Raw genomic sequence first — 133,080 nt, 5'->3', positions numbered from 1 at the left:
TTGTCTTTACTAAATGGAAACTTACAAATATAAACTAGATTACTACATCAGATAGTATCTAATTTGAATAGTGAGAGATATGTGTTATTACAAAGAAAAAGAAGTTGTATCAAGCCCAAAGGGCACAGTGATTAACTAATTCAAGTGGTCCAACAGGCTTAGGATGCAACTGTTACCTCCAGTGAAAGAATTTTGCATGCTCTTACCAACATTATGGTATGTCAAATGTCTTTAAAAATCAGCAAGCCTTTAATAGCAATAAATTAGCTTGGAAGCAATTAAAGCAGCTGGTAGTTCTCCTATGTAGCTAATTTGGACCCAGTAATGGGCAAACTAAAGAATCTCCAGACTTCCCACCATCATCTCTAGCTTATATTCTCAGCAGGGACCAGAGAAATTGAGAAATGGTAACAGGACACATTTAATGAAAACTTACTTGTGCTCGGTGCTATTTGAAACCCTTTATACAAACATACATATATGTGTTTTATAGCATTCCTACAACTATTCAGTGAGAAGGGTTTTACAATTGCTCCCATTTTAAGATAATACAGCTAATTAACTTGACCAAAGTCACTGAATTAGTAAGTTATAAAATTAAGGATGAACTTGAACCCTGAAGCTTCTAGAAGATAAAATGCTTGTAAGATGTAGGTATAGGCAAAGAGTTTATGAACAAAACGCCAATCACACAGGAATCAAAAACTGGATCTCATCTTATTAAAAAGCTTTTGCACAGCAAAAGAAATCACCAAAAGAGTGAAAAGACAGCCCACAGAGTGGGAAAAAATTTATGCTAGCTGCTCCTTAAAGGACTAACATCTAGAACATATAAAGAACTAAAAAACATCATGCCCCTCAAATTCAAAGACCAAATATGGGTCTTTGAAAACCAAAATGGGTATCTGACATGAATACACACTCTCAGATGAAATACACATGGCAAATAAATATGTGAAAAAATGTTCAATGTCACTGGTCATTCAAGAAATGCAAATTAAAACAATACTGAGATGCCATCTCACTCCAGAAAGAATGAATGTTAACAAGAAAACAACAAATGCTGGCAGGGCTGTGAGGAAAAATGAACCCTTCTCCACAGTTGGTGGGAATGTAGGCTGGTGTGGAAATCAGTGTGGTGATTCCTCAGAAAAACTAGGATTAGTGGTCTCATCTGACTCAACAATTTCTCTTCTATGTATCTTCACAGAATTATTAAAAACATCATACCACAGTGATATATATGCACCCATGTTTATGGTGGTGCATGCCCATCATCCCAGCACTTGGGAGGCTGAGGCAAGAGGATGTTGCAAGGTGGAGACCAGCTTGAGCTACAAAGTGAGCTCAAGGCCAGCCTGAACTGCATAGTGAGACCCTGTCTCAAAAAGACAAACAACAAATAAATACATAAAAATAAAATTAGACAATTATAGCTAAATGGGTGGACCTCGAGACCATAATTATAATGAAATAAATTGGACACATAGGTATAAATATCAAATTATCTCTCTGGTATGAGAAACGGAAAATGTCAATAAGAACATGACTATCCAATAGATATTGTGAAATAGGAAGAAACTGTTCAAAGGGAAAAGGAAAATAGGGACAGAGAAGGGAGAAAAGAATGAAGAGAAAGAAAAAAATAGAAAAGAATAATAAAATGAAAATGGAGCTGTATGATTGGGGAGGGGAAAAGGATTTGAAGAGAAGGGATGGAAATGGGAGGAGAGTAATCAAGGTATATCATGTATACAAATCCCCTGTAATGACTGTGGTTATTATCATACTTGAGTTGTGCTGAAAAATTTAAATAAAAAAGCTAAATTAAAGGTGAATTTGAACAGCCTGTTGCCAAAATTAGCACTTTCAACAGCTGTCTTGAATTGAACTTATGAAAATTTTTGCAATCACAAAAATTTAGGGATTAAAAGATATTATAATCTCAATATTCTTATGGGCCCTAGTTTCTCAGCTTAGTATGTTGTTCTGAGAAGCCTATTGGGTGGTACTAGCAAGACATAAAGTATTTGGTAAGTAGAAGCCCTTAGAAGATGACTCTAGAACCAGATCCTATATTTCATCCTTATTGATATGCATCAAAGTGAAGAATTTCATACTATTATTTTCTCTCAATAGCTGCAGAGAATAAGGCTGCTGAGCTTGCAAAGAGGAAAAAATGTGACTTTGGGCTTTAAAAATTAGTCTTTCCCTGATATTTGTAAGGCTTGCTTCCTCACTTCTGTTGTTTGTGTGTCATTTCATTAAGAGAATCTTTCCTGTCCACACTTTTAGACAGTGCCTATAATTTATCTTCTTACTTTATTTTTTCTTCATAATACTAATGATTATCAGTTCTTATTTATTCATTCTTTCACTGGTTCATTCATTATTTTGCCTCTCCAACTAGTATGTAAACTCTAGGAATTGTCTGTTCCCATCTGCTGATCTTCACAGACTAGAGCATAGTAGGTACTCAATAAATATTTGATGACTCAATCAAAATATTAATTACTAAGTTGTAAGTGACATATTCTCCCCTTTCATTAGGACCAATTCAGTGTAACAACTCTGAATAGGTGGGACCCCAGATCATAGCGCTAATTCTACTACTAATTTGAAGTCAATTAATCTCCCTGAGCTTCAGCAGCTGGTCTTTCGATGAAGAATGACTTTCTGTGATAGACCTAGCATACATAAGATTCTGAACTCAATCCCTAGTACCAAAATTCAGTCAAATAATCAATACCACAAAGTACCTAAAGTAACAGGCGATTGTAGCTATGTTATGATATTCAAAGTATACATTTATATTTGTAATTCAGTTAACATATTTATTTGTATAAACTTATAACAAAAAGAAATAAACTGAAGTGATAAGATGATACTTTAATAAAAGTCCTACCTCAGTCTTTCACTAGCAAGTGGCTTTTATCCTCCTATATAAAGTGAATGGATCCCATTAGATAGTATCTAGTTACTATCCACCACTATGCTATCATTTCTAGACAAAACATCTAAGATATCTAAAATATCAAGATATGGTTTAGCTAAGTGTGGTGGTAAATACTGTAATCCCAGCATTCAGGAGGCTGAGGCAAGAGGATCACTGTGAGTTCAAGGCCAGGTTGAGCTACATACACAGTGAAATCAAGGTCAGACTGGGTTACAAAGTAAGTTCAGTGCCAGCCTGCACTACAAAACTCAAAACACCAAAAATTTTATATATGCAAAATATATATATATATATATATATACACATATATATAGTTTAAAAGATAAAACATTTTATTATCATCATTTACAGAACAACATGATATTCTACATAGAAGATCCCAAAAGCTCCATCAAATCTTTTAGATTTAATAACCAAATTCAGTAGAGTAGATGGATGCACAGTCAGCACTCAAAAATCTATGGCCTTCCCGTACACAAACAACAAACTCAGTGAGAGAGAAATTAGACAAACCATGCCCTTCACAGTAACATCCAAAAAGATGAAATACTTAGGAATCAATCTAACAAAGAAAGTAAAAAGATCAAGTTACGGTACTATGAAAAAAGAATTCGAGGAGGATCTCAGAAAATGGAAAAATACACCTTGCTCATAGTGCAAGTTACAGTGCAAGTTACAGTACTATGAAAAACGAATTTGAGGAGGATTTCAGGAAATGGAAAGATACACCTTGCTCATGGATAAGAAGAACCAACACTGTGAAAATGGCCATAATTTGCTGGGCATGGTGGCTCACGCCTATAATCCCAGCACACTGGAGGCTGAGGTGGGAGGATCATTGCCAGTTTGAGACTAGCCTGGGCTACAAAGTGAGCTCAAGGCCAGCCTGTACTGCATAGCGAGACTACTCTCAAAAAAAAAAAAAGAAAGAAAGAAAGAAAGAAAATGGCCATATTCTCAAAACTGTTATATAGATTTAGTGCAATTTCAATCAAAATAGCATTAGCATACCTCACAAATCTACAGAAAACATTCCTAAAATTCATTTAGAACTAGAGGAGACCTAGAGTAGCAAAGGAAATCCTGGGCAACAAAGGCAAGGCAGGAGGCATCACAATCCCCAACTAGAAATTACACTACAAAGCTACTATGATAAAATCAGCATGGTACTGCCCCCCCAAAAAAAAACCAGACCTGAGGATCAATGGAACAGAATAAAAGATGTAGACACAACTATAAACACACTCAGCCACATTATCCTTGATAAAGGGGCCAAGCATGTTCACTAGAAGAAAGATAGTCTCTTTAATAAATGGTGCTGGAAAACCTGGCTTTCCATATGCCATAGACTATGTCTATCACTATACACTAATCTAGAGTCAAAATGAATCAAAGATCTAAATATTAAAACAGAAACAGTAAATCTACTGGAAGAGAAAGTAGGTAGAAATCTTGAAGACTTAGGGATAGGCAGAGAGTTCATGAACAAAAAATCAAACTACATGGGAAATACTTCCCAGAATCAATAACTGGGATCTCATATTGTTGAAAAAATTTTGCACCTCAAAATAAATCACCAACAGAATTAAAAGAAAACCCACAGATTGGGAAAAGTTTAAGTCAACTGTCCTCAGAGAAAGGACTTCTATTTAGAACATATAAAGAATTTTTAAAAATCAAGCCACCTAAATTCCAAGACCCAATCAAAAAATGGACATCTGAGACAAATACACATTTCTTAGTTGAAGAAATACAAATGGCAAATAAATATATGAAAAAATGTTCAGCATCATTGGTCATTCAAGAAATGCAAATTACATTATTGAGATTCCATCCAGAAAGAATGGCTATCATCAAAAAATCATCCAATAAGAAATGCTGCTGGAGCTATGGGAACAAAGGAACACTTCTCCACTGTTGGTGGGAGTGTAGACTTGTGCAACCACTGTAGAGATCAGTGTGAAAACTGCTCAAAAAACTAGGATTAGAGATCCTATTCAGCCCAGCTATTTCTCTTCTGGATGTTTTTCCAGAATAATTGAAAATATCATACCACAGTGATATATGTGCACCTATCCTTGTAACAGCTAAATCTTGGAAACAACCCAAATGCTCGTTAACTGAAGAATGGACAAAAAATGTGGTATTTTTATGGAGTACCACTCAGCTATAAAAAAGGATAAACTCGAGTCATTTATAGGTAAATGGATGCAACTAGAGACCATAATTATAAGTGAAATAAATCATTCTTGCATGTGTAAATTTTGTATTGTATCCTTAGTGTAAGAAACTTAAAGAGTAAATAAGATCCAAAAGGTACAATAGATATTGTGAAAGGAGAAGAAACTCTTCAAAAGGAAAGAACAACTGGGATGAGAAAAAGGAGAAAAGAAGTGAATATATGAATATAGTTAAGATAATTGTTCTACTCATTCTATTAGTTCATCAAAAGGAACAGTTAGTGCTTATATTGTTTGATCAATTTTGCATACCAGATATATGGTAATCTGAGCAACTATTTTGAAGGCAACAATATGCAGGACAATAACTTTGTTAATTTCCTATCATCTTGTTTTGAAGTTCTATAGTGTTTTTATTCTCTTTAACATAAAAAGAACATTTCAGTAACCTAAAAGTTATAAAGACTCACTTCATAAATGTAGAAGCAATTGCAACGGTAGATTTTGAAATGATAGCACTATAATTAATCTCCAGGGAACTCTGGCTTAACTGTATATAATCCACGAAAAAAAAAAACACAAAGAAACTAAGCACAAAATGCACACCTATAATCCCAGCTATTCAGGAGTTTAAAGCATGTGGATTACAACTTCTAGCCTACCTTGGCTAGAAGATCTTACCTCATAAAAGAGTGAGATCTTACCTCCCTCTTCCCCTCACAAAATAAAGCTGGAGATACAGCTCAACATAGAGCATGGGTTTGAGTCCTCGTATCATAAATAAATAAATAACAGTAAATGCCAAAAAAGCTTATTTTCTGAGTTTATACTATTTATGAACAGAAATTTGAATAATCGCTTAGCAAATTTGCCTAAACGGCAGTCCCTTTAGCCACCCATCAAATCAAAATCCTTCTATGACTCTTCCTCAGAAATGAGACGCCATTTGGTGTATTCAGGAGAAAGTTATTTTCAAATTAACACGATCTGTTGATTTTCACTCATCTCAACTAAAATTCATTGTAAAATGATGATTTGCTTTACTTACATTTGTTCCTGGCCCCAACTTCTCTCCAGGAAGATTAGAAAACAAAGTATTCTAAACAGACCGATGGCTGGAGTTGGATTTTATAAAACCATGAATACAACCTTCTTGATGCTACTTTTCTTTTAAGTAAGCTAAGCGTCCAGAATTTGGATAAATTAGTTCTCTGGTTAATTATTAATATCAGAGAAAGAGATCTCTAAGAAAATGAAAATCAGGTTAACACACCCTTTCATATTCAGGGATAAAGATAGAGAGTATTTTACAGGAATTTACACCCAGGGGTCTTACTTGTATGAATATAAATAAAAAGATTCTAATGGGACTCTAAGATAATGAAGAAACCATGAAGTCCTGTTCCCTTTGGCCCTCATCAGACCAAAGCAGTTGCTCTGACTTTGTATCTGGTAGGTCTCAATTGTTTCTGATATAGAGGAAGACCTACCTGGGGTCAGTTTCAAATTGAGATGATTTTAGAGGGGCCTGAATTAGACAAGGCTCACGAGATGGTCTTCTCTAGGTAAGATTTAGGTATTAATATCCTGGTACTGGAAATGGTCTAAGGATAATCTAGTTCTGCAAAGGGGGTCCAGGAATTGGCTCTTTGGTCTCCCCAGTCTAGAAAGGAATCTGAAAATAGGTGGAGAACATATTGTGATTGACAGTGAGAAGGCCATGCTGAGGATACCAGACTCGTAAGTAACCAAAAATTTCAGTAAGGAATGTATCTACTTCAATTTCTATTAATTCATATATCCCTCATTCAAAATTTCCATTTATTCTGACACGAAATTTTACATAAATGTCTTAGTTACTTTTTACTCATCACTGAGACAAAATACCTGAAGCCCAAAGTTGGAAAAGGAAAGGTTTATTTTTTATAGTTTTTGGAGGTTTTAGTCCATACTCAGTTGACTCTAAGGCAGGGTGGCATGGCTGGGCCGCAGTTCATGGTGACTGCAAACAACAAGGAGAAAACAGGCAAAAGAGAGTGAGATACACCTTTTTTCTGCCATTACATTACATCCTGGCTCCATCCCTAGGCCAATGTGGCACTCACACCCCCAATCCAAGCGCTGGACAATGAACCAATCACAAAGGCATAATGCAAATGCATGAGGCCTGGGGGCCACTGACATAAACCATGACAATAAAATATTGTACTTTTCAGGAAGATTTTAATAATTTTGACATAAGAGCTCAAAAAAGTTCTTACAGCAATTGAATCTTGCAACTCATTTACAAATAAATAAAATTTTATTGCTAAGGTATTGAATTTATCTTTATGATTTATGCATTCATTAAAATTTTTATTTACATGTTTTACTCTTTTCTACCTTATGTAATATGAAATACATTTGAAATAAAACAGATATCTTTCAACATATTTGTATAAATTAGATATTTATGATCACATTGGCATTTCTTGTTTTGAATTAGGAAAGTTCTATTACCAACATTTTAATATTTAATTTATTAAAAAACAGTAGAAAGGAAAATTTTATATACAAACTTCAAGAAACATGTCTCTTAGATTTGTCATTGAGATGTCAAAAGTCTGTCACTATTGTCTGACCAGCTCAGCCATTTATTTCTTTTTTTTAACATGTGTAGAATTTTTTTATTTTAATTAAAAAATAAAAAATAAAATAAAAAAGGAGATTGAGATAAAAGAGGACATAACAATATAACACAGGTCAGAACAGAACAATTTAAGCAACAAAGTGTTTCGTCACTAGATAACCCAACATAACAGTAGTTACCATACTGTCTCTTTCCTTGAAATATTTGAGTATAACTTCGTATACTATAGCATCAAACATATCAAGACTGTAAAACCATTCAAGAGAATGAAAGTATTACAGGGTATTTAGAACCAACTAACAGAAAATGAACAAGGTTTCAATATTATCTCCTTGTCTATAAAAAGTTTTGTTTATACTATGACATCTAATAAAATCCAATAAGAAACAACATGATAAAACTAATGGAGACAGAAGAACAAAAGCTTGATGGGACTTCAAAACAAGATGATATTAAATCAGCACTAGCTATTATGATGTCTTGTTTTCTTCAAAATAGCTGTTCATATCATCACAGACAATAAAATCAAACACCCCAGAATAAAACCATTCCAATTAATGAATGAAAACATTATAAGGCTTCAAAGCAATGTAATGGGGAAGTATGACTACCACATACTTTTATGTATTCTTATCATTTCTTACACTAGGGAAACTATTTGGTTATTTATACATATGAGTTTGATTTATTTCACTTATGAGTATGGTCTCAAGCTGCACCCACTTATTTATAAATATCTCAATGTGATCATTCTTTATAGCTGAGTAGTACTCCATTGTATAAAAATACCACAACTTTTTTATCCATTCCTCAGTTGATGAACACTTAGGTTGTTTCCAAAATCTGGCTATTACAAATTGTGCTGTTATAAACATGGGTGTACATATATCACTGTGGTATGATGCTTTCAGTTCTTCTGGGAATATGCCTAGAAGTGAAATAGCTGGAACAAATGGGACTTCCAATCCCAGCTTTTTGAGAAATCTCCAAACTGACCTCCACAATGGTTGTACTAGTCTACACTCCCACCAACAGTGCAGGAGAGTTCCTTTTTCCCCACAGCCTCTCCAGCATTTGTTGTTGTTGGTTTTCTTGATTCTGGCCATTCTTTCAGGAGTGAGATGGAATCTCAGTGTGGTTTTAATTTACATTTCTTTAATGAGTAATGATGATGAAAATTTTTTCATGTATTTATTTGCCATTTGTATTTCTTCATCTGAGAATTGTATATTCATCTCAGATGCCCATTTTTGGATTGGATCTTTGAATTTTGGGGGTCTGATTTTTTTTAATTCTTTATATGTTTTAGGCAGAAGTCCTTTGTCTGAGGAACAGTTCACTAAGATTTTTTTCCAGTTTGTGGGTTTTCTTTTCACTATGCTGGAGATTTCTTAAACTTTTTAATAAGAGGTGATCCCAGTTATTGACTCTGGGAAGTATTTCCCGTGCGTTTTGATTCCTGTTCATGAATTCTCTACCTACCCCTATGTCTTCAAGGTTTTTACTCAATTTGTCTTCCAATAGATTTAGAGTTTCTATTTTAATATTCAGATCTTTGATCTATTTAGATTTTAATTTAGTACATGGTGATAGGCATGGGTCTAGTTTTAGTTTTCAGCATATGGAGAACCAGTTTTTCCAGCACTACTTATTAAAGAGACTGTCCTTCCAGTGAATATGTTTGGCCCCTTTATCAAAGATAAGATGGTTGAGTGTGTTCATAGTTGTGGTTATATCTTCTAATCTATTCCATTGATCTTTAGCTCTGTTTTTATTCCAGTACCATGTTGATTTTACTACAGTTGCTTTGTAGTATAACTTAAAGTCAGGGATTGTGATGTCTCCTGCCTTGCCTTTGCTGCTTAGAACTGTCTTTGCTTTTCTAGGTCTCTTCTCACTCCAGATGAATTTTAGGAGTGATTTCTGTAGATCTCTGAGGTATGTTGATTGTATTTTTATTGGGATTGTATTGGATCTGTATAACAGTTTTAGGAGAATGTGAGCCATTTATTTCAAAGGGAATTCTGTAAAATGATTAAACTGGATTACAAAAGATGGGTCAAGTTAAAACAAATAGTTCTTTTGCCCTCATTTTTGGGGAAAAATTTTTTATTAAAGACCAAGAAAATCCAACCAACATAGGTAGTATTTTTATTTAAGGTGCAAAGAATGTGGTTTTCTTTTGTTTTTTCTTTGCTTGTGCTGTAAATACTAACAAATAATATTTTCAAACTATAGAAAACCTTTTAAGACTAATAGGTCTCAAAGATTATCAATAGAAGGAACATTCAACAACTGGTAGATTTTCAACTGTGCTTAATTAAAAATTGTCAAATTGTCTCTAAATATGACTCAAGACAGATTTTTCTTTATATGTTTAAATGTGACATTTGAGTGGGCCTTTGTTTTTGTCTTTGTGTAAATACTGCATTTCTTAAAAAGAAGCAGCTCAGATCAGACAGGAACTTTCACTGACACTTAGCTATTGTTAGTTTGAACCTTAATTATCCCCCAAAGATCTTGTGTTGACCCCCAATTTAGCAAGGTGCAGAGGTCAGGTCTTTGGGGGCTGATGGGATCACGAGGGTTTTGTCTCCATGAATACATTAATCCACTTCTGAATTCATAGCTTTTGGGCTGTGATGTAAAACTGAGGATGTGGGGTCTAGCTGAAGGATGTATGTCACTGGGTTGTGCCCTTGAAGGGTAGGTTTCCTTTCCCTCTCTCTTCGTCCTTCCCTCTTTCTTTGCTTCCTGGCTGTCACGAGGCAAAAGGCTTTCTTCACCTATGCATTTCCTCCAAGATATTTTTCCTCTCCACAGTCCTTAAAGCAAGCAAACCAAGCAATCAGACCCTGAAACTTCTGAAACTGAGTAAAAAATAAACTTCTCTTCCTGAGTTATTTTTCTCAGTTAAATAATTTTTGTCATAGCAACAGAAAATCTAACACAGCCTCCTACTAATGCTTTGTGGATTCTGTCCTCAAAATGAAGCCCAAGTGACTTAATCTTTTTCTCAAGGCCCCTCCTGATCTGAATCCTGTTTGTTGATTCCACATCCATTTTCCCATTCTTCAGTCCAGCCAGCTGGATTGCTTATGGTTATTCCCTGACATGAAGGTGCTCCTGGAAGGATAATAATTTTGCATCTGTCAAATGAATATTTTAAAATAGTTATTTTATACTAGCCAAAAAAAGCCTACAAACCAATTTTCTATGAATACAGACTACAAACTATTTTCACGCATAAAGTATATTGAGCATAATTTTAAAGGACGAGAAGTGTCCTTTGTAGGGAAGTGTGAGGAACAACCTTTACACTGTTGATAATGAGCAATGAACAGATCAGGAAGAGGACTGGAAGCAGGTCCTCCAATGACTAGAGAGCCCTTTGATTTTTGTTTTGGTTTGTTTTTAGTTGTCTCAGCTTCAGCCTTCATGTACAGGGCCAGTTTTACCTCTGTTCAATGCTTGCATTGGCTTTCCTCTGGCATTTGTCTCTGCAAGCACTTAGTCTCTTCTTGTGCTTGTGGCTTTTGGGTTTTTATCTTTTCCACCCATGTACATAGGGCTTCAGTTCATTCTTAGCCCTATGACGCTGCAACTCAATTATCTCCAACCATAAGCCTACCATGTGGATCTCCTCTTTGATATGCAGCCTTTGTGTTTGATCGTCTCTACCTGTTGGGTCTTGGCTTAGACCTCTGTCTCTAGCAGATGCTGAAGCTCTTTCTAGATTCTGTGTTTTTGCATGTCTACTGTTGTGTTTTCTGCCATAGCACCTTCTTTTGTATGTGTCGTTGCAGTTTTTGTGTTTCCGGCTCCACTTGTACTTTGGCCTGGGCATGTGTCTCTGTCAACTGTTTTAGTTGCTTTGTCTCTATCCCTGCCAGCAAGACTGTATTGTCTTATGCTTGGCATGTTCTTAAGCCTTCGCAGTCACTTGCTGAGGTGTCTCCATCTCACCACATAGCCACTCCAGCTTGCTCACATGTTTTTTCTCCATCTGTAGTCACTTCTGGCCAGGCTACTGGGCCAACTGTAGCTGTTGAGCTGACTGTTGTAAATTTGTTTGCTCTCCCAGGCTCTGGACCTCTTTCACTTTAGCCTTGAGTTGTTTGGCTTCCTCTAGCATAGCCTGGCACTGCCTTGCAGTCTCCTCCTCAGTTGTCAGGCTCTTTTGTATATGTTCTTCAGCCGCATGGCACCACTGTTTATTTCTCTGCTGTCAACTGCTGTTTATTTCTCACTGTCAAGCAGCCTCTAGTTTCACTGCACAATGTGTTCTTAGCATTTGTAGATGTGTCCCAACTCGAGATCTAGCTCTATCTTGGCAGCGATTGCTTTCTCAAAGCTCACATTCAGGGAAAGGATCTTTTTTTTATTTGTTGCTGTTACCACAGCATGTTCTCCATTAGCTCCCATTGTTGTTAAATCTCATTCTTTGATATCTTGCAGAGCTGAGAAAGGTGCTCCTCAGTGTCAGCCTTGTGCTGTGTTGTCTTAGGTCCCTTTTTAGCAGGAGAACCAAACAGTTTGGAAGATACAGAAACTTATTTTAGACCTCTTTTTTTTTCTTAAAATATACCTCTCATACCAGAAAAATGGTCTCTTTTGGGGCCCCCATGGCTCTAACAATAGTCACATGATTTTTTGATAATGACCCTATAGGCTGTGTTATTAACAAGTGTTCATTTTTATCATCTACCAAAAAGGCCATCAATTGGCCCTGTATTCTCATTATGACCATGGGCTTGTGAGTACCTATAGAGACAAAACCCAATCCAGCCTAGTCTTGGAAACTTTTAGTGTCTATCAGTTCAGTGAATCCAGCATCTGGCTTTTCTTTCCTGGAGGCAATACTTTTTGCAGGCAGCCTCCTAGTTCTGGAATTTTTATCATCTTTGTTAATTATCTGTGCAGTGTCCAAGTTTTTTTACATTATGCACATTGATCTCAGTCTCTTAGCTATGGCCAACCAGAAGATCCCAGCTCAGTTCTGCTCTTGTTTTGACAGTGTCCACTTGGGTCTGCAGGCAAAAGAGACAGCAAGTCTATCCTGTCCTTTTCCTTTATATCAGAATGCTGTGGGACTTAAGAGACAGGCAAGAACAAATGGAAAATAGGAGGATCGTATTTTTAGATATACATTGGCTCAGTAAATAAATTCAAAATGACTGATCAAAGGACAAAAGGCAAGTTCCACCTTTTATACATTTGGTCAATGGAGGTGGTCTTTGGCATGGAATTTGTGGGCGTTTGTCAAGCTGTGACAGTTTTGTAGCTTGGTGACCCTGGTCAAACAAGGATGTTATGGGAACAGAAGGTTATAAAATTCCGGTAGCATGGCAGAGATGAATCAATGCATGCCAGTTGTAACCATTAATGTAGAAGGCCTCAATTCACCAATAAAAAGAAATACAGGTAAGAGTGGGTCAATAAACAAGATTCATGGATAACTACGTAAAAGAAATACATTTAACTCAAAAGGAAATTCATAGTCTGAAAATCAAAGAAGAGAAAATAATTATTCCATATGACAAGAGATGAGAAAAAAGCAAAGGTAACTTACTCATCAACCACAGAATGGATAAGACAGATACAGTATTTTCAAACGATGGAAAACTACCCATTTATTAAGAAGGATAGTCTCAAAGCTCTTATAGGTAAATGGATACAACTGGAGATCATGATCATGGGTTTAGACTCATATAAGTGAACACTGAGTTATCCTCCTCACATAAAAAACTAAAGGAGTTAATGGGATCCAAAAAGCACAGTATATGTAATGAAAGTGACAGGGAGAAAATGCCTAAAAAAGGGAAAGTGGTAGCCACTGCTAATTTCTTATTATCTTGTTTTGAATTCTTGTATTGTTTTCATAATTTTGTTAGGTTTGGTTTTATTTTGTTGTGTTACATGTTACTGTGTCTGATAGTATGGGCAGCTATTTTGAGGATAATGGGATGTATTATGGTAACCATTGTTGATTTCCTATGATCTTGCTATAAAGTCTTATAATGCTTTCATTCTTTTGTTTTGATTGGTTTTATCCTGTTTTGTTTGATTTTATTATGTGTGATAGTATGGACAGCTATTTTGAAGAAAACAAGAAACATTATAGTAGCCATTGTTCATTTTATATTATCTTGTTTTGAAGTCCTGTAATGTTCTCATTCTTTTTTTTTTTTTTTTGGTACCAGGGATCAAACTCATGACCTTGCGCTTGCCAGGCAAGCACTTACACCACTAAGCTAAATCTCCAACCCCTCATTCTTTTGTTCGGATTGATTTTATTCTATTTTGTTTTGTTTGATTTTATTATTTATGAAGATATGGACAACAATTTGAAGAAAAAGAGACATTATGGTAGCCATTGTTGATTTCCTGTTATCCTGTTTTGAAGTCCTGTAACACTTCCATTCTTTTTTTTTTATTGGTTTTGTTCTGTTTTGTTTTGTTTTTTGGTTTGATTTTATTGTGTGTGATTGTATGAACAGCTATTTTGAAGAAAATGAGAGACACTATGGTACCCATTGCTGATTTTCTGTTGTCTTGTTTTGAAGTCCTGTATCATTGCATTGTACTGTTCTGATTTGCTTTATTCTGTTTCATTTCATTTTATTCTCTTTAAAATAATAATAGAATAGGAAAGGATTTCAGAGTGAGGAGTAGAGAAAAGGTAGAAAACATTGAAAATGTTGATAGAATACATGCTTTACAAAAAGTCAGTATAAGAGGAGAAATTTCCTTCTCTCCTTTTTTCTCTGATGGTTTTATAGCATCGTTTAAACTATTCTCTCTGTGACCCTATAATGAACAAACTCAGTCCATTAACCTACTCTTAGCCTCCCTGGACACTCCTTTTTCAGACTATCTTACTTCTTGTTCAAAATGAAGTTCACTCATCTAACAGTTGTTATTGATCCAGGAAGTGACAAGTGGTTGCTTGCTTTCTGTGGGTTGGCATTCTGTAGACTACAATTCTTCTCTGGATGGGGAAAAGCAAATTGTTGGGAAGGAAAATACATATAGTCAACATACAGAAGTTTTGTCCATATTTTTGTAAAAGTTGATATCATGCTTGTGCAATTAAAAAAAATAAATACAAGATAAGACTATTTAAGTCACGTGGGTGAAGAAAGTATTATAGAAGAGCTGGAAAGATAGAATGAACGTGGGCCTGAAAGTAAAACTAAGTGGATCTAATAAACTACTCACATATTTTATTTGCTAGAAATAATTTTTAAAACTTTTAAATCTGATTTTTTATTAATTAGAATTAACTTCCACTGTAGATAACTGAGGCCGGGATACAAAAGGAAGTTGGGGGATCAGGGATTTAGCTCAGCAGCATAAGCACCTGCCTTGCAAGCAGGCAGTAGAGAGTTCGATCGCTGGTACTGATTTTTAAAAAAGGAAGTTGGGCAGATAGGGCACAGATCCTCAATAGTTAACTTGAATAAACTAAAAATCAGGGCTTAAGTGACTGGAAATACAAAAGGCCACATAACTAAATTCAGTAAACTGACTGTCAGGGTCTAACGGAATACAAAGGATGAAGAACAGGTCCCTAAACAAATGGGAAGAAGCCTGGAGGAACTGAAATGCTAACAAGTCAATGGGGACATTCTAGACATCAAACACCTGCCAATAACTAGTAACATCCCTGCAGTCTGTCCTGTTCGTCTGTACCAAAAACTGTAAAATCCCGTGACTTAACCATCCGCAGTGTCTGCCTTTCGGAATTCTTTCCTGACAGTGGGGGGCTTTTCTTTTCATTCTGCCTCATAAACATACATCCAATCATTCTCTATTGTTTGTTGTTTTGCCATCTTCAGTCTTAGTCACCCCAGAATAAGGACCTGGAGCAGGAGGGAGCTGTTTAATTATATAAACTTTTTTTCTCTCATGTAAATGAAATTCAGGAGTGGATGATCAAGAACTCCAAATATCACCGGGCTTCAAATACATCCAGGAAAGAAATATCATCTCTTTTTCCACTATCCTCATACTTTCTAGTTCAAGATGGCTATTGGAGCACCAATGATTGTTTCTGAGTTGAGAGCTAAAAACAAAACAAAACAAGAAAGTTACCTGTCTGTTGAATTAACTGTCACTGAGTAGCATTACTGTAAGGTGTGTAATTTAGATTTCCTAGTGGGAATTCGGTCTTAACTATACTTAAATTCAAGGGAAAGTGGGCAATGTGCGGTTTTGACACTAAGAAGGAAAGAAAAAAATGAATGCTAAATTAGCAGTCCATGGCACAAGTTTTTCACTTGATAGTCATAAATATTGAGAATCGAATGGTTTGAAACATCATATTGAACTCTAAGAGAACTACTGGATTGTTTTTCTGGGGGAACAAAATATTCTGTTTTACTAGAAGACTTCTAAAATTCAAAAAAATATGGAAATACTTTATTACTTCTAAATTTTATTTCATCGTATTTTTTAAAAATCTGTTTGTCTAGTATAGATTCAATCAAACCCTTCCTTTGATCATCAGTGGCCAGACATAAGCAGGCCACGAGCAGATAGGCAATTGAAAGGCAAGTACGGCTGAGATGAGATTCTCTTTAAATTAGGATTTTAATTTCTAATTCTGGCTAAGCCATTTCTCCAACTCTACAGGTAACTATTTCATGGAAATAAAAACCATCATTCTCCCCCTTAGACCAGGCTCAAAGAGGATGTCATCAGTAAAACTAGAATTTCGACACATCTCTCTCTCGTTTTGACTAGAGCCCACAGCCTGGCTAAATATATACATACTTATTTCCTGGTTTTTGTTCAGTTCCTCCTATAAGGCATTTCTGTGTGTTCCAAAAGGCAGGTTTGAAATTTGGCCAAATTTCATATAAACTCATTTTTGTCTTTTTGTTATTTTTTTCTCTTCCTCTGCAGGATGGGCTATGAGTGAATGAAGTCAGTCAGCACCTAGATTCAGGTCTCTGGCTGGAGGCCACAGAGACCAACAAAGGTCAGGGGGCCAGGCCACGTTTGGTCAAGCAGAATTTGCTAGTACAAATGGTCTTTTGCAGCAAAAGTTAAGTTTATATATTGATAACAATGTTTAGGGGTTGTGTCTATACTTGGGAATTATTCTGAGGCTCTTTTTTATTCAGTTGTTTCTTACCCCATTAAACAATTACTCTCCAACATCTTTTCTCCCACTAATCTAGCAACCATCAACCTGCTTTTTGTTTCTCCCACTGTTATAAGCAACTAAGTTAGATAAAATATTATAGGTAGTCAGATAGGACTGGCATGGTAATGAGCCAGTGCAGAATATAAGATATTTTGCGACTGTGGGGGAGACAGGCTTCTAGGCTGTGGGCCAGACCTTAAGACAAAAGACGAAAAAATGCACCTACATACTTCCTAAGGATAAATATCAGGGATTGATATTCTTTTTTTGGCTTTTTGAGACAGGGTCTTGCTATGCATTCGACTGGCCTTGACCTTACTTTGTAACCCAGGCTGGTCTAGAAGTTGCAAGGATTATCCTGCTTCAGTCTTCCAAATGCTGGGATTACAAGGCATGCACTTCCACACCTGGCAGGGATTGATATTCTAAATAGGTATGGTTCACCTTGAGGAAGCCAGAAAAAACCACTAACCCAACCCTTACAGGAAAAGCCCCTGTTCTGCTTTATGCCCTCTTGCTATGTGGCTTGCTTCTTCATTTAATCCCAATTTAATCAATTTTACCTAAGCAATTATACTTGTAATCTTATTAGTTGATCATAGTATTGTCCCACCTCACATTTACCCTGTGATTTCCCATTTTTTCCCACCTTGGACCCCCCCCCCCCCTTCATGGATTTGCTCTATAAAAATCCTTTAAAAAGGCAGGGTCCTCGGCAACCCACTCAGTATACCTTCTATCTCTCTCCTGGACAGAAGCTTTCTTTCCCCTAATAAATATATTTATTTATTAGCCTCTTGTTCCTAAAATTCATTCTTTGATTTTAGAGAACCAGAGCTTGTATCAGACATCTAGAAAGTTGGGAGTTTCTTTCCCCTGTATCACCACCTTGTGGGTGAAATATTAGTGCAAATAAAGTTATCTTAATTGTTTCTCAACCACAGCACTATTGACATTTTGGGTGAAGTGATTCTTTGTTCTGCACAGTTACTTTGTGTATTGTGTGTTTTTCGAACTTATTATTAAGGCTGATAACTGACAATAATTGGACAACAGGCTTAATCTGCATACCACTGCAGACTTTAAGGAGCACAGTAATGAGGGTACACAAGAAATCCAAGTTTCTGTTGGAAAAGAAAAAAGGAAGTGATGAGTGCCAGGGCAAATTAATAGAATGGAATCTCAGCAGTGTACACATTCTATACTAATATGTGTCATCCAAACTTCAATTAAAAATGAATACAATCTTTTTTTAATGTTAAGTGGTGTTTTTCAGGGAATCTGACTATTTATAATAAGATCCCTTTTCCAGTTTTAGCTTCTCCTTTCCAGATTTCTGAGCCAGCCATGGTGAACTCTTTAATATTTAGATACAACTACTTTATTTCATTCACAACTAATTAACATTCAGGTCATTGTTGAATTTTTTTTTTTCTATCCCCTTGCTGTGGTTTGTACTAGTTGTTTTCTTTGCCAACCAAATTCTTCCACATTTCCCTATTTTTTTATTATGTTATTTAAGGTCTTTTAAAAGTCTATAACATTTCACTTCTTGGAAACCTTGCCTAATAATAACGAAAACACATAGAAAACTTACCATGGGCTAGGCACTGTTCTTTCAAGTGTATTAACTCAGCCCTGTGAATTGGTGCCATGCACACGCACTGGAGGCAAAGTAAAATGCCAGCCTTTTCCTGTGAGTCAGTGCCACTTGCGGACTGCAGGGTAAGAGAAGCCACTGAGAAGGAAGCCCTCCTTGTGAATCAACGCCATGTGTGGGCCACTGGGGAATAGCCAGATGCCAACCCCTTCCAGCACATGGACAGAGAAACAAAAAGAGCCAACCCTCACTGTGACCACTGTAACCACTGTAACCAACCAGTTGATCTGGTAAACAGAGGCTGTGATGATGGCTGTTGAGGTAAAATACAGTTTAATACTTATAGTGTTTAGTGTTTCACTGACTTTGCAGGTCCAAACCCGGTAGTCTGATCATCTATTCAGAGGATAACAATATGCAATGAAGCATCTATGAGGATCTCTTTCTGAAGGTGCTAGTCATTGGTAACTCCCTATTATCTTGTTTTGAAATATCATTTTCATTGTTTTGATGGGTTGGCTTTTGTTTTATTTTATTGTATTTGATGGCATTGACAGCTATGTCAAAGGTAACAGAACATATTATGGTAGCCATCTTGGACTTAATATTATTTTGTTTTGAAATCCTTTATTGCATTCATTGTTCTGTCTTCATTGGTTCTACTCTGTTCTGTTTTGATTTTTACTATGTCTGAAGGTATCTGCAGCTATTTTGATGACAACAAGAGGTATTTTGGTAATCATTGTTGGTTTCTAATAGTTTCGAAGTCCTGTGTCTCTTACACTGGTTTTCTACTGTTTTTATTCTCTTTTAAAAAAATGCATTAACTCATAAATATCAGGAAAACTGCAGAAAGTAGATGACTACCCCATATCACAAAAAATAGAAACTGAGGCAAGACAGAGGAATTTCTAAAATGATGCCATAAAAAAGTGGACCATGAACTATGAATTTCCTGTAGCCAACAATAGGAATGTAATGGCAGTCAATGACTTCGAGGTAATGTTAAGAAAAAGGCAACGGACGGCACTAGGGAAAGCAAGAAATGCGCTGGGATGTGGCTTTTTGTATTAAACATCCAGCTAAGATGAGAGAATTGTAGTAAAGATAAGGTAGTGATTACAATGGAGGTTTCTGGAGTTAGTGCAGCCTCTCTGCCTCTGCTGGCACCATGGTCCTAGGTGCACTACGGACACAGGAGAGAAGCTAGAGTGAAAGTTGCGGGGGCTGGGGATTTAGCTCAGCGGCATAAGCGCCTGCCTTGCAAGCAGGCAGTCGTGAGTTCGATCCCTGGTACCGATAAAAAGGAAAAAGACAAAAAAAAAAAAAAAAAAAAAAAAAAAAAAGAAAGTTGCTCTTATTTCCCTGAAATCCTGCAAAGTATCTGCTGGATTCTCCTCAAAGAGCTGTTACACATACGCACTTGAACGCAGCACTTCTAAAAGACATAGCTGAAGCCTCGGTAGACACTTTCGTTTTCTGACACAGGATTTCACTATACAGTTTAGGCTAACCTTGCACTCACTACGTAGCCTAGGCTGCCTCGATCTCGCGGCCATCTGGGCCGGTTTTGTTGGTCTTGAGGACAATTCGCCTCGGAAGCAGCCCCACGAGTAGCGTCCGCCGGACACAATCCTGAGTAGATGACAGCGCGGCCGAGGTCCCTCAGGTCATCTTAGCGAATACTGCAGGAAACCAAGCCTCCCGCAGGCTCCCCAATCCAAGGCCGTCGGCATCGCGAGCCGAGGCCCAAGGGATCCAAGCATCTGCCGGGCTTCCCCAGCAGAAGTCTCCACAGTCCATGATCCCCACGCACTAAAGCGCCAGCCCACCGCGGCAAAATCGGCGGGAAGCTCTTGCAGGAGGCCACGCCCACCGGGCCCAGTGGGCGTGGATGCTACAGGCCCCGCCCCAAAGCTCCGCGGCCCCAGGGCAACCGGCACAACACAACAAAATGGCTGCCGTGACGCCGGGCGCCTGAGGGAAGGACTCGCGCGCTTCCGCCTCGCCTCGCCCCGCGGGGCTGCTCGGCTGGGGTCTTAGGCGGTGAGAGCCCGGCCTGTGCGAGGCTGTCCTAAGGCATTCATACCAGGGAGTGGGGGGTGGCGGCAAAGGCGGGAAGGCCTGGCGTGGGGTGGGCCGGCTCGGGATGGATTGCGGTGGGGGCGTGTGCCGGGAATGGGATTGGACGGTACGGGTGGGAGGGCCCGGGCCGGGCTGGGGCGACGCAGAGGTGGGCTGGGCGGAGGACCCGGCCGGCCGGCCGGCGAGTGAGGTGGTGTGGAAGCGGGGAGCGGGGTCCCGCGCAGGGGGCGACGGGAGGAGGGGCCGGCAGTGCTGTGTCGCCTCGCTCGGGCACTGCACGGAGGCGAGACGGCAGGCAGCGTGTCTTTACGCATCTATGAAAGTAATAGCCTGTCACCTCTGAGCATCCAGGTCTCACGTGCAGGTGTATGTATTTTGTGTGTTAACTTATTTAGGACTTTAAAAAAACGTGTGGGAGGTTACCGTCCCTATTTAAAAAGTGATGGCGTTGAGTACTCATTTGGTCATTTGCCACACCGTTTAAGTGAAAAGTCAGGATCTGAATTCAGTCAGTCCCGTTTCAGAATCCAAGCTCTTGATTGCAACAGTACATTAACACTTGTTTTGTAACTGAGGGCAGTAATTCTAATCTTATGCAGCATCTGTGAGCATTTGGTTGATAGTGTCTTTAAGAATGTTTAGCATGATCCCTCAGTCAACAAATACTTGTCTGTTGAAAAACCAAAGTCCCTGCTGTCTTGTGGGTTACAATCTGCTTTGCAACATATATTCTAAAAATATCTGGGAAGAGAGGCCAAAAATTACGTAGTTTCACAAGTAATTAATTCCTGTTGCGGGTTTATAAAAGGGACTGCTTGTGTATGGACCGAGTCCAATAAGGAGATGTAACCCTTTTGTGCATCTTGAGTGTAGCAAAGCCACCTCCTTGATTGTTTTTAGAGTCAAACATAGTTCTTGGCAAGTAAAATTTGCTTCATGACATTGGATAAGTAAATAATAATGGAAAGTGATTGGATTTCGGTTTTCAGATATCTGAGTAGGATGAGAGAAATGAGAGAAAATTAGGGTGTTAACAGGATAGAGAAGGACACGGATAAGGATGTTACAACAGAAAGTCAAGTAGGCAGTTGGGATGTTGAGAAATGGGTGGAAGTTTTAGTGTATTTGAGTAGAGGAATGACTGTAGGTTACAGAGTAATGGAATGAATTAGGAGGTCAGATTATTTGTTGGGATAAAGAAGGATGAGGACTTTAAGACAGGATGGTTATAGAAGGGTTGAGAGATGGTGTTCTAGAACTATAGAGAAATGGGAAAACACAGTGTTAGGGGGATGGGATAGAATTTGTGGGAAACTGGGGTGAAAATGGGATGGGATAAGATGAGAAGGGAAGAGAAGCAAAAGTGAGCAGCCCAGATGGGGAGTTGACTTTAGAAGAGTTGCGTGGGTTAGAGACATTGAAGGGGAATGGAATTCTTCTAATTTGGAATTCTTCTAATGGAATTCTTCTAATCAAATTTGACAAGACTTGAAAACGTTAAGGAATAAGTAGGCAGTCGTGAGTTCGATCCCTGGTACCGATAAAAAGGAAAAAGACAAAAAAAAAAAAAAAGGAATAAGAGTATTTCAGTAGGATATGGGATGAATTAGAATTGGAGGGAAACTACTGAAGTAGTTCGAAGGAAATAGTGAAAGTGAGTGGATATTTATGTAAGATGGTGTTGTGTAGGCAGAGACGGAAGGTTTGGGGAAGAGATCTGCTCATTTGAAGATAGTAAAGAAGACAGAAAGCTACGAAAGGCTGGATAAAGGGGAGTTGGCTAAGTACTGTGCTGTAGGTACATAGATTGTTAGATCAGTGCAAGTACCTGGGTTTATGAGTGGCAGAATAAACAGAGTTGTGTAGCCTGGGCATATCATTCTGATTATCACAATATTGCAAAGCCTTGCTCTTGTGTAAACCATCCTTTAGGCCTTTAAAATGTGCCTCCAGCTCTAGACATCTGTTGCTTGTTTTCTCTATTTTGCTCCTTCAGTCATTCTAGCCCTACCTCAGCTTTCTTCTCTTTTTTTATTGCTTGGTCTTTGTCAGTGTTGGAAACCGCATGTTAGGGTCAGGCTACATCTCCATTTGCCCTTTAAAATTGTTATTCGGGATTTAATATCTACAGTTTGTAGTCCTCGACCTAATGCTAGCCATTCTCAAACACTGAAAATCCTTAGTCTAGTTCACTAGTTCACTGGGTAAACTGTTCTATGTAATATGTTTATTGTTCAAGATTTACAGGAGCTATGGCAACCCAAGAAGAGAATATGGGAATGCATAGTAACTTTGAAATCATCACTTATTTTCTAAATTTCAAGTCATAAGCAAGGAATTTCTCTGAATTTCCAAAGTCCATTGTAACATATTTTATTTAACTCTAAATGATTAGCCTTGGAGATAAAACAGAGAACCTCAGATAGTGGAGGAAGAAACTCTGGATAGTTCATTATTTTTATAGTTTAGAGAGAAGACTAAGATGCAGGACATACAATAATTATATTGCATAAAAAACATACGATGTTTTTTAAAAAACCAAGTTAATCTTTAAAAACTATATTTCTGTAGCATATAGCGTACTATTATTCTATTTTTATATAATCTGTGATGATATGGGATAGATAAGGATATTTAAAAGTAAGACTGGGCCCTGTCCTTTCCCTCTTTTGTTTATTGTTTTCTTATTGGGGATTTTTTTTTTGCCTTTAGGAATATACTGTTTTTCATCTATTACTTCATTTTGCTTATCATTAATTAAAATTTTACTTAAATACATGCCTCTTAGCTCATCTGAAATTTGAATTGTTGTTGTTTAGAAGAATGTTAGATCAGGTTGGCATAGAATTAATAATATTATCGACTTTTTCCAAAGCAGAATAATATAATATTAGACATGAAAGTTTTTATACAGTTTTGAGATGAGGACCAAAACTCTTGTGACCATGACATAAAAAACAGTCATATGAATGATGAGGGGAGGGGATTGATCGTGGTGGTACTGCTGACTCATATGAAAATTACACATGGAAAAAATGAAAGAAAAAGTACAGATATAGATAAATTAGCAATTGTAAAGCAGTGAAGGGAGATATGGTGTGAGGCATTTGGCCATATTGTGATTTTTATCTGTGAAATAATAGTTGACTTTAAAAAGTTGTTTTTTTTTTTTTTCCAAACTACTCATCTGTGTTTGAGTTCAGTGATACTGTCTTTCTTATAGAATTTTCTGGTTTTCATTCATGAATTGTTTTAATAGGGAGGCAGCCTCAAGCCAAATTTGTATTTACATGTGTATTCACATCCATGGGTTGAAAAGTACTTTAACCACTCACCTGTCCAATTTAAGTACAGGATGATCAAAAATTGCATATTTTTTCATTAATTTTTATAAGGTAATATAACAGGAAATATAAAAGTGACAGTTTTATCAAGTTTATTCAAGTACAAGAACTGGCTGGTTGAACTGACACTTGTGTGAATGAAGCTTGGACTAGTATATATCTAAACAAATGTGCTGCTCAAGTAATGCTTAGGGTAAACTGTTAAGTGATTAATTTTATATTTTGCTAACCCTGTTACCAACAATTTATACTTTGTTTTTACTTTTTAAGCAGCAAGAATAGGGTGGATTACAGATACCGAGCAAATATAGGGTCATTATTAATGCTGTCTTACTCAAGAATTGTGTATCTTTCTGGGCCTGGGATGCATCTCTAAATGGTATTTCTGCTTTTATAGAGCTTGTATTCCACTGGATTAACACATTCATGACAAGGCAACACATGCATGACAGTCCCATTGGGAGGTTTGTACCACTGGTATTACATGCATGACTGTCCTGTTGAGCATCCAGGGACTGTCCCAGTGGGATAATCATGTATATACCATTGGTGGTTTAAACTGGTGAGAATGTGTTAATAATGTGATTTGACATAATAATTTGTCTGAGAGAAGAACTTATTTTCCATCTTTCATATTGTTAGCATGTTGACTTATCCAGTCATTTACCATTCTGACCCTTAATTTTCTCTTATTGTCACCAGGCTGGATCTGAGAGTTTCCCAAACTTGACCTATCCTGTTGTAGCAGGCTCTCTGACTCCAGCCACAAGAAAGAATTTTCAGGACATGCCGGAAAGAGACATGAGCAGGGTTTATTAGGCAAAGAGAGAGAATATAATACTCAAGAGAGAGAAGTGAGTGCTCAGAGAAATGAGACACATTTCAGCTTGAATACATTTTTTCTTTTTTCTAGGGACATACATTTTTCTTTTTCCCTAGGGGATGAAAAGCTAGGTGAAAAAGTGCCTACCCCCACCCACCTCAAGGTTACTAGCCTGTGAGCAGGCATTTTTTTACAAATAAATGATTTAAGCATTCATTCTCTGAATTTGCTGAATCTTTTGTTTACTTTCTTAATTGGGCTAATTTATGGTCTGTTAGTAATGGGTCTGGTTGGGGAGAGGAATTGTAGCCTAGGCATGTGATCATGGGACTGGCTTGGGTGACTTCATGTATTCCTAAAAGTTGCAGTCTTCTTACGGAGTACAGTTTTTACTTATGATTTCCTTGTTTCATTTCTGCCTATCTTATATTTTGTCTATCCTATCTCAGGCCTGAGAAAAAAAGTAATTTCACCTGGGTCCCTTTCATCACTAAATGCTTTATTCGGCTCCTTGACCTAAAACTCAATAAAATTGGCTTTGTACATAAGGAATAGTAGACATAGAGTTTGAAGTGATCACATCTTTGTACAGGCTGATACAAACATGCATGAATTTCAGAGGCATGATTTTTAACCAAAAGGAGACATGTAAAAGATGCTGTATAATTTCTTACATAAAGTTTAAAAATAGTGTAATTTAATTTTCCCAGACTCTGGTCTGGGACGTCAGGATATTGATTGATCATGCATGGGACTTAGATACTAGAAAGGGGACATTCTGTTTCTCATTCTGATGTGGATACTGGTTATATAGCTTGCTTCACTGGATAGAAATTCATGAAGTGGTACCCTTAGGATTTGTGGACTTTATGTATCTACACTGCAAGAAAAGCATATATCATCTGAGTATGATGGTACACATCTGTAATCTTAACACTCTGGTAGGCTAAGGCAGGAAGATTGTACATTCAAGTCCACATTGGACAACTTAGCAATTTAGTAAGATCCTGTATCAAAATAAAAAATGAAAAAAAAGAGGCTGCAGTTGTAGCTCAGTGCGAAGGTCCTACATTCAATCCCCAGTGCCCACCCCATAAAACATGTACATACACAGAGAGAGAGAGGGAGAGGGAGAGAGGGAGACGGAAAAGGAGAGAGGGAGGGAGAAAGGGAGAACGAGAGAAAGAACACAGTTCAGTCTGATAAACTGAGAACAAAAATGATGAATAACCTTTCTGACTGGCGCATGTGTAGTATTAGATGCCCTGGAGGTCTCCTTTTCCCATGGCAGGGTGATAAGCAATGACTGAAATAGTATCAGCTTCATCAGTATACAACAATATAGGTCCTGACATCTCTGGCCTCTTAGTTTGCTGCTTTGTAGTCTTATTTGTGTGAACTTCTTAGAGAGAATATAAAAGAATCATCTGTCTTTGAATTGCGAACAACAGTCCAAAGAATGACTCTGACAAGTCCAGCTTGGCAAATAAATGAGTTTATGAGGGGTTTCTTACAAAGAGGTGGATGACTAGCCTGTAGCACTACTTAAGTCACCAATCCCCATATGTTACACTATTGGTTTTATAGGACTACAATTACAACAACAAAAGCAAGGTCAAAAGTAAGAAGGGTCCTGGGGAAAGTTGTGTGTACTTTGCTCACTTCCATCCTTATCAGGAAACTGCCAATCTCAGCAAGTACTATCTAGTTGCAGTGGATCCTTGGTCTGTGGTCTGTCTGGCACACAGCCAAGGCAATTGCAAGGAGACCCACTGGGCTGCTTGATGAGGGGAGGGAATCACAAGATAGAGTTCCTTTGGCTAGGGTTTAGAGGACAATTCTCATTGCAGCACTAGAAATAACTTAATCACTCTAGATGAATGAATCTTGCTAAATATCGTAAAACTCTTGCAGATTTTAATGGTCACCTGGCTGTATTCTTGCAATGAAGAAGGGTTCTCTACATCTAAAGTTCTCCAAAACAAACATGTCACTGTCGTCTCACTCTCCAAGTCCATCATCTCTTATGTCCAATATGAGATCTAGGTCACTTTCACCTTTAATTGGATCTGGGATTCTATCTTTGCATTCTGAAGAACAGTGGTGTGAGGATGTCAAATGTACAAGCAACAACAATGTGCTTTTGGACAGTCAAGACCAGAAAGGTATTGCTTTTTAACCTAATAATTTGTCTGACCACATATGCTTAGGTAGAAGTGGAAAATATTAAGCTTATATTTTTGGTCCTAATGTAACACCCATCCTGATACTATCTAGAAATGATGTTTTTATTTGAAAGAAATTATGTAAGAACAGATGACTAAGGCTTTTGGGTAAGAGTGAAGATGTTTGAACCAATTAGGGGAAGGAGTTTCCAGAAAGAGGAATCTTCATTTCCTCTGGAAGTTGTAAGATCTTATGCAAATACTTCTTTATAAACTAGAATATTAATAATTTCTATATCAAGGTTTATATAAAAATTAAAAATTTTAAGTGGCAAAAATTTAGCACAAAGCTTGGGATACAGCTAAATGTATACAATATAACATTATTATGAAGTACTGTGCAGCAAAATATTAGTAAGGTTTGTAATTATAAGTAGGTAACTTTTTTTATATTTGTATGGATGAACCTTTTTGTTGTACAGTATCAAAAAAGATTTTTATGTATTCTTGTTTCCTTCTACTGATAAATATCTTTCTATAATTTCAGCACCTGATTCACGAGTAGGAATCCGATATATTACAGAGGCCCTCATAACAAAACTCACTAAACAGGACAATTTGGCCTTGGTAAAATCGCTGAACCTTTCACTTTCTAAAGATGGCGGCAAGAAATTCAGGGTAGGTTTCCAACAATTTCTGAGTATACACATTGATTTTAATTTTCTTGTACTTTAAAAGTACAAGAAAAAACCAAAAAAGAAGAAAACCAAAAGAGAAGAAAAGAAGACTTTGATCTTATTCTATGTTACCTAATTTGTAGTAGATTTTTTATTATTTCCAGTGGAAGAATATCTCCAAATTCATAATTCCCTATTAGTATTCTTTATATTATTGATTATCTCTAGAAAAGAGATTGATAAGCTACAGCTTCCAGGTAAGATTGGTTTACAACTGAAGCCTTATTGGAACATAGCCATATTTATTTATTTATTGTCTATGACTGTGCCCAATGGTGGAAAAGCTTAGTAATTGTCACAGAGACTATATGGTTCACAAAGCCAAAAATATTTATTGTTTGGCTTCTACACACAAAGTTTGCTATCCTTGTGTAGAGTGTTCATTACTTCATAATTATACAACACGGATGCACTGTAATAGCTTAGTTTTTTAATTGAACAAAAAACCTAGATCCTATTACCTTATTCACAAAAATTAATCTCAGGAATGGGAAGAGATAAATAAAAATCGAACAAGAGAACTAACCAACAGAAAATACTATAAAAGTATTAAGAAAGAATATAGAATATTTTAAAAATACTATAGTAGAGAAGGCTCTCCTTAGCAAATACTAACCCCTAGTACCACAAGGAAAAATACTGATAAATTTAACCTACATAAACATTGAAAAGTTGTATTTAATGAAAGATGTATACAATTCAGTAATAGCAGGAGAGAGCACAATGAAATGTGCAGCAGACATGAATGTGCATCTCAAACAGTACTGTAAATGATCAGTATTAACATGAAAATGTGTTCATTAATATCAAAAAATGTGAAAACAATAGTTTGAGAATAATTTTCATCTTGTGCATCTAATGGATAAATTTAAGATAATTATTTCAGTCATCAAAAAGGGATGGGAAATGTGTAGTTTCACCGGGGGTTTAGTTCTGTGGCATAAGTGCCTACCTGGCAAGCATGAGGTTGTAAATTTGATTCCAGGTATCCAAAGGGGGAAAAAAAAAGGATAGTCTCATGTTCTTGTGGACATGTAAATTGATACAGCATTTTAGGTAGGTGGTTGTGTTTATCAGAATTTTAAATATGCTTATTCTTTAATCTAGTAATTGTTTATGCTTTCTGAATTTATGTGACTTATCCAGAAATTGTATTCCTTGATATCTGTCCTACAGTTAGTATTTGTACATGTATACAAAAGTCTCACTATGATATTTTTTATTAAGCATTATTTAAATAGAAAAGCTAGGAATGGGCTGAGAGTTTAGCTCAGTGGCACAAGCACCTGCCTAGCAAGTATGAAGTTGTGAATTTGATTCCAGGTATCCAAAGGGGGAAAAAAAAAAGGGATAGTCTCATGTTCTTGTGGACATGTAAATTGATACAGCATTTTAGGTAGGTGGTTGTGTTTATCAGAATTTTAAATGTGCTTATTCTTTCATCTAGTAATTAAGTTTATGTTTTCTGAATTTATGTGACTTTCCCAGAAATTATATTCCTTGATATCTGTCCTACAGTTAGTATTTGTACATGTATACAAAAGTCTCACTATGATATTTTTTATTAAGGATTAGATTTAAGTAGAAAAGCTGGGAATGGGCTGGGAGTTTAGCTCAGTGGCACAAGCACCTGCCTGGCAAGTATGAGGTTATGAATTCAATTCCTGGTATTAAAAAAAAGAAAGAAAATACAAGCTGGGATTAATTAAATGTCAATAAGAGATTGATTTTTCAGTGTGATTTAGAGCTCAGTGTATGAAGATGGAAAAATGTCTACAGTTATTTCAGAGAAAATAAATGCTAAACCATTTTACTTAGCATGTCTCAAAATATTTTCCAAAATTGTTTATATGTGATGAAATTGAACAAAAACAGCTGGGTGCTGTATACACCAATGTGTTCACAAGGAGCAGTGTAATTTTACAGAGTGGTATTTGGTAAGAGAATGTGGAAACTTGAGTGTTTTTGTTTTGTTTGAAATTTTTTGCTGGCATACATTTAGGCCTTTGTATAATTAAAAGAAAAAAAGGAAACATGCTGGTGTTTTAAAAGTTGCAAAAGGGAAATGTCAAATTAATAAATACTTAACTGTGTGCTATTATATGCCAGGCTTATGTCAGACTGTGGAGGTAGATACAAAGATAAATAAGTTTAGCTTCCAATCTGTGGGCATTTGGGGCTTGATGAAAAGACACCAAGGACTAAGAGGAGAATCAGAGAACATGCACAGGTAAGGCCAATCCCATGAAAAAGCCTGGAGGAGCTCTTGGACCAGAATATCCCAAAGCATGATGAGAGAAGGATGAAGAGAAGGGGAAATTCAGGCAGAAATAGAGGATGAAAGAATGTCACAGGATAGTCAAATAAAACAAAATGGAAATCAGTGGGTTTGGCAGTTTAAAAAGTATTTCTTGTTTCTCAAACTCACCAAGTTCATTTTGTTAGGGCCTGTTGTAGTTAGGGGTTGTTCGGAGGACAAAATCAGGACTTGGAATTTATAATATTATTTTATGATGGTCACTGAGAGTTAACACAGGTGTGGGAAATCTCCACAACACCAAAGACACAGAATATTTAGCCAAGGGCCTGAATCCTACAGTAATGTCCCACATGAGTCCAGATGAAAACCCAGAGACCATGACAGTGCCTCCCACGAGTCCAGCTGAAGGTCTAGGGTCCAGAAAAAGAACTCACACCAGTCTGTTTTACAGATCCGTACTAGGAAGGCCCTAAGGTCAGCAGTGGAACCTAGAAAGTCTATGACAGTGGGGTGAAGGAGTTGTGCTAGTAGGTTGAGGGTTCTGCACTGGACCCAAGAAGTCATACTAATAATAAAGACCAGGACTGTCCTGAAAAGCACCACAGCCATCCTCAGTGACACAGAGGCCCTGAGCTCCTCTGACAATAAGCACATTCGAGTACATGCCAGGAAGCCAGCATGACGAGTTCATCCTGGAGATTAAGCAGCACATGTCTTCTCCAGAGACAGAAAGCAATGCTCGATGTGAGGACTATAGCTTCTCCAGGAGAACTAATGGCTCAAACAGCAACATGTAGGAGAACCCACAATGCCTCAACGCCTTAATGCCTCAAACACCTTTCTTCTCCTTCTCCATGTCTCTATTTATGCGGGCAACTTTCCTCAGGTGAAACATCTATGCTCAGCACCATGGTGATTTAATTTCGCTGGCGTTAAGTTGACCACCAGTTTTTAATCTGTAATAGTCCACCCCTGATCAACTTAATAACCACACACATTTCCTTAAACTAGTCTTCAGTCTTCAGATTTGTAACAGTTAACATATCTCGATCTACTCAAATTTACATTAATACAACAGTTACATATATACAATTCTTTTTACATTTATTCCTGCACCAAAAACAAAATATTTAAAGGCTGACCAAGGTTCAACATTAAAGCACAATTCTTTGACTAATTAACTTGGTTACAAACATACAAAACAACATTAAAATCAAACTAAAAGAACAATTACAATCACAGTCCTTGCTTCTCATTAACTTCTAACGTGCATGGCAAGACTAAAATAGAAGAATCTCCTGCAATTAAAATATACTCTTCATTTTTCCTTTGTCCTGTTCTTCTCAACAACCATGTTTTCTGTTTCATCTTTGCAACCCACAGTTCCACTGGAGTCTTCTTCGCCCAGTGTTTTAATTACTCTACTGGCTCTTTGTTCTAAATTTTCAACATAGATCTGGTCAAAAGTTCTCAGAAGTAACTGTGCTACCATCTCAACAGTAGACTGCACTGAAATTTTTCTGCCACCTGATAATATCTCTAAATACAAACAAAATGAAGACCAACTTTCAGCCAAAGCACAATATACCTGAACTCCAGCAGCCAGTGCAGTCTTTTTCAACAGAAGCGTTCTGAGCTTTATCTTAACTGGCAGCATTTCTCTCAGTACTCTGATTTTTCAGTTTCTGACCAGAGTCTCCAATATAATTTAAAGCGTACAGGGGCTGTCTTTTTGGCCAGTTTCTCAAAAACTTTCCAACTTAATTTCCAAGGCTGTTAAGTCACATGGCCAAGCTACAATGCAGCAATGACCCCACTCTCCTGGTACCAATTTCTGTATTAAGGTTTTACTAGAGAAAACAACACGAGATATACAAATGTATAAGAAATGACAAGATTGGCTTATGGTGGTCAGTCAAGAGTTGGATGAGGAAGCATGCAGAGGGTGTCTACAGACTGGGGTCCAGAGGATTCAAACCGAGGTCTGGAGTTTACCCTGGTGTCTTGTGCAAGTCCACATCAGCAGGCTGATGGGTCTGCGACAGAAAGCTAAAGGCTCTATGATGGAAGGCTGAAGAGTCTACATTAGAAGCCAGGAGAGGATGTCCAAAGGTGAAGACTGGAGCTTCTCCAAAGAATGGAATGCATTCCTCCTATGTCCTTCCTCTTTTCCTTTTATACCTCCAGATGATGAGCCACCTTAAGGTAGATCTTCTACATCTTTGGATGTAGAGTTTGCTAAACCCATTTAGTTAAGCTTCTAAATGTCTCAAATTGACATAATCAATCAACCACTACAGGGCCCCTGCATTTTTTTCCTCAGCTTGATATTATCTGTCCACAGATGTTCATCCAACTGGCTTCTTGTTATTAAGATAATCATAATTACTTCTCTTCATTTAATCAAGAAATATTTATTTAGCATTTCTGTATCCCAAGCAGTGGTGCTGCAGCAGTGTATAGATACAATCTGCCTTGCATTTTGTCGCAAGATGATATCATTTTGTTAATTCTGTCTAATGTCTGAATATCTTGCTTGCTTATTTGCTTATTGTCTGTCTCTGCAAATGAGAACAAAAATCTGGTTTTCCTTATTCACCACTATATTTTGTATACCTACTACAGCTCCTGGCACATAATCCATGTTGATAAGTATTTGTGGAATGGATGAATGAATGATAATTTTGGAGAGGATTATTTGAATACATTGATGTGGTAGACGATATATTGACTGAACAGGAGAGGGAGAAGCACAGAAAAAATTATGTAGAGGAAATGATAGTCGGAGAAATCTTATTTGATAGTTTGAGCTGCTTAGTATGTAGATGTTATTGTCCACTGTGAAATAAGGTTTGGTGACTTGAGAAGAGTTGTTCCTTGTCAAGGAGAGCTGCACTAGAATTTTCTCAGAAAGCAGTAGAAGTTTATTATTCTTGGATGGCTAATCATAACAGCCCATGATATACGTACTTAAGTGTGGTGCTTTTATGTCAAGGTATCTGTTGTGTAAAATGTTTACTCATTTGTTTCTGAGCAGTATATTGAGAATTTGGAAAAATGTATTAAGCTTGAAGTGCTGAATCTCAGCTATAACCTAATTCAGAAGATTGAGAAGTTGGACAAGCTGTTAAAATTACGAGAACTCAACTTATCATACAACAAAATCAGGTGAGTAATACTTTAGGGAGCATTACAAGGTCTCTTTTATTAGGGAGTTGTCTAGTACTGACTCTATTGTGAAGGAGTCTTTTGAAAAGCAGATGTTTTGATCCTTATCCATTGATAGGCTAGCCCTTCACATGTGATAACTATCTTTATGTTTTGGCCTTACTTACAAACAGTAATACTTTTTTTCAAGCTTACTGAAGATGCAGTTTTGTTTTTTTGAGTACCAAGTTTTATCTTAATTCTATTTTTAGCAGAAATTTTCCCCAAATGTCTTAAGACTCATTGCTTTATTGTGTAAAGAACATTGATGTGAAGTAAAATGTTTAAGCCTGCCATTTTGATCTCAATGATATTCCGACTTGCTTGATATTTATTGAGATTCTTTCTCATTTATGTAAGAAATATGCTGCTAGTCTTGTTTCAGATTTATTATAGACAAAACGATGAATAGTCAGATCTTGAAAATCTTTTTGTTTTGTTTTTGTCTTTTTGCAGTTAGGGTTTAAACCCTGGGCCTCCTATATGCTAAATGTGTAGCTTATCTTTGAGCTATACCTGTTGTGGCCAATCTTAGAAATATTACATTATGTATATGCTTCCCCTGCAGTAAGACTTGATGAATATGATGGCAAACAAATCAAAACCAAACAACTAGTAGTTGCAGAAATTCTAATGAGACAAAAATGAAATGGAAATAAAATGTAATTTATCAAAATTATAAGATTTGTATAAAAAAGAATGAATCCTGATGAAAATAATTTTAGTAATATAAAAATGAAAATAGAGAAACTTAGAAATTTTGCCCTATGTGGAAAATTGATCAAGAAATTAACAATTAAGTTGCTAATAACTTCAAAAAATTGTAATCACTAAATTTATCAATATGGGTGATAAACATATTAATTGAAATATTCTGATTAAAATATTTGTACTGATAAGTACAGTATCATTTGAAGGCCTTCCATATCCTGCTACTACAATTAATATTTCTGAGATAATCTTGGGCAGGACTGTAGGACATAGCACAGCATGTGCTGTTGAATTTTCTAGTTTCCCTTGGCTGTCTGCTAGTACCTTTCACAGTAGCAGGAAGATTGCTGTAGAGTACTCATCTGTGTTATGTGGTTTTACACTCTAATAATAACATTGTTGCAATTACTTGGCTTAGTGATAAAGGGTTGGCAGTTTACTTGTGATGGTAAATTTGTTTTTAGCTACTTTATTCTCATTTATGAGAATGGTTGACATATGAAAGTTGCAAAAACTAACCCTACATGGAACCATGGCTATTAAAATGAGAATGGAAGGACTTCATCATTATATTTCATTAAGTTTGACTTTTGTCCTTTGATTTCTAGCAAAATCGAAGGCATAGAAAATCTCTGTAATCTGCAAAAGCTAAACCTTGCAGGAAATGAAATTGAGCATATTCCCATGTGGCTAGGGAAGAAATTGAAATCTTTAAGAATCCTCAATCTAAAAGGCAACAAAATATCATCGGTAAGTTATTCAAAATAGCAAGGATTTGTTTTTCAATTTTAAGGTTTATTGATTGAAAAACCTGTTTTTCTTTTTTTTATATGGGATATCTTGTTAGTTGTTTGACCAAAGGCCAAATTCCAGTAAAACCTAGGATTTTCTATAGTAATTAAATACAGGCAGTTCTCATATTGATAGATTCCATAATAACTAAAAGTTGATCTCTTAGCATTTTCACATTTATCGTTTTAGAGTTCTTATTACTATTTTACAAGTAAAGTCTCAGAGAGGTCAAGTCTCTTATACAAAGCTACAACTTGTACCATGTTACTGAGTGGAGAGTAGAGTTCTTTTTCCAGGCAAAATTACTGTACAGTAAAGTTCTCAGACTTTTGAATTAATCTTGATTATAGCACCAAGTATTAAAGGAGGTTGGTCACTAGCTTTTTATAGTAGAGCAATTTTGTTATCATATAATTGGTTAATAATATATATTTTTCTCTGAAGTTTAATTTATGATTTTTTCCTGATATTTATTTACAGTTAGTTGTTCAGTAATTTTCTAAGTAAATACATTTATATATTTTTTAATGTATATTAAAATTGGACAAATCATGCTTTAATTTAATAAACATTAGTCATAGAAAGGAAATTGAAGATGTAACTTCAACTATGGCTTAGACTTGCCTTCTTTGGCTTTATCTTTGTGAAACTCACTTTTTAAACTGAAGTACAACAAATAATTTGTTTTCTTTCTCCTTTGCCAGGAGTATTATAAGGCTCAGATTGAATGATATGTATGAAAATACATTTTTTTTATTATTATTATCGGTACCAGGGATCGAACTCATGACCGCCTGCTTGCAAGGCAGGTGCTTATGCCGCTGAGCTAAATCCCCAGCCCCTGAAAATACTTTTAAAACTTTAAAATATTATTAAGTGTAAGGCTATATTTTTAAACTTCCACTCGTGGGCCCAATAATAGGAAGCAGTATTTAATTAATGCTGTATTATAAGCAGTATCTATACTTTTTGTTTCATATTCATAAAGTTTTGACAAGAAACTCTATATTCTTTCACCATGAGAGCCCCCGAGTGTCAGTGCCCAAGCCTCATGTCATGCACAGAATCATCTTGCAGTGCTTGAAGCTTATGGGCCTGATGGGAGGAGGTAGCTTTGAGCCTAACATTTGCCACAAATATTCCTCAAAGGTGTAATTGATCCTTAGTAGTTGATCTTTAAGTAGTACTCAGTGTGAGCTGAGTAACAAAAGAGTCATTTAAGAACTACTTACTTATTTATGATGTTCTCATCCCAGTTTATATTTGACACTGGCATCATTAAGACTGATGGATATTTACTTGGGAAAAAAGGATTATTTGTATTATAGTAGTTTGTTTAACTCATTTATTGAAAGATTTACTGAAATCTTTTACAATCTTTTAGTTCTCAGTTTGTGCAATCAATATTAGAAGACAATAAATATAGAGTGACAAAGGCTTGGGGCCAGGGACATGGCTCAAAGACACAGGCACCTTCCTGGCAAGCACAAGGTCCTGTGTTCAATTTCCAGTACCAAAAAAAAAAAAAAAAGTGATAAAGGATTTAACTCAAATCCTGTTTCCTTTTACTCTGAGGCTCTGAGCTCAGACATGCCACCTACCCTTTTTGAACCTCACTTTCTTAACTATAAAATTAAGATGATATTTTTATTATAAGTGGTTGTGAGAAGTCACAAATCAAATGATACTAAAAATGCTTAACACTGCATACTCATTTGTCCTCTTTCCATTCCTCCCTCATATCACTACTTTTGAGTAATGGTTTTCATGAATGGTTTCTTGCCATGTTTAGAGCATTTTCCTTGATTTATCCCTTTCTTTAGGTAGTGTATCATTTTTAAGGTGAATTATACCAATACTACTATCATATCATTTCAGCTCCAGGATATAAGCAAGTTGAAACCACTTCAAGATTTGACTGCCTTGATCCTAGTTGAAAATCCAATTGTGGCCCTTCCTCATTACCTCCAGTTTATCATTTTCCATCTCCGTTCACTGGAAAGTTTGGAAGGTCAGCCAGTAACTACTCAGGATCGACAGGAAGCTTTTGAGAGATTCAGTTTAGGTAAGATTACACTTAAAAAAAATCTAAATTTGAATGAGAAAGGCATTTATTGTCAGAAATTATCTAGGAAAAATATATTGTACCATAAGCTTAATAATGCTATAAAAATTTTCAAGGAAATTGATACTATAAATCAATTAGAAAGTTAAGTATTTACTAAATATATTGTACATCAAGTACTGCACATGGCACTAAGAAAATAGTAAGCAAGAGATGGTGCTGGCCTTCATGCAGCCTATGTTTTTATGGAAAGGACAAACAAAAAGCAAGTAAACCAAGCTGAAGCAACAGAGGAGAGCCCTCTTTGTGGTGTGATGTAAAGGAATGGCTCTCTAAGCAAGTGACATTTAAGTTGAAGGCAGAAAAAAGAAAGGATTAGTCCTATAGAGAACGACATTGAGGAACAGGGAGCAGTCTTCAAATGAAGATTATAAAGACCCTGCTGAGTTCAAGGAACTGAAAGATCAGTATGACCAAAGGGAAGCACAAGAATAATTTTGGAGATAGGAAGCTTTAAAGTAGAACAGAGTCCTGGGGTTTGGATTTTATTCCAGAGGCTATGTAAAGCTATTAACATGATGCCATTTATAAATTAAGGGGACCATTTTTTGATTTAGAGTGGACACAGTGACTGGGACTAGCACAAAGTAGTGATGAAGGAACCTTTTAGAGACCATAATCGTAATCCAGGCTAGAGTAACCTATACTTCAGTTTTAGATGTGGAAATGAAAACTAGGTGGTTAAAGTTGGAAGATACAATCAGCAGCACTTTCTGTAGAACTGAATAATTTCTAGGATTCTAGCTTAAATTACTAGTAGATGATATAATTTATAAAAATGGGAGAATTCAGGGTTATTTTATTTTTTGAAACAGGTTCTTACTAGGTAGTTTAAGCTGGGCTTTACTCATTGCATAGTCCAGACTGGTCTTGAACTTAGTATACTCCCCCTACCTCTGCCTCCAGAGTGGTGGGATAACAGGTGGGTATCACTATACCCACAACGTAAAGAGTTGGGGGGCGGGGGAATACTGAGTTTGAACATGTGAAACAGCCAAGTAGTGAGAAATGTTAAGTCTGGTGTTCAGTGAGATCTGGACTGGAAATACAGGTTTCACATCCCCATCTGAAAATCTAAAATTCAGAAATGCTTCACAATCCGAAACCTTTTGAGTGCTGACAAGTAGAAAATTCCATACCTGACCTCATGTGATAGGCCACAGTTGAAATAAAGACACACTAAAAAATAGAATAGAATTACTTTCAGGATATGTGAGTATGCAAAGTATATAATGAAATATTAATTAATTTTGTATTTATAAAGGTGTAAGTCCAGTGCCCAAGAGATCTCATCATGTAAATGCAGATATTGTGAAATCTGGAAAAAACAAAACTACTGTGAAATCTGAAAAACTTTTGGTCCCAGACATTTTGATGTATTCAACTTGTATCAATTTGAGAATTAACAGCATACAAATAATATATAATTCCTTGGGAGTCAATTTGCTCATTCAGGAAAGGAGTGGGAAGAGGAAGACGGGCAGCCTGCTAAGGAAATGGAAATAGGCCAGCAAGGTAGGGGAAACTCAGGAAATAATTAGTTATGAAAATGCAGAGAGGAAGTAGTCAGTCATACTGAATGTTGCTGAGATCAGAAAGAAGGTGCATGCAGGAAGTGTTTTAGGTTGGCACCTTGTGATGATCTTTATGGGAGCAGTTAAGAAGAGGTAGAGATAAATGCTGACTCCTAACGAATTGGAGATGGCAGAGAGACATTTGGCTGAAGATTTGAAATTTCCTCCTACAATTTCTTTGCTTTGATACTTAATAAAATATGTTTTTTAAAAAGTTTAAAAATTTAAAAAAAATCACCAGTAGTTGTCAGAAGAGGAAGTGGCCAGAACAAAGTGCAGTAAGTCAATACTGAAAAAAACAAACAACCAATATATCCAGGAGCAGTGGGAGTGGAAGGACAAATCATGTTTCAGTGCTCTTGCTCCATGGAAATTCAAGAGAATGAGACTAGAGAAAACAAGAGAGATCATCCCTTGGCAGGAGGAACACTTTCTGTAAAAGGAGAAGAGATCTGTTACGCTACGAGGTATAGGTAATTTTATTGCTGGTGTTGGGAAAATAAGAATTCCTGCTGAGGTCTGTTTTTTCAATGTGGTCATCAGCTGGGAAGAAGACTACATTTGAATATAAGGAGATTTGAGGAAAAATTGGAGTATTGGAAACAATGACTTTTAGAGTGTCAGGTAATGAACCTATATGCTCAATCATTTGAAATTGACTTAGTCTGTTCTTGACTATTAAAAATAACAATTTCATATAATTTGATTCAACACTGGAGAATCATGGTTAATTTTTATTAACTTAGAATCCCCAAAACTCTATAGTTTTCATTGTGAAGTTTATGTTTTGGAGTCATTAAAAGTATAAATAATGCATAGAAAGTCATCATATAAATGCAGTATTGTGGGAAATATGTAAAGAACACATTAATCAGTGTATTTACATATTAATTAGGAGTCTTTAATGTGCTGGCTTATAGGATCCAGTGGTGAACCAGATTGATGCAGTTTCTGCTTTAATGAAGCTTTAATGAGGAAAGCAGCCAGCTAGGTTATTTGATTACATTTTATGCCTTCCTGTGTGACAAAGGTCAGAGCACAAGTGCACAGTGACAAGGTAGATCTCTATGAAGGATCTAACTTGTGGAGAAGATTGAGCTGGGACAGGCTTCTCAAAATGATTTTTAAAGTTTAAGACCTAAACCAGGCATGATGGTGTAAGCCTATAATTGCAGTACTAGTGAGGTTTAGGCAGAAGGGTTGCCATAAATTCAAGCCAGACTGAACTACAGTGAGACCGTATCTCAAAAACAACACAAAACAAGTTTTTACCTTAAGACCTAGAATATGCACAATGGTCCTTAGGGGATATATGACAGCAGTTCTAGGGAAAGGTTATGATAAGTCCTGCAAATCTAAAGAACCTGAGTCATTTCAGGAAAGTTGCAGGGTCGTGTGTATAGATGAGAAGGGCTGCCAGTTCTTTGTATAAGCCCTTGATGTATAATTACTAAAATCAAATACAGTGGTGCATTGTTATAGGGAATTGGAAAAACTCTTCATCAGCACACTAAATACAAAGAAGTATTATCTTTTAAAACTGTCATCCAAATAATACTTTTAAGTAAAAAATACAATGATAAACTGTTATTTTATCAACAGAAGAGGTAGAAAGACTGGAAAGAGACCTGGAGAAGAAGATGATAGAAACTGAAGAGCTTAAGAATATACAGAAAAGGTTCCTTGAGGAAATTAAAAATCAAGATAAACTAAACAAATCATTAAAAGAGGAAGCCATGTTACAGAAACAGAGCTGTGAAGAGCTAGAAAATGACCTAAACACAAAAAATGAATTGGTAAGTCTGTGTTTTAATCTGTGGTTGGCTCTATTCTCTTAACATAGAGAGTGCTTTACCCTTGGGTCTAAAAATACAACTTCCTGACCATAGTTTGGGGAGGATGTGATTTAACAGAAATACGTGCAAAAGGCTTCATGAATTGTAGTTGACTGTGCACTGTATAATGTGGGTTACCCGGAGACCGCTTTCTGGAGTCGCATTTTGTGAAATATGCTGTCCAGTACAGAGGAGTATACTCTTTGATACAACTCACACTATGAGAAGTTGCTAAGTCTTCCCTAGATATTTGTATTTTTTTTCTTTCCCCTCTCCTAGATGCTGTTGCTTCCTGCTTCATCTTTCTCTCTGCCTGTCCCCTGTCCCACCAGTGTGTGTATTTTTTAAAATAACAACATTTTCGTGTCTGGGGATTTAGCTCAGCAGCATAAGTGCCTGCCTGGCAAGCGCGCGGTCAAGAGTTCAATCCTGGTACCGCAAAAAAAAAAAAAAAAAAAAAAAAAAAGAGCAAATAGAATCATAAGAAAACAGTACTTACTTAGTAATAAAAAATTGCTAACAACTAAAATGTGACAATTAGAATATGTTTGCTTTCACTGAAACAAGCAGAGGCTGATCATATTCTCAGGTTTGGGGGAAAGATGAAGAATGTTAGATAGGAAGACCGACCAAAAGATCTTTTAAAAGCCCTTTTTAACCCAGAATAATTTTGTAAAATTATTAGACTGTTTTCTATGAAGGAAAAAATAATCATTGGTATCTACCTTTTTAAGTAATTCCTCATTCTAATTGTGGATAATTTAGAGAATTATATTTATCAAGTGCATGATGAAATCCTAGATATGATTATCCTTTTTTCATCTCCCCAAGGTTGCCATTTTGGCCTAATCAATTTGTTAACAAGAAATATTCTGCCTAATCGCTTACTTTTTTTTTAAGACCGAGAAAGAGTGTTCCCTTTTCTGTGTGGGACAGGAAGTTGTAAGTTGAAATATAAATTCTCATCTACTTCTTTCTTGAACTTTTCTTTGCCTGAGAAAAGGGGATGTGATGGAAAGCTAGGACAGCTTCCCCAGCTCTGTTATTCAAAATTTCAAAGCATTTGTGGATTCCTTATCTGCCTTTTATTTGAAGGTAGTTTTATGATTATCTCAGCTGTATACCTTCAGATCAGTGTCAGTTGTTTTAAATGATATGTGCTTCAGTTACTCTCTGGTCTGTAATAAAGTGGAATGGATTGATGAGTAATAAAGCCAGTAGAGAATTATATGGCAAACAATTTTATTTAAACAGTGAATTTTTCTTGTCATCATGTAGTATTTGTGTTTAAAATACAACAATGGAAAACTGCTATGGTATCATGTGACGTGTGTGAACATTTAATAAATTTTCCTGAGTCCTAGTTCTTTTTAAAACACAGAGCCCATCTTTTATTACTAAGATAAAATATAACTTATATATACTTACTGTCCTGTGCATGTTAGTCAATCCATTGAAAATCTTTTTTTGTGTGTGTGTCGGGGATCAAACTCATGACCTCATGCTTGCCAGGCAGGTGCTTAAGCCACTGAGCTAAATCCCCAGCCCCTATCCATCGAAAATCTTGTCACTATCCTTATATTATGGTTTATTATATCTGCCTAATTTTCTCTTTTGCTTATTTCTAATGTTGTTGATATGTTCATGCTGTGAATAAATGTTTTGTAAATTACTAACAATTTTGCTTTTTTTTTCCTGTGACTATTTTTGTTAGAAGTCAGTCTGTGTTCTACTTTGTCATTATTATTGGTATCATTAATGATTTAAAAACATATGTGTGCATAAAGTATATTTATTTTAAATTCAGAAAACACAAATGTATATAATAGAAACAGAGGTCTACCCTTTGCCAGATGTTAATATATAAGTATTTTTCCATATTTATGCAGTATATATGTAACTAAGTACAATATGCCCTTGAGTATTTTTATGATTTTTTTCAAAAAGAAATCTTATTATATATATTATTAACCTGCATCTTACCTTTCACAAAACATACATGGATAGCTCTTCAAGTTTAACAATGTATATAAATCTTCTGCATTTTTTTAAAAGTCTGTATTATGTTCCATTAAATGAATCTTACATAATTTAGTTAGACTTCTCTTACTGGTAGATATTTAGGTTACTTTTTGGTTATTAGAAATAGTACTACAAAGAAAATCTTTGTATGTATGTGTGTATGTCTTTGTATACCTTATGTACTTATACTAGTATTTCTTTATTTTTGTTTTTTGTTTTTTGAGACAGGGCCTTGCTATGTAGTTCAGGCTTACCTTGAACTCACTGTGTAGCTCAGGTTGGCCTCAAACTCATGACGGTCCTCCTGCCTCAGCTTCCCTTGTTCTGGGATTGTAAGTGTGCACCTCCATGCCTGACTCTTAGTATTTTTTTAGTGGAAGTTATTGTAAGTACAATTATTGTGTGACTTTTAAAAATTTTAATAAATTCAAATCCCACTTCAGGGTTGAGGTTATAGCTCAGCAGCACAGCGCCTGCCTGGCAAGTGTGAGGTTGTGAGTTTGATCCCTGGTACAAAAAGAAAAAAAAAAAAATCACAAAAAATCCCACTTCAGAAAAGTTAAGCCAAATTTACACTGCCATGATAGTGGTAGAAAGGTCAATTTCAAATTAGCCTATTATTTTTATTTTTAATTTATAAATATAGAAAATGGAATCTTATTGTTTTAATTTCATATTTCTATAGTGTTTGGAGAATTGAGCATTATATATACATTACTGGTTATTTTGAGTTTTTTGGAAAAAAAATTTTGTTTCATAATTATTTAAAAAGTTAAAGTTACATAACAATACCAAGTAATTATACCTAATAACAACTTCTTGTTTTGTATTTCTTCTTTAAAATGGCAACTTATATACTTTTGCTTATTATTCTTTTATTCCAAAGGACTGTTATATGTTTTTAAAAAAAGAGAATTCTAGATCCTACATAAAGATTTTACATTTTAAAATTATATTCCATTTTCTTTGTGGAATGTCTAATAAAAATCTCATCTACAATTGTATTATGTTTTCCATTTCATTGCTCATGCTATTAGGCTACCTCCTTTATAAAAGAAAAGTAGCATTGAAGTAAGTTTTCTGGTGGGCATTTAAAACATAGTAGATCCCATACTCAATTGCCAATCAATATTAACTGAACTTGGTCCTAGTTCTTTTGCAAGTTATTTAATTTCTGTACTTCAGTTTTCTTGTTTTTCAAATGAGGATGATTTACTTGTACTGCTAGCCTCTTGGATTTGTGAGATTTAATGAAGTTTTCAATGTGAAAATAATTTGAAATAAATCAAGCAAAGTAATGGAAGATGGTAAATTTATAATTCATAAAGTGATGATAAAATGTGTGCATGTAAGCATAATGCAAGTACTAGTAACCACATCTTTCAATGGTAAGTTGTCAGTAAAGAGAAACTTACAGTATTACATCTTAATTCTCTAGAGTTCTCCATGTGACAGTTATCTGTTTCCTTCTTTCTTCTTTTTAGCTCTTGTGTTAGTTTTTTTGCAGGCTGTGTTCTGCTGATTTTTTATTCTTCTTTGAAGGTAGTTCTTTTAGGGCTGAACTGCATAATGCTTTTTTATGTTTTGCATGATAACTTGCATTAATATTCTTGTTTATATTTTAAGTATTGAAGCTGGCTTGCCTTGTTGGGAAATGTGCTTGTATGTATATGTATTTTTTTATAATGGGCGTGTACATTGGAGAATGAATTTGAATGTGGGGGAAATAATTTATATTATTTTTCCTGGTAGTAAATATATTAACTGCAGTCATCTCTTGATTATCCACAGCTAATACTACAACTAACCTAATTTCTAGTTCCTTTAACTTCTTTTGCTCTTATTTATGTATCTCTTCAACAGAAATTTGAATGGTTACTATATGTTAAACCTAGGACTATAAAAACACACAAAAGTGCTTCGAATTTTCTATTTATTATATAGTATAGTGTAGTATATATTGTAGAAGCGCATCTGTTTGCTGTGGGGACAGAAGCCCAAGATTAGTTGATGCTGTTGATCATGAGTTTGCTTCCTTGAGACACTGGGGGCTTATAAACACTCAGTGAAAATACCAATGTGAGCAATGTGTTAAAATACCCGCAGCAGGACAGCACATGCAGCTTAGAACATGGGCTGAGTGTTAGAAATCGGGCAACTTGGTATTAAATACTGTTTCTTCCGTACCAGTTATACAATTAATTGGGCAAATCATTTAATATATCTATGCAGCTTTAGCCATCTCTTAGTGTAGTGAAGATTCAATGAGATAATATGTATAAATCATGCAGTGCAGCATCTGGTATACAATGGGTAATTGGACGATGGTGATTCCATTTTGATGGACCATCAGGAGGTGACTGTAAGCTACATAATGCATGACTGTGATTTCTTTGTCTAGTAAAATGTTCATGTTTGTTTATTTTCTTCAACTTGTATTTTTATATTAATGAACTATTCCTGTGTGGGTTTTGTTTTTTGTTTTTGTCTGATCTCTATTCTCAGATACCGACAAAACTGAAAAAGGATAAAAGTCACTTAGTGGACCTTTGAAATGATCTCAAAGGATTGTTTTAGTAGAAAGAGGGCAGGTATTGGTAGGTAGTTAACAAAATATTTAGCTTCTACTGCTAATCTAAATATAACTTTTGCCAAGTTAGTTCATTAACCTGAAATTTAATTTATTTATAAATTCAGATAATTAGATGATTTATATCTTTCTTCCAGCTTGGAAATATTTTGAGTCACTGTTATAGTGGAATTACTTCTTTAAAATTTTAATGTTTTATATTTGGCTTTGATTGATCTTATTTACATTCCTTACCCTCTATTACAAAAATGATGTTTTGAATACTTAAAACTAAGATACCACTAAATCACAAATTACTACAACTGTTCAATTCAAAGCAATCATTTCTCTGTAGTTTCTATTAAATACTATTTCCCCTATAAATTAAAGCTGTCATTAAAACTAAAGAGTAAACTAAGTGAATGAGGATTAATTACTGGAAAATTAGGAAGCAGAGTTCCTTAAAAATAATTGATGCAGAGTCATCTTCATGTTCAGAGAAAGCAAATTTAAATGACTTTTTAAATCTTTATTTATAGTATTCTGAAATAGTATGTAAACTTCAAAGGTCTTTTAATGTGATCGCTTATGAAATCTATTTTTTTATAGTATAGAATTAAGGTAAAATATTCTGAGTGTTGTGCTATTTGCTGTAGGTTTAAAAAAAATATCATTGTTGTGATGAAAACTTGCCACATTATTGCACCTTTTCACTAACTTACTGATCCTGTATATTGCCTCATCAAATTGGGCCAATAGCTAAAACGGAAGAACATGGAACTAACACGAGCATGTCAGAAGCAGTATGAGCTGGAACAGGAACTGGCCTTTTATAAAATTGATGCTAAGTTTGAGCCACTAAATTATTATCCTTCAGAGGTGAGGATCTTTTTTGTTTGTCTGTTTGTTTTGTTTTTGTTTTTAGTAATCCAAAATTAAAAGCCTTCATGAGATGGAAAGGAGCATGGCAGGTGGTAGGAATATTTAAGGAATTTTGTGTCTCATGATTACTTTCTTATAATGAGGGCATCAGTACAGTAAACTGTACTTCTGTGGAGTCTATTTATTTATTTGGCTGAGTGAGTTAGAACAATGTCTAAAACGTAAAATTGCTGAAAGCTATATCTGTTACCAAAAGCTGCCATTTTAACCCTCAGTTACTGCTCTTGAGACTATGGATTGGTCAGCTGCCTAAAATCCAAACTTTTGAGAAAGTGCTTCAGTACCATAGAACAGTAATCTCCCCTGCATGGTTTGTTCAGTTATCACTGGGTTCAGTGTTATAACCATTATTGGTATAATGCCATAGAAAATAGGGAACTATCTAAGACCTGGTGATTCCAACAATATTATGTATTGTTTAATTGTTTTAGATTCAAAATTAAAATTCTAAATTGGATTTTATTTAAATCAATAAAAAAGCCAAATAAGACACCTGGATTTTTAATTGATCAATTATAAAATCACATACCTGTGTGCAGTTCTTTACTATTTATATCAATAAAAAAGCCAAATAAGACACCTGGATTTCTAATTGAGCAATTATAAAATCACATACTTGTGTGCAGTTCTTTACTGACTTGATCTCTGTTGTCACTCTTTGGTAGTAGGAAGAACAATCTTTTTTGAAACCATTTTTAGTTTAAATTCCTTTTTGGTATATTAAAAATAATATAAAATTTTTAGCTCCTATGTATGTAGGATTAATATTAACTTAGGCAAGTCTATGGTACATTTACCATTAATAAAATGAGTAATTTTGTTTGTTTGGAAGTTAGGATTAAACTATTAATTTATTTTGCTTTTAGGATGCTGAAATTGATAAAACTCCTGATGAGAGCCCTTACATTGGCAAATCCAGATACAAGAGAAATATGTTTGCCACAGAGAGTTACACTGCTAGTAATGCCCAGGCAATACAGATCAAGAAGATGGAGTCATACCAAGAGGAGCAGCTTAGAAATGATCATGTGACCTTGAGCGCCATTGCACCACTGAATGTACAACTGGAAGACAGAGAAAAAAAAATAAATGCAGGTTAAACAGTTATTTTAAATTCCTTAAAAATATAAAAAGATTAAGCCAATTTTGTCTCATAATTCTTTTACTTAGGCACACTGATGCTATTGTTGCATACATGAACAGTCTAAACAAAAGTAATGACTTATTGAGTAGATTGTTTTTTAAAGATTCTTGGTATGCTTGAGAATGGGTGTTTGACAATAACATGGCAACATGTCCAGGGGATCCAAGAACATGTTTATCCTGCCAACAAGCATTGGAACTACTGTATACATTTCAAGGGATAATTAGTAATCATTGCAGCAAGTAAAGAACCATTTGTATTGAATCTTATATGTGTAGCTAAAACTTGAAGCAGTGCTCTGGACAAGCTGCAGCAGAGCATTTCCTTCAGCAGAGACCTAAGGCTGGCCTCTGACTCTTCCTTACATGTCCCATACTCTACCTCCCCAAGCTCCCCTCCCAGTCTAATTGGAGGGATCTTAACACCTCTTAACACTTCACTTGGGGGAAGAAGTCAAGCCAAGAGACACTTTAGAGATGTTACCAGAGTCAAACTCTGAATCAGCTTTTCCTCTCAGCTGTGTGGCTGAAGAAGAAAATAGCAACTTGAGTTTGTATGTCCCACTAATTCATAGCTTATTGTTAGGGTCTCACTGTCAGATGAGCAATTCATGTTCCTTTAGTCGCTAAATGGAAGACATAAGCCCCCAGTAGAGGCTAATTTGGTAATGGGAGAGAAGAGATTGAGTTCCTTTTGTCTGCATATACTACACACAAGGCTCTGGAGGGGGGAAGCAGGAATAAATCAGACACACATGTAGGGTAGCTTTAGAGGCTTGTGATTTTGAAAGTGAGAGAGAAAGGAATTTGAAATAAAAGGCACTTGACTTAACCCTCAATAATGAATTTTTATAGCATCCCATCATAAAGTATTTACTTTTAACACAGTACTGTTTTTGGTTTTGATACTTAGAATCTATTTGTAACTTCCTGACATTTATATTTTCCACTAAAGCCTTATTGTCTCAGAGTTCACTAGTATTAGAAATATCAAATAAAGTCCCTTTTATAATAGGAATTTTATAAATATAAGGATCAATTATAGTTCTACAGCATATCATGAGGCAATTTAGTTGTAAAGATTAACTGATAAAGATTAAAGCCATTATAAGTAATTGTTAAAATTTCTGTGATCTGTGACAAATTTTAATTTGGGGAGAGGTTATTGAAAAAGAGAAATTTGTGGAAACTTCAGAACTCAAGATGTTTCTTGTGTACATATGTGAGTTAGTGTGGTTTTTAAATTTGCAGCACAAACCCGACTATCAGAACTACATGATGAAATAGGAAAAGCGGAACAAAAAATTTTAAGAGCTACGGAAGAATTTAAACAGCTGGAAGAAGCTATACAACGGAAAAAAGTATGTAAAAACCAAAGCATCCATGCCAAAATGAAGTGAAAAATAAAATATGCTTTTCCATTATTATTAGTGCCCCTTTGCACAGTGCCAGTTATCAGGAACCCCTCCTGTGAGTTTCTGATTTCCTGACTGGGTTACAGTGTACAGCAGAAAGAAAGAGCAAGTGAAAATAGAGGTGCAGGCAGGGATCTGGGACGACCAGTTGTTCTCCAGGAACAGAAGGCTCCTGAATCTCCTAGAACCTTGGTATTTATTCATTACATCTGAGTCAAGGACAATGAGTAAAGGGTAATGGGTGTTGCTGGGGATAGTAATGGCGATTTGTAAGAACAAAGCATTCTTGGAAGGACAGGGAGGAGATGCAAGCAGTAAGGAAATTGATTTCCCCAGATGTCTTATTGTCTCCAGCAGGTCCTACCTGTGAGCACCACAGCAGTCATTAGCCGTAGGGTTTCCATCTTGACCAGAAAAGAACAGAGAAGTTTTGAGTTCCACTCTGGCTTAATGGCAGGACAAGAACAAGCTTTGGACTTCCCTAGATTCAGTTTATAATTTGTGGTCCCCAGCACTTTATAACATTATTTTAAATCAGTATTGTCTGAGTAATTATGGAATGATAAATTTCAGGGTCAAATATCACTCTAGCATTTATCAGTTAAATTTATCTTTTTATGACCATCTCCTATGATACTTTTAAGACATATAGAAATAACTTAAAATTTATGTGAAAGATGTATTCCTACTTTGTTAAGAAAGTGGTTACTTTACTCAAGGAAGTTGCTTGTGAATATCTCTTGTAACTTAATTGAGCACCCTCTACTTCTAAGATTCTGGGACCTGGATTAAATATCAGACATCTCTCCTGTAACACCAGCATTGTCAAACAACACAAGAAGGCAACAAACCAAAAACAAAAAAAAAAAGGATGAAATTGGTATATTCTTGTAAATTACCAGTGTGTCATAAAATAGTTCAAACCCATGATAAAATTGCATGGGGGAAAATTCATTTTTAAAGCCTTTTGACAATTTTTAAATGTACAAGTCATTTATGACTTGTAAAAAAATCAGCATTTCAAAATTATAATGGTAACTTCATGCCATAATTGGTGGAACAAGAATGTGTAAGTGGAAATTGTTGATGTTTCCTAGAGACTTACTATATCCCAGTCATGGATGGGGGTGGTTAGTCCTGTGTAATGTATAGAAAGACATGTGTCCCTCCTTCCTGAACAGACTTACAGGGGAAATAGACAATAAACTACTGTAAAAAGTAAGAGGAATGCAAAGTAAAATAGCATCAGTGCTGCTGGAAAAACAAAAAAATGAGAGAGACAATAAAAAGATATAATTTAGATTATGAAGATAAAGGTCTTTGAAGAGGTGACATTTAGGCTGAGACATAAAAGAAGAGAAGGAGCCAGTGAGGCAGAGATGGGGGAATACTATTCCAGGCAGAGGTGACTGTGGGTCTAAAAGCCTTCAGACTAAAGATTCCTCTGAAGAATGAGAGAAAGTGTAGTAGAAGATGAAGTCAGAGAGTCACAAGGTTAAAAATCAGACCAGCTTTGTAGACCATTGTAAGGAGTTTGAGTTTTATTCTGTACACAGTGAGAAATCTTTGAAGGGTTTAGCAGCATGGCTGATAATATTTGTCTTTATATAAGGTCACATTGGCAGTTGCCTAAGAGTAAACGGGGTAAGAGAGGCAGAGAGAAAAGAGATTTGTGTATCTCTTAGAAGGCTGGTGTTCAGTCTAGGCAAGAAATAAAAATGGCTTCTTTGAACCAGGATCGTGGAGGTGGCCCTGAAAAGAAAACTGACTGATTCCTGGTTAGATTGGTAGAAATGACCAGGTTTTCATTTGAATTGAAGTAGGAGGTGAGCTGAAGGGAGCTATCAAGATGGTTTTAATAGTTAAATAAGAATGTGTTACAATTGTGCTGATAAAAGCTTTATGTAGACAAATTCATAGATGTAATTTTAAAATACTATTCTAAAATATGCTTGAAGAAAAATGGTTATTTTAATTTAGTAAATATAAGCCTACATTGTTCTTTATATTTTCTTGACAAGCTAACAAATGTAAGTTTCAAACTTTTTTAGCAGTGAAATAAAGTCTCAATGAGAGTTTTCCATATTTTATAATTCTGTACATTGAGATAATTTTCTCAGATAATGCAGAATTTTCAAAAATTTTCCATATTATAGTGTTGTGATTATGGGAGCTGCATAATATTTCCATACTTCTTGTATAAACTTTCAAGAAACATTTTTACATTTGTATACATCTGGGCTGAAAACTGTTAGAAGCAGCAGATACAGTTAGTGCTATTATATACTTTATTGGTTGACTATCTTCATATTAAGCCAATTAGAAAACCATAGGACAGTAGTAAAATTATCTAAATTACACAGTGTTAGTTCCATTACCTTCTAGTAGGACCTAGCACAAGATAATCCAATGTTCTATGGTTCAGTTTCACCATCTATTAAACTGGTATAGGCCGAGTATGGTGGCACACACCCATCCCAGCACTTGGGAAGCTGAGGCTGGAGGACTGCCTTGAGTTTGAGATCACCCTGGGCTACATAAGCGAGAGTTCGAGGCCATTCTAAACTACATATCCAGACTCTATGTCAAACAAACAAAACATTGGGATAAATGTACTTTTTACCAGATACGTTTTGAGGATTAGTGTGAAAGGTTTAGAACAGTGCCTAGCACATAGTGCTATGTAAAATCAACTATCTTTAATACTGTGATTATGATTAATCTCTTACAGATTATGTGTACTACAAAGACAACTTCATTTGTAACAGTATTAATTATCAGAAACTTTTTGTACAATAAGGTTTTCTACTTATACAGAGCTTAAAAATATAAGATGTGTGGTGTGCCTAGATAACTCTTACGTACTACTTTTTAAAACATCTGATAGAATATTTTTTTAAGTTATAGAAGGTGTTATCTCTATAAATCAATGTTGCTGTCTTTTATTAATTATATCTTGGGGCATGGGGGGAATTAGATTTCAGAAGCTGAGAAAGACCTTCTTTTCAAGCAGTTAAGTGGTAGAATACAACTTCTAAATAAATTACGCCAGGAAGCTCTGGATCTAGAAATGCAGATGGAAAAGCAAAGACAAGAAATTGCTGAAAAACAAAAGGTGATCAAAGATCTGGAGATAACTACAGATAGCCTCGATTCCAAAGACCCAAAGCATGTAAGTAAATTAAGCAGATTTGTTAGCAGAAAACTAGGTATGCAGTTAGAAATCAGCCACTCACTGCCTTGGTCTTTGATTCTTTGTGCTCCTGATTGAAGAATTCAGTCGAGACCCTTAGGTCCCATGGAAGTATCAATAGAACTTATTATAAGGTAGAATATAGAGTTACTCCTTTGAACAAGAAGGCAGGTAGTGCCATGAAGACATCTGTACCATGTGCAAGTCAGATACATTTTTATATACACACAGAAGGTTCAGAGAACTAGGGTAATTATTATGCTTATCAGTGTTTTACTTAGAATTTACTTTGGAATTAAAAAATGTCCTCCTGTCCATTTTAGGTGGGCATTGTTTCTTCAGGGACTTTAATCATGTAAGAAACTAACAAAACATAAGTTCTTAATTTAAAACAGCTCCCAGCCCAAGAAATGTGTATGTTGTATAACATTAAGATGTCACTGTGCTCTGTGGGATTGCTTTGGGTCTAAGATCTAACACAATATTATAAATGTATTATACGTTGAAGTTTTTCTTTACTTAACTGGGAATACAGTGCTGTTTTGGACCCCACCCACCCTCTTTTGTTCTCTGTGCTGGCTAAAGGCCAACTACCTGCCTAAACTTTGGACTTATTCTATGGAGACTAGAATATTATTCTGTCTAGATAGTATGTTTTATCATTTTTTGCAGCATAGTCCTAAATGTGTTTTTTAGATTGATGCACAAATTTGTGTGTCTTGTGTACTTGTGTATGTATATATATATATATGAAAATGTGTTATATATAAATATATATATATATATATATATTTAAAAGTGTATGTATATCAAACTAAACAACCTAAGGCTTAGAAGGAGTTAGCTTTTGATAATGTTGGCTGCATTTTATGCTTATTTATTTTAAATGGCTAAGTTTCAGAGCATAAGAATCTTGCTCTAAAATAATCCCAAACTTCTTTTTCCTTTCTCACTGTCTTTCTTAAGAGTAGAAAGAACTGTCAGAAGTTCTAAGTTCTTTTCCTTCCTCTCCTGTAGTCCTTTATACAAATATGCAAACACTATAACTGTTGGATGTTTTACATTTCTCTGGATTATACTTTCCTAAGGCATAATGCTCAGATCATTGGTTGACAGAGTCAGGCAGCTGTCTCTGTCAGTACCCTGAGAAATCTTGACTCTTATCTTACCTAATATTTCTTAAATAAGTAAAAATATTTCCCACATATTTTTGTTATATTTTATATAATAATCTTTTAAAAAACTTAAAGATCTCTAGATTATCAAAAATCAATAAAATTTTAACATAAGGACAATATAATTGCCATAAGTGCTTGACAAGTTACTTGATTATTTTTTAAGCATTAGATAGATGTGGCCAGCTAGTTTTTAAGAGAAAACACAGAAAAATCAAAAAGCAAACAAAACAACAAGAAAACAATAGTAATGTAGAATTTCAAAACATGATAGGAATTCAACGATTGTTATACTGTATAGTTATCTTTAAAATAGTTGCTCAGATTACTAAATAAAGGCATGCAAAACTGATTAAACAATGTAATTTCCCTTCGAGCGGTTTCTTTCCCTTTCTCTATATCATACCTTTTGGATCTTATTTACTTTCAGTTTCTTACATTAGCGAGACAATACAGTGTTTACACATGTGAGTCTGATTTATTTCATTTATGAGTATGGTTTCTTGTTGTATCCATTTACCTTATAAAAGCCTCTAGCTAATGACCAGCTAATTTTAATAAAGAATAAACTTTTATCATCATAGTAAGTAAAATATTTCTAACAAAAGTTCAATGTTCAGTGTTAATAATGAAATCAAAAGCAGTTTGATTATATTACAGAATTTTTGTTAGATGAAAAATCAGTTGTTATAAATTCTATAATGTGTAGTGAGATCAGTATGTTACTGCATTTATTTGTTGAGAAATCTACAATGTATAAAGACCCTAAGGGCTGGAATATATCTTACTGGTGTTGGTGTCTCCAGGGGCCAGCCCTTTGTTTATCTAGCTGCTGAAGGTAGAAAGAAACTATCCCACAAGCCCTTCCCCAAGCTCGCTTGCGGCCCCTTCCAGTTCTGTAACCTAAAAGTCTAATTAGAACATAGACCGTGTATTTGCTTTCTACACTTAGCTGTTGCATTCCTGGAAGATGCAGAGTTTTTCTGTAAAGAATTTCATATAGAAGGGCTAAGTGAAATTTAGGAATGGCGTCCCAAGTTTTGAAGGTAGCCCCAGTCAGTCTGTGCTAGTGAAGATGAAACATTTTAACTAGGTTTATTTCTTCAAAAATGGTTGAACTATTAAGTTAGTTCTCAAAGTTACTCAGCATCAGAGGATATCTCTTGTGATTTGTTCACCTACAGCAGTGATGGCAAACCTTTTAGAGCTTTCAGAGATACAAACAGCCTGCTGCAGCATGCATGCTGTAGATTTGCCACTGTTTTAGACTAGAAGATATGCACCTTTAGGAAAAAAGAAACAAGTGTGGAATCTATATTTTTCTTAAGACATAAAGTTTTATTTAACTGACTGGTATTATCTAATCAGTTGAAGTATCTTTTTAAACAGCAAATAGTATTTAAAAGTAAAAGCTTGGGTTGGGGATTTATGCTCAGTGGTAGTGCACTTGCCTGACACGCTGTGAGACCTTGGTTTCAGTTCACAGCACCAGACACACATACAGCAAAACAAAAGTAAAAGCTTGATTATAATGAGGTCAGGTAGAAGACAGCCAAGTGCCCACCAAGTGTTTTGTGCAGTGCTCTGTATTTTGGGTATGCTGGCAAGGCAATATATCATGCATCTCAATGAGGTTGTTGATTCTGCCCCCGCCCTTCAATTTGCAGAGGATGGAAACGTAATTTAGAAAGATTAAAAGACTTCCCGAACCAAAACCAAACCCTTTGCGATGAGGCAGAGCCTTTTTCATGCTACTACAGGGACCTTCTTTAAAAAGGATTTTTAGCTCAGCGGCACAAGCGCCTGCCTTGCAAGTGCGCGGTTCGATCCCTGGTACCGATAAAAACAAAAAAGACAAAAAATAAAATAAAATAAAAATAAAAAGGACTAAAAGTCTAAAGAAATTATTTTAAAATTAGCTCAGAAAAGAAACCTAGTTGCCTTTTTTTTTTTTAAATAAGTATTTGGATTTCGAAAGGAAAAGTTACCATGTAATAGCGAAATCTTATTTTACTTGTTCAGTTGTGCTGGAAGCAAAATATCGCAGGAATAACCCTAAAAGGAGGATCTATATTGCACAGTGGAAGCAAAAGGCTGTAGTTCTCTAGAGAATTTGCCTGTAGTGATCTTTGCAGCGTTAAGGCGTGATTGGCCCTCCGGCCCTCTGGCCCTCAGGAGCTTCCTGTGTTATGATTTAAAGAGGAAAGAGTGAAGGGTGGGGCTTATGTGCAGAGACTGCTTGTGATTGGGCGGGTTTGGCTGTGTTTCACTCTTCGTCGGGAATGTGGGTTGAAGCGCTGGGAAGTTAGGAGGTTTTGAAAGTGCTTGCAAAAATGTGCCTGTCCAAGAGGGAAATGGACAGGAATTTGAAGACAGCGTTAGAAAGCGTTCCGCCCACAGTTCCCCTGTTCTCAACGGCTCAGTTTTAACAGGAGAGATTCTGAATTAAGGTATGATTATTTTCTCTGTCTCAGTACAAAGGATTTAGATGGAGGTGGAGCCAGAGATGTAAGTTCCTGTTTTCACAGTAACTCGTGGGCGCCACTGTAGTGAAAAGTCACAGAATTACTGTGGCTTACATGTGTTTTAATGTTAATCATTAGCATCTTGGACCAAAATTTTATCCTGCATATAAAGTGGTTTCAGTGGAATCTTTTTTAAGTGGAGAATTTTAAAGATAATTGTTTTAGGTATGAGTACAGTATTTAGGAGTTTTTGGTTTTTGAGCCATAAAAATCTCCTTTAGCATTTTAGAATGTAAGCAATTATCTGCACTTACTTTTTAGAAGAATTTCATAGAAGTAATTTGGAAATGTGGGGAAAATACAATACTTGAACATCCTATTTATTTTATCAGTAGTAAAATAAAAACTTACATCAAGCATCCACTCATTTAATCTTCAAAAATAAAGACATCTTTCTAGTATCTGGGGGAGAAATGTTCTTTTGTAATCAAATAGGTCTCAGGTTTGAGAATCTTGGCATATGGTGTTGAGACTCTTTGATAGTCTTCTGTCCTCAGGACCCTGTCACCAGGTGTTCTAATGTCTGATCCTGTGAGGGCAGATTTAAAGCCCTGGAGTGGGGGGGGGGGTGTGAAGGGGTTCTCTGGGGAATTATTTAGTCTCCATGTAAACAGTTGCCTAAGGAAACCTGGGCAAATCATTTGATGGACCCCAGAGTTGGTTTCTTTTCATCTTTGTAAAATGCAGACTTAGACTAGATCACTGGTTCTGTTTTCACTACCACACCTGAGAAATACAATCCACTCTTCAGTTAACAGTGGCTCTTTAATGCAATGACTGTTAGGGTGTGAGAGAGCATGTGGGTGTATGAAAACTGTGTTTTCCATCAGGGCTCTGTGATAAGGTGGAGGGGTGTACCACCCTGAAGTCCTTATAGCTCCCATTTTTACTGAATGTAAAAGCAAAATGTTTGTTTGCATAAGAAAGTAAAAATGAATTTGAATTCTAAGCATTAGCTTAAGCCTCTGTTTTCCATAAGACACCTTTTTAAAAGTAGATTTAATATAGTTTTTCAGATTTAAAAAATATTATAAAATATTTTTTTAATATGAAAAAGCTTTTAAGGAAAAAAAAATCTCCTATAGTTCTACCCCAATATAATCCATTTTAACATTTTAGAATATATATTTTTAGTCTTTTTCAATAAATACATTGTATGTGAATGTAACCAGTTAACTTTCTGGGAACTTTTTTAGATTCTGTTTCCTTATTAGTACATGTTTGCAGTACCTAAGGATTACATTCCTCATGGAAATTGGTACATGTCCATAACACATCCTGATTCTTTTTTCATCCTCTTGGCCTCCCCACTTTTCATCTCTTGATCCCCACTAGTAAATTTTTTTTAAAAAGATATTTAAATCCCAGCACTTTGGATGGCTGAGGCAGGAGGACTGCAAGTTCAAGATTCACCTAGGTAACTTAATAATTTAGCAAGACCTTGTCTCAAAATAAAAATATTTAGGAAAGTAAATAGGAAACATACCTCAGTACATAAGTCCTGGGCTCAATTCCCAGTACCAGGGGGAAAAAGTTTAACTTTAAATTAATATTAATACCCAACAAGTAACACTAAATTTAGCTACATTACCTACGAGCTGTGCCTGTGAAAAAAGCATTTAATCACCTTGATCTCAGTTTTTTAATTTGTAGAATAAAAATAACTCATATCAAGTTATTTTGAGGTTTAAATGAAAACTATTGGTGTAAAACAATATAGGGCCCAACACAAAATAAATGTAAAGTACTGTATTTTATTTTTTATTCTTCCTTTAAAATGTTAGGAATTATTACTGCTAAAATTTACAGAACCTAGGGTATTATTGATTTTTTTTTTCTTTAATTCAGTCCCATGTGAAGGCCCAGAAACGGGGTAAAGAACAACAGCTTGACATTATGAACAGGCAGTACAAACAACTTGAAAGCCGTTTGGATGAGATACTTTCTAGAATTGCTAAGGAAACTGAAGAGATTAAGGATCTTGAACAGCAACTTACTGAAGGTGAGAATTTAAGTATGATTTAAAGTAAATCCACTATTAACAAAAGAAAGATGATAGCCAGACAGACAGCATCCCTCTCAGTGGGGAAGAAGTTAGTATATGGTCGCAATAAACTTAGTCATGGTTATCACCTCTTATGGCATAAACCTCTTTCAGGGATTAGGAGAACAAAACAAAGACACTCTTTTGGGAGCAAAGAGCCAAGTGCTTAGTTGTAAGAAAAGTGTAGGAAGCAAAAAAAAATTTTAAGATCTATTTTGGCAGTGCAAATTTTAACAGTGACATTCCCATAATAATAAAAAACGAAAAGGACAATAGGCTGTATTGGTGACAACCTGAAGTCCCTGTCCCCATCACACCATTATCAGTGTGTCACTTGGGACAAGTTTTATTTTTGTCTTGATGGCTAGCTGCTGGGAGGTTAAAAAGATAGTATTCATAAAGTGTTTGGTAATATAGTGGGTACCTCGTATATGTTGTTTTTGTTTTTTAATTTTGCTATTTTTTTTCAAGTCTTCAGTTTTTTATGCTGCCAGCCTTCAAGTCTCATGAGTAGCTTTTTTGTGTGTGTGTTCAGTTTTGCTGAACATTTTATATTATTTTGTTTGGGGGATTGTGGATATAGCTCAGCAGTATAGTGCCTGCCTGGCAAGTGCAAGGTCCTAGTTTGATTTCTAGTACCAAAAAATAAATTAATTAATATAAATAAAATAAAATAAATTATTTTATTTGGAAATTATTTAAATTTTTACAATGTAAGCCAGGTATTTTGTAAGCATTTACAACTAAATATATTATTTTCATTGTATACCTACTTAATATTTCTATACTACAGAAAACAGGAAGAAAATTATCATTATATCTTGAAAAAGAAAGCTTAAGATAAGATGTAATTAGAATCTTAGAACTTCATTTAAAAATGTACATTATTATCCCTTTTCTGTCATGCTTAGGCCAGATAGCAGCAAATGAAGCTCTCAAGAAGGATTTAGAAGGAGTCATTAGTGGGTTGCAGGAATACCTGGGGACCATTAAAGGCCAAGCAACTCAGGCCCAGAATGAGTGCCGGAAGCTACAGGATGAGAAAGAGACATTGCTGCAGAGGTTGACTGAAGTTGAACAAGAGAGAAACGAACTGGAAATAGTTGCTATGGATGCAGAAAATATGAGGAAGGTATGATTTATTTCTTCCTGCTGATTTTCCTTAACTTCAGAAGTAGATAATCTCCAAAGTAAACTGAAAAATTAGAAGAAGTACATTTGTAAGTTAGTACTAGTGGCCTTTTGGTAGTTTTTTCTTTTTAGAAGTTGAGGTCTTTTCTTTCTTTAGCTGTGAGATGTTTGCAATAATTATTTTTCCTTTACTAAGAAAAGGCAAAATTGTGTTGGCTGTACTTTTGTCCCTGAAAGATATAGTGTCAAATAAGTCTAGAAAATATGAAGTTATATCTATTAAAAGTGTATTAAAAACAAAACAAATACTGTATTGTTTTCATATTTTATTATTTGTGAAGCAAAAGTAAATACAACATGGCTTATCTTACTTGCTACTATTACTTGATAATTTTGAGATTATTTTACCCCTAATAAGACAGATACAACATTGTGTTTTACATCTTTCCATTTCTGATTTGTTGCTTTAGTTTTTGGCAGACTTTATTGTTCATGAGAACCACAGATTCCTAAATCTTATGCTCAGAAATCTGAATTAATATTTTTTAGTATTATGAGCTTTTTCAGAAATATAAAAATATCAAAAATATTTAACACCAGGTATTCACAATTAGCTGAAGAAATAAAACATTACAGATATATTTGAAAAGTGTCTGTATTCCTAGAGACAACAAAATCCTTAGTATAGTTATTATTTTCCTGCATCTATATTCTTTCATTATACATGTAAATATCCTTAAGCAATATGTAGTATTGTTTTCTATGATTTTAAGATTTACAAAAGGCACAAAGTGTACATACTCTTTCATACCTTCTTCCTTCATATTTATGTTTTTGAGAGTTATGCACATTGTTATATGTGGTTCTGTTTTTATTGAAGTATGTAGCATTCGATGTACAAATAGTTATTATTTATTCATACTCCTTTAAAGGGCCAGTTGAGTTATTTTCATTCTTTTACTGTTATGAGCAGTGCTAGGTGTAATACTCTTGAACATATCTTAAGCCTGGACACTGCATAGGTTGGATAAGTGTCCTCAAAAGCCCATATTTAAGGTTTGATCATCAGGGTGTGGCATTACTAGAAAGTAGTGGAAGTCTTTATGAGGTGGGACCTCATAGAAGCAAGAAAGATCACTGAAGATATTGGGATCGCAGCCTCTTTCTCTTTTCTTCTGGCTGCCATGAAGTATCTTAGGCTTCCTCTGCTGTGAGCTCTCAGTATGATTTACTACTTTCCCATGGCCCCAAAGTAATTTCCCATGGCCAGGTAGCTATGTACTGAAACCGTTGAAGCCATGAGCTTTCCTTCTTGCAAATCGATCAGCTCAGATATTTTGTCTCAGTAATGGAAAGCTGACTTTACCTAGGGTCAATGCTCAGAAGTAGAACTGTGAGTGAGAAATTAACTTTACCAGATAGACAATCTTCTTGAGTCACTTGGGAATTAATTACAGACATCATGTGCCTTTGCTCCTGAATATTTCAGCATGTATTTCCTAAGGACAAGGACATTTCCCCAGTGTAAGCACAGAATTATCAGATGCAAGAAATGTTTGTCAAATTTTTTTATGTTTGCCAGTCTACTGAGTTTTAAATGATGTCTTTCCCCCATCTTTGTATTATGGAAATTTTTACATTTACAGAAAACTTGAAATATTAGTTCAGTGAATATCTGTGAGCCCTCTTAGATTATATGAACAAATATTTTGCTACATTTATTTTCTTTCTCTTATAGATATGTACTCCCCCCTCCAACTTATTAGGCAATTGCAGACATTATTACATCTTTCCTTTATCAGACATCTCTTAAGATGAATTGGAAAATTAACAGTCATTTATTTAAGATCTGAACCATAGTTCAGGTTTTCTCCATCATTCCAAGAATGTTTTAAAAATGTGTGTGTGTGTATATGTGTGTATATGTGCAAGTGTATAATCCAGTTGGCAGAGCTGTAGTTTGTCTGAATTTTCTGAATTTTCCTGATTGTTTCCTTGTGATTTCTCTATTCTTCATGTAAAATAGTCTCTTACTTTGACCGCATTTCCTCCAGATTGCTGGAGAGGTAGAGCGCCTTTCATTTGTTTATTTGCCATTCAGTTTTCTTCAGTGAATTTCCTATTCATGTTCTTTGCCCATTTTTTCCGTTGGATTGTCTCTTTTCTTAATGATTTGTAGGAATTCTTTATACATTCTGAATATTAATCCTTTGTTGGTTATATATGGTGTCTGCTTCAAACACCCCCCCCCAAGTGACTCCTATCACTTGGTTTTTAGACTGCCTGTTGAAAAACTCTACTGTACAAGTTCTTATTGCAAGATTCTCTATTTTAATCCAGAACAATTTGATCTCTTTAAGATCTTATATAAATAGGTGAAATCTATGACATTTAATCACACACACAAAACAGATGGACTAAAAATGAATCAGATTTGTGTTATCCTAATCAATATGTACTTAACAGTCTTATTAGCACTGATTTAAGTTACTCTGTTATCTTTATATTAGGAAGTGCCATTATTGCCAGGGATTAAGGTTCGTATCTTGATTATCCCTTTTCTAGGTGCACTGCACTATGCAATTTACTAAGATGGTTATTCTTCCGTTTCTCATCATAAAACTGTACAAATTGCTTCCCACCATAATTGTGAAAATACAATGAAAAAATGAATGTGAAAACATTTAATCCGGGGCTGGGGATTTAGCTCAGTGACATAAGCGCCTGTCTTGCAAGTGTGTGGTCGTGAGTTTGATCCCTGGTACCGATAAAAAAGAAAAAGACAAAAACAAAAACAAAAAACCCCCCCCAAAACCATTTAATCCAATATCTTATGGAAAATGAGCTTTAAATTTTACCTTCTTCTTTTATCCCAATCCTTTTTTCCTTCTTTATTTTCAGACTCATTTAAAGTATCATATAACTGTTTACACTGGGAAGCACTATATTGGTAGCTCTCTGACTTTTCTCGCTTCATTTAATCAGGATTCTTTTTTTCAACTAGGATATGCACAGCTAGAGACTTTATCTTTTTTTTTTTTTGAGACTTCATCATGTTGATGAAAACTTTCTGTGCCAGGCAGCAGTGGCTGGCTTAGGGTTCGGTTCACAGTGCTCAAGTTGCTCATAATGACTTGCAGATGCTTAAGCAGCACACTGGTTCCATAGTTAAACACACTAAATTTTTAAAACTAGGAGCTTGCAGAGCTAGAAAGTGCTCTCCAGGAACAGCATGAAGTGAATACATCCTTGCAGCAGACTCACGGAGATCTCAGTGCCTATGAAGCTGAACTGGAGGCACAGCTAAGACTACGGGATGATGAAGCCAACCAGCTTAAGGAAGAACTGGACAAACTTACAAAGGTTACACAGGTGAGGAGGATATTCCAACTAGAAATCAAGTAGTCTGTGCCTTTAGGTATCATCCTTCCTTTATGTGTATCTTAAGAGTAAACACTTTTAAATATAACGTATATGGAATGATGGGGAGGGCACATTTTTGAAGTAAGACATTCAGAGTTCAAATATTAGCCTTTTGTAAAAATGGGGAAATTGTAACTTCATGCAGAGGGTGAACAAAACAGTGTTTAGAGGGATAAGTATGAGTGTTCTACACAGAGAGCATGGAGAGACAGAATAGTGCAAAGGCTGAAAATGTGCCTCTTGGATACTTGGTGAAGGAGAGAAAAAGAGCAAGAGGTAAAGGTAGAAAGGTGGGCAGAGGCCAGCAATAACATTCTTCATCAGATTGAAAAGACTGTTTTGTTCATGTTGCTAGCCAAATGGGCTACATCTTCCTCTAGGAAGCCCACTTTAAACTTCCTTCTGCCTGCTGAAAGTCTGGGTTTAAAACTCTTTTTTGGTTTTCCTGTAACCTGTGCTTGTTTATTCATGTGTATGATGATGATCTATTTAGACTGCCTGTCTTCCCTGAGTTAGACTGAAAGTTCAGTGAATACCTAGAATGTATCTGCTTATTTTCTGTTTCTCCATGCTCATGAGAAGGATTAATATGTACTTCTTAGATGAAAATGAATTAAGATACATGCAGAATTTCAAAAATACAGGCAGAAGAGCATTCAGATTATTAGAAAAGGGATTAAAATAGATACTTTTATACTAATTTTATTATTGTTTTCCTTTACTTATCAGATACCAAATAATCAGTTGTTAATTGTCAGGTTACATTTCTCAAGCATGCCAAGTTTTAGAAATACAAAATCAAAGTCACAGAAAACAGGAGGTTGAGGGAAAACAATTAAAATATCAGTGAATACATATTTTTAAATAACAGTGTATAAAATTTCTAAATATCCTCTTATAAATAAATTTTTAAACAAGCCCTTTACTAGTTTGATAGATATATATTGTTCTTTGTGCTTACATTGTCCCTTTTTTTTTCTTATATATCTTTAAAAATGTAATAGTGTAGCCTTTTAACCTGTTCATTTATTATTAAAAGAGAATCTCCTGTTCCCCCAGCACCAGGATGGCCAGGATTAAATCTTCAAACCACAAATCAGAGTATGGACCATAAAAAGGTCTTGTGCCTCTGATCTGTATACCTGCAGTTCTCTGTTTGTTATCCTTTAGTTATATGAAATCACATGTGAAACTTGGTGTGCCGAGATTCCTGGGATCCACCTTAAGAAATTTTGGCCCATCAAGTCTGAGATAGGTCTAGGAATCTGCTTTTAAGTGATTTATCCACAGTCTGCTTTTAAGGGTAGATTTTGAGGCTACCGTGGGACTTTCTGATTTGTACTATCCAGGCTGAGTGGTTTCTGATTCTTCCCTTTCCTTAAGTATTAATAGTTTAAGGAACATGCAGAAATATTATCATGGGTTTTTAGATTTCAGAGTACTAACATGAAACATTGTTATAAAACTGTAGCATCCACGGCTTATTTGTGCATGTAGACTTTTTTGTCTTTTGGACTCATCAATTGCAATTTAAAAATTTCATTTCATATCATTCATACCATAACAACAGTTAGAACAATCAGCGCTTCAAGCAGAACTTGAGAAAGAAAGGGAGTCCCTCAAAAATGCCCTTGGAAAAGCTCAGTTCTCAGAAGAAAAGGAACAAGAGAACACTGAACTTCGCGACAAACTTAAACAGCTACAGGTAGAGATTCATTGCTTTAGAGTTTGGAATATATTGATACATAGGATACTGAAAGATGTCTTTCCTGGGGCATTTAGCAGTCTGTTCTAACATGTAGTAAACAACTTGAATTGTTAGAAAAAATTCTGGGTGGGGCAACACTATAGCCTCTCTCCTTGTCTGAACCATGGTCTTCAGGTTATTAAAATTCATGTGTTTTATATGGTTATAAAGGAGCAAACCGGTTAGGACAGTGTCCTTAACAATGAGTGTAGTGGTAAATCATGGAAGAAAGCCATACTTTCATCTGTCTTAGAAGCAGATTTGTCACCAGACCGAGCCAGTGTACTCCTCTTCCACTAAAATACCTTTGAAATTATCTGTGAACTTAACTAGAGTAGGTTACAGTAGGTTATAAACAGTTTTCACAGTCTCCTTCTTAGAAAGGTTAACATTCAAATGCAGTCATTTATAGGGGATATATTGCTGAATATTTTTATAGCTTATAATACTCTGCCTGCAAATGGTAGGAGAAACAGGTGGATAGGATTTTCCAGATAATTAAACTTTCTCAAAGATGACAGATGTCTGAACAAACAAGTACCTGAACCAAGACTCAGATCTTTAAATCTGAGGGCAAGGGCTGCTTGGCAGGCTGAAGTGGCAGCTGTTGATACCAGAAATGAAAGGGTAGAGTTGTGTGGTTTGGGAGAAGGCTTCCAAAATACCATGCAGGGAGATTTGTGATAAATAAAAATAAACTTACCCAAATTTTCTTTTCTTCCAACACCTCAAATACTTTTCTTCAAAGTTTAAGGAAATCTAAAATTTACAATGTGTTTTTTATTACATCATTTCAACTTCTGAAGCAAAGATCAAAAGATGTACATATTTTTCATTGTTTTTCAGTAGTAGTATATGTGTGTGTATATACACACATGTTGGATTATTAGTTTTTATTTTAACTGTGGAAATTTTCAAGTAATCAGAAAATCAAAGAGAATATCAGCATTCTCTGTTTCATGTAATTCAGGTTTTTTTGACTGATGTTTTTTAAAGAAAATCTCATACGTATTTACTTAACTCTTAAATACTTCCATGTCCATCTAGAGAAAAGACTGATATAGATTCTTTAGAGACTTTTTTTTTCAAGTAGAAACTGAAGTCAACTTTGGAAAAGGCTGGCCCATCATCCTATGATAATACCATAGTTAGAATTTGGTCCTTTGGTTATTTGGCCTCATATCTGTTGGTAGAGAGCACCAGTTATTAATAACTCTACATTTCTGTTTTGCAGAAATCATTCTGTTATGGTGAATCATAATCTTCTCACACTAGCTCAAGAAAGGAAGCAACTTTAGGAACCAGAAACAGGCAGTCTTGTCAATTTTTAGGAATCTACACAGCTCTCTCATTTTTCTTTCCCTAACTGGGCATTCATTGTACATGACTTCACCTGGACCTCAATCCTGAGCTATCCTTTCAGGCCCAGCACTTACATGTGCTATACTGAATTTTGGTTCAAATTATGAAGAGAGAGAATCTGTCTTGTGTATCATAGGACAGCCTATCTTTAAACGTGCTCAGAATGCTTCAGTAGCCTACTGTTGTTCATAACAACACAAAACCTATTTTATAATAAGGTGTTCAAAATGTCATGTTTATTGGAAACCTGATAGGATAAAAAATATAAAACAACTTGAAAAATGCTGACTGCACAGTATACTTCAGAGAATGAATTGTTTACCCTCCTGAGAGGTTGGCAGACTGGGAGCTGTGGCTTCCTGCTCCCTCCCAGCATCACAAAAGAACATCATAACTCATTATCAGTAGCCCCAGAAGAAATTGAAACTCATTATACAGTTTCTCTCTAACAATGAATAGTCGTAAGTAAGGGGTCGTCGGTAGTACAGACAAAGCCATGTCTGGACATTGGGCAGGGTAGTTTACAGATGAAAAGACCCCCACACGGCGCAGCACTTAAAAACATTAATTGCACAGGCTGGGGATTTAGCTCAGCGGCATAAGCACCTGCCTTGTAAGCAGGTGGTCATGAGTTTGATCCCCGGTACCAATAAAAAAAAGTTAAAAAAAAAAAACCAAAACATTAATTGCAGTTCTTGATTCTCCATTTTAGTTCATAGTGATACATTAAGTTTGAAGTAGGTTAATCACTTAGGTTTTGTAAGTTTTTGAGAGGAATGCAATTAGTAGCTTAGGAGTGTTTTGCTTTATAATTTAGGGATATCTCAGCAATTTCTTTTTATTTGAAAGAGGCACTTCTGAATTTAGTTCTATGGTCTAGATATGCTTATTAATTTCTTAGTAGTAAAAATATACTGCCAAAGGGCTGGGGAGTTAGCTCAGTGGCATAAATGCCTGCCTGGCAAGTGCAAGATTGTGAGTTCAATCCCCAGTACCAAAAATTAAAAAATAAAAATAAATAAATAAATAAAATATACTGGCAAATAACAAATATTGCCCATTTACCCCCCCCCCACACAGGATGACAATAACCTGTTAAAACAACAACTGAAAGATTTTCAGAATCACCTTAATCACGTGGTTGATGGCTTGATTCGTCCAGAAGAAGTGGCAGCTCGTGTGGATGAGCTAAGAAGAAAACTGCAATTAGGAGCTGGGGAAATGAGGTAAAGCGAAATCCAGAACTCCAAGTATGGCATGTGCTTCACAGCCTCAGAGTCATGAGTGTGAGGTTCAGTGAGCTCATCTTCCTAAGTTTTACGGATTTCTTTTGCACAGTTCTCCTTACAGTATTTCCAAGACAGAGACATACAAGCCCATATAATTCTGATTGTCACTGAATTTTATTTTAGTTTTACATTTTGGGTGTTTCACATTTTTTGATCATGTTTAATTAGAAAACAAAAAGGTATTTAAGAGTCATCCAACCAAGCTTGGTGGCACACTCCTGTAATATCAGTACTCAGGAGACTAAGGCAGGAGGATTGCTGTGAGTTCAGGGCCAGCCAGCTCTATATACATAGTGATACCTTGTCACAAACAAACACACAAAAAAGAGCCTTACTTGCAAGTTCATTATATATAGTCAGAAAGAATTATGCATTTTTAACAAAAACAAATATCAATAGAAAACTGAGCTTTATTTCAAATATATGAACATTCTTACTCTGACAAGAGGTTGTGTTTTCAGTGGGGAAGGAGTCATTTGATAAAATAAGATAAAATAATCATTTGGACTTTGGAAGTACTCAGAAAGTTACAGGGAATTGACACTACTGTCTTTTTGTGGTTTTGTTTTGTTTTTGTGTGTGTATGTTTTATTTTTATGTTTTAGTCTTGCGCTAATGCTAGCAGTGTGTTGTACCCAGCATCAAAAGTAAAATATCACAATTTTATGGTATTTTGACCTTTCCAGAATCCCTAGCCCTTCAGATGTCTTAGGAAAAAGTCTTGCCGGTTTACAGAAACAATTCAGCGAAATCCTTGCACAGTTCCAGTGGGAAAAAGAAGAAGCACAAGTTAGAGAGCAAAAACTCCAGGAAGAAATGGCTCTGCAGCAAGAGAAACTGACAAATGGACAAGAAGAGTTCAGGCAGGCCTGCGAAAGAGCTCTTGAAGCAAGAGTAAGAAAAATGGGCAAGAGGCAGTTGGAGAGTAGCATTTGGCAAACACTAATGTTTCCAGCAAATGACAATGCTTCCTTTCTCATGTAAATTCGGCATAATTGTTGTTATTTTCAGTCATAACAAGTCTAGCTGAGTGTGACTAAAGTCCATCTCTAAATATGGTTACTGATAAAAAAAGTCAAGCTTGTGACACTGTATCTTCATGTATAATAAGCAGATTAATAATACCACATTTCTAGCGTATAGTATGATGCCAGAATCTGAGTTTTTGGACATGAGGCAAATGTTCAAATGGATCCTGGAGAACATTGAAGATGAAACCATCCCCAGTAATTCATTAGTTACAAAATTTTGTTACATTCTTATAGTAAAGTGAAAGATAATTCTATAACAAATTTTTATTTTGCTTTAAAAAAATCATCCTTGAAACTTGATTTCCTTACAGATTAATTTTGATAAGAGGCAACATGATGCAAGAATCCAGCAGTTGGAGAATGAAATTCACTATCTACAAGAAAATCTAAAAAGTATGGAAGAAATCCAAGGCTTTACAGATCTCCAACTTCAGGAAGCTGATGAAGAGAAGGACAGAATTCTAACCCAACTCCAGGAATTAGAGAAAAAGGTGGGGAGACTAGGAAAGTGAGGCACATAAGTAGCTGCTGCCCAGGTCATGCCCTGATGAGTTTCAGCTGAGAGGAGTGTGATCCACATTCACCTCTGACTATGTTGCTGGGCAGAGCTCAACAGACCTCAGAGAGACTTGGATGGGTGTCATTTAGTCAAAGATCTGAAACTAGGATGTCCTGATAGATTGAAACAAGAGAATTATGAATGTAACAATTAACTTTAGACTCAGTTAGATAATACTTAACAAATGATAATGGTATGAATTTTCCTTCTTAAAAACCCTTTGCCTTGAAGGACACACCCATAAGAAATTACCTTTATTATCGCCTTATTTTCCTTTCTGATACTCTGGCCTCTCTGATGGTTTTTCTCCATTTACCCTCAATCATGTATTCCCATTGTCATATCCTGGATCTTGATACATTGAGAAGTTGTACTCAACATTTCTAAAAATCACTGACCAAAATGTCTCACTGTGGTCATTACTTTTTGTCTTGTTGGAATCTCTTCACTAACAGTTATTCAGCCTGCTGAGATTCCAGTTCTTTAGCCTCACCTATTTTGTCTTTTAAGCCCTTCCTGTCTTTATTTTCCTTCTTGTCCAATGTAAATTACAAATCCGCCACAAAGACCCTTTTTGAAAATATCTTTAAGTCCCTTACCCTTTCCTCCTGCCTTACTTTCCTGACAAAACTGAAGTTACCTGCTTTCTCTGTGCTAGATATTTCTGGAGGAAAAAAGTCACCCATCCAGCATAGTGGAATCACTATAATCACAAGGTCACCAACCTTGTTAAGGCAATAGTGTCTATTCTTGGATAAACTTGCTATCCCATGCCCCACCTTTTTCATGCCTTTGCATCCCTCCTACCTACCATCTACCTGCTCTCAGCTTCACTGTGATTTGCTTCATATTTCAACAAGAAGGCTTTTGCTGAACTTAAAGACCAACATCCCTAAACCTATGAGACTCTATGTGAAATGCCCATGTTTCAGTCTGTTCTTTTTTCACTATGTTCCTTTTTCCAGTTCTTCAAAAATGCCAAGTCCTTTCTTTACCATTATATACTGAGGGTCAGAATTCAGTAACTGTTTGTAGGTGACAGGAAATACTTTTATAGTGAATGAATGAATGAATGAATGAATTTATGATCAATGCCATTCTTAACTAAGAAAACTGATTCTTTAAAAAATCTGTCTTAGTTTTGAGATTATTTGTACAGTGAATGTTTATGGAGCACCCACTATGTACCAGCTTGTTTTAGACATAGGGCATACAGCAGTGAACAGAATCTTTAGTCTTTTGGAGCTTACATCTTCATTACTATCAAATGATACATCTTTTAAGTAATGCTCCTTTTACTTTAGAAGAGACATGAAGACGCCAGATCTCAAGAGCAGTGTCTTAGTTTGGATAAAGAATTGAAGAATCTGAAGAAAGCTGTGGCTGCCTCTGATAAACTGGCTGCTGCTGAGCTCACCATCGCCAAAGACCAGCTCAAGTCCCTTCATGGAACCGTTATGAAAATTAACCAGGAGAGAGCAGAGGTTAGTCCACGGGAGCACAGCAAATTTCCACTAGAGCTATTGCTGTCAAAAACCACAGAAGCTTGTATTATGGACCTCCTGTTATACACTGGTCTGTCTGTCAATCACCATAAAATTCTCCATTTTTCTTAAGATCTAAAGATTTTGTTTTTCCTGTCACAACCCCCAAGAATTTATTTTGTGCTCCTATGGGTTCTGTACCCTCTTGAATCCTGAAAGGAGCCATCAAATGAAACATACCACCCATACCTTCAAAGTTCAGGGAGACTTCTGACAACATGTACCAGGACAGAGATTTTGAAGACTTGTCTATAATTTTTCTGAACCTTAAATTTTTCATCTTGTGCAATTGAGTAAAGAGATGTTATCTCATATAGGACTGTTACAATTCCTAGCCAAGGTAATGTTTGTTAGGCTGTTTTACAGGCTCCAGATACTAATGAGATTAAGATAGTAGGTTGGGTCAGAGGTGTTGGCACACATTTGTAATGCCAGCACCTGGGAGGCTGAGGCAAGAGGATCACCACAAATTCTAGGCCAGCCTGGGCTACCTAGTAGATTCAAGACCAGCCAAGACTACAGAGCGAGATCCTCTTTCAGAACAAACAAATAAAAAAGATAATACAGGAGAAAAAAATATCTCATGATGAGAGCCCAAAGAGATAGCAGTCATGGAAGACTGTGGCACAGAGAAGAAAGGTTGGCCTGCTCCTTCTGATGTAATACCTGCCCAGTCAGCCCTCCGGGAGCAGGTCTGGCTGCTCCACAATGGCACCAACGTAAGAGAAAGTAGAGTTTTGTACCACATGTATGGGACAGCCAGGCACAACATGTGACAAAAGCAGAGGTGACATTCTGAGAGGAAGGAGGGATGGAGATGACAACCAGTGATAGCAGGGTGCCCTTCTCATACTGTCCCATAGGAGTTGCTTGAAGCAGAGAGATTCAGCAGAAAGGCAGCGAAGGCAGCCAGCGACCTGACCCGGGCAGAAGCAGAGATCGAGCTACTGCAGAGTCTTCTCAAGGATAGAGAGGAGCAGGTCAGTGTTGTGTGGGTACCCTAATCCCTCCCCTCCTTACTAGATCTGTCTCATTTCCTGAAATATGATCTTAAAACACTCTAAAGTATATACAGTACTTTATCCTCTACCACGCGCCATGTGTGGCAAGGGGTAAACAGAAGGAGCAAGGCAATTTTCCCCTGGTAAAGAGCAAATAAAAATTACACAACTATAATTAGCTTGCAAGATTAGTGCATCTGGCAAAGAATTCATTCTTTGGCAACTTTGTATTTGTTTAATAGTTCTGTGTGGAGAAAGCAGATGCATGTACTGGAGGGGCAACCTCTCGGGTCCTAGAAATTGAGAAGCTGAATGAAATCATGGAGCAACAAAGGGCAGAGATTGCAAGGCTGCGGAGTTTACTAAACATCACTGGGGCTGGTAAGGCATTATGGGATTTGGCTGTGGCGGTGATTTTATAGTTGTAAAAGCAAATTGTCTTGTTTTTCACATTTAGAAAATATGTTTAATAATAAGACATCAATCCATGCTTAGAGAGCTGTGATAGTTACTTCGTAAGTTAAAGAATTTAAAAAACATTTTAAATGTGCTATTAAGGGGCTTGATTTGAAACACAGAGTGTGTTTGTAGTTTCAAAAAAAGTAATGTTCAAAAGTCTGTTTATTTACTGTCTCTGAATTACTTGGTAAGGGAAGCACAAAAGGATGTGCTTGTCCTCAGTGTCAGCTCAAACTAATTACCAAAGGGCAGTCTGAAAGTCAGCTTTAAGGAACTGGTAAAATTCGTTGACTCTGGTAAAATCTTTTTGTACGTTGAGAGAGAAAGTATGTAGATTATTTCATACCAAGTTCACAGAATGCCTTTCCTTTATAGATAACAAAGGAGGCTTTGAAAATGTTTTAGAAGAAATCGCTGAACTTCGACGTGAAGTTTCTTTTCAGAATGATTACATCAACAGCCTAGCAGATCCTTTCAAAAGACAAGGTTATTGGTACTTCATGCCACCACCACCACCATCGTCCAAAGTAGGAATACTGAATTTTCCTAAAGAAAGTATAACATTAGTTCCTCTCCCAAGTTTGGGAACAGGTGCCAAGAACATTTATACACTAAGCATGCGTTGAGGTTCTTCAGTGCTTTTAGCATTTGAGATGAAGATCGGGCCTTCATGTGGAAGAAGGTGGTTGCCTGTCTGTGTTCAGGCCGTGTATTGTGGGATTCCCTGACTGAGGATGCCCTAGAGGATAAAGTAACTTGAGCCCAGAGAATCTGTTGAAAATGGTTATAGAATTGTGTGGAGCTGCAGACAAGATAAAAGTACTTGGAATTTTTTTTTTTAACCAAACATTCTAGGCCAAATGCTAGCATTGCTGGGTTATGGCAATGAATGTTACAGCCCCTGTGCTCATAGCCTGTGTTTAAAAAGCTCATGGGCATTGCCAGTGTAATTCCAAAATAATGACATGCATGCAACAACAGATTTGATCTGTGTGTTAAGGATTCAGGAAGCAAGACTTCACACACAGGGTGCAAGCAGCAAAGAGTAGGCTATTATGAGGGAAGAAACAGCTGTGAAGAAGGGGAGAGTTGGCTTAGCCATGGCAGTTAACCGTGTAGAGCTAGAGAGTTTGATGGAAACAATAAAAGATAAAATTGGAAAAGGAGATGAAGGTCATGGTTATTTGAAAAAGACCTAAAACCCCTTTAATGTAATTATTTGGGCCACGGGAAATGGAGTGTGTGTATATTAACCTAACCATATTAGGTCAGAGTTAGGAAGAATAGAAGAGTGTGGAGGCTAGACTTGCAGCAAGGTGAGATTTTTATGGGACTGAACTCATTGAAGTGAAGGAGAAGTGAGAGCTAGATTAGTAGAGCCACAAAGAAACAGGATTAAGAAATCTTAAGGAGCACAATGGTCAGGACTTATTGCCTGATTGTGGGAAGTGAAGAGCAGACAACAAACTTATCCTCTAAAGCAAAGAGGCTGGGTGACTTCCTACTAGAATCAGCTGACAGTGAGGGAAAAGCAGCTAGACATACCAGGCACTCTGGGATTTGTAGGCTTACCCAGAATCCAAAGAGCAGACTCAGGTCCCTTTCCCAGAAATCCAAAAGAGGAAGAAAACATCCTGGGCACAGTCAGGCTGGATAGAAACACTGTATATTAGAGCAAAAACATTGTAATCCTGAGAAGGGTGCAAGCTTGGAGGGTGGGTCTACAGACAGAGAAGGGGAGAGAATGGCAGAATTGAGCTTTAAAACCATGCCAGGCTCCCAGGACAGCAAACTAATAGTATCTCCCCTTGAAAGGTTGTTGTTTTCCTTTGCCTTGATTACTGGGCTATTCAGGACAATACCAAAGAAAAGAAATTACCAGTAAAAATAGGTAGAGAGAAGGGAAACACATACTCAGGAATCTGGTCATTAATGGAGAACTCGTTTTCATTTCTCTCTCTGCTCCAAATCAACCTAATCAAACAGCCACATAACATTTCTACGTGGTTAGGGACTTGTCTTTTCTAGAAAACTGTACCAGAAGGCAGGTTAGGATCAGAGATAGATGTTATTAAATAGATACCATTTGGTTGATTTTAGTCCACTTCTAGTCCTTCACTTTCACAGGCCTCTTTGCCATGATCCCTGTGTTGCATGCATGTCCCTGCTGTCTGTTTGCATGGCCTCCCTGATACTGTAAATAAACTGAACCAAGAGGGTAGACCTGTGGCTTATATCATCATGTAATCACGTCTCACTTCTGTGTGTGAAAAATAAGATTCATGATAATGAGACAAAACAAGTGCTTTCTCTGCACTCTTTTACATCTTAACTTTGCCCTATTATTTCTCAAAATCAGTCTTTCCATTTATAATATAGTGTTTGTTTTCTTGTCATTTATTTTAGGTTTCTAGCCATAGTTCCCAGGCCACCAAGGACTCTGGTTTGGAACTGAAATACACAGCCTCAACTCCTGTTAGAAAACCACAGCCTGCTCAGCATGAGGGGAAGGATGGCAGTGGACCTCCACCTGCATCAGGATACTGGGTCTATTCACCCATCAGGAGTGGGTTGCATAAATCATTTTCTAATAGACGTAAGTCATATCACATAGGGAGGTTTCATTTCCCTTGCCTGTTTAATAACCTTTTACTGGGTCCTGGAAATCTATAGACACTGTCTAGATAACTTAGTCTCTCCTGTTATAAGGCCTTCTGTCATCTCTTTGGCCACTGACCTTTGCATATGATACCTGACTGCTTGAGATACATGCCTGGTTCCTCAGATCTCTGTGATTTATTTTGTTTTGCTTTGATTTTGTTTTTATTTTGTGGTGCTGGAGATTAAACTCAAGGCTTCTGACATGCAGTGTGAGTGCTCTACCACTGAGCTATATCCTTAGCCCCAAGCCTTCATGTTTTAGACATTCTATCTAAAATGTCCTTCATCATTCCTTTCCCAAACTGATTCTTACTAATCTTCAAGAAGACCTAGGTCATCAAAGAACACTCCTTTTATTAAGCCTTCCTCTGCTTCTTCCTCCAGGCCAACTGAGCAGCTTCTTGGCCCATACACCTAGAGCTTGGTGCTTCCTCTTCTAACATCATGGCATTGAGGTCATTCTGCTAAATAAAGCAAAATGTCCTTCAAAGCTCTAAAGGGAAGAGCTAGACTTAGATAAGCCCCAGCTCTTGCACTTAGGAACTATGAGATCATAGGCAAATTATTTAGCTATGCTAAGACTATGAATAAATAGTACTACCTTTTGATGATTTGAAACTACTCCTTGAGTGCCTCCTATGTTGCTAATTCTTTGTCATCAGTAGTAAGCAAATGTAGCTCTTGCTTTTAGCAGAGACAAGCCATTACATGGTAGGATGTCATGCATCATGACAGTAAATGCTGAGTGCTATCCAGCCTCATTGCATGTCTCTGTTGATCTTTTGTGAAACATGAAGTAAAGACTCAAATTATTATGAATAAAGACTGAAGGAAGAAATAAACTAAAATCTGCATAAGAAAAACTCAAGTATTAAAATACAGCTGAAAATACTTTAAATTCATGTTTTGATCTCCCTTTGACTTCTGTTTCAGAATTTTATCCTTACATCTCCAGAATCTTGTTCTAACTGCTGTTGTTTCTGAACATATGTATCTAGTAAGCCATGGGATAACACGCTGTTGTGTCTCTCTGAAGATGCAGACAGTGAAGGAGATAGCCAAGAAGAGAGCGGGTTGGATGACCAAGAGGAATTTGTGCCTCCTCCTGGATACATGATGTACACCGTGTTTCCTGATGGTTCTCCTGTACCCCAGGGCATGGCCCTGTATGCACCGCCTCCTCCTTTGCCCAACAATAGCCGACCTCTTGCTCCTGGCACTGTCATTTATGGCCCGCCCCCTGCTGGGGCCCCCACCGTGTATGGACCTCCACCTCCCAATTTTTCTGTCCCTCTCATCCCTATGGGTGTGCTGCATTGCAATATCCCTGAACACCATAACTTGGTAAGTCGAAAGACAACTTGTCCTCTGTCCACACTCCTTCCATGAGAGCTCAAAACAATATACAGTTGGGTCATTTGTTTACACAAGGGTTATATCCCAAAAGATTGAGTATAAGGCTGATATTTAGAACTGAGCATGTATTCTTTTACAGAAATACTATTTTGAATAGCATTTAAGATCCCACGCTCGTCTGAAACCTGGTTTAGCCATTTTATCACAGAAATACTGTCAATCCAGATATTAACCATTTTCTTGTATTTTTCTATTGACAGTGACTATAGTGATGTATATAGCACCTGTCAACAGAAACATATTCATTCTTTCTAGTGCCTACACCTGTACACATATGTGTGTGTATGTGTGCATGTATTCACACATAGAGTATATGCACACACATAAAAACAGCAGGCAACAGGTTTTGGTGGGGATTATGTCTGGCTAGTAGGATTTGACTATTATTAACTTATTTTCCTAGTTATTTTTGTATATCCAATTTTGAATTATTTTCTCCCTGAATGTTATAAGCATTACCCATGGTTTTATAAATGTTTCTAAACAGCATTTTAATAATTACACATTTCTCTATTTGTTGGTACTATAATTCACTGTGTAAATTCTTAATGTTTTATATTCTTTTGTTTTAAGCCAGATTCCAAGAAATGATTTCTTCTTAATTAGTAGATGACTTTCTAACTTTTTGATTCTAAAGCAATAAAACTACATTCAGACTCCTCTTTCAAACTTGAGCCCTCAAAAGATCAAAGGACACATAAGGGGCTAGGACACCTGGTTCCATGTCACAGTCTCATGTTTATAGGTCAGATGAGTTTCAGCGGGTCTGTGTGCATTTACATGGTTAACAGTGGTAGTCACTCACATTCTCTTGTGGGTTTTCAATGTGCATTGTAATTTGTTGCAGTTTTGTCTTTTGAGCATTTATTGGCAATCTCTTAAACTGGTTATTTTACTCCACAAAAGTACCCAAATGCTTATATAGTCTTTCAGGTACACTTTTATATGTCCCTGCATTTGCACATATTTAATTCTTCAGTCTACATTGTTTCCTGCTTATTCATTCTTTAGATCCCAGACAAAACACCTCTTCCTCTGGGCAGCCTTCTCAAGTAACTGTACTCTTGTGTGTGGGACCTTGGTCTGTCTCTACTGTAGATGCTGAACCCTGTTTGTCACTCATGGCCTGTTGAATGTTTCTCGGCCATTGTTGTACTGATGAAAAAGTTAGAAGTTCTGTTAGTCCATCAGTTTCATCTGTGGCATGTGAGAAAAACTTAGCTTGGCTTAGGTTTTCTTTTCAGATTAAAATTTTAGAAACCACCATCAGTTTTCAGGTCACATACATGACTTTAATCACAGTTAATTTCAGTTTGCTACTGGAATGAAGGGAGACATCCTCTGATGTTTAGTGCTGCATTTTAATTTATTTTTTTGTTCAGGAGAATGAAGTGTCGCGATTGCAAGACATAACACAGCATTTAAAATCAAAGCGACAGGAAGAACAGTGGGTGAGAGCATCCAAGCAGCAGTGTGAAAAAGAAATGGAAGAATTGCATCATACTATTGATGGTCTTTTGCAAGAGAAGCAAGAATTAGAATTTGATGTAGAAGAATTACACAGAACCATCCAGAAACATCAACAGCAAAAGTAATCATTTTTAGTCACTGTATTTTTATAATTCAAGATGGATATGATAGTAGTTCATTAAGATAACCTAGGTTATACTGTCTAATAAAACTTTATGTGCTCTTCAAACTGTTATAGACTAGAACTGTCTAAAACAGAAGACCCTAACCACATGTGAGCACTTAAAATGTGGCTACTGGAACTGAGGGTCAGAATTTAACTTAACTTTAATTAATTTACTAGCCACCGGTGAGCACCATTTTAGACAGAGCAAATCTGAGTTGTCTTGGCCAGTAGTAGCTATTCTCTCATCTTTTGTGGTCTGACTTGGAGAATGCCACAGAGTATGTGTGTCGTCCCCCCCCCCCCCCCCGCATCCCACCCTACCAAAAAGCATGACAGGGCTTTCAACTCCTCCCTTCTCCACACTTCCCTAGGCTTCTAGTTGGTCTCTTAGTCCTGCTAACTCTGCATACAAAAAGCTGTTGAATTGGCCCCCTTCTGTCCCCTCAGCTGCTCTGGTCTTTAATTATTTTTATCTTAGGCCACTATAGTTGCTTCCATACTAGGCTCCATGTCTTATTTCCCATTCCATCCTGGGGCATACTGTGACTATCAGTACCATTAGAATATATACCACCTGCCACAACCAGAACCCCATCTGCAAACCCTTCTCTCCCATGTGCAGTATTTGATCTGAACCACTTTCTTTGGTCTCTGCAGGCACCACATTTTGCCCTGCTGCCACACTTTGGCAGTTGCTGTCCTCTACCTGAAATGCTTTCCGTGTCCCCTCCCTAGCTCCACTGAGTTTATTAAGACAAAGGTCAAGCAGGCTTGTTATGCAAAGCCATTTTCTTCTCCGGAACTGACAAGGGGTTAGCAACCTTGGACATAGTGCTGCTCACACACTGTTGCGAGGGACTTGTTCTCCTTGAGGACAGTAGCTGGGCCTCCATCTCTAGACTCCAGCACCTGGGGTAACACATGCAGTATCTGTTGATGAGGCCAGTTACATCCGGCCCATTTCGTGCACAGCCCACAAATTATGGCAGTTTCCCAGTTTCTGTCATGTAGGTCAGACTAACCCAGGGTGGCAGAGGATCCTATGAAGGCACAGAAAGTGAGATGTAGTCACTGCCGTTTGGGAACAGACACAGGAATAACCTGGCAGGGAAAACAAGGGTCACAATGAGAAGACTGGGACTAGACGTTCAATAGTTAGAAGGAGGATTATATCTACTATTACTTTTGTGAGTAATATTTTTATGAGTATTTTTGAGGTGGCGTTTTTTTTCCCTTTTTGAAGGAGAGTGGAGCTGTGCTGGGGATTGGACCTCACGAATGCTGTGCAATCACTCTACTCTTCACTGAACTATATGCCTATTCTTTTTTAATTTTTATTTTGAAGCAAAGTTTGTAAGCTGCACAGGCTAAGCAGGAATTTGTGATCCTTCTGCCTCAGCCTCCCAAGTAGCAATGAGGTCTTTTGAGGGGAACAGTAGGATAACTGCTTCTTTTCTTAGTTATAAAACTTTAATGAAATGAGCATTCTAGAAAACACAGGTAACACCGAAATGTACAAATAAAAAGATGAAAATATCTGTATCCCTTCATTTAAAGAGAATCTGAGCTGGGGATTTAGCTCAGCAGCATAAGCGCCTGCCTGGCTAAGCACACAGTTGTGAGTTTGATCCCTGGTTAAAAAAAAAAAGACAATCTGTTAATATGCTATCTTTTTATGTTTTTGCCATGCAGCCATGAATAATCCCATTTTCAAATAATTTTATCATGTTACCCTTGAGTTATTGAATCATGTCATACTTTTTGACTTACCAAATTTTATCATAGTTTAGCAGAACAGATTAAATCACAAAATTAGGTAATTTTCAAGTCAGACTGTGAACTGGGCCTTGAAGACAGTTTTAAGGGAATGGATGATCACTGGAGTACTGACTTACTTTATTTTTATACTTCACAAGGATAAATAGATTAACATTTTTTTGGCTAGATGCTGACAACATAGTATTATTTGTTATTGTAACCTAAAAGGAAAATGTGAGGTCGTGAGTTCAATTCCCAATACCCACAAAAACAAAACAAAACTTAAAAGAAGAAAGAATTCATCATACATGTTCTATACTATGTATTTATTGCCATTAGCATTCTATGTTTAATAAAAAAGTAGACATTGTTTAATAAAAAGGTTGCTTCTTGTATAAAGTTCTAAAATCATTGTGGATCATTTTAATAGACTACACATATTCATACATTTAAAATCTTTTAATGCTTGTGTATATGATATTTTTAGGGACTTCCTTGATGGAAATGTTGAGAGTCTTATGGCTGAACTAGAAATAGAAAAATCATTCAAACACCATGAGGACATTGTTGATGAAATTGAATGTATAGAGAAAACCCTTCTGAAACGTCGCTCAGAGCTCAGGGAAGCTGACCGCCTCCTGGCAGAGGCTGAATGTGAACTTGAATGCACAAAAGAGAAGGTATGACCTGTTGTGGTTTGGGACCTAGGCTCACAGTGACTGACAGCTTACTGTTGTCTTCCTGAAGGATTACGAAGAATAAAGGAGATAAGAACACAGTCGCCAAACTCAGAGAGTTCTAGGCTGGACTCTGCTAGTTAAAGAGCTGTGAGAATTTGGGCAAGTCATTCAAGGTTTACTTTCTTCATCTGTAAATTCAGGCTAAGAACATCTGGGCTGTTTAGTATGAATAAAATGAAGTAGCATATTTAATATTGTTGAATTTAGTTTATTCTCAGCATACCCTACTTTCTTGTCCCGGTTTTTTGTTTTTGTCTTTTGTTTTGTTTTGTTTTGTTTTTGTTTTTTTTGGAAACAGGGTCTCACTGTGTAATGCAGGTTGACCTGAACTCAGAGTTATGTAGCCCAGACTGGCCCCAAATTCGTGGTGATCCTCCTGCCTTAGCCTCCAAAGTGCTGGGACTACAGGTCTTAGCCCACCACAGCAGGCTCTGCTGCGTTTTTTAAATAAGGCTGGTTTGAATCTTACGAAGCCACCAGTGACAAGTCTTAATTTTTTTCTTCCAGTTATAATGGCGATAATGATATAAACTATCTTTGGTCTGATAATAGTATTCTTTAGACCACAATACAGAAGAAAGCTGGAGTGGGAACGGAGTGTTCATATACTGATTCCCATGTTGGCAACCTATTGTTCATTTATAAATGCCACTTTATTTAACATCCCTGGCAACTGTGTAAGATGACTTTTTTTAATTCTTTTTCTTTTGGCTACCAGGAATTGATGTGAGATGGCTCTAACTAGCCCAGAGTCACAGGATGAAGTTCTGCCTTTCCTAGAGCATTTTTAGGTAGTTATGAATTCCAGGATGAAAAATGTCCCTTAGCCACACAGAACCCCTCAGGAACTACTGTTTTTATGCTGGTATCTCAACTGAAATCTGTTTAATAGAAACCTGTTGCCCAAGAACTGATGTCATTGGAGTTAGTTACTAAAGAAATTCTGTGAGTGATGACTTTAACAGAAATGGAAAAAATCTTCATCTCTTCATATGAGCAGTTCCTTCTGTTAGCATCTGTTAGATTACTGTAAGGGAGCAGGTGTTAGTGGGGAAAAAACTATCACTGGAGTAGAGCAAATGGTTGGCATTGGTAACAGAGACAGGTAGTAAGTGAACGAGTACTGAGAATGCCTTTGTCCTTCATCTTCCTAAAATCACTCAGGGAGGCAGGTTGGTAAGGAGGAGGAGAGAGAAGCAGCCTTATTTGTTAAGAAAGGCAGCAGATCTGCTTGTAACACGTGACTAAAAAAAAAAAAAATGCAGCAGACATGTTAAAACCTGACAGAAGGAGACAAAAAGCTATGCAGCAATGTGACCTGTGTAGTGCCAAGTAAGTTTTGTCCAGTGCTTTGTGGATGAACTGATAGTGAAGCCAGCTATCTGAAATAACGTAAAGTCTGGTAAAGTTTCTAGCTCTTCGGGAGCTTGCGAGCTCTTTTGCATCTACACAGGATATTTAATGTTCAATATTTAATTTAATGTAAAGACTGACTTTAGTACAGAGCTTCAGTTGTAGGGCCAAAGGTAAGTCAGTGTTCAACCAAGTGCAAACCAAACCCTTACTTCGGGACCTTTTGATTACATAGTTTTAAGCCTCTTATTTTTGGCACAAAAAGAAACTAAATCGATGTTTCAAAAAATGTTTTTGCTGAATCTTTTAAAGAAAGATTTTTAAATACTTCAGATATATTTAATATTTGTGTTTCTTAACCATAACCAAATCAGATCACATAATGAATTTTCACTTAAATTGATAATATCAGAGTACAGTAAGTATCTATGTAATAAAATCACCTCATTGCCACTTACTTGTGTAGTTTTAGTATAATCAAGTGGCATTAGTATTATGGATCATTTGCAATCTCACAATCTTCAAATGATTGTGTGTAGGCTCTTTCTGTTTTTGCTGATGCAAATTTAGTTTTTTATATAGTTGTCTCATGGTACTGATACAATTTTAAACTTATTTTTCTTGGCCAGTATATTATTAACATTGTTTCGTGTTGCTGTTGTCACTTTATTATTTTAAAGGCTCTACAGTATTCTATTGTGTTCATGCACTATCACTTAATCTTCTATTTTTCAAGTTTTATATCATTTTAGTACCTTTTAGTGTAGTAGTACTTCACTTCTGAATTATTTTCTGAGAGGTAGAGGGTCAAAATGAATGTTTTCCAAAAAAATTGTACCAGTTCACATTGCCAGTATTTGGGAATGACTATCATAATTGAATTGCTTTTAATGATGGTTTCTTTTCTAGACAAAAAGTGCTGTTGAAAAGTTCACTGACACCAAGAAAAATTTATTGCAAACCCAATGTGATGCTGAGGAGTTAGAAAGGAGAGCTCAGGAAACAGCTATTAACCTTGTGAAAGCTGATCAGCAGCTGAGGTAAGTGCAATCCCTAAGCCACTGAGGCCTGCAGTGAGAAGAATGGGAAGTGTGGTTCCAAGAGGGTAATGATTAGTTTATGATGTAGAATGTATGTTGCTGAGTCTAAAGGGCCAGGGTGACACAAAGTGCTGTTTCAGATTGCTCCAGGCTGATGCAAAGAATTTGGAGGAGCACAAAGTCAAACAAGAAGAAATCCTGGAAGAAATAAACAAAGTTATAGCAGCAAAAGACACAGACTTCCAGAGTTTAAACAAGAAGAAAGAAAAACTGATAGAAGAGTAAGTAAGGCTTCTGTGGGCTGCAAAGGGCTGGTGCTAGGAGACCACTCTGCGGTTCAGTCTTCCTGAGTGTGTGCTTAAAGTACTGCTGGTGCTTTGCAGGCTTCAGAACCTGCAAAAAGACGTCAAGACAGCAGAACGCAATGAGGATCACCACCTGCATGTTCTAAAAGAATCCGAGACCCTCCTTCAGGCCAAAAGAACCGAGCTAGAAAAGTTGAAAGGCCAGGTATGGCAATGAAGGCCTGTAAAGACAGACTGTTTTAGTTTAACACCTACTTATATTTTGTGATTATAAAAGTACATATTTGATTAAAAATCAGAAAATACAAAATAAAGAATAAATGAGACTCATATTAAAACCTAAATTTGAATCCCACCTCAGTATAATATATTGTTTGTCAGCTTTCTGTCACTGTGACAAATCCTGAAATAATCAACTTTTAAAGAAAAAAGGTTTAAAGCCAGGCATGGAGGCACATACCTATAATCCAGCATTTAGGAGGCTGAGGCAGGAGGATTGCTGTGAGCCAGAACTGTGCAGCAAGACCATGTCTCAAAGGAAAAAAAGAGAGCAAAGGTTGAGCTGGGTGCTGGTGGCATCAATCCCAGGTACTCAAGAGGCTGAGGCAGAAGGATTAGAAGTTTGAGCCTTATATGAGCAACTCAGCAGGACCTCATCTCAAAAAATAAAATGCTCACTAGTAGAGCATATTCTTGGTTCAGTCTTTAGCACCAGGGAGAGAGACAGGAGAAAGGACAGATGGAAGGAAGGAAGGAAGGAAAGAAGGAAGGAAGGAAGGAGGGAGGGAGGGAGGGAGGAAGGGAGGGGGGATGAATGGATTTGTATTGGCTTGCAGTTGTGGAGGTTTCAGTCTGTGATCACTTGCCTGTTGCTTTGAGCCCATGGTGGCACATATGGTAAGATTATGTGGTGGAACAAAAGTGCCCACCACATGGCTGGGAAACAGAAGAGAGAAGAGAAAGGGGTCAGGGTCCCATCATCCCCTTCAGGAGGCTTGCTGCCAGTGACTAAAGACCTCCCATGCTGCACCCCTCCCTGCAGTCCCACCTGGGTAAGCATTCAGTACAGGGTCCTTTGGCGGCCACTTAAGATTCAAACTGTAGGACTGGGGATTTCGCTCAGTGACATAGGGACCTGCCTGGCAAGCGCAAGGTTGTGAGTTCAAGTGCTGGTAACAACAACAACAACAGCAACAAAAAGAAAGATTCAAACTGTAGCAATTATTAAGTAAAAGATGTGAAGTTTAAGACATTTTATACTGAGATCATTTCTGTTAAGTGTGTAAATAAATATATATTTAGTTTAAAACAGTGTAAAAGTGGTCATCTAATAAGAGAAGATTGTATTTTTTTCTTTCATATGTTTATATTTTCTGCTTTGCCTGCAAACAAATACATAGTGCCTTTAAAATTAAAATTTTTAAATTTAAAAAATGAGTGAATTTAAAAATCTCTGCCTGACTTCTTTTGCTAAGGTTGTATTCAAATAGAGTAAGATACAGTCACAGCAACTTCTTTGAAGACCATAACTGTGATGTAATCACTATTAGCATATTGTTGTTCCTGCTGTGATTTGAAAGATGTTTATAATGTGTCAGCTCAAGATCTTTATTAGGCATTTCACTCTTACACCTCTTTCTTGGGGTTGGGTGTTAGCTTCTGACTTCCCTCACATTGTTTTCCTAGACTAAATATATAACCTCCAGGCCAGCACTGAAGGCTGAGTGACCTTGTCAGACTTCTCATTCTTCCCTTTTCAGGTGACGAGTCAACAGCAGGAGTTGGCTGCCTTGGACAAAGAATTAGGGCACAAAAAGGAGGAGCTGTGTCTACTACAAGAAAGTCTGGTCCAGGCAAAAGCTGACCTCCAAGAAGCTCTGCAGCTGGGAGAAACAGAAGTAGCTGAGAAATGCTCTCACATTAGGGTATGCATCTTAGTAGGTTGTCTTAAGGAGTCCTAGGACAATACTATACTTACTGTAAAGCATTTTCTTTGGGATTCAGACTTTCACCTTCTCTAGGTGCCATTTGATCCATGGCCCTGCTAAGGCTGTTATGTGGCGCTCCCCTCATACTTCCTGGATATATCCAAGATTTTTCTGTCTCTTGCTTTGTTTTTTATACATTTCCTCTCTAAGAAGTCCCTTTTGCCTTGTCATTAGCCAGACCCCACCTATTTCTCATGACCTAGCTATCTGCCCTTCCTCTAAGAAGACTTCTCTGACTTCTTCATTTGCTATACTAGGGTTAGTGGCATTCTGTCTGCATGTTTCCTAGAGCATATTAGCTTCCCTAACTGTGTTTGTGTTCTCTACCTTGCTTCTGCCTGGGGTACTAAACCCTCTTTGAGGGAAGGTTCCATGTCTCAGCCAGCCTTTTTTCTCTACGGCACATTGCCCTGAAAATAGTAAATGTTGGGTATACATGTAAATGAAGACAGTGTTACTTACTGTTTCTTTTTCTAGAAATATAGTAGTGTAAAATATAACCCTGTTTTTGTAAAAAAGCAAAAATGAACTTGTTACTAATTAGAAATTTTATGAAATGAGACAATAACAGAATTGGCTTTAAAGGAATTTCTATTCATAATTTCAATAAGGGAGATGCCTTTTTCTTTTTTAAACACAGGAAGTAAAATTGCTTCTCGAAGAACTGAGTTTTCAGAAAGGAGAACTGAATGTCCATATTAGTGAAAAGAAAACTCAACTTGCACTTATAAAGCAGGATATTGAGAAAGAAGAAGAAAATCTTCAGGTAGTTTTAAGGCAAATGTCTAAACATAAAACTGGTAAGTTTAAAGAGAAACAATCACATGAAGTTGTAAGATTGAAAATGTATATATTGTGGGTTATAGAAAATGTAAATGACCAGATGAAGTTCTTTTAAAGTTTAACCTTACTGCCCTTAGGCAAAGAAAAGCACATTATAAAATCTAAAGTAATATAGTAATATATATGTATATATAGTAAAGAATATATTATTTTCTGCCACTGAATTTAATAAGTTTACTTAGCTACAAAATAATCATATTCATGTCTGATCAGAGTATGCTGATGGGTGGTTACATATATATGGCTGTGTATTAAAGTACAAACACTTTCTCTTTACAACCCTTAAAATTCACATCTGTCAAACAAGTGGTCCTAGTTCTACTCGAGAGAAGGCAAACCTTTATTTAGATCACAGCAGTATTTATGATAAAATTTGGAAACAAATTACCAGAATAAAAGCTTATGTTTTTAACACTTACTGACATGTAAAAATGCTCATCAGAAGAGTGAAAAAAAATGATAAAAAGTGAATATGAAGTACAGCTCAGTTTTACAGTGTGTGTGTGTGTGTGTGTGTGTGTGTGTGTGTGTGTATTCCTCAAGGAAATATTTCAAGTATTAAAGTCATCTTTATCTCTGGGATAATGTTATATTTTTATTCTTTTTTATTCTATTTTTATATTTTCTAAATGTTCTACAGTGAGCAAATATTTTTATAGTTAGAAGAGTTAATATTTAAGTATCTGTATTTCAGAGGTCAAAAATATATATCTATATTAAATTTTTTGCTATTTTGATTAATTTTTATCTATGTAAAATGTGTGTAGTTTATTCTTTTTATGAGCAAGTAAATATTGTTAGTATTTGATCTTCACTAAATGTTTTTGTTAAAATGTTTTAACAAATTAGCAGTACTTTTAGAAGTTTTTTTTTCCATTAAAAATACTTTTAGCATCATTTATTCAGACCAACACAATTTTTTTTTATTGTCTGTTGTTTCTTCTCAGTCAGTAAGTAGTATTTGTTGCATTTTATAAATGTTTCATTTAATAGCATGAACTATACTTTGTTTCTGTCTGTTAGAATTAAAGAACATTCTGGACATGTTGCAACTTGAGAACAATGAGCTACAAGGTTTGAAGCTACAACACAACCAAAAGGTGTCTGAGTTAGAAAAGATTCAGGTTCAAGCACTAGAGGTAACAGACAGAGCCCCTGTACCTTAGCAGGCTGCAGGCTTTCTCTTTTAGCATGTTTGAGCCCTCTTCTATCTGATCTAGGAGAAGCTGGAGTTAGAGAATTTGCAGCAGACAGCCCAGCAACAGAGAGAGGAAATAGAATGGCAGAAGCAGCTGTTGGAGAGACACAAACGGGAAGTAGAGCGAATGACTGCTGAGATGCAGGCATTGCAATCATGTGTTGAGTGTTTGAGCAAAGCAAAGGAAGATCTCCAAGAGAAATGTGACAGTTGGGAAGAAAAGTTGTCACAGACCAAAAGGTGAGAGCAAGAACAAACGAGCTTGGAGGATCACTCTAGAAAATTGGAACATAGTGAAAAGGGAAAAAAACTACTTCACAAATTTGCCATTATAATGTAATTCTCCAGTAGCATTTCTTGTTACTTTTCTTCTAACCACCCCTCAAGTAATCTGTTGTGGCCTTGTAAGTGAGGTAATAGCATGGTGGAAATAAATGAAGAGATATACTTTGTTCATGAATAGGAAAAAATAATCTATATATTCAAAATAATTACAATCAAAATCCCAGCAGGCCTTTTTTTAAAGAAATTAACAAGTTAATTCTAAAGTATATGTGGAAAAGCAGAGGACCTAGAAAATGTATACAGGTTTTTAGATGTAACACCAAAACAACTTTGAAAAAGATAAACAAAAACAAAACTTTAGGTTAATACTACTTGATTTCAAGACTTTCTATAAAGCTGAACATGATGGCATATACCTGTAATCTCAGCCTTTGAGGCAGGAGGATTTCTGTGAGTTCAAGGCCATCCTGAACCATGTAGTGAGACCCTATCTTTAAAAAAGGACTTTCTATAAAACAGTTTGGCAGTAACTTAAAAAACAGACATACACAAACCAGATTATTCCTAGATATTTGCACAAAAGAATGAACAAAGGTTTCTACACAAATTTTATAGCTGTTTTATGAGATTCTATAAATGAGTAGTGGTATCTGTACCATGGGATATTACTCAGCAACAAAAAGGGAGTGAAATACTGATACACATAACTAGGATGAATGTCTTGGTAATTGTGCTGAGTGAAAGGAGGTAGACAAAAAAAAGGCCACACTGCTTCCAAGCTGGCCAAGTGCATGCTCATGCATCTCTGAGGTGGGGAAATCCTGCTGGACACAGAATTGTGTTTCCTGCTTTTTTGCGTATCATGAGTACAATAAGTTCATCTTTTTCACTCATATTTTTGGAATTCTGAGTATTGTTCATGTCTTTACTGATTTTATAAAACTTCAGTTTAATGAATCCTTTTTTAACTTGTTTGTTTAAATCTCTCCTGTAGAAAGCTGGTAAGATTTCTTTTGAATATGAGTTCAGGGTCTTACATATTAAGAATCATCCAAACTTTCCACAACTTCACACTGTGAAAGGGTAACACCAATCCTCAGTCATGCCTTGCATGTGCTTAAATATTTGTATTTGACCTTCTGATTTATTCTGTGTGGTAGGGTTTTAGCAGCTACAGAAGAAAACAGCAAAATGGAGCAGACAAACTTAGAAAAGTTGGAATTGAGTGTCAAGCAGCTGCAGCAGGAGCTAGAGCAATTGAACGGAGACAAGCTCTCGCTGTGTAAGGACATTTCAGCAATGCAGCAACAGCTACAGGGTATGAGGTGGCAGAACTGCAAAAATGTTACTTATTTTCCCTTTCTTAGATTCTTTAATTGTTTAATTGTTCTTATTACAGAATTCATTGAATTGATCATGGGAGTTTCTTTCTAAAATTAGATTGTGGTGGCTGGGGAATGTAGCTTAGTGGTAGAGCATTTACTTGGCATGTATGAGAACTGGGTACAAAACCAAACAAATTAGACTGGGTAATGGTTGCACAACTCTGAGTATACTAAAAGTCTTTGAGATGTACCCTTTAAATAGGACTTGTGTGAAATGTAAATTTTATCTCCATTTAAAAAATGAATTCATGTCCTTAAATAGCAGTTTAAAAACAGCAAAAAAGATGAAGTAAAAACTACTGTTGACCTCACTCCTCAGAGATACTTCTTATTAACAATTTAAATATCCTTTCACATTTTTCCTTGGATATGGGTAAGTATGTATATGAGAGAGGATTACCAGATGTTTGTAAATATTCATGATTTATTTAGGAAAAAATACTATATATTAAAACTAATAATATACATGTTGAGCCTTTATTGTGTCCTTCACATCTTACATTTTTTCATCTAATTGTAACATTTTTATGAGATAGACTGTTATTTCATCCATCTATACAGATGAGGACTCTGAGGCTTAGTTTTCTTGTGACTTTCTCAAGGTTATATCTAATAGTTGCCATTTCCACCAGCAAAATAGAAGGGGTAGTTTTTTTTAAACTGTACATTTCACCAAAATTACGAATTTTTTATTGAGGTTTTGAATACAAAAATCTTTAAAAACCTGTGCTCTAAGCCTAAATCCAGACTATGCATATAACTCTTTTGGCCTTTAGTAAAACATGTGACACTGTCATTCATTTACCTGAAATAAGTTTAAATTAACTTTTGCTGTACCCTTTTGGATGTGTCGAAATCTTGCATGTATATATACATGTTTTTATTTTTTGAAAATTATATTTCCTAGAAAAACGAAAAGCAGTAAACTCACTACAAAAGGAGCTATCTAATGTCCAAGACGATTTGAACCTAGCAAAACAGGTAAAGTTAAGAAGTATAATCTTTGGGGGCTGGGGATTTAGCTCAGTGGCATAAGCGCCTGCCTTGCAAGCAGGAAGTCGTGAGTTCGATCCCCGGTACCAATAAAAATGAAAAAGACAAAAAAAAAAAAAAGAAGTATAATCTTTTCTTAGTATCCTGAAGGGATAGTTGACATAATGAAAAAATCATGAAGTCAGGTTCCCCTTCACACCAGCGGATCTCCGCAGGGACAGGAAATAATTTTGGTGCAGAGCAAAGGTTTTCTAATTTATTTTAGCTCTAGAACTGTTGATTTAAAAAACATTACTCAAAGCTAGTAAGATGGTGGCCAGACCAGCAGTTCCGGTGGTTTGAGGGGCCAGAGCAACCACTCTTCTCCATGGCGCAGGTGGGGCCCCAGCCTAGGCTTAGTTATAAGAGTCAGATGCTGAGTAGGGCAGACCCTTTAACCTTACACATCTTACAATCTAAAAGTAGTTCAGTGTTGTCCTGTGAGAATAGTGCTTTAATTTGAATTTCAAAGAACATTAGGCAAATTCTGGGCCTATTTCTACTGTGTACATTAGGAGTTAAACACCTAAAATCTCTTCCTTGTACCTTTAAGATTCTGTGTAAAAAAGAGACCTTAGTCTTCTAAAAATTCTATGGAAGTTCTTAGGAATATTTTCTGAGTTAAAAGAATGATTAATTCAGAAATGTTTAATTTGTGTTTTTTAAAGAGATATGTATTATTTTGTGGCTTTTTGAATCTGTGTAAATATTCCAAATAGTAACAAAATTGTGACATTAGGTTTCTTTTCAATAAAAAGTAAGCCTTGTTGATAGTTTTTATTTTCCTTAAGAATCGTGTGAGGTGAATGTTGTGTATTCTCATTGCAATGAAAAGGCAGCTAACGCCAAGAGAAATGGAGTCTTTTGCTGAGGTTTTGCCATCTTATTTTTAGCCATTGGAAAAAAAGTAGTAACTGACTCTGGACCTTTCTGTAAGTTTATTGAGATGATAAAGAATAAAGAATTTTTATGCTTCTCATTTTGTCAGACAAAGGTACTGGATTGGCATTGGTTACTCCTAGTAAAGGGAGCTTTCTGAATAATTTCAATTTGCTCTTCCCTCTAAAGGACCTGCTTCATACCAGCAAGCAACAGGATACACTGCTTAGTGAGCAGAGCAGGCTCCAGAAGGACATCAGGAAATGGACAGAGAGGTTTGAGGATTGTCAAAAAGAAATTGAAACAAAACAGCAACAACTTCAAGTGCTTCAGAATAAAATCGAAGAAAACAAGTTCAAACTAGACCAGCAGGAAATGGTACTACACATTTTGATTGAAAGGAACTATTCTGTTCTTTGTGTAAGCTTTTCCCATGGGAAAAAGCTCCTGAGAAATAGCTCTCACAGAACTGTTTGTCCTTTAACTGCCAGTGTAACCAGGGTTGGTTTTCACACCAGCTGTGGGACTCTTGGGACCAATGTAAGTTAGGAGCTGTTAAAATCATAGGACATGGGCCTTATAAAGAACCTTAGTGGCCATGTGCTATTTATTGCTTGCATCCTGTCCTCCCATGCAGGCCAGGTGGCTTCCTAGCCCCTGGTTTGTCTACCTCTGCAAAACATCTCTCTTTCTCTCCTCCCCTGTCCCTTCTCCCCTATCACTTTCTCTCTCCCTCTTCTGTTGAACTGGAATCTGCCTCATGTTCTTCTGGTATACCATACTTGTTATTTTATAACCAAGGCTACTCTTTATTAAGAATTTTCAGAGACTCCAGAAAGAGACAGAAAGTGAAGAAAAAAAATTAGAAGCCAGTAAAGTGACATTGCAGGCGGAGCAGCACCAGCTGGAAAAAGAGTTAATGGTCCAGAAAAGCAAATTGGACCAGGTGCTCACAGAGGTATCAGTGGCTGAAGATCGAGTCAGGACTCTGCAGGAAGAGGAGAGGTGGGGTGAAACCCTGGAGAAGACGCTGTCCCAAGCTAGTATGTATTCTGAAACGTTACTGTGGGGTGGGGTTGCTTTGCTGGTTGTCTTGTAAAGTATAAGGGAGACCCAAGGCCTGACCAGAGCCCATAAAGGAAGATGGACAACAAGGAGAGACAGCCCTGTGAGAGATGAGGGGACAGGTTCAGAAAGGCAAGAGGGACTTACATCTTTTTGGAGAAGAGTTTGATTCTGCAATAGGCCAGCAAGTCTTTTTAGTTTAGTGCAATGCCTTCTTTGAGAACATTAACTCAACAAAGTAAGGCAAACAGGTGGCAGAAGATACTCTGAAGTACATTATTTATGAGCTATAGTCATAAAGATCTATTTTGTTCCAATGAGTCAAAAACAATATTAACAATTCTACCTCTGTCCCTAGTTCACATAATGAATGATACCAAAATACAGACTTTTCCCTTTGAGTCAGTTTGCTATCTCGTGAACCATAAATGAAGTCAACATGAAAATCTGGGACACATGAGCAGCAATAAATGATTTTTCTTACTGCAGGGGTTCAGTAATACACAGAAAATATTGGGCATCTGAAAGAGTTGTTACTCCTTTTTTCCCTGTGAACTTATGATACATCCAGGCCCAATCATTTCACAGTAAAAATGAAATTGAACAAATACGCTGAGTTTTGACCATGACAGCGGTGTTGAAAAGTACAATCTGACCAGGTTGCTATTCTAAATAGGCAGATGAGAAGAAATTTTTTTTAAAGCTCACTTTCCTTGTAAGCATTCTTACTGAGTATTCACTATGTCCAGGTGTTTGCATCTGTGATTCCAAAAATAATGTTCCTCGACTGTGAAATAGCCCCAAATCCTGCACTTTTTCCGCCATACCACAGAAGTGCTTCCTTTTTGTATAAAAAATCCAGCTTTATAGAAAAAATTTCAGCAGTCTATTGTGTGTTCCCTGCAACTTAGGCTGAGGACTACTACTACTACTTGGTCTCACAGACTCAGAGGGAAAATAGCTGCTGCTGTTACATGGGATTAGGCCTTTGGGAACTAGTTATGCCTCAAAGATGTCTTTAGTTGGGTTTTTCCTAGGCCTTTGCAATGGTTACAGTGGGCTTGTAAGACTTAACAATGTAAGAAAGTACCAGAACCACTGGCTGTCACCATTTCAGTCTGCCCACAAGGGAAGGGAAGCTCTGTCCACATTCATCCCAGGGCCTCTGGCCAAACTTACTAAAAATGCTGGTTTCAGAACGACAGCTTTCAGAGCGGGAACAGCAGTTAATGGAAAAGTCAAGCGAGCTGCTGGCTCTCCAGAAAGAGACAGACTCTATGAGGGCAGACTTCAGCCTCCTGCGAAACCAGTTCTTGACTGAAAGAAAGAAAGCTGAGAAGCAGGTGGCCAGCCTGAAGGAAGCACTGAAAATCCAGAGGAGCCAGCTAGAGAAAAACCTGCTTGTGAGTACCAGCCACACTGTCAGTCTCTAAGGAAATGACACATTTAAAGTTTTAAGCTGCATCAGCACCTCACTGTAAAGTCAGGTCACCCATCAGCCTGGCTGCTAACCCACCTGTTCGTGGTGGTGTATTTCTACGTACTTCATTCTTGAAGCCCATGATGAGTTTTGCCTGAAACCCGCTGCTGGCTGGGAGATGACACATGCAGGGCCAAGAGCACTTGCTGCTCGCCGAACTGCTGCTGCTGATGCCGAGGTGTCAGAGTGAGTGGTAGACATCTTCCCACAGCTGCAGGCAGTGCTCACAAGTTTTTCTCATCCTGGCCTTTTCGTAAGCATTAGCTTTAATCATTATCCTAAAACCAGAAGGCTAAGTGTAGCATGCTTTTAACCTGAAATCAACTGGGGCGATGGTAGTCAAAGAGTTCATTTCTGGCCTAGTGGCACTAATGGTGGAGGAGGCCGGTGAGCACACTGGGCGCCAAAGTAGGTTCTGCCAGTGCTCACTGGAGGGATTAATGGAGCCTTGTGTGAAAGGGACTTGTAAACACGTTTCCCAGAGTGACTCACTTACCACAAGTGATAGATAAAATGATTGTGAAGATAGAATATAGATGTCTAAAACTTCATCCTCACCATTCTATAATGATGCGTATTTGTTCCCATTTTACAGACAATTAATGTGGCTCAGAAAGAGAAACTTATTATCAAGGTAATGCCCCAGATCTGGGATTCAGACTTTAGTCTTAACAGAATCTGGCATGTATTTACTCATAGCTACTGCACCTACTCCCAAAAGGAAGATAGATTTACCCCCACTTTACAGCTAAAGAAGCTAAGGCCCAGGTAGGAAATGAAGTTATAGGGCTAAGAAGTATGTAAACCTGTTGGCCGGGAGAATCATTTTTCTCTTCTGTGCTAGGAGCAAAAGCAGGAGAACAGCTGCATGCAGAAGGAAATGGCAACAATTGAACTGGTCGCCCAGGACAACCATGAGCGGGCCAGGCGCCTGATGAAGGAGCTCAGCCAGATGCAGCATGAGTACCTGGAGCTCAAGAAGCAGGTGCGTGCTGGGAGGGCTCAGGAAGCCCCCAGCCCCCAGAGCTCAGTCAGGTTGTATTGTTGTCAGAGGTCTATTAGGAAATACTTTATGGAAATTGGTGGAAAAGCGGATTATGTAAGAATATCCTTTAATGCTTGGGCATGGTGGTGGGACCTGTGGTCCCAGCACTCTGGGAAACTGAGGCAAGAGGATTGCAAATTTGAGCCCACCTGGGTATCTTAGTGACTTAATGAGACCCTATCAAAGTAAAATACAAAAAAGGGCTAAGGGATATAGTTCAGTGCAGAGGTCCCAGGTTGAATCTCCAATAACCACTGCCACCAAAAAGAAGTTATTTAAGTTAAATCTGTTTTTTCATTAAGCTTAAAAGTGTACTTCCTGAATAAAATGTATTTTGTTAAGAAATATGCTGTTAGGGCTGGGGATTTAGCTCAGCAGCACAGTGCCTGCCTGGCAAGTGTGAGGTCCTGAGTTTGATTCCTGGTATCCCATTACCACCAAAAAAAGCTTTAAGAGAATTTTAAAAGTATTTTTCTTTTCTTTCCTTTTTGGTTCTGGAAATTAAACTCAGGACCTCACACTTACCAAGCAGGGGCTGCATCACTGAGCTGTATCCCTGGCCCCCTCAACAAACTTTTTGTGTTAGTTTTTGAAAGAAAAAAAAGATAATATTTTAGCATAAAATTTTATCATGCCCCATCAGCCTATCCAGCACTATGGGAGGCTAAGGCAGGAAGACTCCAACTTGAGCCCACCCTGAGCAATTTACTAGGTGATTTTGTCATAGAAAAGGGCTATAGATGGAGCTGTATGAAGTCCCTAGGTTCAGTTCTCAGTACCAGCAAGAAATCATGGCTGAGAGAACTAAGTTAAAATCTTAAGATTGTATGTCAGAAATTGGTGTGTAGGAGCCACACCTCTAGGCAAGGAGAAAAATGGTCCTAGGAAAAACTTTGATATCATATAGTGTAACCAGGTAAACAGCATAAACCAGTGCATGGTTGGTCTCTAATCCTGGGTGCTTTTGGTGTCCCATAACCATGCTGGCATCTGGGCCATCCCTAAACTCCACTGGAGCTGCTGTGGCCACTTGGTGGGCCTTGCCATGCTTCGTCCCTTGGACTATCCCACGTGGCCATTCCAGTTTCATTTGTGCTGCCAGTGCCCCCATCCTTCCACATAACCCTAACCTCTGAGTCAAGAAAACAATGTCTTAGAAAAAGTTGTTTAAAGCCCACAAGCCCTCACTGACTCCAGATCCCTCTAGAGTAATTAGCAGTTCATCACTAAAGCTCTTTAGGAGGCAAGCCACATCAAGTAGTCTTAAACCCAGCCTGTGGCACTTTAGGAAACCTCTAGATTGTCCTTGCTGCCAGATTCTTCCCTATGGAATGAAAGTGTTTGACCAGGCCATTTGTTCAGTCCATTCCAGTGTTCACATTTATAATCCAGATCACTTACGACTTGTGTCAGTTCATGGTCCTTTTCTTGTTTGGAGTTTCTTTCAATAGCTGTCAGCTAGGTAACACTAAGTTACTTCATAAAAATTCTCAGCTCCTACTTCTGAGCAAAGATAATATTTTCCATGTTCAGGTGAGGTTACAGAGGATGAGAAATTGTCTAACTTTGCCCTGAGTCACTAGTGGTGAACCTGTGGCGCACGTGACACAACCAGCAGTTTGTTACCATTGCAAGCTGTAAGAGGTTTGCTGTCGTGACCCTGAGTCTTACTGGAAATGAGTAAACAGCTCAGTTTTAAGTTAAATTCCAAACTTCACCTAATGGTGTTTGACACCATTTAGATGGCAAACCAAAAAGATCTGGAAAGAAGACAAATGGAAATCTCTGATGCAATGAGGACACTTAAGTATGAAGTTAAAGATGAAATCAGAACCAGCCTGAAGAATCTCAACCAGTTTCTTCCAGAATTACCAGCAGATGTAGTAGAAGTTTTGGAAAGAAATGAAAACCTAGGAGAATTGGAAAGCTTGAAAGAGAACTTTCCATTCACCATGAATGACAGACCTTTTGAAGAAAAACTGAACTTTTCTCAAATTCGTATGATGGTAAGTATTTATCCTGTTACTCCCTGGGCTTTAGTTCCCACTTCCTTCAGATAAGCTAAAAACAGATTTGGAGGTACCAGGGTAAGAGCAAGGGAAGACTGGTTCCCACTGATGGTATTTGGTGATTTATTGATGTCTCTTTTTTTCTGTAAAAGGATGAGCACTGGCGAGGAGAAGCACTCCGAGAGAAACTACGTCACCGTGAAGATCGACTCAAGGTTGGCCTTTAAAACAAACCAAAACAAAACAATATGAGCACTTCACCATACACACATGCACACACACAAATTCTGGTGTTGAATCCAGTGTCTTTAACTATGTGAAGCTGCTTCATACCTCAACTAAAACTGATAGGACACAAGGATTTGGGACAGGAAATAGAAACACGGTGATAAAACAAGGACATTATAGATCAGTGATTGGGGGACAGATCAGGAATATTGGCAAAGTAGGCTTGAGCATCAGGTCAGGAATTGTTTGGCTCAGAACACAAATTTAAAGGTGCTATAAGATATCTAAGAAAGATTGATCTGTAGACAGCTGAGTATAGAATTTAGGGATGGTTGTTGAGCTAAAGATTGGAGGTTTAACAGGATAAATGGGAGTTGAGTTCTGTGCATGAGGGAGAATGAGAAAGGATAAGCTTCATCTTTGGGATGTGGCTGCTTTTGTGAGCGGACGGGACGTGAGAATCGTTAAGTATTGTTACAAGAATGGGCTTGAGTATTAGGCCTAATTAATGAGTGATAAAAGCTTGTACACACAGGGTCTGTCTGTCCTTCCCTAGCACTTCTAGGACCTTCTTCCTTTTTTAAGGACTCAGGTATTTTCAGCAGTCTTCCTTAACTGGAGTCAGATTTGCCCATGAAACGTTAAACATGAAGAAGCTGGTTAATAGTTGTGGTACATTGCTTCTGTGCAAAACTTTAGTTACCATGGTGTCTTTCAGGCCCAACTTCGACACTCTATGTCCAAGCGAGCAGAAGTGTTAATCAAAGGAAAGCAGCAGACAGAGGGCACTTTACACAGTTTAAGGAGACAAGTGGATGCTTTAGGGGAACTGGTCACCAGCACCTCTCTGGATTCATCATCACCTAGTCTGTCTCAGGTGGAGTCTTCCCTTGCAGAGGATTCTCAGTTTGGACCAAGTCAGGTAAGAGGAAATCCTTCAAAAGTTTAAAATGTTGTATGTACTTTAAAGCAGGGTATATAATCTGGGGAAGACTAGATGCCATCTTCAGCTTTGGAAAGCTTGTCTTACCCAAGACTTTTTTGTGGTCCCTGGGAAAATGGCAATCAGTCACTTGGCTCATAGATACAGAAAAAGGAAAAGCTCAGCTAGCTTAAGAAATAGGCTAAAACTGGAGATCTGGTGATCTAGTTGTCAGGGTTAGTTGATTTTGTGTCATGCCTTCAACTTCAAGATATCCTTACTTTCTACTTGGTCAGTATAAAGAGATTAATCGTATGAGGTCAGTTTGAGTCCTGGTCTGTGTCCCTGTGTCTTACAGAAAGATGACTCATAATCAGAAGGTTTGAATGTGTGTGTCTGTTAATCTAGGAGCTATAAAAAATGGAATTTTCACAGAGTAACATGATACACTATACAGCCGCTACACAGGTTACACAGTATCAATAGCTCCCATTTTTGTGTGTGTATATACTAAAAACACTTTACATGTAGCATTCTATCTTTATATCCTGGTTTTTTTTTTTTTGTTTGTTTGTTTGTTGTTTTGCCTTTTTGAGACAGGGTCTCTCTATGCAGTTCAGGCTGGCCTTGAGCTCACTTTGTAGCCTAGGCCAGTCTTGAACTTGCAATGATCCTCCTGCCTCAGCCTTCCAAGTGCTGGGATTACAGGCGTGAGCCACACGCCGGCTGTTATTCCTTTATATAAACAAACTATAAAATGGGCAACTTCGTTATATACACAGAACAAGGCAAATCTAGGACTTACAGGTTCTGCCACAAGGAACATTCAAGGTCAGTTGCCTCTTTAATATAGGCTCAAGGTGGAGGCAAGTGACTTAGCAGCGCAGCCAAGATTTTATGATTACCTTCACATTCCAAGCTTCAGGGCAGGCTTCTGGAAGTGAGAGCTGAGAAGCAGGTGGAGTGTGGAGACAGGACAGTGCAGAGCTGTGAGAGCAGTGTGTGGAAGTTTGGGAGCTGGGTTCACAGATCAGCTCAAGGTGTAGTCTGAGTTCAAGGTGCTCTAAAGGAAAAAGTAACAGATGTTGGAAGCACAGCGGCGAGGGCAGAGGTTAGAATTGTCCACAAATCTAGGATTATAATCCAAGTCTAAACCATGCTGGAGATGGACACTGACTGTTGAGCCTAACATTTCCCTTTCAGAGGTCCTTCCACCTTCTGCAAGATGCATCAGAACCAACAGTGAGATACCGACACTGATGCCATCAACAGCTTCCTGCTCACAGGTATGTATTAGAGATCTTCACTGGCACTGAGCTGAAAGAGCTTGCATTCTAAGCCTTTAAAAAAACCTTTGGGGATAAAGCTCAGCAGCACAGCGCCTGTCTGGCTAGCATGAGGTCCTAAGTTTGATCCCCAGTACAAAAAAAACATCTTTCAACCTTTTCTCACATTTTGTTGTGGTTCATTTTAAGCCATTTTAGGGGCTAGGGATGAGGCTCATGGGTAGGTAGCTATTATGTGGGAGGCCCTGGTTTTAATCCCTGTACCACCAAGAAAAAAAAAAATATCCAAGTCATGTTCTGTATTTATGTCAGCCATCACTTAGTTTTGTTAAAGCTGTTCAGAGTACTAACTCACCCTCTCTACCTTCCTGTTTTACTGTAGGAAAAGAATGGTTCAGCCAGGATGAGGAAGTCTTGCATAAATACATCTGAGGAAATACCTTCTCTACTACCTCAGTAACTTCCTAATGGGAATGCCCTTGGATGTGTACCAGGATACAATGAGTGAAGATGTTCAAAGTCCACAATAGTTCACTGTGTGTGTACTTTAGTGCCAAGGTTTTTGCAAGTGACATGTACATATGGAAATAATTGTATATAATTTAAACCAGGGACCTAGGAAGCTTTAACATTGGAATTTAATGAAGCCAATGCTGATTTTGCATACATCATTTGAATCCATACACTGTTAAAAATGTCCTTAACTTAAAAGCCCTTTTGTCAGATTATTTTTGTAATTTACTTAAAATCTATTTTTTTGTATGAAAATAAAAGGTACAATCAACTTGTGGCATCTGACTTCACATTTCATATAATAAAGCTATCAAGTTATTCCAAGGAAATAACAATCTTTTAGACAATTTGCATTTTACCTGCGGTTTAGATTTTACTTAGCAATGACCATTTCCTGACGTAGAAATGTCTGTTATAAAATCATTGTTTCAGATGCTTTGCGTTGGCCAAAAATACTAATTCTTGAGAGAAAATCAGGAAAACTTGACACTTTAGAGACTATGCCCAGTGATCAATTCATATTAAAAATATCCAGACTTTTAAACTACTACAATTAATGGCTCAACTCCAAAATCTATATACGTTTCTTTAAAAGCAGTAGTATTTACTGTCACAGTCATGAGGTAATATGGTCATTCCCACAGGGGAAATATGTAATAGATCTGATTTAAAAATACTCCCAATTGTCTTCTTGGTCACTGGACTACTTTCAAGCCATAACCAGCACTGTCCACAACACTGACACTGGAGTAATCCCTCTTCACCTTTTATTTCCCTAAAAAGTTGTTTGGCTAGAACAGAACCATTAAGATACAGGATAATTATCATGAAGACAACAGAAGTGATATGCAGTTTAACTGCTACAGTATTTGTAGAAGTTACCTATTTCCAAAACAAACTATATTTACATTTGCCTTTACTTTCCCATGTCTTGGCAAGATGTTTAAAGCCCTGGCACATTCACAGTGATGTTAAGGACGTTTTCTAGATCTATGCTGAATGAAGGCAAATAGCTTCTCAAAACTGCCACATAAACCTTTTATACTCCCACATGAACAAGAATGGAAAGGATTTGGTGCTTGCTTCTGTTTAAGGTGAGTAAACTGAAAAGTTCATCTTTTTAACGAACGAAAAAACAACTAGCTCAGTTACTCAGTGTATTTTGTTTGGGTTACATACATAGACCTTTCCTCCTTACAAGGAATAGGCACAGTTCTGCAATAAAAAGTGACAGTGCACGCCAGGTAATTGTTCACCTTACAAAAACAAATCCTATTGCAGTTCAGAAAATAATGCAGCCAGTTGGAATGTAATCTAGATACAGGTACTTTATTTACAAATATTTAGATTAATAGCATTTTGTTACATTAAATGAAGAGAACAGCAGTCCGAATAAATCCTTCTGTCAAGAAAAAAAGACTCACTGTAATTAACTTTGGGAATCAGGTATTGCACCTAAACAAGCCGAAGTCTTCAGTTTGTGACTGCTACCTTATATCCCAATGGGTGGTTTGTTTGTTTTGTTTTGTAAATATATACACACCAGCAGGTCATGGTCCCTGGGCGAATCCCTGGTGACGCAACAGTATAAGCAAAATGGATCACTGTAAGTCTTTAAAATAACATACTGATCTACTCCAGGAATCTTATTTTTAAAAACGTTAAAGACAAAAATAAAGATGAATCCACAAACCAACCAAATCCTATTTTCTGCACATTCCAGTTTTGGCTTTATTTAACATTGACTATACAATACTCTGGAACTACATGTTTATAACCCAGAAAGATGTAATTTTACTTTAGTGTCTGTAAAGAGGGATTTTAAGTGTGTATTTTAAACACAGCAGTTGAACTGAGAGCACTTTATGAGATATGCTTGGAATTACCTGTCCTACACTTCAGATACCTTCTCAGTTCCCATCCACTGAACCATAGAAGCAACAAAAATGAAGAACTTAGTAAAACAAATGGTTGTTGTCTAAAGAAGATTGTTTCTCTTGCATATTCTTCCAGTGGCCAAACCACCTAGCACAAAGTGTAACTTACTTATCAGCACAAACACTGAAACACCATTAGAAACACTTTCCCTTTACAAAACCATTAATTTATGCCAACATGACATAAAATAACCCCTCATACCAACACAAGGGATAACCTTGGATTATTTCACTATAGTGTTAAAAATGCACAATTTAAAATCCCTTAACAGCAGACTTGGGGTTCTGGCTATCTGGTTCAGAATCTGACCATTCCAAGAAGAAAAAGGTATAAAAGCTTAAAATGTGCAATAATAAACCCAGCCTTTTTCTTTTTCTATACAGTAAGGCAAGAATGCAGCCTGTAATGCAAAATGTTTACAAAAGAGAAAAAGCAGGTTAGCACATTGCCAATTGCACAGAAAATCAGCAGGTAAGCCACAGTGCAAAGATGGAACAGAATCTGCTAGTGTTAATCTGCTGACACTAGGAGCGCTTTCCAGCATAACATCCCCAAACACTGCCAGCACCAAGGGTGGGGCCAGTACTACTTATGAAGTGCAGCTGTGTCTATTTCCTTGTGTGAAATGGAAGGGAATAACATGGTCACATATAGGTCATACTGTACAAACTGGTATTTTATACTGTTCCAATGCCAGTAATCAATTTATTTTCTTCATTAAAATAATATACACAGAATGTTTTGTTAGTTTGGTTCCTTCAAATTTTATACATATTTACCTTCTGTTAAAGAGAAAAGGATAAAATGGTGTAAAAAAACACAAAGCTATTAATTAAACACAAGAGAAAAGATAAATGGGTATTTTTCCCTATGCAAGGCTAAGACAGAAGCAAGTATGAAGAAAAATGCCACCCCCACAATGGAATTTATCCAACAAAAACAAAAGCAGGTATAGAACCCCTTCTCTACCATCAGAAGTCATTTTACAGCAATGAATTCATTAGCTACAACAGACATACAGTTAAAGATGGGCAGAAAGGCCAGAGATACCATCAAATTAAACCATACAGTAAGACAGAGCCTTGGCCTTGCAAAAGAGGGTAAAAATCAAGTCCAACATCAGTGCTCAGTTTAAATCATATATTGGTGACATACCTATCACAAAGACAATCAAGGGGGGAAAAAAGTCTAGATTTACCATGCAGGAGAGATTTATTACTCTACTTGCCTTTGATAACCTGATTACATCTAGTTGTTTAGCAGTTTAGTATTGTTAAACTGTTTGTACAACAGAGTTTTCTTCTCTTGTTTTCTTTTTTAATTAAACCCAGTAAGATGTACAGAAGACAATGAGGCAGTAAAAAGTACTGCTTCCAACAGATAGAGGTGAAAGGTCAAATGAGGGGCCACAGCAAAGAGGTCACTAGCAGCCACAGCCTTCTCTTTGGGGTTGGGGTTCACTGGTTAGCCGGCCTCCCTGTGGGGCTGAGGGTTTGTGCTGTACACCGGACTCAGCAGCATTCAGATCCAGGCTTCCATCCTGAATGTTCTGATAAATTTTCTTGGCAGCTTCCAGGAAAGCATCTTCTACGTTCTCTCCCCTAAAATGCAAATGGTAACTTTATTCATGAACCACAGCTTTCTGCAAAACATAAGACTTAATTATACACTGACCTCTGCTAACCTTTAGTTAACTGTCATGATGTCTTCAACTTAGCCACTGTTATCTAGTAAGAGATTACCAGAAGAGAGAGCTAAGAGACTAACCTGGGAAAACTCTGATGGAAAGCTGATGAGCACGGTACTATTTCTACAAACCCCATCTGGATAATTATGTATGTTTTAATCATTAAAACGATGTTAACATATACCATGATAGGTGCTATTTCTGAAGCACACAGGGCACTCCAAACAGACAATCTCTCTGAACATGATGCACAGGATTCTGGAAATGGATCTCATCAGCAAAACATGAACTGTGCTGTTTTTATCATGTGATGGTGACATAGTCATGCTTAGCCATGTTCAGACTTCAGTTCTCTTCAGTTCATTTTAGTACAAATGAGACTAAACAACAGGTTAGCCTTCCCTCACTTCAAGGACTTTAGTCCCAATAAATAAAGAAAAATGTCTGGAAATACTAGAGGTCCCATAATGGATAGGGAAGAACAACTAGAAAATGTTTATTATGCTTGGTATTTCCTTAAGTTGTGTTTTTTCACATAATCAGAAAGGTATGAACAGGTTAGCCAATCTTGGGTTCAAAATGCCAAACTTGACCTTGATTGTGAAAGTCAAACAATTTTGAAATAGAAACAGTTTCATTTATTAACCTAGTTACCAATGGGCATAATCAAAGTACAATGTTCTAAGTGATAAAAACATTCTTTTGAAATATGAAACGGGAAGACCTCTTTGCTTACTGTTCTTCCTGCATAAGCACATATATAATATATATGACATACATACACCTTTCAAATCTATAGTTCTACTTTGAGCAACTGAATGTAACTGAAACGTGATTTCTGTTTCAGCCATACTTACGTTTTTGCACTTGCTTCAAGGAACAATAAGCCTAAAAATAAAATTCAGACTACAATTAGGACATTTCAAACAGAGCACTCTCTTCAGTTATATATGAATAGGCTCCCATTAGCTGCCAGTACTCTTACCACAGAATTTCATGAAAGGGTATGTGAAATTGAAATGGGGTGGGGTCTTCATATTTGTTTTAAATAACTGCATTGCCCCTAATGTGAATTTCATAGAAACAGAAACACATTTCCTCATTCTTTAGATTTTAGAGCAGTTTGCATCGTTTTCAAATTACCAAACAAATCACAGTATCAAAATTCTACCCTTTGTTAGAAATTCTCACAAATGTGATTGCCAAGTATTAAAATAAACCTACCATTTTCTTCAGCAAACTGTTTGGCTTCTTCGTATGTAACATCTCTCTGTGCCTCCAAATCTGCTTTATTTCCTATGAGAATTATTACCTAATTTGTGATCAAAAGAAAGATATCTTAAAACAAACGGAACCATTTAAACTCACCTTGAAAATTCTAAAATCTAAAACTTACAGAAAAAAATAGGTCCAAAAGGAAAATCAAGTACTAGCAATTATCCACCAAGCAGGAGTAGAAAATCCCAAAAGCACCAACACTAGGAAGGAGCTTGATAATCATGTAGGCCAGTAGTGGACCAACTTTCCACCACAACAGATAGCATATTTTTCAGTTTGTAACTCCTACATGACGTCTGTTGCACATTTTTCTTTCCTATTTTTTTTTTTTAATTTTTTTATCAGTACTGGGGATTGAACTCACGACCGCCTGCTTGCAAGGCAAGTGCTTATGCCACTGAGCTAAATCCCCAGCCCCTCTTTCCTATTTTTGGTTTTTGTTGTTTATAACCCTTTACAAATATAAAAATATTCTTAGCTTGCAAGGCATTCAAATACAAGCTGTAGGTCCAGCATGCCCCACAAACCATAGTTCACACCTGGAGTAGGCCAAAGACTATGATTTCTCTGAGTAAGACTTAACAGAATATATGAATGCCGGGAAGTTAGACACAAAATCTCATAAACATGGACATTCTCCTGGAAAGACGATGACTTTGATTAGATTTTCAAAAGGTTCTGGAACCCCTGGGAAATTCAAAAGCTCCTAGTTGTTCAGGTCACAAGTAAGAAAATTAAAGCAATGTGACTTGCCAAAAGTTACTATGTGAGTTAGTGGTAGAATATTAGAACCCAGATAGAAAACCCAAATTGTGACTTATAAATATTGTCCTATCCTACATTATCCTTAGAATTAAGTTTGTAACAACTAGTAACAAATATCTGTGTGTGTATCCACAGAAGGCAGATGGATGTGGGAGGGTAACACACATGAAATGGGTTCAAATCCAAGGTAAAATATTACACACATACCCATTCTAGGATCACCCACACTAGAAAAATTATGCCAAAATTAAAAAGCTCTGCAAAATTTTAAGAAAAAAGGTATGGAGCCTTGGGCAACAGCAGTTTTGACTTTTATCTAGTTCATGAGAAGAGTTAGGATTTACGGATAAGCTATACATATGTAAAATTTATTTTGGACACCAACCTCCCCTTCCCTTTGCCAATAAATATATTAATATACCACAAAAGAACAGCTTTGACTATAGGGTTTTCTACTACTAAATTTTTTTCATATGAAATTACAAGCACTTGGCTCTTCCACTTTCAAAAATTTGTACCCTATGAACTAAATAAACATTTTTACTTGCATGTAAACCTTTTGAAAAGTAGTTCAACAAAAGTCAACATTCAATTAATATGAACAAGTGCCCACTGATGAGGGAGAGAAGTGTCTGCTAGTCTCTTGAAGAATAAAATAACACTTAAATGGAAATCAGTTTTTTAAAATCCAGTCTGGTAAAGTAACAATGGCCTAATACAATAAATAAGAAATACTGCCTCCTGGCCTGGGAGTAGTAGCTCAGTGGTTGGAATGTATAGATAGTATGCCATGGTTTCAATCCTCAGCACCACAAACGGGGAGTGATTCCTCAATTCCTTATACATTTCCCTTGGCATACTAGTAATACTGAGGTACAAAAGATACCAGCAATCAAATGAGAAAATACATAACTTCTACATAGAAACCAAAGGCAACAAACAGTATTTGAGCAGGACCTCAAAGAGACTTTTTTTTCTTCTGAAAATCTAGTTAGAAGCAGGCAGGATATGCTTAACTTTTTCACTATACTCCATGGACCCTCTCACTGAGTTTTTGTGTTTTAATATTTTACTTTAAATAACTATAGATGCGCGCGCGCGCACACACACACAGAGGTCTTGTGAAGTAGCTTTCCACAGTGGTTACCTAGCTATAGCTTATGTTCTCAAAACTAGGAATTCAACACTGACACAATCTGAGGCTCCTTAGATTTTAGTTTTTACATGCTCATCTGTGGTGGTAAGTTCTATGCAATTTCATCACAAGTACAGATCTGCATCCCCATCATTAGGATACAGAACTGCCCCTCTGCTTCAAAGACACTGCTCTGTGTCTCTTTATAGTCACATTCACTCCACCTTCCACATTCACTGATAACCCTGCAACCAATGATCTTTTCTCCCTCTCTACTACTTCATCATTGTGAAACTGTAAATGGAATCACTCAATATACAGCCATTTGAGATTGTGGTGGTGGTATCAGTTTTGTTTCTTGATTTTTACTCAGCACAATCCCCTTACCATCCATCTAAGTTGTTCTATGTACCAACAACTCATTCCTGTGTGGCTGAGTAGTACTCCAGTGGGGATGTACCAGATTGTTTATTCACCATCCATAGCCAGCTGGACTGCTTCCAGTTTTTGGCTACTGCAAATAAAGCTGCTATGAACATTCATCCATAGGTCTGTACACATACCAACAATAGGCTTAATGTGACAATGGAAAAACAAGTTCCAGGCCCCGTTCTAGCAAAACACACAGTGCTAATCCATTTTTAATCAAGATTTAACTGTTGTTCCCTGACAGAGAGCAATCTTACCATTGATTACATGGTGAACCATGCTTCTGCTAGGCACTTGGGATGTAAAAGTAAATGAGACACAGGCCCTGTTCTTGAGAAGCTCAGTGGCTTTCCTCTCACTACTCCTAAAATGTTCTTCATAGCATCTAAAGAAATCTTACTCAAGACCCAGCTCACTCCCTGTGTCCTCTGTAAAGCTGGTTTCTCCATAGGGGCTCTGATCATTCCTGTCTCCACAGCACTGTAGCAGTCATTCTATTTGTAATTCGTTTTTTTTTTTTTTTTGGTTTTTTTTTTTTTGTCTTTTTCCTTTTTATCGGTACCGGGGATTGAACTCAGGACTGCCTGCTTGCAAGGCAGGCATTTATGCCGCTGAGCTAAATCCCCAGCCCCCTTGTGTAATTCGTTTTTAAATTTACTTTGCAATACAGTAATATGTTTGTATGCCTGCTGATTTTCTCTGCTACACTACAACTTCTTGGGAGCAAAGGACACATGCTTATCTTTTTACACTGCAGAACCTAGCATGGAGAGACTGGCTTTTAAAACAGTTAAGTATCACCTCAGTCTGATTAAAAGCCAGTTTAAAAAAAAAATAAAAAGCATACAAACTACTTTAAAATTAAAATATTGTGATAACTGTAGAATCAAAATTTTAAGAAACAGCAGATACTCCTTGTACATTTTTTTCAGTTGCCTCCAATGGTAATATTTTACAAAACAAATACAGATCCTTTAAAAACTGTAATTTCATATTTAAGTGTCCAATTGACATGAGACTACCACCCTTTTCCTAATTTTTTTAAACAACAAATACAAACAAAACTTATGAACAGTAAAATGGAAAACTGGAGTAAATCAGACCTGAAAAAAAACTTTCTTCAGTTCATTTAAGGATAAAATAAAGATTTTTCTCATCCATAATATTGAATATTTCTTTCATAATATTGATACAAAAATCTCACCAGCAAAAGGCTTTCCTGTTTGAGTTAGTCTATATCTGAAATTTTCTGTGTTGTAAGATGTCATTTAACTTACAGTATTTGGATTGGTGAGATTCCTTGCATCTGTCAACCAGCTGCTTAAATGGTTATATGTACTTCTTCTGCAAAAGTTAAAGTTTAAAATTATTAACTTCCAAATACAACTGCCAATCAAACAGAAAAAGAAATTTCAATACATATTTAAAGTATATATTTAAATCAACAGATGCTAAGACTTAGTATGACTATTCTACAAAAGTGTGAAATGCAAACATGTAATTTTCAAAATTCTAGCCTAACTCATTTTTAAATAAGTCAATATCCAACAGCTACGCAAACAATATGTCAGAAGTAAACTATTTACATCTAAAAGTACTTACATCCTTAACAAACCAATATACAAACAAAATTCTGAATCAGGATTTCCAATATGAAATTAAAATTATCTTGAAATCATCTAGATTTTCAATCACAAAATGTATACAAAGTATTAGCAATATGCCTAGCCAATGACATAGTTATTGGAAAACATTCTTGTATCTGCCTTCAAATTTCAATTAGAAACCAAGACAATCACACTTTAAACTGGTACAGAGTTGATCTTTCCTTTAGAATAAAAGATAAGCCGGGGATTTAGCTCAGCGGCATAAGCACCCGCCTTGCAAGCGCGAGGTCCTGAGTTCGATCACCGGCACAAAAAAATAAAAATAAAAATAAAGGATAAGCTATCTACAAAACATAAAAACCAATGTATATAATACAGTTAACTGGAAATTCAAGTGTCCACACATGAGAAAGGAAGTTTATCCTAACTCTGTACTCTTATCTGGGAGTTAAAAACATTTGGGTATTCAGACAGGCATTATTTCTCTATCTTCTCCGAGAAAAGTTTAAAAACTCATCTGACTCATCTGCCAAATAAGCCCTAAAACAGTAAACAAACTCAAATACCAAATATCTCCCACTTACAATAGTTCAATTTACAACTTTTTGACTTTACGATGGGTTTATCAGAACCTAATCCCATCACTTAGCTGAGAAACCTCTGCAATGTATGATGTTATACAGCATAAAAGCTAGTTAAAGAAGACTTCTGAAGTTAAAAATGTTTCTCACTCAGAGACAGAATACTCACACATTTTATTTATTTAACACTAGTAAAGAGAAGCCCTTACGAATTAAAACATCAGAATAAGGCCTAGAAACCTTTCCTCATAATGTGTCTAGTTTAGTCTTACAAATATACCTCGTGATCTCCAGCTGTCAGTGCTCTGGTAATATTAACTATTTCAAATATTTTATCTTTCTCCAATGGGAATGCAAAGAATTCCCTACTCAGACTCTTTTGGAGAGCACAGTATCATGTTGTCCGTAAGTCACTACCCGCCTAAATGTTTAAAAAAAAAAAAAAAAAAAAAAAAGACACACACACACACACACACACACACACACACACAGCATCATTTCCCCAACAGTTTGAAATTTTCCAAACAATGGTCAAATATTTTATAAAAGTACACGCTTCTACCACTGATTGAGCATTTGGTTGACACAGACTTTATACAGTAAGAATGTTATTCCTTATGCATAAATGTTAATTAAGTCCAAGTATTCTAATTTCAATGAGTTAAAATTTCAAATTCAGGAATTCTGGTAAAAGGGAAAGCCTACACATCTTTTGTTAGTATTATCAAGATAAAAAAAAAGCTTTATTATTTACATGCACTATATTTCTACCCATGAGTCAGTTAATTGTTATTAGTTTATAATTCACTGTAATTTTAAGATCTGTGAGTTCAATATAGGTATCATTCAAATATTCATTAACTGAAGGTATCAGTGCTGAAAAAATAGTGCTAAAATATTCTTAACTTTGGAATAGACATATCAAATTGATTTAGCCAAACAATTGCCATGATAAGCTTGCTGTCAACTTAGAAAAGCAATTAATTAACAATTATATAAAGTAAATATCAACAATAAAAAACACTACTGAAACAGGAACTGCCATATTTGCAAAATGTGAAGGATTGTCAAAAAAAAAAACTGGGGGGAAACTGGCACCAGGACTCCAATATCAATGTCAAAATTACAAAGTGATAATGGTACTATAAAGCGTCAAAATCAAGAAAGCACCTGTCTACAACCCAGGGTACTTTTTTTTAGTAAGTTACACTGAGATACAGTGAACATACTATAAAGCTTACCATTTTAAAGTATACAATTTTGTTGTTTTTAGTATATTCACAAAGTTGAGCACTGATCACCACTACCTAATTCTAAAATATTTTACAGAACCCTGAAAGAAATTCCGTATGCATAACTTCCTATGATATCTTGATAATCTGTGTATACACCTGCCTAATCTGGGCATCTCAGAAATGGAATTATACAATGTGGCCTTCTGTGTCTGGTTTCTTTCACTTAGCGTAATGTTCCCAAGGTTCAACCACAAGTCACGTATATAAGTATTTCATTCTATTTCATTCCCTTTGAAAGCTGAAAAACATTTCCACGTATGGGTATACGACATTATGTTTATCCTTTATCAGTTAATTTTTCTGTTGTTTCTACACAAAAGACTTCTGATGCCTTCAGCAGACACAAATTTTATCCAAAATATTTATTATGCTTTAAGGGTATGTTTGAAAGCAAAATCAAATTAATTTCAAGCACACATCTTCATATTTAAATTAATCATGTAATTTTTAGTTATATGAAGCCTTCAGGAATGCCATACTCATAAAGACAGCTCTGTACAAATGGTTGGGTTCACTCATCATATTACCAACTGCCTGGATACAGTGAACATCATTAAGACTTGGGACATGTTTTGCCAAGACCATCCAGCTCCAGAATTCACTGAAACTTTGTGTACTACACAATAAGACACTATCTTCATTATAAGGCAGTATTTCCCAATGTGTATTCCTTAGTAAAATACTTAGGAAACACCAAATTAAAAAGTAGAGTTTTTTTGCCTGCAAAACTTTTCAGGGTCCTGTGACTCTGAGAGGAAAAGTTTAAACTATTTCCCAAACAGAAATATGATTCACAGTATCCCAGTCACCTCTCTACCCACCAAAGAGTCATGCTGCTTTTGACTGGTGTTCTGCTCAACATGATCCAGTTCATTTTCTAGCTTACACTAGACAAACAGCACCGTCTAGTGCAGTGGCAGTTTTCCATGTTCTCTAAAGCCAAAGCTTTACACTCTAGCTTTGTTAACTACTCTGAGTTTCCAGAAATAGCCATGTTGACATAAATTAAATCCTGCTGCAGGTAGTATTTTAAATCACTTCAATCCATGTTAGGACAAAAACTGAATTTAAGCAAATGAACAATTAAAAACTCAATTATTATATAAATCCTGAGTTCAATTCCCAGTACCAAATAAATAAATAAACAGCACTTTTCCTAGGGGCCAGGGGTTTAGCCCAGTGGTGCAGCATCTGTCTGGCAAGCACAAGGTCCTGAGTTGGATTTCTAGCACCAAAAAAGAAAAAAAAAAATACCCCCCCCCACCACAAGTACGCATGAGGTCATTTTGTGGTTTATTATGCTCAATTAACAAAACTATGTATTTAATTCCTCGCTTGGCTGTATTTTCATAAAGTGTAATTTTTAATGCTAAATGCCAAACAGATTCAAGAAACTGCTTACTTACTACGTAAGCAAAAAACCGAAAGTTTCATGCAAATTATTTCTTATAGTCACACATCATGGCATACACCTATGTAATCACCTTTACTCAGGAGGCTGAGGGAGGAGGATTGCTAATTTTAGGCCAGTCTGAGCAACTTAATAAGACCCTGTCTCAAAATAAAAACCACTGAGTAGTTATAGCTCAACGGTACAGTATGGGCTTAGCATGCACAAGGCTGAGTTCAATCCTAAGCACTGCCAAAAAAAGAAAAAAGACGAACTCTCAAACAGTTCAACTGATGCTGCTTTGTGGAACTGTATTCTTCTATAACTCTACAACTGCACTACCTTTCAGAAAAGAAATTTTTGGGGAGAGGAGAGTACTAGGAATTGAACTTGGGACCTTGTGCTTACCAAGCAGAAGCTGCCACTGAGTTATATCCCCAGCACCAGAAAAGAAAATTAACATGTTAGATCAAGTTCTATACAGTAACTTAAAGAAACTATAATGCCAAATTACAAATGCATTTACAGTTCATTTATAATTATCAATTATAATTATCCAATTATAAATTAAAGCCTAAATCAATTTAAAAAACACATATACACACATTAACCAAAGTAAATTTCTATTGCAAATTTTGAAGGTTAAAAATTAAAGAATGCCTAAATCAATTAAAAAAGAAACTATGCTAGCTGAAGTAAATTTGTACTGCAAAGTATGAAGGCTCTTACCTAGTGATATCGTACACCATAAGTGCACCAGCAGCTCCTCTGTAGTAGCTTCGTGTAACAGCTCTAAATCGCTCCTGTCCTGCTGTATCCCAAATCTGCAATTTGATTTTTTGGCCACTAACTTCAATAATTCTTGTACCAAATTCGACACCAATTGTGTGAGGACAATCAGCCATAACTGTGCAGAGGGAAAAAAAAAGAATCCCCCCTTTCAGAAAACTTAAAGACTAGTAGAGTTATATATACTAATATTTGTAAGCTAGATGCTAATTTGATGGCTCAGCAAAGAGAGAAATGTGACTAGATTAGAATATGGGTTAGCAAAACTGTAAAGAGCCAAAAGATCAACATTTTAAGTTTTGCAGGCTAAAAAAATGTTGCAATCAATTAAACCTTCCTTTGAAGCATAAAAGCAGCTACAGAATACATAAAATAGGTATACTTTACAATGGCCATGACCAGATTTAGCCAACTAGACACAGTTTAATGACCTCTAGACTGAAAGAATCTGCTAAATAAAACTAAGAATTTTAATTACTTTCACCATATTAACATTATACTTACTCAGTTTCTGATAATCATTACCTATGACAAATCAGTCAACAGTTTCAGAACTCTAGTTATTAGTCAAACAAATTTTCATCCTGAAATTATTGGTCTCAAAGAAAATCATCACATTGAATATACTATTATAATCATAAAATGACAATTTCTGTATATCTAAACCAACAGAACAAGTATCTTTTACTGGTAATTAGGTTACTTAAAACCTAAATTCACTATTGTCTGGTACAAGAACACAGAACAATGAGCACTGCATAAAATGTTACACCAACACTCTATGGTAAGCAGCACAAAACTGCCACAGAAAACAATTTCAAGTATATTTAGCATATCAGTTACTATAAATTGGCCCCCTACTCTGTCACCCAAGAGTTGTACTCTTGAATCTTAATCAAAGTCATGAACATAGGAAGAAATCCATTTTAAGTATCTCAAATCTACTGAGTTAACAAACTATATACGCAGCAAATGCCCTATAACGAGATTATCAGTTTCTACAATAAAATGAAAGAATAATAAAAATATTATTTAAAGTTGACATTATTCTTTGCATTTAAAAATTAACTTTGTTTTGATCATTAAGAAATCTAAACAAGTAAATCAGGTTATATATCACAGGTAAGTCAACAGTCTAAAAATGCTGGTAGTAATATTTCATCTGCATATCAAAACTCATAGTACTTAAGGTAAAAGTGCAAATATAGGAAAAGATTATATTTAAATGCATAAAGTACAATGAAAATGACTGTTTAAAAAGTAGAAATGTGATAATAAAGCTACTGTTTTACCTCACATATCGAACTTACACTTTTTTTCTGTAAATTGATGAAGCAAGCATGACTTTCCTACTCCCATGTCCCCTGTTTAAAAAAAAGTTTCAAGCGGCAATTACATTTCTCAGTTTTATAACCTTATATGCAATAACTTATTTCCCTTATATCACATCAAAAGTTTCTGGGATACTTTTTATTTTAAGTTATTTTTGAGTTTTATAGGTTCTTCCCCTTTAACCCATGCACAAAGGATAAAGAGTAACAAATAAGCATGAGACACCCAATAATAGCAACTGAAGTTTTGAAGCTTGACTTACTAGGTCTTCTGTTGTATTTTTCAATTTCTGTATTTTTTTGTAGAATTTCATAAAGGATAATTTATATTATAAACCATAACGGAAGTCTTATGGACATATTACCAAATTACCTAAACTGAACATTAGAGCAAACTGCTGTAACATGAAGAATTTATGGAAAAACAAGCAGACTTTCAACTGTAATCGTACAACTATACATGCATAAATAGCATTAAGATTTACTGTTAGTATAAACTTTTTGAAACTTAAGGGGAAAATGCCAACATATTTTACTTATACTATATAACTTATTCTGAAACAATGTTTATACCAATTTTGGTAGAGACTTTCATGGTATTTTTTGAATATTTTAGTCTTACTAGGAAATTAACCTCATTGCCATTATTAACCCACCACTATACTACGAAAGTATCCAGGGCCACAAAATAAAAGGTACACTTATTCTTATCAAAGTTTAGTTTCAAAGTGAAACATAGTTCACTTCGTCTGTAGTGGTGTATTTCAGTATCAGTATGTAAATGTCCTGTGTATTAACCTCTGGGGAAGAAGAGTGAAAGTTAAAAAAACTCACCAATAATAATATATTTAAAGATGTAAGAGTAGTTGTATGGTGCAGTGGCCATGGTGGCACTAAAAACAAAGAAAACTGTGTTACTTCAAAAAGAATGTCCACACAAATTAACCAAATTTATCACTGCTATCCTTTAAAACAAAATAAATGTTCTGTGAAGATATATACACAGATATACATACATATACTAATTAAAGCACCCTGAATACAAAGAAAATGTTAGCACAGTAAGTCAGTAAAACTGCGTTTCCCAAATTGATCAATAAACATATACTCTTAAATGAATATTTTAACTTCCTTATGCATTATTCATAGAAATATGATAAACTGTATCTACACCAAAACTCCAATATTTCACTTCAGTAAATAGCCAAAAAGAAACGTTAATTCTGGAAAACTGCAAAACAAGAAAATCTTTATACATTTAAGTTAAACATCATTATAATCTCTCTCCCTTAAGGGCCCGTTCTCTGATAACTGATCAGTTAAGTTACTGGAGGTCTACTTGTCAGAAATGGCTTTCAAAAGAAGGATACAAAAGTATTCACTAACTTACAAACATAATTTTTAAATTCTGATGTTAAAAGTAGACTGAATCACATAAAATTAGGTTAAATCACAAGAAATTGTTGTAGATTAAAAAAGAGTGGGCAATTATTATTAGCAATTTCATATGGTTGAATTTACATACAACCTGTAGATTAACAATACAAGTGCCTGCTATATACTACTCCATGAACTAAGAAATGTTAATTATAGTGTCTTAAAAATTTTTAAAGTTTATGTAACATTTAAAAAGACTGCAGTCTCATTCCTTGCACTTACATAGACTTAACCTAAAAATTTATTTAATAATTAAGAAAAAATTTCTGAGCCAGGCAAGGCCTGATGACAAATGCCTATAGTTCCAGCTACTCAGGAGGTGAGACAGGACTTACTGCTTGTACCCAACCTGGGACATATTCAGCAATATCCAGACTCAACAACAAAAACCTGTCTATATAATTCAGTATGTCTGATACTAAGCTAAGTACTAAAGAAACAAAGGATAAACTCTAACATTAGATGAGAATAAACTTTATTCTCATCAGTCTTCAGCTTAATGACAAAAATTCTATAAATATATTTAATCCATTTTTTAAAACTTTGGAGTATTTTTAAGTGAATATCACATTACATAATGTGACTGAAGAAATTCCTTTACTGAAATTAACATCTTACTATATACCATATTTCAAGAAAAATCTCTATAAAGCTAAGAAAACAACCTACAGGAAGAATGTTTATGGAAATTAACATCTTATTATATACCGTATTTCAAGAAAAGTCTCTATAAAGCTAAGAAAATTTAACCTACAGGAAGAACGTTTACCATAAATCATCATCAAGGAAGAGAAACTTCTTAATTTGAACAATTACTGAAGCTAATATAGTCTTCTTACTTAGCTACATGAAGATATTACACTTAGTACAAACAGATAGATGCCTTGCTCCCCACTACAGCCTGGCATGTTGTAACACATTTATAATCAGTCTTCATCACAGAAAACTCCCTTAACCAGTTCTTTTGGGAGAAGGAGTTTTTCTAGTTAGATTAACAATTCTGAAGACAACTTTTGCTTCTTTTCCAGACAGCAGTGATGCAAAACTTAAAAATGAACTTGCTCTTGAAGATTAACTTGCTCTGGATTATTCACCAGCTAACAAAGGAAAAGAAAAAAATCTCTTATATTAGAAATATTTAAAGGTTATTAACTTGTAAACCAGCCTTACCTTCTTTTCTGTGTAAAAGGAGTACAGACTCTGATTTTAGTTCTTAAAATTCTTTTCCTATTTAAACTTAAGTAAAAGTCACCCCTGAATTCCTGTTTGTACTTTTCCTCTTGATTTTCCTATTTTTCTTCCCTCTTCTAATTAAAAGGTACAGCAGTACATTTTTTTGTTTCCTTCTACTTTACCAATTTAACATGGTAGGGGCTTGGGGTATGACTCAGTGATAGAGTATCGGCTTAGCGTGCACAAGGTCCAGCATTCAATCCAAAGTGTGCATGTGTGTGTGCTTGTGCATGTGCACACATACAAATATGGCCTCTAATAATTCCAATTTATACTTTAAATGATCCAACTAAACATGAAATTATAACCCATATCTAGTAGTTTGTGTACCTGCTAGTCACTACACAAAGCATTAATTACCTAGGATAATTACTTTTTAAAAAAATAATTTTAAGCACTCATACAATACAAGCATTTCAAAACAAACACCATTTCAGGTGGAATACTAGTACTGTCTTCACCTCATCACACAATACTGGTCTCAAATTTTTTTAAAAAATTACAACAAAAATCCTAAAAGCAGAATTAGAGGAAAACTACTCAAACTCACTAAATTCTGTAGACAATCAAGGCAGAAAACACCTAATATTGAAGTCAGGACATCACAGGTCCTCCCTCCCATTCTTATATTCTCTCTCTCTCTCTCTTTTTTTTTTTTTCTTTTTATCTGTACCAGGGATCGAACTCACGACCCCCTCCTTGCAAGATAGGTGCTTATGCCACTGAGCTAAATCCCCAGCCCTCTCCTTCTCATTCTTATTCTAAGAAACTGACAGTTGTCTTAGAAAAAAGATACAAGTTATATCATGAATAGGTACAAATTCTTTATGATGAATGTGTTCACTATGTATATCTAAAATGTACCAATAAAATCTGAAAAAAATAATTTTCAAAGTTCACAAATGCAGTAAAAAATCACATATTTGAAAATTACTGTATTTAAAGCGTCACGTTTACGCTTAACATTGCTTTAACAAAAGATTTCTCAACTTCATTTCTCAAACATAAAACATACCATTAATAAGGTGAAAAATACACTTGTGCATAGCTTTAAAAGGGGAAAAAAAAATTTCCCCTGTGAATTCAAAGTTCAAAAAAGGGGGAGAAATACTGATTTAGTTCAAACACTGAAACACAAGTTTACTAAACATTACAATTTTTACCAATTGAAAAACATTCTATAACTTATATATTACTACTGGTGTGATTTAGATGTACCTGCTTCCACTTTTTAGAAAAATCATTTGAATGAAGGTGACACACTGCTACGATTCTTTAAGAAAAAGATTACTATTATTTCAGACAACAGCCACTGAACACATGATGAACGAATATAAACTAGTAACACTGTTATGGATACAACATACCTTAAGCAGTGTGCTAGACACTTCATATGATTTCATTCAATCATTACTACTATTCTTTTAACATAATTTACTATCCTCATCTTACAGACAAGGAAGGAAATAAGACTCCATAGTTAAGTAATGCAAGCAGTCACAGTCACAGTTTAATGTAAGTCTGTACTGAACCTAGTCTGTTTTGCCTGCAGAAATCCCCTCTTGCACTATACCATCCTCCAAATGGTGTCAAGGTACACCATGAAGTTCTGTTAGTAAAGCTGTGCAACATATATTTCTCAGTTTACTCAGTTCTAATTTAATATTCCGAGTAAGAAGTGGCATAAGTGCCTGCCTGGCAAGTGCAAGATCCCGAGTTCAAGTCCCAATACCAAAAAAAAAGAGAAAGTATTAAATAATTACATTAAGAGTGTATACTATTTTTGTAGATACAAATAATATAATACTTTTGTGGTCTCCTTAACTTGCAACCTTTTTTCACTTAACAAAAGGAAGGATATATTTCCAGGTCACCACATGTAGACTCAAAAATGGTTACTAAACACATATTAAATATTAATTATTGTTGTACCCAAAAAGAAGCATATGGTTCAGCTAATATATTACAAGTATAAATGCACTTAACTCACTGTTTTCGTAGCAAATAACTAGAAACAATCTACTTTACCATCAATAAAGACATAGCTAAACAAAATAATCTATAGTATAAAATAATATGCATGCATTATAAAAAAAACCATTTAGATATACATGCATTAATCTGAAAATAAATCCACAACTTTGCTAAGTAAAAAACAAACAAAAAAGCATTCTGTAGCATTTCATGCAACAGCACATCTCATTTTTAAGCATACACACATTTAAACCCTACATGCACGAACTATGAGGGAATACAAACCTAACTGAAAAATGAATACATAGGCCGAGACTAGAAATAGAGGGACACTATTAGAACATGTCCAACACTATTTCTTGCGTTTACTGATAGTATGGGGAATACTGTTTGAAGCTAGTCATAGAACTGGCCTAAAAAAACAAAAACACCCAACACCCAATAGTAGAGGGCATTTTATTCAATTTTATTTTTCTTTTTACAGTTTTATTCCTTACTGTTTGCTTGCTTATACATTATGTTTTTCTTTTTCTTTTTTTTGTCTTTTTCTTTTTTATCAGTACCAGGGATCGAACTCATGACTGCCTGCTTGCAAGGCAGGCGCTTATGCCGCTGAGCTAAATCCCCAGCCCCTACATTATGTTTTTCACACTGTTTTACAGCTGTTTTATTCTACCCCTTAGAACACATGAAGCTGCTATGTAATTTTTACATAACTGATTCCAGACAGCAGGGGAAAAGCAACCTACTAAATATGCCTGGCAATCTTGTATTTCTTATACTCATTGTTTAGTTTTTTGTTTTGTTTTACATGCAAGAGATTTTATTAAAAACACCAGAATGGAGACAGCACTTTGGTGATTCCAACACAAAAATATCTGTTGAGTATGTACTAAACACAAAGCACAGGCACTAGGCGTTGACAATATAATGATCAAAAAAGACAACAAATCTTTGTAGAACTTCAGAACAGAAGCATTCTGACTTGCTCTAAGCGCCACAAAATGGAATGCTACTTGATTTGTCAGGTGGACACTAAACTTCTGCAGTCAACCTAAACATAGTGAATCGGTCAGTTTAATTTCTGCAACAGTATATTACAACCTCTACAAATAACTCACTTTTGAAGCCTGCTTTAAAAAAAAATAAAACTGACTTTTCACAAGATGTCATACTTTTATATACACTGTGAATAATTAAAAAACACTAGACTGCTTAATGTACCAAGAGGAAAGCAAAATCTTCCAGCTAATTATGTTGGCATGTTATAAAAAAGAAATGCAATATTCCAAAGATGTACTTTTTATGCACAAAATACTTAACCACAAAACTTGCACTACAGTTACAAAGATTAGGGCCAGGGATTTAGCTCAGTGGCATAACAGCCTGCCTGGCAAGCAAAAGGTCCTGGGTTCCATCCCCGGTACCAAAAAAAAAATGATTAGTAATAGTGAAAATTTTATTAACATGATGTTTGCAATTTGCTTTAAAATAATTAAGGTTGGTGAGGTGTACATAGATGAAGAAAGCTGATCACTATTGACACTGAGTATGACACTTTGACAACTGACACTTATGAGTATATGAACTCTCAAGATTCTGTCTTATTTTGTATACCATTCACAATTATCTAGAATGAAAAGATCTTTAAAAAGTAAAATACATTATGGTTAATGTGTCTGTCTATAAACTGTCTCTTGCCATGACTGACATTTCAAACCACATGAAAACATTTCAAGTGTTTTTTTAAAAATTGAAATATCTCTCAAAAATACTAACATTTTATCTTACATATCTTGCTAAGATTTTGCAAAGACGTTTTATGAACACTCCAAATTCTTGTTTAACATTGAAGTATGAAATGACTCTAACACTAAACATGAAATATAAAAAACAACGTTTTAAAATAGAACTCCAATTGCAAAATATCTTTAGAAACTATTGGAATCTACGGTTTTGCATCTTTAACAATAACTGCCACTTAGTGAGTGTCTAATATGTCCCACCTACTTTATAAACAATCTCAAATCCTAAAAACTGACTTTACAAATAATAATCAAGTCACAGAAGCAATATACTTGTGATTACATACTATTAAACGGAGAGCCAGAATTAAGGCCTTAGTCTAATTCCACAACTCTCCAAAGCCATGGTTCTCTCATTCATTCAAAAAGTATCACATGCTGAGCAAAAGTACAGGCACTGAGACATTTACTATAGGTCAAGCAGTGCGGTAAGGAGGTAAAGATTTTCTTTAAATCCACTTAATCCTCAAAACAACTCTAAAATTTTTTAAGTACTATTATTCCTTTACAGACAAGGACACTCAGTCTGAGAGGTTAGATAACTTGCTTAAGGTCACTTAACTAACTGGGAAGTGACAGTACTAGAGTAAAAATCCTAGGCATTAGGAGCTCTAAAATCTCAACCTCTACACGCCTCAAGGCATGCACACGTTAACTGGCTTAAGGAGACCTGTGAAGCAAAAAACGTTGGAAAATCTTGTAGGGAAGAAAGGTAGGAGCCAGATTATCCCTAGGATCAAGTCTGTTCTCAACCTCATCTAGATAAAAGCTAGCTGAACAGTAATGCAATGAACAGTAAACTTTGTAAGACTTCAATTCTGGTTCCGACTCTAGCTGTGGGATGAGCAGGAAAGCACCTGCCTTCTCAGAACCTGTTTTTCTTCATATAAAAAAATGGAAGTAGGTACCGCCATCTCTCCTCAGAGGTTGAGAAAATGAAGATTTGGTGGTAGAACAGCTGACAACACAAACTTTAGATCATAAAGGGGTAATTGGTTGTCATCCAATGCAAACGAGAAAAGAGGAATTAAATTGCCGCCTCTACTCCTCACGGTCACATCTGTAACCATAGTCTCACCCTGCAGGCAGTACAGACCACTCCAGCCAGTGCAGTAGCGAGGCCAATGTGCACATCACTGCCGCCCCACTTCAGGCTTCGGTCGCCCCTCACCCTCGCTTTATAAAGCAGGGTAACTCAACTTATCACCCAAGGCTCCTCCAGTCAGGATAAACCCACGTGAACACACCTAAATCCGTGCCTGGTACACAGTAAAATGCAAACCCCTGGAACGCTCATGATCCATCTTCTTCAATTCTACAAATGCCAAAACTTTTCTCCTTCCTTGGTCCCCGCAACTATGCAGATTCGGGCCTTAAAGGACGTCCACGGGCCTCCCAGGAACTCGCCGACACCTACAGCCTGCAGCGCGAATCCAAAGCCCCTGTCTGTCCCCACCCACAAGGACACCGAAACCGGCGAGGTGCAAGACGCCGGGGAGGCTGCTGCGTGTGGCTCGCTCTGCTGCCTTTTGTACTAGGAGACGGAGCGGCCTCCGTGGTGGGCCCGTCGCGTCCGGGCTCGCGCGTGGCGGGGCGCGCGGTTCGCGTGGGTAAACACTGCGGGGGTGGCGGCGGGAGAGAGGGGCCTGCAGGAGAGGCGACTCTGCCCCTCAGGGCCAAGAGGCTGCAAGGAAGACGCGGGCGAGGCCAGAACACACCCTTCCCGAACAACCGAGAGCGGCGGCCGGCCGGGGGTCCGGGACTCGGGGGTCCGGGGGTCCGAGGGGCCGGACAGCGCCGAGATCGCGGTGCCCCCGCACCGCGTCCCGTCAGCGCCCTCCACCGACCCCTGGACCGCCAAGGGCTGCAGGCCCGACCCCCGGGCGCCGCCCGTCTGCGGCCCGCCTCGCCGCCGTCACCGCCCGCGCCCTCGGAAGAGCATGGCGAGCAGGCTCTGGCCGGACGGCCGCCGCAGAAGGCCTGGATTACCTGGGGGGCTGCTGGTGGCTGGGCAGCTTTCCGGGCGGGAGGGGGCGTCAGGACGAGGAAGAGCAGGGCGGACGCGGCGGGAGAAGCGGGGCTGAGGCAGGCGGCCGACGGCCCGGCAGGTAGGCGGGCTGGCCAGAAGATGCAGACGCACGGACGGCAGTAGCCGTGGCAGCGGCGACTGCTCCTCAGGTTCCCTCAGGATCTTCCTCGGGCTGGTCCAAGATGGCGGCGCTCCCTGCACAGGGTTTCCTGTCACCCTCGCAGTGGGCCGGACCACAAAAGAAGGGGGGAGGATGCGCGCGCAGCCGGCAAAGCCCGGAAGAGGGTGGCAGAGGCCAGCCTGCTAGCCACGCCCCTTTCCCCGGTCCTTCCCTGCGACTCGCTGCTCCGCCACCGATCCCGCCCCACTGGCCCTAGAACCTGAAAGGGCGGGGGAGAGCGTTTATGCGCAAGCGCAGTCGCGTGTCCTCGCCTGCCTGGGCATTTACTGCGCAGGTTCGCATGAAACCTGTGGGTGAGTCTGGTTGTCGGAAGACTGGGGTTGTCCACTCTTGAACACCTTCACTGATTTTAGTGAAGCAGTTTCCATTTACTGGATCCTTACCGTATTCTGGCAAATACGCTTAGCATACTTGAATTGCATTCATTTAAGTGTGTATACTGCTCGCTTCCTACGCAGCATCAGCCGTGAGCGAGGTAGACTAGGTCCCGGGCCAGGTATACCAGAGGCATCAACCCATTTAGTAGTGGCGAAACAGAGGCTTGGTCAACTCCCTAGTCCAAGATCATGCCACTAGGAAGTGGCCCTTTCTGCCCTGTGTTCCACCTCTGTCTCTTAACTTCGCTTTGGCACTTCCGGGAGGAGGGATTATAACATTTTTCACAACCTGTATGCCACCTCCCACCTTCCAGCTTTATCCCCCACACCAAAAAGCCAATATGTCTCAGTGCAAGCCAATTGTGAGTTTATTGGACCCCGGAATATTTTGACTTGTGACTTTGTTCATGTGGATTTATTTTTATGTTTAGTTAGTATTTTACAATTGTGTTTGTATGGAGATAAATGTATTGGACATTTTCTTGAACATAAGAGTTCATTTTTTTTCTTGATTTTTTAATTTTTTGGATTTTTTTTGAGATAGGATCTCGCTGCGTAACCCAAGCTGGCCTCCAATTTGCAGTGATCCAACTGCCTCAGCCTCTCTTGAGTACTTCTCCTGATTTTAAAACGATGTAAAACATTGTCATGCGTCCCTAAAAATAGTGTGGACCCTAAGCATTGTGTGTACTTTGCTAAGGAATAAGATAGCTTCAACATCCTCAAAATGAAGTTCAGTTTCACTTTTGGCATTTAAAACCTTTCAAAAATTGTTTTTTCTATGAGTTTCATTGGAAAAATGTATGCCAGTTTACCAGTTTATTTTCAGAATGACCTAAGCAAATCTTTTCCTTCAGCCTACTTAATGGTATGTCCTTAAACATATCACTTGACTTTTCTACAAAAGGACAATGATTTCTAAATCACGAGGCCTTGTGAAAATTGAATGAAAAGAACTGTATATGCAAAATGTCTAGCATCTAAGAACTCAAATGGAAATGATTTTATACAAAAAAAGTGATTTTAAAATCTCTCTGAATTCTGGAAATCTATAATTCTAGTCCCAGATTATTTAATAAGTATAATTTGTTGTCACATTTTAACACTTTGGAAATCTGCCAGCACCAATAAAGGAGAAAGCGGTGAGCCAATTGTAATCACTTGTCTAGCAAAGGTAAGCCTGGCTAGAAAGTTACTATATACCCAAATGTCTCCTGAATTAAGGTCTTTATGTATAGCTATGTTTAGCAACTCCTTGGGTTCCAAGAGCTGTCTGAAAATCAGGCACATTTTCTTATTTAGTCCCCACATCTGTATGAAGACAGTAACATATTCAGCCTATTTTGTGAATGAAAAAAAACCTGAGTGTCATAAATTCGTATGGTCAAAAATTGGCAGTGGGAACATGAACCTGGCCACATATGATTTCACAGGTACCATTCCTCCCTGATTTGCAGTTGTACCACCAGAACCAGTTGAAATGTAGATCCCTAACTGTTATTTCAGAAATTACTTCAATGCAGCTTTTAACAGAAATGTGAATTCCGATCTCTGGTCACATATTAATAAGCCCCAGAATTTTCACTTAGCAGAGACTGCATGTGACCAGTGGCAGCATAATTAAGGACTGTCCTTTAGGTGCTGAACATGCAAAGCATTTCCAGTTAACTCTTTTGAAGAATCAGCATCTGTAAAGAAGTACACATGGAATACTCATTGCAGTACTATTTGTACAAGACTAAACATAAAATGTCTATTAGTAAAGAGCTGTTATAGTAAATTTTAAACATTCTTATTATTGAATACTGTGCAGCCGGTTAAAAAGAATGAATGTTTTGAGGGGAAAAAAAGACTAAACAGTATGCCAACATTGTTAAACTGCAATAGCAGGGTGAAATACATATACATGATTATGTAACTGGACATTGAGAAGAGTTTTTCCTATTGTCTTAGAACTGCTACTGAGCCCGATCTTGAAAACAAAGGTCCAAACGGAGCCTCCATTCTGTATTTGAAGAGCAGCCAATGGCTGGAACCAGCTACCTCCCAGCAAAGCATGGAAGGACCCACATTGTTCAGGAAATCAGCTCTTCCATCACTTCCTATCTCTAATCTCTCCAATTCAGTTCTGTTCCTAACCCTCTTCCCAGACTTGTACCAGTATCAGGGACCTGGTCAAGATCTTTCATTGCCTGTACCAAGGGTCTGATGAGAGGATGAAACAAGAAACAGACAAATTTAGTAGTACCTGATGAATGACTGAGAGGTTGCCTCCAGATAAACCAAGAGAGCCACACTCCAAGATAGCCATTGTTTACTTGGTGTCACAGCGATAGGCAGGATTAGCAGAAGATTCAAAGTCTGTGGAAGACTCATAGGTCTATGACTCAATGAGCAAGTATAATCTTGGGATGACTCAAGAGGGTGGAGATGATATGCTAAGAGGGATCTTGCACTGAAGTGTTTTTTAGGAATTTAATGATTTTAGTTTTAGTCCTGGTGGGACAGGATGGCCCACCCCTAAAGAGTTAATGGGAAATCTCAATTGAATAACACTAAGAATCCCAAGCCTCCATTTATACGAAGTTAGCCATTGTGGATTTGTGGTCCCCAACACACTATCACTGGTGATCACTGGAAATAAAAGCTGGAGAGACGGGAAGAAAGTTGTTCTGGAGGGGAGCCATTTATTTTTCCCTCTCTGCATGGTAGCCTATATTCTTTTCTAGAGCCAAGGCAAAGGGACTCCAAGAGAATTGCTAGTGAAGACTAAGTGTGCCTGTAGCTAGAGGGGACCGGCAGTGGTGAGATACCTGTTTGGGCAGCAGAGGAACCCGTTGTTGCTATGCAGGGGGAAATACAGGTGGAAGGAGTGGGCGTGGCAGGGGTTTGGAATGAAGCTCTAGTTGGAGAGAGGTGGGAACTACTCTCCTCTTCTCTCCTGGGTCCCAGGCAAGAAGACAGTAAGGAGGTGTTGTAAGAGGGCTGTGGTGTGAATGCCATGTCTGGAGGAAATACAGCAGATACCTGAAAACACAGCAGATGCCTGAAAGGCCGCCCATCCCAGGACTCACTCTTTGTTACAGCCACCTGGTCTTGTTTTACTTGCCTATATATTTTTATAATTCTATTATAAAAATAGATGTTGCCAAAGGATGATGGCGCACGCTTGTAATCCCAGCATTTAGGAGGCTGAGGCAGGAGGATTACTGTGAGTTTGAGGCTAACCTAGATTACAATTTGACTTCAAGGCCAGTCTGCACTTCATAGTGAAACTTTGTCTCAAAAAGACACCTCCCCGCCCCCCGCCCCAGCAAATCAGCTGGTGTTTCTCTCCCAAGCTTCAATATGTAGTAATTTCCAGATCTCGCTATGTGCTTATTTAAATCAGATTAACTCACCTCTATATTATTAGTTTTATAAGCTTAATTTTATTGGTTCATTTTCCTCATACATTTTAAAATTTTGTTTCATAAGCTTGTCCTGGACTTCAGATTTTTCCCCTTTCCTCATCCCTTTTCGTCTAGTGACTTTAGATCACCACCAATCCAGAACCACATATTAAAATATCAGTGTTCCCCTCAAAAGAAATCACCGGCAGTGTGAAAAGAAAATCCACAGAATAGGAAAAAATTATAGCCAACAATCCCTCAGCAATCCAGAACATGTAAAGAATTGAAAAACATCAAGCCTCCCAAATTCAAAGACTGTCTCCAAAAATGGGCATCTGAGATGAACACACAGTTCTCAGATGAAGATATATAAATGACAAATAAATACATGAAATGTTCACCATCACTGGTCACTCGAGAAATGCAAATTAAAACAGCACTGAGATTTCATCTCACTCCAGAAAGAATAGCTGCCACCAAAAAAAACAACTGACAAATGTTGTTGAGGCTTTGGGGGTTTGGGGGGAAGGAATACTGCTCCACTGTTAATGGGAGTGTATACTGGTGCAGCCACTGTGCAAATCAGTATGGAGAATTCTCAGAAGACTAGGATTGGAAGTTCCATTCAACCCACGTATTCCCCTCCTGGGTATTTTCCCAGAAAACCTGAAAAGATCATGTCACAGTGATATATGTGCACTTATGTTCATAGCAGCACAATTTGTAATAGCTAAATTTTGGAAACAACCAAAATGCCCATCAACTGCAGAATGGATGAAAAAGATGTGATTTTTTATACAATGGAATATTACTCAGCTATAAAAAAGATGATCTTGACACCTTTATAGGTAAATGGAGATAAGGGAAATGAATATGAATCATATTTGTAAGTATCACATTGTCTCTCTAGTGTAAAAAGTAATAAGAACTGTAGGAGTAATAAAACCCAAAATGTGTAATTGCTATTGTAAAAAAGAGAGGAAAAGAAAGTGCTCTAAAGGTATAACTGCATGTATGTATAAGTGTGTAAGATAGATGACCATATTACCAAGTTTTTGTTAGATCATTGAGCAGAACTGTCTGCAGTCTCATTGTCTGAATGTCCACTTTGTATGCTTTAGTTTTGTAACTTGAACAATTATTGCTAAGATGACAGTATGTAATTTATCAACTAGTGATTTCCTAGTGTTTTTTAAAATTCTGTATTGTTGCTACTCTTTTTTCTGTTTTGCTTTTTTTCTCTTTAAATAAATTTTTTTTTTAAATCAGTATTCCAATTCCTTGGGAAATATTGAAGATATAGCAAAACTAATATAATTTGTACTCTAAATTTTATTACCATACTCATGTGTGACCTAACTTTAAAAAGCTAATATATTTTGAAATATGGTCAATTAACTCCCAGTGATACATAATTTGATAAGAAAAAGCAAATAGTCCAAAAATACTGGCGTAGCCAAAAAGGAAAAGGTATACTTCAGATATTTAGCAGGCTGAAGTTAAAAATCAAAGGACATGAAAATCTTTAGTCTCTGAAAAAAATTAGATTTGATTTATTTTCATGAAGCAAATGTATGTAATTGTAAAGGTAAATACATAGTATATTCAATTATAAAAGAAATGTATCCTTTAAAATAGGGATACTTAGCTGTGTGTGGTGTAATCATAGCATTTGGGAGGCTGAGGCAGAAGGATCAATTCAAGTTCAAGACCAGCCTGGACTACAAAGTGATCCCAAGGCCAGCCTGAACTGCACAGCAAGACCCTGTCTCAAAAAGACAAAATAAATAAAATAAGATTCCTCTTCTTTCCCATATACTTTCTACTGATGCTCAAAAGAATAATCCTCTGAAATCATAGTTTATGAGCATATGAAAGTCTAAATCTCACAACAGACAAATCATGTAAACAGCACACTTGAAAATTTTTCAAGAAGAAAACCTGAAAACTATTATTGCTAAATTTTCCTCTAACACTGGATCTGAGAGTCATTTCTTTGACTACCAGATGAGGGTGGTTTTGATTTAGAAGCTGTGTTACATGAAGCAAAATAAGTATCTTTAAATTTTAGAGTCACATGATGTGGCAAATGACCGCACCACAAGATTCACATGGAAACAGATGTGCTACAAAATAGCTTCTGTTCTTTCATTGTGTTCTCTCTTTAAAGCAGGCACTTACCTACAAACAGAGAAAGCAAGCTGACACATTATATCTTTATTACTGTCCAGTGGTATGTTGGTTCATGAACTTAATTCTTTCTATAATTCTGGTTGTAAACTGAATTGGACAAGAACCAAATCAAATTTTCCTACAAAGTCAACACTGTTTAAATTTGATTCGGTTCTCATCCAATTTGGTTTGCAGCCAGAGCTACAGAAAGAATTAAAGTTCATGAACTGAGGTACCACTTACTTTGTGCAACCCATAGTTGAAAGTGCAAGGTGAAAGCATGTGTGATGTGACAAGGTAGTCACAGGTGGTGACAAAAGCATAAAAATGACAGTGCTGTCAAAAGCTGGAACTTCACATTACTTGGCAGCTAAGTTAGCCTACCTCAGTGTCATGAGTACTGGCACAAGATGCGAGACTTTCAGGTCAGAGATAAACGACGTTATTCTTCACAGGGTAGCAGGCAACATGAACATCAATGTGCTTGCATGTGTTCCCCTTGTTCCCAAATCCAATGGGTGGTGATGCAAAGAGGGTATCTGGATATGAAAAGGGATGGCATTCAATTTCTGTGTTCTAACATAAGTAAAGACTCATGAAGTTACCTCATAATTTAAAGGAGAGGTGCAGGGTTCTAGCAGAGGCCTAAAAATGCAGCTTATTGCTATGTATGAGGAATTCAGTGAATGAAGAGCAAAAGTATCTCCCATGTTACAGAAGAACCCTAAGCATAGGAAAATCAAATCTTCTATTATGGGAAATTGATGAGTTCACCGCTATGGGACTCTGTCGGGCCCTTCATGGCAATGATCCAACATGGCGTCTACAACCTCACGATCAGCCTTCACAGGCCTCCGTGTTCTTCCCAAGATAAATATCTCCATTCCCTTCAGCACATGTGCCAAAAGTCCTCCAATCTTCTCCCAGCACCATGACAAATCATGGTCTCCACCCCAGCCAAACTCCGTAAAAACCGTTTCCCAGCTTCCTGTGTTTGAGGGTCATGGCAGTCTCCAGCAGCCCCCCGTGTGGGCAATAAAGGGTTTCTTATCTCAGTCTTCTTCTCTAAACTATGCCAAAAACCCAACAGAACTATTTCTATGTTTGTCCTGAAAAGAAAAATTATCTGCATTCTCTAGCGGAGCTGTTTGCTCTGCAAATATCCTTTGAAAGAGTCCAAGACAAAGAGCACCCAGGCCTCTGCTCACAAGCCATGCAAAAATACCTGTCTCCCAAGCGGGGCAGGTTTTATCAAGTGTAACTATTGCATTTGGTGGAAGGAGATAATAAGTAAACGATATCTGATTAGGAAAGAGTCAGGTTGACCTTGCCTCATTTCCAGCATAACTTTCTACTAGTTTTGGCCGTAGTCAAATCACGTAACTTCTCTGAACCTCGACTATAAAACGAGCTAGACACTTTGTTTTTTTGGTCTTTTTGAGAAAGAGTCTCACTATGCAGTTCAGGCTGTCCTTGAGGTTGCTTTGTAGCCCAGGCTGGTATGGAATTTACAATGATCCTCCTGTCTCAGCCTCCTGAGTGCTGGGATTACAGGTATGTGCTACCACACCCAGCTATCAAATGGGTGAATATCTCTATTCCCACTGAAAATGTCTAAAAGTGTTTAGAATCTGATATATTCTAAGCATTCAACAGATACTCGAAACTACCACCCTTCACTGAATTCCTCATACATATGGATCAGGCCACATTTAGGCCCCTGCCAGAGCTCTGCGTCCCTCTCTCAAGTCTGGAGGCAACGTCGTGGGTCTCTACTTATGTTCAGACATCTGAGTTCAGGTGAGACTCCCAAAATGGTAGTGGTTTTCACAAGGTAGAATTTATTTTTCAGTCCTGTGGTAGTCCGGGGTCAATATGGCAGTTTCAAGGTGCTTTTGTTGTTGCGCTGCTGCCCCAAAACATGCTTCCATATCATGGGTTAAAAGGCTTAACCCAAAACAGGTGTGGTGGCATACGCCTCTAATCCCTGCATTTTGGGAAGCAGAGGAGGGAGGATTTTAAACCTGAACCCAGCCAGGGCAATTTAGTGAGAGCATGTCTCAAAAAAGCCCTGAGGATATGGTTTAGTGTGAAGGTTCTGGGTTTGCAAAACCCAGTATCACAGAACAAACAACAGCAACAAAAGAAAACAAAACATCAAACACCTTTGATCCGGTTGCCACCACAAGAGGGGGGAAAACAGAAGTGCTGGTGTGTGTTGTCACTTTAAGTGTCTCACCCAGAAGTTGTACACATTACTTTGGATCACTAATGGGTTACCTGGCCACATCTTGTTTCAAGGGATGCTGGGAAATTTAATCTTTATTCAGGGGAAAGGATTACTGCTGATGGAAGAAGAAAATGGTGGATATTGAAAAACATTTCTCTGTTTCTGCCACTCAGTTACTACTTTGCTTAAGAGTGGACATACGGGCTGGAGATTTAGCTCAGTGGCATAAGCGCCTGCCTTGTAAGCAGTCAGTCATGAGTTCGATCCCTGGTACCGATAAAAACGAAAAAGACAAAAAAAAAAAAAAAAAAAAGAGTGGACAGGCATTAGAGCAACCTGAGGGCTCAGAAAGTTGGAGGGAAAATCCTAAAACCTCCAAGATGAGTAGTAGAGCATAAAACCTTTTCTCCTGGCGTCATTCTCAGGCTGCCTATTTGGGGTTCTCTATGGGACTCTGAATGAATACCATCCTTTGGCAGGCTTGAGTTGTGAACAATTTGAGGAATAAAACAGATAGACAAAGGCCACATATAGCCAGGTTGGAGAAGAGGATTTTAGAGCTGGTGGCTGATGGAAACCTCTAATAGTGAATTCTCTACCTGGTCTGCAAAGCTGAAGACAGATCTCCTTCTGAAGAGCACAGAGTCCTAGGAGTAGTTCCTGGCCAGTAAAAAAATAAATAAATAAAAAATTAAAGTGCTGAGATGAGCGTGACCAAGTATTCTCAAATGTGCAAACAGATCAGTCCTCTATCTTCCCACAATGTGCAAAGTAAGGAGAAGAACCAATAATGTGCTTAGAAGAAAATCCTTCCCCCATGAAACCAGAAGGAGGAAAAAGGAGTTCTCCTCTGAACTCCTCTGTTCCCTCTGAGCAAAGACTGGGGCCTAGAAATACTAAAGCAAGCAAACACAACAGAGCCCCAAACGTAACAAAAACCCAAGATGAAGGTCAGAAATTACCCAACACTGTCATTGGATCTGAGCCCAGCCTTGCCCCTAGTAGCTGAGACTTTAGATAATAAATTCCTCAAAGAAGGCCTCTAATTCTTCACTTCCTTGTCTATAAAATGAGGAAGTAGCAGTATTGAATTCTTCTAGTAGTCATCAAGATAAAATGAGGTAAAACAGGAAAAGTTTTTACCATGGTGCCTGGCAAGGAATAAAAACCCAGGGAGCAGACATTGCTGCTGTTATTTCTGGGAGCCTGAAGCGGTTTCTCCAAGTAAACTGGGGAAGAAGAAAGTCTTTAGCTGCTATCATGGAATTTGACACAGAACAAAAGGACTTTCAAAGAGGAATACAAAGAATAGCAGAGAGGGAGAAGAGGGGAAGAACGGGAAACAGGCCTTTGCAGACTTGGCTGGTCAGAGATGCTGACCAGCATCCATCTGCATTAGGTCTTCATTTTCCCACATCCTGGTGCTACCCCAAAAGTGCACCTATGTGTATATGCATGTGTGTGTACGCAGACAAAGCCATAGGCTAGTCAAGATTGATTTAGAGTCTAGCTTTGAAACTCCCTGTTCTCAGAAGAGGATATTCCCTTTATAAATATGTTGGTTAGGAGAAGCTAGGCTTTGCTGTGTAACAGATGAGCCGCCAAGTCTCCGTGACTTACAACAACCTCAGAGGTTTACTTCTTGCTCATCCTGCATTTATGAAGTGTCTGGGACCCCCATGCCATGTCATCTTCGCTCCAGGACCCACACTCTCTCATTCTGGAACTTTGCCTGATTTCATGGCAGAAGGGAAAAAGAGCCAGTGAACAAATCCTGAGTCTTCAAGCTTCTCCCAAGTAACACAAACTACTTTTCCCATTCCACAGACCAGAGCAAGTCTTCTGGCCTGAAGGTGACAGAGTTAGGGTAATTCTCACGCAAAGAAGGGAGAAGAGTATTCCATTCCACCCAAGTGCCAGGACAGGCAGCTGCTGAGAGCTACTCACAGTACAGTGGAGAAAGCAGTAGCTATCCTGTGACCCTTGCAGAGAAGGGGCAGGAGTTTGAAGGAGACCACAGATATGACTGTGGTTTGTCAACTGTAAAGTCCCACACTACCATAAGGTTCCCTTACCACTCTGTGGGTACATCAGGAGAGATAACAGTACTTCTTATGAAATATCTCACCCTCTCTCCACACAGAGGAAAGATCTGCTGAGCTTAGTAAGCTCAGCAGCTTATTAAAAGGCACTTCTTTTAGTACCATCTCTGAGTAGTCTTCACAAGGACCCTATAAGATCGAAAATATGGAAGAAACCCAGATTTCCATCTATGGAGGGGTGAATACCTACTATACATTAAATGGGATACTATGCAGCCTTTGAAAAGGAAGGAGATTCTGACATATGCCACAGCATGGATGAATCTCAAAGACAATGTTTCAGTAAAAGAAGCCAAACACAAAATGACAAACACTTCATGATTCCACTTATATGTAGTCTCTAAAATGTACAAATAAATGTACACTAAAAATAGAAAGGTGCTTCCCAGGAACCAAAGGGCAGGGAGTATGCAGCTTTTGTGTACTGGATATAGAGTTTTAGTTTGGGATGATGAAAACTTTCTGAAGATGGTGACAGTTGCACAACAATGTATCTACACTTAACGGCACTACCTTGTGTAGGGGACAACTGAAGCTGGAAATTGATCACCCATCCTTCCGAGAACAAACAGCACCCGAGGCAAGCCACGTGAACAAACTGCTTCAGTCCAGAGAACACCAAGCCCCATGACAATCCAAGCCACAGATTTCCAGGCAAAGGGGGAGTCACGTGACACCAACCTGCCAAATGTATAAATAAATGCACTGGATTGGTCGAGCAGTTCCTTTCCTCCTATCCAGAGAGAGGATTCCACCTGACCTCAGCTTTCTGTCTCTTATCTTTATTTCTCCATCTTCTCAACATGCTTCCCCCCACCACCAGGGGAACTTTGAGAGCTGAGCTAGATGCAGCAAATTTGTACACAAAAGAGGCTAAAATGCTAAGTGTAACAATGTGTATATTTACCACCAAAAGTACAAATGCAACAACAATAACAAAATCCCCAAATCTTGGAATGTCTTCAAGCCGGGGTGATTCAGCTCATGCAACAGACACATTAACCACAGTATAAGTAGGCAATGACATTTTAGAAACCTGATATTACTAACAAATCCTTCTAGATATAAACATTGGTGGTTGATCGGGGCTGAAGCTGGACGTGGGGAGAGGCAGATAAAGCACTGAACTGAGAGGGCTCAAGGCTGAGATTGAACACATCTGAATCCAGCTGTGTGACCTTGGATAGCATGCTTCCTCTTTCCGGACAGACACCTTTTTCATTAAGTTCTTGTTATGTCAGTGAAGAAAACCAAAATCCAAGATACTAACAGACCTTCTCAAGACTTAAATTGCAACTCTGCTACTTAATAGCTCTGAGATGTGGGTCAACTTTTTAATTTCCCTGAGCCTCGATCTCCTTGTGTGTAAAATAGATGTGATAGCCCCTAGTTTATTGGTGTTAGATGTATGTAAAATACATCAGCTTCTTATTTCCCACCCTTTGCCCCTGTCTCTCTAGCCAGGGAGTCCTGGAGGAGACCCACGATGCAACCTCAGGGTACCAAGGACTAAGTTCAGTGTCTGTGCTACCGTGACAAAAGACACTCAATGTGGATAGGCCTAATTTTAGTGAATCGTTAAGTTCACGTTTTCCCCCTCATCCCGTGCTCTTGGCCAAGATCTCATTCCCTTCCAAAAATGAAAGAGAAAGTGAAGGATGAAAAAGGTATAGGAAAGAAGAATTTTATCTTGCCTATTTGTTTATAGGCAAGATATTGCCTATTTGTTTGTAGGTTTATAAACACATAGGCAGTTTTAATGCCCTAGCCTTCCCACTCTGAGCCAAGGAGAGAAGGTGCCATTTCCTGTAAATTCAATACTTTTTGCTTTGCATAAATCAGGACAAAGTACAAAATACAAAACCAAAATCACTTGTTTCATCAAAAGCTGAGCCCCGGGGAAGTGGACATTACAGAGAAATCACTAATTCCTTCCAATGATATCCATTGTAGAACAATAGCAAGGAGTCACTAACTTCCTAAAATTACTGAGAAAGTCGCTTAGTACTTGCACGATCCCTGCATCTGTTTGGGAGTCAAAATGGTACAGACATGTGGTGGCACATGTCTGTAATTTCAGTTACTCAGCAGGCTGAGGCAAGAGG

At 37.0% G+C, this 133,080-nt stretch overlaps 3 protein-coding genes across 4 annotated transcripts; 2 read left to right on the top strand and 1 right to left on the bottom strand.

The window, feature by feature from the left end:
• Positions 1-20,435: 20,435 nt before the first annotated feature.
• Cntrl (centriolin) lies at positions 20,436-98,089 on the top strand. Of its 2 annotated transcripts, XM_003479133.5 has the most exons (44): positions 20,436-20,565; positions 26,686-26,936; positions 27,484-27,614; positions 32,971-33,101; positions 34,460-34,601; positions 36,522-36,708; positions 39,945-40,138; positions 45,528-45,647; positions 46,577-46,805; positions 48,105-48,214; positions 51,246-51,440; positions 57,010-57,163; positions 58,117-58,337; positions 61,532-61,708; positions 63,330-63,464; positions 65,949-66,094; positions 66,844-67,051; positions 67,500-67,679; positions 69,052-69,231; positions 70,155-70,271; positions 70,535-70,673; positions 71,127-71,278; positions 73,158-73,347; positions 74,449-74,756; positions 76,211-76,419; positions 78,710-78,902; positions 81,225-81,355; positions 81,496-81,636; positions 81,739-81,865; positions 83,421-83,585; positions 84,289-84,448; positions 85,515-85,630; positions 85,712-85,929; positions 87,135-87,292; positions 88,267-88,340; positions 89,460-89,648; positions 90,088-90,313; positions 91,533-91,738; positions 92,660-92,800; positions 94,603-94,866; positions 95,022-95,084; positions 95,816-96,019; positions 97,223-97,305; positions 97,688-98,089. In XM_003479133.5, exons 2-43 carry the CDS (start codon positions 26,717-26,719, stop codon positions 97,277-97,279), a joined length of 7,008 nt encoding a protein of 2,335 aa, XP_003479181.1. In that variant the 5' UTR covers positions 20,436-20,565; positions 26,686-26,716; the 3' UTR covers positions 97,280-97,305; positions 97,688-98,089. The 2 variants fall into 2 exon arrangements, with proteins under 2 accessions (XP_003479181.1, XP_063115831.1); XM_063259761.1 differs by lacking the exons at positions 94,603-94,866; positions 95,022-95,084; positions 95,816-96,019; positions 97,223-97,305; positions 97,688-98,089 and having other exon boundaries at positions 92,411-92,688.
• Positions 98,090-99,120: 1,031 nt separating this feature from the next.
• Positions 99,121-120,670, bottom strand: Rab14 (RAB14, member RAS oncogene family). The gene is made up of 8 exons (XM_063259783.1): positions 120,482-120,670; positions 112,878-112,936; positions 112,023-112,076; positions 110,653-110,830; positions 106,328-106,394; positions 102,668-102,755; positions 102,301-102,331; positions 99,121-101,357 (listed from the first exon to the last, which is right to left on the bottom strand). The coding sequence occupies exons 2-8, from the start codon at positions 112,927-112,929 to the stop codon at positions 101,180-101,182; spliced, it is 648 nt and encodes a 215-aa protein (XP_063115853.1). The 5' UTR covers positions 112,930-112,936; positions 120,482-120,670; the 3' UTR covers positions 99,121-101,179.
• LOC134478451 (collagen alpha-1(I) chain-like) lies at positions 119,782-125,736 on the top strand. The gene is made up of 2 exons (XM_063259778.1): positions 119,782-120,995; positions 123,033-125,736. The coding sequence occupies exon 1, from the start codon at positions 119,814-119,816 to the stop codon at positions 120,642-120,644; it is 831 nt and encodes a 276-aa protein (XP_063115848.1). The 5' UTR covers positions 119,782-119,813; the 3' UTR covers positions 120,645-120,995; positions 123,033-125,736.
• The last annotated feature ends 7,344 nt before the right edge of the window (positions 125,737-133,080 follow it).

Source organism: Cavia porcellus, unplaced genomic scaffold (assembly GCF_034190915.1).
Source record: "Cavia porcellus strain 051 isolate PalLab524CR breed Dunkin Hartley unplaced genomic scaffold, mCavPor4.1 scaffold_1, whole genome shotgun sequence".
Classification (NCBI taxonomy): domain Eukaryota; kingdom Metazoa; phylum Chordata; class Mammalia; order Rodentia; family Caviidae; genus Cavia; species Cavia porcellus.
This window is presented reverse-complemented; position numbering and strand designations above follow the sequence as displayed.

Excerpts from the sequence above, each read along its gene's own strand:
- Cntrl (XM_003479133.5), top strand. The coding sequence starts at position 26,717 with ATGAAGAAGGGTTCTCTACATCTAAAGTTCTCCAAAACAAACATGTCA. Across the intron at positions 81,356-81,495 it reads AAAGCTGATCAGCAGCTGAG|ATTGCTCCAGGCTGATGCAA; the intron begins GTAAGTGCAATC and ends GTGCTGTTTCAG. Across the intron at positions 92,801-94,602 it reads ACCTGGAGCTCAAGAAGCAG|ATGGCAAACCAAAAAGATCT; the intron begins GTGCGTGCTGGG and ends GACACCATTTAG.
- LOC134478451 (XM_063259778.1), top strand. The coding sequence starts at position 119,814 with ATGCCAAAACTTTTCTCCTTCCTTGGTCCCCGCAACTATGCAGATTCG.
- Rab14 (XM_063259783.1), bottom strand. The coding sequence starts at position 112,929 with ATGGCCACTGCACCATACAACTACTCTTACATCTTTAAATATATTATT. Across the intron at positions 112,077-112,877 it reads CTTTAAATATATTATTATTG|GGGACATGGGAGTAGGAAAG; the intron begins GTGAGTTTTTTT and ends TTTTTTAAACAG. Across the intron at positions 102,332-102,667 it reads ACAGTTTGCTGAAGAAAATG|GCTTATTGTTCCTTGAAGCA; the intron begins GTAGGTTTATTT and ends TTTTATTTTTAG.